The 106,938-nt window shown below is 41.8% G+C and overlaps 7 protein-coding genes, 1 long non-coding RNA gene and 1 pseudogene across 11 annotated transcripts; 5 read left to right on the plus strand and 4 right to left on the minus strand.

Annotated features, from left to right (window-relative positions):
- Positions 1-7,021: 7,021 nt before the first annotated feature.
- On the minus strand, positions 7,022-19,539 carry arg1 (arginase 1). 2 transcript variants are annotated; one of them, XM_051067072.1, is made up of 10 exons: positions 19,351-19,539; positions 18,967-19,039; positions 16,072-16,246; positions 10,991-11,150; positions 10,815-10,909; positions 10,316-10,420; positions 10,085-10,221; positions 8,535-9,644; positions 7,525-7,686; positions 7,022-7,199 (listed from the first exon to the last, which is right to left on the minus strand). In XM_051067072.1, the coding sequence occupies exons 1-8, from the start codon at positions 19,462-19,464 to the stop codon at positions 9,481-9,483; spliced, it is 1,023 nt and encodes a 340-aa protein (XP_050923029.1). In that variant the 5' UTR covers positions 19,465-19,539; the 3' UTR covers positions 7,022-7,199; positions 7,525-7,686; positions 8,535-9,480. The 2 variants fall into 2 exon arrangements, with proteins under 2 accessions (XP_050923029.1, XP_018536311.1); XM_018680795.2 differs by having other exon boundaries at positions 7,022-7,686.
- Positions 19,540-20,522: 983 nt separating this feature from the next.
- heatr1 (HEAT repeat containing 1) lies at positions 20,523-35,866 on the minus strand. Its single transcript, XM_018680796.2, is given in 48 exon segments — positions 20,523-20,833; positions 21,026-21,134; positions 21,550-21,708; positions 21,886-22,040; positions 22,809-22,971; positions 23,061-23,165; positions 23,284-23,418; positions 23,749-23,916; positions 23,991-24,141; positions 24,482-24,789; positions 24,913-25,053; positions 25,133-25,256; positions 25,342-25,394; positions 25,747-25,928; positions 26,018-26,147; positions 26,386-26,610; positions 26,679-26,807; positions 26,890-26,952; positions 26,954-27,012; positions 27,131-27,249; positions 27,333-27,479; positions 27,611-27,714; positions 27,909-28,040; positions 28,367-28,609; positions 28,686-28,850; positions 28,929-29,101; positions 29,221-29,233; positions 29,235-29,414; positions 29,492-29,640; positions 29,713-29,887; positions 30,213-30,410; positions 30,494-30,615; positions 30,692-30,903; positions 31,027-31,115; positions 31,200-31,445; positions 31,527-31,644; positions 32,019-32,080; positions 32,082-32,121; positions 32,216-32,340; positions 32,410-32,442; positions 32,444-32,516; positions 32,601-32,812; positions 33,041-33,181; positions 33,270-33,371; positions 33,452-33,593; positions 34,192-34,408; positions 34,631-34,784; positions 35,776-35,866. Coding segments are annotated over 47 exon segments (6,522 nt in total). The 5' UTR covers positions 34,773-34,784; positions 35,776-35,866; the 3' UTR covers positions 20,523-20,744.
- A 2,495-nt stretch (positions 35,867-38,361) lies between these two features.
- LOC108886128 (SUN domain-containing protein 1) lies at positions 38,362-51,335 on the plus strand. Its single transcript, XM_018680803.2, has 23 exons — positions 38,362-38,523; positions 39,204-39,380; positions 39,568-39,764; positions 39,852-39,878; positions 40,144-40,426; positions 40,828-40,941; positions 41,418-41,570; positions 43,212-43,294; positions 44,252-44,365; positions 45,251-45,349; positions 45,876-45,951; positions 46,075-46,127; positions 46,273-46,521; positions 46,601-46,872; positions 47,176-47,268; positions 47,416-47,486; positions 47,586-47,730; positions 47,823-48,113; positions 48,396-48,480; positions 48,556-48,671; positions 49,291-49,458; positions 49,550-49,642; positions 50,562-51,335. Exons 1-23 carry the CDS (start codon positions 38,477-38,479, stop codon positions 50,676-50,678), a joined length of 3,123 nt encoding a protein of 1,040 aa, XP_018536319.1. The 5' UTR covers positions 38,362-38,476; the 3' UTR covers positions 50,679-51,335.
- Positions 51,336-51,425: 90 nt separating this feature from the next.
- Positions 51,426-59,236, minus strand: LOC108886124 (scavenger receptor cysteine-rich type 1 protein M130). The gene is given in 12 exon segments (XM_018680797.2): positions 51,426-52,351; positions 52,471-52,553; positions 52,916-53,248; positions 53,559-53,834; positions 53,930-54,244; positions 55,714-56,037; positions 56,132-56,446; positions 57,720-57,900; positions 57,902-58,005; positions 58,100-58,414; positions 58,728-58,760; positions 59,123-59,236. Coding segments are annotated over 12 exon segments (2,424 nt in total). The 5' UTR covers positions 59,181-59,236; the 3' UTR covers positions 51,426-52,264.
- Positions 59,237-59,321: 85 nt separating this feature from the next.
- LOC108886125 (phytanoyl-CoA hydroxylase-interacting protein-like) lies at positions 59,322-65,892 on the minus strand (annotated as a pseudogene).
- A 5,661-nt stretch (positions 65,893-71,553) lies between these two features.
- LOC108886130 (scavenger receptor cysteine-rich type 1 protein M130) lies at positions 71,554-74,745 on the plus strand. The gene is made up of 6 exons (XM_051067074.1): positions 71,554-71,690; positions 71,968-72,282; positions 72,362-72,652; positions 73,350-73,664; positions 73,759-74,034; positions 74,345-74,745. The coding sequence occupies exons 1-6, from the start codon at positions 71,606-71,608 to the stop codon at positions 74,743-74,745; spliced, it is 1,683 nt and encodes a 560-aa protein (XP_050923031.1). The 5' UTR covers positions 71,554-71,605.
- A 5,096-nt stretch (positions 74,746-79,841) lies between these two features.
- On the plus strand, positions 79,842-82,698 carry LOC108886126 (microfibril-associated glycoprotein 4). The gene is made up of 6 exons (XM_018680798.2): positions 79,842-79,862; positions 80,469-80,624; positions 80,866-80,904; positions 81,024-81,120; positions 81,355-81,522; positions 82,196-82,698. Exons 1-6 carry the CDS (start codon positions 79,857-79,859, stop codon positions 82,447-82,449), a joined length of 720 nt encoding a protein of 239 aa, XP_018536314.1. The 5' UTR covers positions 79,842-79,856; the 3' UTR covers positions 82,450-82,698.
- Positions 82,699-83,715: 1,017 nt separating this feature from the next.
- Positions 83,716-95,687, plus strand: asah2 (N-acylsphingosine amidohydrolase 2). Of its 3 annotated transcripts, none has more exons than XM_018680799.2 (22): positions 83,716-83,815; positions 83,931-84,050; positions 84,566-84,747; positions 86,231-86,385; positions 87,924-88,067; positions 88,240-88,416; positions 89,472-89,599; positions 89,697-89,774; positions 89,909-90,029; positions 90,177-90,302; positions 90,389-90,475; positions 91,416-91,520; positions 91,744-91,825; positions 91,964-92,079; positions 92,410-92,504; positions 92,943-92,982; positions 93,058-93,156; positions 93,297-93,392; positions 93,993-94,142; positions 94,718-94,774; positions 94,878-94,966; positions 95,210-95,687. In XM_018680799.2, exons 3-22 carry the CDS (start codon positions 84,618-84,620, stop codon positions 95,406-95,408), a joined length of 2,274 nt encoding a protein of 757 aa, XP_018536315.1. In that variant the 5' UTR covers positions 83,716-83,815; positions 83,931-84,050; positions 84,566-84,617; the 3' UTR covers positions 95,409-95,687. The 3 variants fall into 3 exon arrangements, with proteins under 3 accessions (XP_018536315.1, XP_018536317.1, XP_018536318.1); XM_018680801.2 differs by having other exon boundaries at positions 84,569-84,747; XM_018680802.2 differs by having other exon boundaries at positions 84,613-84,747.
- A 622-nt stretch (positions 95,688-96,309) lies between these two features.
- On the plus strand, positions 96,310-98,614 carry LOC127139297 (uncharacterized). Its single transcript, XR_007809467.1, has 4 exons — positions 96,310-96,381; positions 97,381-97,494; positions 97,642-97,915; positions 98,518-98,614. It is a non-coding gene; the product is annotated as an uncharacterized LOC127139297 (long non-coding RNA).
- The last annotated feature ends 8,324 nt before the right edge of the window (positions 98,615-106,938 follow it).

A 106,938-nucleotide genomic window follows, 5' to 3' on the forward strand; every position in this document is an offset into this window, starting at 1 on the left:
GTCATAGTATAGTAAGGGCATCAAAAATCATCAAAAAATGTCTTATGTAGCATCAAATGTCAAAATGTATAGTGCATCAAAAAATCATCAAAAAAAAATTTATAACAGTATGGCATCAAAATCATCAAAAATTCATAGTATAGAAAAAAAAAAAAAGATATAGCACAAAAAAAAAAAAATAATAAAAATCATCAAAAAATGTCATTGTATATAAGGATCAAATCATCAAAAAAATTTATAGTACAGTATGGCATCCAAAATCATCAAAAAAAACTCATAGTATAGTAAGGTGTCAAAAAACCATCAAAAAATGTCATTGTATAGTAAGGTGTCAAAAAACCATCAAAAATGTCATTGTATAGTAAGGCATCAAAAATCATCAAAAAATGTCATAGTATAGTATGGCATCAAAAATGTCAAAAAATGACATAGTATAGTATGGCATCAAAAAACCATCAAAAAATGTCATAGTATAGTAAGGCATCAAAAATCATCCAAAAAATGTCATAGTATAGTAAGGCATCAAAAATCATCAAAAAAATTTATAGTACAGTATGGCATCCAAAATCATCACAAAAAACTCATAGTATAGTAAGTTGTCAAAAACCATCCAAAAAATGTCATTGTATAGTAAGGCATCAAAAACCATCAAAAAATGTCATAGTATAGTAAGGCATCAAAAATCATCAAAAAATGTCATAGTATAGTATGGCATCAAAAATTATCAGAAAATGTCATAGTATATTAAGGCATCAAAAATCATCAAAAAAACTCATAGTATAGTAAGGTGTCAAAAACCATCAAAATATGTCATAGTATAGTAAGGCATCAAAAATCATCAAAAAATGTCATAGTATAGTATGGCATCAAAAATTGTCAGAAAATGTCATAGTATAGCAAGGCATCAAAAATCGTCAAAAAATTTCATAGTATACTAAGGCATCAAAAATCATCAAAAAATGTCATAGTATAGTAAGGCATCAAAAATCATCAAAAAATGTCATAGTATAGTAAGGCATCAAAAATTGTCAGAAAATGTCATAGTATAGCAAGGCATCAAAAACCATCAAAAAATTTCATAGTATAGTATGGCATCAAAAATGTCAAAAAATGTCATAGTATACTAAGGCATCAAAAATCATCAAAAAATGTCATAGTATAGTAAGGCATCAAAAATCATCAAAAAATGTCATTGTATAGTAAGGTGTCAAAAACCATCAAAAAATGTCATAGTATAGTAAGGCATCAAAAATCATCAAAAAATGTCATAGTATAGTATGGCATCAAAAATGTCAAAAAATGACATAGTATAGTATGGCATCAAAAACCATCAAAAAATGTCATAGTATAGTATGGCATCAAAAATCATCAAAAAATGTCATTGTATAGTATGGCATCAAAAATGTCAAAAAAAAATGACATAGTATAGTATGGCATCAAAAATTATCAAAAAATGTCATAGTATAGTATGGCATCAAAAATCATCAAAAAAATTTATAGTATATTATGGCATCAAAAATCATCAAAAAAACTCATAGTATAGTAAGTTGTCAAAAACCATCAAAAAATGTCATTGTATAGTAAAGTGTCAAAAACCATCAAAAAATGTCATTGTATAGTAAGGCATCAAAAATCATCAAAAAATGTCATAGTATAGTATGGCATCAAAAATGTCAAAAAATGACATAGTATAGTATGGCATCAAAAATGTCAAAAAATGTCATAGTACAGTATGGCATCAAAAATCATCAAAAAATGTCATTGTATAGTATGGCATCAAAAATGTCAAAAAAATGACAGTATAGTATGGCATCAAAAATTATCAAAAAATGTCAGTATAGTATGGCATCAAAAATCATCAAAAAAATTTATAGTATATTATGGCATCAAAAATCATCAAAAAAACTCATAGTATAGTAAGGTGTCAAAAACCATCAAAAAATGTCATTGTATAGTAAGGCATCAAAAATCATCAAAAAATGTCATAGTATAGTATGGCATCAAAAATGTCAAAAAATGACATAGTATAGTATGGCATCAAAAATTATAAAAAAATGTCATAGTATAGTATGGCATCAAAAATTGTCAGAAAATGTCATAGTATAGCAAGGCATCAAAAACCATCAAAAAATTTCATAGTATAGTATGGCATCAAAAATCATCAAAAAATGTCATAGTATAGTAAGGCATCAAAAATCATCAAAAAATGACATAGTATAGTATGGCATCAAAAATCATCAAAAAAATTTATAGTACAGTATGGCATCAAAAATCATCAAAAAAACTCATAGTATAGTATGGCATCAAAAATTGTCAGAAAATGTCATAGTATAGTAAGGCATCAAAAATCATCAAAAAATGTCATAGTATAGTATGGCATCAAAAATCATCAAAAAATGTCATTGTATAGTAAGGCATCAAAAATCATCAAAAAAATTTATAGTACAGTATGGCATCCAAAATCATCAAAAAAACTCATAGTATAGTAAGGTGTCAAAAACCATCAAAAAATGTCATTGTATAGTAAGGTGTCAAAAACCATCAAAAAATGTCATTGTATAGTAAGGCATCAAAAATCATCAAAAAATGTCATAGTATAGTATGGCATCAAAAATGTCAAAAAATGACATAGTATAGTATGGCATCAAAAACCATCAAAAAATGTCATAGTATAGTAAGGCATCAAAAATCATCAAAAAATGTCATAGTATAGTAAGGCATCAAAAATCATCAAAAAAATTTATAGTACAGTATGGCATCCAAAATCATCACAAAAACTCATAGTATAGTAAGTTGTCAAAAACCATCAAAAAATGTCATTGTATAGTAAGGCATCAAAAACCATCAAAAAATGTCATAGTATAGTAAGGCATCAAAAATCATCAAAAAATGTCATAGTATAGTATGGCATCAAAAATTATCAGAAAATGTCATAGTATATTAAGGCATCAAAAATCATCAAAAAAACTCATAGTATAGTAAGGTGTCAAAAACCATCAAAATATGTCATAGTATAGTAAGGCATCAAAAATCATCAAAAAATGTCATAGTATAGTATGGCATCAAAAATTGTCAGAAAATGTCATAGTATAGCAAGGCATCAAAAATCGTCAAAAAATTTCATAGTATACTAAGGCATCAAAAATCATCAAAAAATGTCATAGTATAGTAAGGCATCAAAAATCATCAAAAAATGTCATAGTATAGTAAGGCATCAAAAATTGTCAGAAAATGTCATAGTATAGCAAGGCATCAAAAACCATCAAAAAATTTCATAGTATAGTATGGCATCAAAAATGTCAAAAAATGTCATAGTATACTAAGGCATCAAAAATCATCAAAAAATGTCATAGTATAGTAAGGCATCAAAAATCATCAAAAAATGTCATTGTATAGTAAGGTGTCAAAAACCATCAAAAAATGTCATAGTATAGTAAGGCATCAAAAATCATCAAAAAATGTCATAGTATAGTATGGCATCAAAAATGTCAAAAAATGACATAGTATAGTATGGCATCAAAAACCATCAAAAAATGTCATAGTATAGTAAGGCATCAAAAATCATCAAAAAAATTTATAGTACAGTATGGCATCCAAAATCATCAAAAAAACTCATAGTATAGTAAGTTGTCAAAAACCATCAAAAAATGTCATTGTATAGTAAGGCATCAAAAACCATCAAAAAATGTCATAGTATAGTATGGCATCAAAAATGTCAAAAAATGTCATAGTATATTAAGGCATCAAAAATCATCAAAAAATGTCATAGTATAGTAAGGCATCAAAAATCATCAGAAAATGTCATAGTATAGTAAGGCATCAAAAATCATCAAAAAAATTTATAGTACAGTATGGCATCCAAAATCATCAAAAAAACTCATAGTATAGTAAGGTGTCAAAAACCATCAAAAAATGTCATAGTATAGTAAGGCATCAAAAATCATCAAAAAATGTCATAGTATAGTAAGGCATCAAAAATCATCAGAAAATGTCATAGTATAGTAAGGCATCCAAAATCATCAAAAAAACTCATAGTATAGTAAGGTGTCAAAAACCATCAAAAATGTCATAGTATAGTATGGCATCAAAAATCATCAAAAAATGTCATTGTATAGTATGGCATCAAAAATCATCAAAAAAACTCAGTATAGTAAGTTGTCAAAAACCATCAAAAAATGTCATTGTATAGTAAGGCATCAAAAACCATCAAAAAATGTCATAGTATAGTAAGGCATCAAAAACCATCAAAAAATGTCAAAGTATAGTATGGCATCAAAAATTGTCAGAAAATGTCATAGTATATTAAGGCATCAAAAATCATCAATAAATGTCATAGTATAGTAAGGCATCAAAAATCATCAAAAAAATTTATAGTACAGTATGGCATCCAAAATCATCAAAAAAACTCATAGTATAGTAAGGTGTCAAAAACCATCAAAAAATGTCATAGTATAGTAAGGCATCAAAAATCATCAAAAAATGTCATAGTATAGTAAGGCATCAAAAATCATCAGAAAATGTCATAGTATAGTAAGGCATCCAAAATCATCAAAAAAACTCATAGTATAGTAAGGTGTCAAAAACCATCAAAAAATGTCATAGTATAGTATGGCATCAAAAATCATCAAAAAATGTCATTGTATAGTATGGCATCAAAAATCATCAAAAAAACTCAGTATAGTAAGTTGTCAAAAACCATCAAAAAATGTCATTGTATAGTAAGGCATCAAAAACCATCAAAAAATGTCATAGTATAGTAAGGCATCAAAAACCATCAAAAAATGTCAAAGTATAGTATGGCATCAAAAATTGTCAGAAAATGTCATAGTATATTAAGGCATCAAAAATCATCAATAAATGTCATAGTATAGTAAGGCATCAAAAATCATCAAAAAAATTTATAGTACAGTATGGCATCCAAAATCATCAAAAAAACTCATAGTATAGTAAGTTGTCAAAAACCATCAAAAAATGTCACAGTATAGTAAGGCAACAAAAATGGTCAAAAAATAATATAGTATACCGTGTGGTCCATTCGAGAAAATGTCCTACTCAACATATTCTGTCTGTGCAGGAGGAGGAGACTGCATCACCTGAAGAGGACAACAACAGCGGCCAAACCCTCATGATGTTCTGAGATGTATAAGCTTATCCTCATGTGCTCATCATTCCATCTAATGTGGGATGAGAGAATAAAAGTGTCTGGTCAAACATCTGTCATTATCTCTGCTGTGGTTTGTTTAATGTTGCTAAGAACACAATAAAGTTTTGATGCTTAACTTTTGTTGAGTTTCTCTATTTTGTAACTGATATCACAAAAATGATTTTGTAATGCAGAAACACAAACTATTCTTTAGTTAGTGTTAGGGTTAGTTTGCAATTAAAAAGCTGTAACCCTAACCCTAGCCTCCTTTTAGAAGTGGCTAAAAGCAGTAACCCTAACCCTAACCCTAACCACCAGCTAAAGCCCATAACCCTAACCCTAACCCTAACCACCGGTGAAAAGACGTAACCCTAACCACTGGTGAAAAGACGTAACCCTAACCCTAACCGCCGGCTAAAAATGGCTAAAAGACGTAACCCTAACCCTAACTGCCGGCTAAAACCCATAACCCTAACCCCGGAGAAAAGATGTAACCCTAACCCTATCCACCAGCTAAAAGTGGCTTAAACACATAACCCTAACCCTAACCACAGACTAAAAGGTGTAACCCTAACCCTAGCCTCCTTTTAAAAGTGGCTAAAAGCAGTAACCCTAACCCTAACCACCAGCTAAAAGTGGCTAAAAGACATAACCGTAACCACCAGCTAAAAGGTGTAACCCTAACCCTAACTGCCGGCTAAAACCCATAACCCTAACCCTAGCTTCCTTTTAAAAGTGGATAAAAGCAGTAATCCTAACCCTAACCCCCGGTGAAAAGACGTAACCCTAACCCTAACCCTAACCACCAGTGAAAAGACGTAACCCTAACCCTATCCACCAACTAAAAGTGGCTTAAAGACATAACCCTAACCCTAACCACAGACTAAAGGTGTAACCCTAACCCTAGCCTCCTTTTAAAAGTGGCTAAAAGCAGTAACCCTAACCCTAACCACCAGCTAAAAGTGGCTAAAAGACATAACCGTAACCACCAGCTAAAAGGTGTAACCCTAACCCTAACTGCCAGCTAAAACCCATAACCCTAACCCTAACCCCTTGTGAAAAGACGTAACCCTAACCCTAACCCTAACCACCAGCTAAAAGTGGCTAAAAGACATAACCGTAACCACCAGCTAAAAGGTGTAACCCTAACCCTAACTGCCGGCTAAAACCCATAACCCTAACCCTAGCTTCCTTTTAAAAGTGGATAAAAGCAGTAATCCTAACCCTAACCCCCGGTGAAAAGACGTAACCCTAACCCTAACCCTAACCACCAGTGAAAAGACGTAACCCTAACCCTATCCACCAACTAAAAGTGGCTTAAAGACATAACCCTAACCCTAACCACAGACTAAAGGTGTAACCCTAACCCTAGCCTCCTTTTAAAAGTGGCTAAAAGCAGTAACCCTAACCCTAACCACCAGCTAAAAGTGGCTAAAAGACATAACCGTAACCACCAGCTAAAAGGTGTAACCCTAACCCTAACTGCCAGCTAAAACCCATAACCCTAACCCTAACCCCTTGTGAAAAGACGTAACCCTAACCCTAACCCTAACCACCAGCTAAAAGTGGCTAAAAGACATAACCGTAACCACCAGCTAAAAGGTGTAACCCTAACCCTAACTGCCGGCTAAAACCCATAACCCTAAACCTAGCCTCCTTTTAAAAGTGGCTAAAAGCTGTAACCCTAACCCTAACCTTTGACTAAAAGTGGCTAAAAGACGTAATCCTAATCTCTAGCTAACAGTGGCTAAATGCTGAAACCTTGGTTAATAAATAACACCTACAACCAATATTACCCTATTAATAGTTGAAAAATTTGGAGTTCTGTAGCTGTGAGGTTGGCAATATTCATACAATATTAAACAAACAAGCAAAATATTCAGTGTTCAGAAGTCTTTATTTGAACAAATAAGAAAAAAACACAAAATTTGACATAACCTACAAACACTATGTAGAAGTGTGTGTGTCTGAGGAAAGCAAAGGTTTAAAGGGAGAGGTTCTCAAGATGCATATAATACACAGTTGTGTGTGAACATGCCAACAATCAGTCACCTGTCTGTAAACATACACAAAAACAAAGCTCAAATAGTATCCTGAAATCCAAATCAATACATACAGGGTCAGGTAAACTAAGTCCATTTATGTTAGTAAGTCCATGGAAAAAATTGCATATTATGTCTAAATTTACAGGTAATTTTTACTGTTGCAAACTACATCTAGTGACAGATTACATTGACTATTACATCTACATCACTTCTATTAAAACATATTACTCAGCTTCTTTTTATATTACAGATTACTTCTATTATAACATTTTGGATAAACAGTTTGATGTCAGTGCTCTGTGTTGGACAGTTGATGTAAAGCTGTTGGTGAATTACCTGGAGGCCTCTGTCCTGGTCTCAAAAAACTTCTTCATTGTATGAAGACTCTCTGTGATCGTGGAAGATGCTGTGAAGTCGGGGATCCCCGTCACCACCAACTTTTGCACGTCTCTCCGATCAGGGATGATGTCTCAGTGCTCGTGGACAAAGTGGTGACACCTGGAGGAAATCAAAGAGAAAATGATCAATACACTACTACCTATTCCTCATCAGCAACCAAACCTTTAACCATTAACTAACCATTAAAATCTAATGTAGACAACTAAGGTGTTTTTCAGGTGGAACTAAAATGTTTGAGGCTCAAACTTAAAGTTTAGTTTTCAAGCTTGAACTTAACATATAACTGAGCTCAAGTTTTAAGACACCACAAACTAATTTCTCATCACTAATATACACAACTGTGGGTCAATAGATAACTGTGGACAGATCACTGCCACTAATGTAAAATGATCAGGACACAGAAGAGACCAGTGAGAACGACCACAAAGAGACAAAGAAGCAGCTGAATGTAAACAGATGGAAAACAGCTATTTGATAAATGATCACACCAACATGATAATCAGACAAACAGACTAAACAGTTCCCACCGTCCACAGCTCATGTCACACAAACACACTTTAACCCACATAAATAGAAAGCCCCAAAGGCATCAATTAAAGACACAGCTAATTCTAACGCTAACGCTGACATCCAGGTGTATAGCAGCCAGGTACAGACACAATATGATACATGACCACAAACAGACACAAACCAATGACACCGACATGACAGACCGATATAAACCGTTAAAATGTCGGTAAAGTGACTGTAAACAAAGCAGAGATTTAAACAGACTCAGGAGCTCGTTGTTTTCACCTTGTTGTCATGTCAGGGAAACACAAATACAACCCACAACCCACGAGATAAAAACCTCTGAAAATGGAAATAAGACCATTACAAGTTACTACAAGAGAAGGCTAATGCTAACGCTAACACTAGCCAGTAACTACTTCGCTCGTTCACCTTACCTTCGCAGGTGTATTCAGCCTCATTCATGTTCGACAAACAGCAGCTCCACAGTTTGTTTTAACATCCGGGCTTCTTCACTGATTCAGTTTCTCACAGTTCTGACAAACAGGCGATGGTTCAGATGCTGGTTTAAATCTGTTTCCGGCTTCGTTTCTCTGCCTCTCTGAGCTCCTCCCACAAGGTCATGACCGATGACAAAACACGCCAAGGACAGAAAAATGTCAGTCCTGTGTCGTGCAGTTGTGAAGCTACACATATAGAGAAAGAAGTGGAGTTCTATGTTAAAGCAATAGCTGCCTCTTGTAACAGCAAAGCTGTAAACACACTGAATGTGTGCTCCAAATTTAATGTATTTCTGTAATCTTGTTTTTTTTTTTTACACATACATATATTTTTTGCACCACTTTTATGTCTTGTGTTCTGTCCATAATCCCTGGTATTGTATATTTGTTCATTTGTATATTTGTTTAGTTGTTCGCTTTGATTCTTTTTTTCAACTATTACACATGTGTTATGTTAATGTTGTTGAATAAATTTTAAAATAAAAATAAAAAATACACAGAGAGGGAGAGAGCACGGAGGGATTTTTAAGGACTTAGACTTCACTTTGTAGCTTTTTTTTTTTTTTTATTTCAGCCAAGCCATCAAAAACAACTGGAACAATAGATTATTGAATAAATGACATAATTTGTGGTTATTGTCTCTTAAAATTGCTGCAGCAGAAAGTAAGCAGTCCATCCACAGGAAGATGATTTACCAACATCAGATCTTTGGTTGAAAGCGTTGCAGACGGCTTCGTACAGTGAAATGTGCAGTTCACTGATACAGGTTCAAATCTCTGAGGGTGTCAATGTTAAAATCTGATTGTTTGTGTAGCTGTTGATTGTGATTAGAGAGAAGTTCAGGTGTCCATAATAGCAGCGGGAAAGATCAGCGTCATATTCGTCAGGGCTCAGGCAGGCGGTAATCCGACGGGTGGTTTCCCTCACGTAGACGTCCGAAACAGCCGCACAGCAGGTCAACCGCTGTGCTAACTGTGGACTGGACTTCTTCCTCTGTCTGACCCCTCAGAGGATTCACCTCTACCATGTCCACTGCTGACAGGAGACCTGCAGGACAAGCACAGGTGTAAAGGTCCGTTTAGACTGACTCTTGGCAATCGTGTCACATCTCATCATACATGTTTGTGGTTCTTTTGAGCAAAACAGACTCGAAACAACCTCAGAAACACCAAAGATGCAAAACAACTTTCAAGAGGTGTGAAACAGAAAGAGATGCAAAGATACATGAAATGACAACAGAGACTCAAGACAACCTCAAAGAGATGTGTAACCAGTACAAATAGTTGACAGATCCTAAAGAGATGCTAAACAACCTCAACGAGATGTAAAAAATGACCAGAGACTCAGCCTGACCTCAAAGAGATGCAAACAGGCACAAAGACGCACAAAGAAACATGAAACAACCACACACAAGGACCACAAAGATGCACAATGAGATGCTACTCAGCCACAAAGAAAATAATTTATTCATTAATTAATTTAAGTACCTGTCTGACAGACTTGCTCAGTGATGTAGACTCCCTCCCTGTAGGTGAGTCCTCCAACTACAGGTGTCCCAGTTGCCGGGGTAACAGAAGGATCAATGGCATCTATGTCGTAGCTCAGGTGAATCGGTTTCTTCACCCTATTCAGATAAAAAGAAGGCGGTTGTTAGGTATTGTGATGTAAATATAAACAAGTGCTGATGATAGCAACACTGATCAGGAGGTTGAGTTTACTTTGAAAAGAGGTAATCACATGTCTCCTCCATGACTCTGGCTATACCCAGCTGATCCACCTCAGACATAGAAAACACCTTCACACCGAGCAGTTTAAGGATGTAACTGTGAACACACAAGAAAATAAACAGTGAAGTTAAACCCCAGCCTTCTTTTCCCATGTTTTTGGGTTTAAACAACTGAAAAGTTATCAAAAATGAAAGTGAACTGAACAACTGAAACACAACGTGTTTCACCCTGTAAAACCCATAGCATATAGCTTTTACAGCGGGTGCTTCTCTTAGCTAGGTTAGCTGGCTAACGTTAGCACCCGCTGGTCTTTTGGACTCAGATCTGTTCAAACAACACAGACACAGCACTGCAGCATCTTGTCACTGAGTCTGTCAGTGACAAAAACGGATTTTGATGTGGACGATCATCCATTGGATTACAATTCTGCACTGATTCCAAAGGTTCAAAAATCCCAGAGTTAGGGCTTGAGATAAACTGAGAAACCTACTGCTCTTCTGGATCCACATCCCTGAGCCCGATGTAGACAAGATCTTTGGCCGAAACACACGGTCTGATCCAGGAGAAGTTTGGTAAAACAGGAATCTGACAACACAGAGAACAATGTTTAATAACTCAGTGACTGTGTGAATGTTTTGGACTGATTTTATGTGACAGAGCTCTCACCTTGGACTGCAGCTCTCGGAGGACGTACGACATCGACTGTCCGTGGATGTTTCCAGTGGGCGACGTCAGTGGCGTGTTGATGTCAGCGTGAGCGTCAACCCAAATGACGCTCAGCTCCCCGACCGCCGCCGAGTGACCGTGGATGGAGCCAATCGCCAAACTGAAACACAAAGAAACAAAGATTTCAATAGACCTTGGTTTGTCTTTTCATTGTTCTTAAGATTAAAATGGTTTTAAAGAGTGATAATTTATATCATTAATTATACATTTAAATAATTAAGTCTCTTCTTTTTGATTTTTGTCTTTTCTGCAGGTTTACAGATTAAAAATGTGAAAAGATCTATTAAATACATCTCAACTTCTTTAAACGGGAAATAAGAATAAAATAAACCAAAAGACAAATGCATAATTACAAATAATCAATGTAAAATATAAAGCAAAAAATAGGTACATTAAAAAAATAAGAAAAAAAAGGAAACTCTGAAATGAAAATAAAATTAATTAATTCAAATATTTTTTCAAAACCTAGCCAGGAATAAAGTTCTGGTGAATAAACAGTAAAACCTTTTATATGTTTTTATTCTAAAAGCTCAGAAATTTGTGAAATACATTAAAAGAAGAAAACCTCAGAAATAATAAAATACATAAAATAAATTTACTAAAATTTAAGAAAATAACTTGGATATTTTCTGAGATTATTGAGTAATACGTATAATTTCAGTTTTCTTAGCATTACTTTCTCACTTCAATCTCAGAAGTCCTGGGTTTTTTTTCTGGTAGATTTATAATTTTAATCTCAGAAAATCCCAACTTTTTTTTTGTACAATACCAATAATACTAACGACATCAGCCTATGAGATACTCACCATGTATTTCACACAGGTTAGTAAAACCCCCAAATTCAAAGTCAAAGAAATTCTAATAATATACAGTGTCTCTAGAAAGTATTCACCAATCAAGGTGACCTTTGTGAGAGTTTCATTTACATATTTAAATAGATTTAAATAGATATGCCACTGAAACACAGCACAACCCTGGATGATTCACAGAGAAGTCCTGTCAACGATTACTGACAGATGTGAGGGATTCCAGCTTTGGGTGATTTTCTGCTAAAAGTTGAAACGCTGCATTGTAAACCTGTGAGTACATCTACCAACAGTTTTCTATTTCTACTTGACTGCAGGTGAGCAGAAAACATTAAAATCACTTATATCAATATCCTGTCTCTTAAATAGTTTTCCTTTAAGGAATTTCAGAATAACAAAAAGTGATATTCTAGCATTTCTGAATGCTGCTAAACTGTTTACAGTCAAAGTTGGGTGAATCAGGTTACAGGTAGATCAATCTAATTAGAATTAGAATTTATGACCCGGTCTGACCTATGGCTTTGCTTTGTCATGTTATTCTGTATGCACATCATTTGTTTCAGGGTTGATTTTTGCTTTGATGTCTACTGCTGTTGTGGTTATTATTTTTTAAATCATTTGTCTTGTTTTTTCCCCCCTTCACAGTGAAATCAAAGATGGATCATACACTGATTTTGATTTGAGTCAGGACTGTGATTTACATAATGGTGTGGCTCATGGTTTGTAGTTTGCATACCCTCACATCACTTCATAAGCTTCCTTTGATTCATACAGCTGAGAAATAATGTTTGTCAGTCTTTGAGACACTGTAATGTGAGTCTTTCATATAGTGCTTTACAGTATTTGCTGTATTTACAGTATTTCCCGTCCTGTTAGTTGATGTTTCTGGACACACTCAGGTCATTTCTCTTTATCTGTGTGTCACATACAAATTTTTAGTTTCTTCTTCAAAAGCCTCTCTGTTTAAAAACATAAGTCTATGTACATTACATGCTGTCAGATATATTGTGTTATTAATCATCTTCAGTGTTATTTTGTTGATTACTGAGTAGCAAGAGCAGTTTTGTTCAAAAGTTGTGCAGTTTAGTAAACCCACATGTTTTGGCTAAATCAGTTTAGAGATAGGTCTGTATCTTGTCTTGGTAAAGTTATTTTCTAAATATTGTTTTTCTGGTTTTTCCCTCAAAGATGGATCATACACTGACTTTGATTTGCCTCTTAGGTAAGAGTCAGGACTGTGATTTACATAATCGTATGGCTCATGGTTTATAGTTTGCATACCCTCACGACACTTCCTTCCTTAGATTCATATAGCTGAGAAATAATGTGACTCTTTCATATGGTGCTCGACAGTATTTGCTATATTTACAGTATTTCCCATCCTGTTAGTTGGTGTGAAATGCCTGGATGTCTGTCGCATACAAAATTCATATCTAAATTCACCAGCTGGAATGGATGGTAGGCCGAGTTTCAATAGGCAAAATTGAAAACTTGAATATTTGCTTTATCATCAACCTGCAGGATTTGGCTTCACCCCCTTTGCTCACCTCCCCACTCGTATGTACCACTATGTCGACATCCCACTGAACTTCACCGAAGCCCAGAATTACTGCAGAGAGAAATTCACTGATCTAGCGACCATCAGAAGCATGGAGGACATGAACATGTTGAACAGAACAACAGGTATGACAGATGGAATGTGGATCGGACTGAATGATGACCTGAAATCCTGGAAGACAGCTTTGGGTCATGATGCTAACTCCTGGAGATGGTCAGTGACGGGACAAACAAGCAAAAGCAATTACTCCAACTGGTATCCAGGTCAACCACTTTTTAGTGGAGCAAATCAGACATGTGTGGTAATAGACATTGACGGAGAATGGCATGATCGCGACTGTGAATACAAACTAAGGAGTGTTTGTTTTGGTAAGAAAGACTTTTTTTGGGTTTCCATCCATATGGTCACTAATTGTGTCTGTTGTCAACAGTGAATTTTTAGAGTGAACCAAATCAGTAAAGTTGCAGAACAATGAGCTAAAAGTCTGTAATGGAGGAGAGCTGTTCCAACAGTTTTAGAAACTAAATAAGAAAACATTCCGGCAAATTTTTGAATTTCACTCTCAGCAGAAATGTGCTATATTCACAAATGCAAACATATAGGTCTTAATCATAATAGTGTGCTAAAATATTATGGTAATTGTTACTTTGGTTTCACTTCTTTTTGTTGCAGATACAAATGCAAATGGAAAAAGCTATGTGCTTGTCTCAATGATGCAAACATGGAAGGAAGCCCAGGCATACTGCAGACAGTACCACACTGACCTGGCATCTGTCGAGAATGCCGAGGAGAACGAAGCCCTGCGGTCCTTAATTACAACAGGTTTGGTGTGGACTGGTCTGTACCGAGTACCATGGACTTGGTCAGACAAGAGCAGCAGCAACTTCACAAACTGGTATCCTGGAGAGCCAGATAATGTTAACAACAACCAGCACTGTGTGTTTGAGAGTGCACTTCACCAATGGAGTGACACTGAATGCTCAAGAAAATTAGGCTTCCTCTGCCATGAAGGTAACACACAGAAATTTCAATACTATCAAGACAAACTCAGATCATTGAGTCAAATCATCATGTGTCTCTTTGGTTGGTGTGTTTGTGTGTGTGTCGGGCTGTCAAGACGCAAAGTTGAAGACCATCTTCAGGATGAAGATGAAGACTGAAGCTGACATGACAGACATAGCTGTTAACTCCAAGATTGTCCAACAGGTACAACTTCTTCTCTCCTTCATTGGCCCTTTCTTTGATTTGGTAAAATGAGAGGGAATGGAACCATAACTATGAAAGTAGAAACTGCTGCTACAGAGAATTTTACACACACAAAAAGAAAAAGGCTTCTAACGTTTCTTCTCCCTCCTCAGATGAGTTCACAACTAACAAACCAGGGATGGACTAACTTCAAACTGCGATGGAGTTTTCAGCCCAGAAAACTAAAGGAGGAGAAAGATGAAGACTATTGTGAAGTCTAATGTTTTTCAGTAAGATAGAATAACATCCTTCATGGTTTCATAAGTGACAGTAGTGACTTTGTAGTAAAATGAAGTATTGCTTGATGTAATTTTAATACTTTAATAGCATTTTCAGAAGTGAATGAATACACCTTTACTGTAATGTTGTATTCAAATAATGTGAGAAACGATATAGCTTATATTTAATCAAAATGTTTTACTTAATTGAGCTTTTATTGATTTGATGTTTATGAATTGCTTTAGACAGAAAATGTGTGTGGCAATAGGAAATGTGAAAGTAGAAACATCTTTCAAATACAAACTTCTAAACTTCTCTCATTTCAAAATCTATAATTTCTGAAATTTCACAACAAAATCAAACATCAGAGAAAAAACTAAAAACTGAACCCAGATGTGAATCTGAACTTCTTCTTTTCCGTGAATCATGTGACAACCCATCAGATTTATTTAATGACCCTTGGGAGGGGCCCGACCCTCAGGTTGGGAACCAGTGGATAAAACTTGTGTACTTTTACTTAAACAGGGATTTAAGTAGGGATTAGTACTAGTTGAATTCCCTCTGACAGATCAAGATGCTGATCTGTCAGATCTGAACTGAGGTTTGTGTTTGTCCTGGTGGATGATTGACAGATTGTGAAGTTGCCGTTGTTACTGAATAAAAACTTAACAATTCACCAACAATTTAACAATTTACTACATTAAAGTTTAGACTCGGACAAACACACACAGTCTAACACAGTTAATTGTGTTGTACAATTATAATATATAATAATATAAGTATAAGGAACTTTTTTGTAATTTGTGTTTATTTTAGCATCAGTATCTATGCGATATAAGGATCTAGGTGTTTTTAAAGTGATGGTCATTTTATTTTTTGAAGCCTATTAAATGATTTTTGACTGTTTTGGCTTTTATGGGTGTAATTTAAAGATTAAAGATTTTGAAAATTTGGTATCAGTTATTTAGAAAATAGTAAAAAGCTCCATTGAATTCAGGTAAATATTCATTACTATTCAATTGAATTGTCTTCCTGCCTCTAAACAAAATAAATAAATCTATTGTTATATTTATTTGAAGTGTGGTTTTCCTGCTTTAATGTATATATTTATTTTATTTAAATTGTTTTATTAGTTTTTATTTATATATCCAGTTTATACTCTTAAATTAAAAACTGTATTATCGTCACTTTACCTGTGGTCTCCTCCCAGCATCACAGACGTGTGTCCATCCCTCTTCACGGCATGCACCGCCTCTGACAGCCTCTGGTTGGCGCTGCCCACCGCCCTCACGTGTTTCACCCGGCCGATGGGTTCATCATCGACCACCTCCTCGAATACCAGGTTCCCATAATCCTTCACTGCACAGCCTGCAGACACAAACACAGAAAATGTTAAACACTCTAAAGATTAAATTTAAGAATCAGTGACTGCGAGCGACAGTGAGCGAGAAAATGTCAGTAATTGGATATTTACAATGTTTATTACAGCATCAACAGTGAACAGTTTCTCGTTACAAAGTCGTTTTTACGTCATATTTTCAAATTATTAGAAACCAGATGATTCTATTTTTACAAGAAACTTTTCTCGTCGTAACAATGACAAAAGTTAGTTTTTTGTTGACTTTGTGAAACTAAAAGTTTCTGGTAAAAATGAAAAAAAAAAAAAAACTCTGTTATGATAACATGAACATAACGACAAATGACTTTGAAGATACATACATTCACCGGCCACTTCATTAGGTTCAGTGTTAACGCAAATATCAGCCAATCACACGGCAGCAACTCAACACAGTCATGTGGACATGGTGAAGACAACCTGCTAAAGTTAGACCAAGAGTCTGAGAGTCTTTGTGAGTCATCAAGATCACATGGCTCAAGGTGTGAATGGGGGTTAAATCATCTGGGTAAGGATCTCAGGACTGTTACAGGAGGACTGATAGTTGGTGTTGTAGGCTACCACCTCTGTTTTTAGATGGTCATGACAACAGGATGGGTCAAAGACTCCCAGGACCACCTCCAAGAGGTTAAATACCTGGGACCCCCCAACCAGCCTTTAGACCTGATGAAGCTTTTCAGATGAGAAACATCTTTAAGAAACTAAAAGACGTCCATTTGCCTTCAACTCTAGCACTTAACACTGCCATGACCTGGATGAACTGAGAACCTACACAGATGTCATTTAAGTGACTTGAATGTGGCATGGTTGTTGGTCTGAGTATTTCAGGAACTGCTGATCTACTGAGATTTTCCCACATTTTCACAACCATCTCCAGGGTTTCTGGTCTGACGAGTCTCGACTTCTGGGACATCAATAACAACATGAAAGCATGGATCCATACTGCCTTGTATCAACGGTTCAGTCCTTAGTACCAACTGAGCCTCATTTAAACTGGACATGGATGCTGACCATTGAAGAGAGTGAATTCTTACGTTATGGCCAAAAACATGTTTCTGAAACTCTTGGTTTAGAGACTGAGACTGAGAAATCATCCTGCACAAACCTTTAACCACTGCAGGTTTGTTTTCCCAGAATGCTCAGTGTGAACATTAACAGTGCACCACACTGTGTGGAAATCATTTTGTTTTGCAATGTAAACAGGTCTGACAGGATGATGACCTCTGAAACTTTTACTTCAGTTCAAGGAGCCTGTACCTGATTATTTCCGCTGGGTGATATTTAATATATTATATATTATTCTCCACTATTTTTATTTTACTAATCACAGTCTGTCGTTGTCTCAGAGTTTTTAAAGTTTCACTAAAACAGTGACTTCACCTCTAAAACTTCTCACATTTCAAAATCTGTCATTTCCAAACTTTCACAACAAAATCAAGCATCACTGAATCAGAGCTGTGTTTCTTCTTCTTTCCCATGAATCAACATGATGATAGAATTCCTACAGAGACAGAGCTTTTTATTACAGAGTAAGATCCTTTTACTTTAACCATAAACATCTCTATATATCACTACCAGACTCCATTGACAAAAACAGGAATTTTACTGGGCGCTGCTGGAATACCACTGCCTCCATCTGTTAGTGTGTTTGTGTTACTGTGTGACTTTCAGTGGTGGAAGAAGTAATCAGATACTTTACTGAAGTAAAAGTACCACACAGTAACACAAACACACTAACAGATGGAGGCAGTGGTATTCCAGCAGCGCCCAGTAAAATTCCTGTTTTTGTCAATGGAGTCTGGTATGTGAGTGTGTAGCTGACTTTTTTTTGCCCTGGGCCTGTGTGTTACCTGAGAGGTAACACAGCTGCACTTCCTCCATAAACACAAACACACACACACAGACACACACAGATCTATTTCTGTGTTGTGTGGTTATGTGTTGTTGGAAGATCAAGGTCGCACACCTCTCAGATCTCATCTGCTGTGAGCCATTAATAAAACCGAGTGTGCAGCTTGACTCGGATCACACGTGAGCACACAACAACAACACACACAGACACACACACAGGTCTGATCCTACTCAGAGCTGTAATTCTCATGAGATTTAAAGTCGTGTCCCAGATACACACTGACTGTCATCACCCTGTGATAATAAACATCAACATGCAGGTTTAAAGGTGCGTTTCAGAGGTTGGAACTGGGAGTGATGTCACCTACGAGTTGACGACATTCTAGACAACAATTCTAAATTCTAGATAACCTAGCTAACGTTCTACTTTTCCAAGACTTCTTTTAGCTTATCTGAGTTATCTTTGCATAACTCCAACCTGAGCAGCCAGGATCACATCAAACACCTGTACAGGACTTTTAATCTGTGATGACACGTCAACAAGTTAAATTTCTGTCAAACCACTACTGACTTTTATTTACTCAAGTAGTTTCATTTGTAAGTGTTGTATGTAAAAATATTACTTTGTAAAGTAACTACAGCTGTCAGATATTTGTAATCCTGTGTTTTACTCTGAAATGTAGAGTAGAAGTAGAAAGTAGCATGACTCAAGTAAAACACATGTACCTTAAATTTGTAGTTGAGTAAATGTACTTAGTTACTGTCCACCACAGCATGTTAAAATACTGATACCTGAGTAAAAGTGCCTGTAAAGTGTAACTGTACTTAGTTACTCTCCTACCTTGTTCCTGTAGTTTGTGCAGCAGTCCGGCAGCTCTGATCACGTCCGGTCCTCGCTCCACTCCACCTCTGGGCTGAAACAACACACACACACGTTTGAGCAGCTATCCTTGTGAGGACATTACACTGACTTTCAGCCAAAACCAGGACCTAGACCGTGACTCTGGTCCCCATGAGGACTACTGGTCCTGGTCTGTGTTTATGCTGAAAAAAGACATTATCTATCTCTGTGAGGACACTCATCGACACAACCCAAACCCTGAACCTGGTCTACCCTGGACCCTAAGACCAGGTCTGAACCCTAACCCAGCCCAACCACCCAAAATGTCCTCACTTTTCCTACATGCACACACACTCACACACATTGGTGTCCTCGTGCCCTCACCTGTCCCTTGCAGAAAGGTGCTCCTATGATCCCCACTGACCGGCCCTGATGATGATGACGATGATGATGATGAAGGCTCCGCGCGAGCTGCCGCAGCGTCCTCGCGCTCCTCATGCTGACACACACACACACACACACACAAGCGCCGCCACCGACCGACGGACTCGCGGACAGAGGACCCGCGAGCCTCCTTAAAAACTACCCCGTTACGTCACCGGCCGTCCTGTGGGCGGCGGCGACTGCGGCGATGATGACGGGACACCGCGGACACGAGGAGGGTCCGTGACGAGGCGTGACGTCGCTGACGGGTTGATGAGCGGGTCAGTTATTCCCGCTCAGCTGCGCAGACTCAGTACGGTCAGAGTTAATTTATAGTAGTTAATCAGTTTATTCATCAAAGCAGCGAATCATCGCGTCATCACGTGACTTCAAAATAATTTCACATTTAACTCAAGATTTTACCGCGAAGAACTGAGTGTTTAGGTTCCTGTTGATCAGTTTAGAACTTTAGTATTGTATTGATTCATTACTTCAGGGTAGTTGTGTTGAATGAATCAGATAAAACCTTGTACAGAGTAAATTTATTGGAACCTTACTGACACTGTAACATCCTGTAAATCACAGACTGGATTAGCTACGAGAGCTTTATTGAATTCTATGCGTTTTTTTATTTGTCCTGTTTCTGTTAAAGATGTGTTTTTATTAATCATCTGCTAAACATTGTTGTAAATCAAGCACTCCCAGCCTGACCCCCAAACTCCCCAGATCCCAATCAGATCCAGTATCTGTGCCAATCCTCCACCTGGTGTTGCAGTGTTTGTGCTTTAGTTTCTATTTGTTGCTGATTCACAGTCGGGTGATAAATTAACAGAAAAATCAACATTAAGTTTCTCAGTAAGACGTTGATTCATCACGTAAAGTCAGAACAGCTTCAATGATCTTTGTCCTGATGGAAACAACATTTTTCCAAAAGATGAAACCTGCAGATGTTTAACTGGGATGAGATCTGGAGTAAGTAACGCAGTAGAGTTTAGTTTTTAAAAAAGAAAAATGCAGCAGAGATCAGTAACTTAATGCAGACTCTGATAAAAATAAAAAAAAAACAGTTTGGTTTAAAAAAAAAAACAAACAAACAGAAAACACAGTAAAGTTCATTGAAAAAAACACTAGAGTTCAGTAAAGAAAGGATCGGATTTATTTGAGGCTCTATTTTCTCTTCAAAATCAAATCAACCAAAATAAAGAGATGGAGCTGACGCAGTGTTTTATTCATTTCTTTTACTTAAAAAGTAGAAATCTGACTTCAGATCAGAGATAAACTGTGTTGACTTTAAATTCTAGTCTGAACTTCTCACCTGTTGTGTGTCTGTCTCATACTGTGTGTGTGTGTGTGTGTTAGAAGTAGCTCTGCAGTGGTTCTCCCAGGATGTTCTCCATCTCCTGAACGACTCTCTGGACCTGCTGCTCCACCTCCTCACACTCGTCTGAAAAACAAACACACACTCGTCACACACACACACCTTAACCAGTCTGAGCTCACAGGTACAGGTGTGACACACTGACACCTGTATCCTCTCTGTCTGTCTTCATCATAGATTATATGATAAAAAACAAAAAGGAATAATGTGAATACAGTGTGGTGTGTGTGTGGTGTGTGTGTGTGTGTGTGTCCTCACCCTCCATCAGCTCAGCCAGGAAGGGGATGGTCTCTGGCAGCAGCACCATGTAGTTTTCCTTCAGCTTCGACGCCAACTCCATCAACATCAACAGAGAGGAGAAACGCACCTGAGGAGGAGGAGGAGGAGGAGGAGGAGAGGAGGAGGAGAGGAGGAGGAGGAGGAGGAGAGAGGGAGGGGGGGGGAGGAGGAGGGGAGGAGGAGGAGGAGGAGGAGGAGGAGAGGAGAGGATCAGTTACAGTTTTTAAATGAATTTCTTAATAATGTTCGTTAGCTAGTTTAGCTCCTTCTTCATGTGTTTAGTAATCAAAACTCATCAGCTGCAGACATTTCCTCTTGGCAAAGTTGGACCCAGAAACAGCTCAGTGACGTTGACCTTTGACCTTTGACCACCAAATCCTAATCAGTTCATCCTTGACTCCACGTGAACGTCTGTGCCAAGTCTGAAGAAATTCCCTCAAGGTGTTTATTATGCAGTCGAGGGTCACAAAGCCCCGCCCCCTCAGGTGTTCAGGTGTTCTCACCTTGGCGTCGGTGTGCCTGGTCTTCAGGAGGATCTGGTAGTTGAGGGTTTTCGACTGAGAGTCGTCAGCCAGAGCCACAGAGAATTGACCCACGCAGGGAACCAGGTGCTGGGTCACCCTCTGTTGGTACACCTGTTCTCCACCTGCCAGGTTCTCCACCTGTAAACACACACAGGTCACATGTTTACACACCTGTAACTCCGTCATACTGTGAGACCAACCAATCATCTCCACCCTGAGCTGTGACACATTTTTATTTATGAGCTGGAATCCGTGCAGGAAGTGACATCACTGACCTGCGACAGGCTCCACCCTCACCTGAGCTAAACGTCTCACCTGGTCGACGAGCGGGCCCAGCAGGGCGTCGGCTCGCTCTCTGCTCAGGAAGCGCTGAGTGTCGTACAGGAAGATCTTACGGAGACAGTCGAGGATGAACTGAAGCAGCAGAGCGCTCTTCTGTCCGCCGCCGTCCGAGTCGAACAACGACTCGTCTGAGGAGGAAGGAGAGGAGACACTCAGACATCCGCCATCTTTGTTTATTTATTTAGTTTACCTGCCTTCAAAATAAAAGACCAGGACAATAAGAAAAACAGTGACGGCTGGTGAACGACTGCAGACGCTTCCACTGAGTTCCATCAGCAGCAGGAAAACGAGAGAGGAGTTTGTCTGTTTGTTTGTTTGTTTGTTTGTTTGTTTGGGCTAAAGGTTAAAAATTTAACATCCACTGACAAAATCTAATTCTCTGCTGTGAAAGAGCTCCCAGTAAACTATGAGGAAAACAAATAATAAAGGGAAGTAAAATAAAATAGAAGATGATGATAAAACACGTTTAAAAACAACAACCTAATAAAATGAAGTAGAATAAAGTAAACCAAATTCAATTTAAATAAAAATAAAAAAACAGTAGTAGAAAAGAGTATAATAAAATCAAATACAATGAGACAAAATGAAATAAAATACATTTAGTAGCAGAAATATAATAAATCAAAAAATAAAATACAATAAAAATATATTAAAATATAAAGTAAAGTAATCAAAATAAAACACAAAATATTAAAATGAAATAAAATTAAGTTAAATTAAGAAGGAAAAAAGTGAAGACTATAATAACATCAAAGTAGAAAAAACGTTAAGATAAAACATTTTTAAGTTTAAATAAACTAACAGCATATGAAAGTAAACTTTAATTAAATGAAATAAAACTCAGAAACCCATTAAATGAAACTGTGTAAATAAAATATCTGGCGTTAGCATCTCACCGGTCTTGGAGCTGTTGGTCTGTCGCAGCAGGTCTGAAAACGGTTTCACCAGGTTTCCTGCGAACAGGACGAACAGACCTTTGAGCCGCTCGGCGATGCAGTCGCACAGACGGTAAAACGTCAACAGACGGTCTTTACTGCCTGATTTACTCCAGTCAAACAGCTGCAGGACAAACAGAAACAGGAACGTTAACAACACAAGAACAAATGATCAGATTGAGATTGATGACGGAGAGAAACTGGTGTCGTCACCTTGAAGAAGAGCGGTCTGAACGTGACCTCGGACAGCTTCATCACCATGGTGATCAGACAGTCGATCACAGAGCCCTCCACCTCCGACGTCTTCTCCAGATCACCCTGAGGACGACAGGCGATACACTTTAGAATATTTATATATGTTGCCTCAGCATCGCCCCCTGTGGAACGAGTTCAGTATTTGGATTGCAGCCGGATTCAGTTTTGGCGGGAAACAGACCTGGCAGTGTTCGGCGCGGAAGTCAAGAGCGGTGAGGAAGAAAGAGGTGAGCTCTGATTGGTGGAAGCTGAGCTGATCCTTCTCCATGTGAGCAACGTGCTCCTTCAGGATGCTCATCAGCGCCCCCAGCTGACCCTGCAGGAGAACCGTCCGTCACTGAGGATCAGGTTTAACAAACTCTGACTCTAAACCCTGAAGTCTGAGTCAACCAATCCTGAGCTAACTGTCTGTAAGCCGAATGACATTTAGCCAGCTAATTAACTAAATTTAGCTAATGCACTAATGTTAGCTAGCTAGTTAGCTAGGCTTGCTCGCAGTGCTTAATTTGTAAATCAGGAGGTCCTGGATAACAGAGAGGGTGCGGTTCTGTGGGTCAGGAGTAGCTAGCTAGCTGACAGTGCTAAAGTTGTCACAACAAGTTGCTTTCGGTGTCTGGGATTAAAATAACTACTTCATCTCACCCACCTTCTTATCCACAACCAGGTTGCTGTAGCACTTGGTGAGGGTGGGCAGTAGGACCCTGGGGGGCAGCTGAGTGGCCAGGGTGCTCCTGAGGGAGGCGAGACGAGCAGAGAGCTGGGCGGAGGAGGTGGAGGAGAGGGAGGTCTCCACCAGCCGAGTCAGCCGACACACCTGCGGGAACAGGGGAGTGTTAATGTGATGCTGAGGAGAGAAACACCTGCACACTCCAGGTGTGTTACTGTCACCTGTAAGGTGGTGTCCTGCAGGTAGGGGCTGATGAAGTGCGGCAGCGTCTCTGTGACTCTGTGGAGGGCAGTGACAGCGCTCAGCAGGTAAATCTCATTGGTCAGGAGCTCCTTCCTGTTTGTCAGCGTGTGCAGCACCGCCGGCATCAACCTACAGGAAAACAACACAAACCACATCAGTTCAGGCAGCTCCTCACCAGACTCCATTAACAAAAACAGAGATTTAACCAGGAGCTGCTGGAATACCACTGCCTCCATCTGTTAGTGTGTCTGTGTTACTGTGTGACTTTCAGTGGTGGAAGAAGTAATCAGATACTTTACTGAAGTAAAAGTACCACACAGTAACACAAACACACTAACAGATGGAGGCAGTGGTATTCCAGTAAAATCCCTGTTTTTGCCAATGGAGTCTGGTGCTGATATAGAGATGTTTCTGGTTAAACGGGATTGTTCTGTCATTGAAGTCTGTTTAAACGTGTCAGTGTTTGGACCTGGGTAACTGTGGGATGGCGAGGGCCTTGAGCGCTCCGACCACCTCGGCGATGCAGAGCAGAGCGCTGCCCGTCACGTTCTTCTCCTCCTCCGTCGCCATGACGATCTCCACCGCCCGCAGCAGGACGGGGACGAACTCCTCCTGGTGGTCAGAGCCAAAACTGCGACAGAGCAGTTTGAGGCTGTAGAGCGCCGTCTGACGGTTGATGGCTTGCTCCGCCTCCTTCTCCTCCTCCTCCATCACCTTACTGCGACCTTTACCCACGATGCTCAGCAGGTCTCCGGTCAGCTGTAAGAGCACGGTGACCTGGGAAAGAGACGGGGAGCCAGTTAATTCACATGACAGCTGAAAACTGAAAAAAACTGACTACAGTTATCACCTCATGCGTGCATGTTAGCATGTTAGCAAGAGCTGAAATCGTTTTATCACCTGTTGATCGTCCCACTGCGTCCTGTGCTGCAGTTTGTTGTTGAGCAGCTCCATGGCTTTTCTCCTGACCGACGCCAGCTGATTCTTCATCAGACCTCTCATCACTGTGATGAAGGTATCCGTGGGCAACAAGGCGTTCACCTGGGCAACAGGTAAGGCCGAGGTAAGAATGTGTTTGACACCGTGTTTAATCTTCAAACTATATTTAAACTGATCAAACCTTATCCAGAACATCGTAGGTTTTGTTGAGCAGAACTCTCCAGAACTTGGCGGTGGGTTTGTCGGCGTTCTCCTCTACGCAGCGAGCCACGCTGTGGATGTAGTGCAGGATTTCCTCCAACAGCCTGAAACAGACACCGACCGTTCACCTGCTTCTTCACCTGAGACAAACTCACCTTATTTTTTTTATTCTGCAGGAACAGAACTCACCTCTGCTGCAGCTGCTGCAGAGATTCATCCAGGACGTCGCCACCGTCTGCAACCTGGAGCACAGTCAGCCGCTTAGTTAGCAAGTGCAACCAACAACCTGCTGTTTCAAACTTCAATAATTAGCAGGTTAATAATCTCTTCATCTGAACAACATGGACAACGTCCTCGATGTGCTCAGAAAAAAAACAAATCTACAAATTCATAAGAACGGGACAAATTAAATGTCCTGATAAAGATCATGTAATACATAAGTTCGACTGTGGAGTCGTAACTAAAACCGTTTATTTATTTCATCATTTAATCTGAAAACATTAGCTCCAGTCTGTTGTTTTCCTGTCGTTCTCTGTGATCAGATCTTCTCTTTGTCACGTCTTTCTTTGTAAACCAATAAAAACCATCGCCCACCTTCCCGATGAAGCCGGCCGAGCCGAGCAGCTGAGCCATGAAGGAGACGGACAGGAACTTGAAGTGTCTCAGCTCTTTGCTGCTGTGAGCCTCCACACTGAAGATCAGCTCCTCCACCTTCTCCTCCTCCTCCTCCTCCTTCTTCCTGGCTCCTCGCCGGCCGACCAAGCGTTTCACCGGAGCTGCAGAGAACGGAGAAGGAGAGAGAGTTTTATTTTAAAGGTCTGCTGATTAATTAAGTCAACAGAAAGTCGTTTTTCTGACGTCTCACCGTCGTCTTTGTCGTCTGGCAGCTGCAGCAGGAAGTTGAGGATGTTGATGAGCGAGGTGAGCTGGTCGGTCACCTCGAACTGACAGCACAGAGAAATCCAGAAGTCTACGTCTCTCTCCAGAGCTGCATCCTGAACAAACACGAGCACAGGAGGGTTTATTGATATATTGATCAGAGAAACAAACAAACAGCCGCTCTCCACGTCCTGATCCTCACAGAGAAACATCGACTTTTAACATCAAACAGTTTTTACTGGTTTTAATCAGCTGCTCTGTTTGTTTTAGAGGAGGAGAGCTCTGAGGAGGATTCAGCTCCTGAACCATCAGCACTGAAGGAACCTGTTTATATTCTGAGCACAGGTGTCTCACCTTCTCACTCACGGAGCTGCCGGAGTGCGCCGTGTGCAGCTTGAACAGGAGGAGCATTAGGACCCAGAGGAAGCGGGCGGGGCCCAGCGTGGTCATCAGCTGGGTGAGGACAGGAAGCCGCCGGTGGTCGGGAACGTGAGGCAGAGCGTCTGCGAACACGTGCACGATCCTCGTCACCACGGCGTGCACGTGAGCCGAGGACTGACCATCAGGGAGTTGATGGGCCTGAGGAGGAGGAGGAGTTCAGAAAAAACACTGAAGCCAAACTAACCTCTGTGACGATGAGGACTTACCTTGATGAGCGCAGGTACGACCATCTGAACCGTCTGGTCGATGACTCTGAAGCTGTAAACGTCGTCCAGACGCAGGATGTTCGCTCCCATGAAGGTGAAGATGGGCATGATGTTGTGGAGGACTTTCTCCTGGAGGAGGACAAGGAGGAGACTCAGGTCAGTTTAAACTCTAACTCCTCTAACCTGCTCCTCGGGTGGAGGTGGCACTCACAGGGAAGATGGAGGCGACGGAGCCGAGCAGCAGCAGGGCGTGGTGGTGGGTCTGCGGCATGTCAGGACGCTCTGATGCACTGAACCACGAGCTCCACACTGAACTTATCCTCATCCAGGACGTCTGCACGGACACAATGAGAGAGGGAAGTCTGGATTTAAAGAAAGATCTGGAAACAGAAGCTGTGACAGATTCGTTAAATTCCTGAAAACAGGAGGCTGAGTTGCGTGGTCCGACCTACCGGGCGGCACCGGTCCTCCATCAGGAGACAGCTTGTGGCAGACATTGAGCAGACAGCTGAGCAGCAGCTGTTTGGTGTACTCCATGTTGGTTTGATCGCCTGAGCTCGGCTCCAAACTCCTGAGAACAGAAACCACATCAGTCTGAGACCGGACTCAACTCGTCTGAGGGAACAAACGTTTCCCACCGACGCCTGGCTGTACCTGGAGAGCAGGGAGAACAGAACCGGCACCAACATCTGGGCTCTCTTCAGCTTCTTCTTGTGCTGCAGCAGCTCCAGGATCAGAGTGACTCTCTGCCACGGCACAGCGCCCCCCTCTGGACCGGCCTCACCACTGTCCTGAGGTTTCCTAACCAGGGAAAACAAATCTTTATTCCTGAAGCTGAAATTACAGGACGTCATTACAACGTTAGCTTACATTAGCTTGTCACGCTAAGAGCAAGAAAAGCTCCTACAAACATTGTAAGTCTGTGAAGTCACCTCTGTGTGATTTTGCTCCTGCGGGTCTGCTGCACCGTCACACTGACTTTGGGTTTCTCCGGTGGAGCGAGCTCATTAGCCACCAGCTGACCGTCGACTGCGATCTGATGAAGAGAAGAAAGGTGTGAATCAAACCTGCATCCTGAGTCGTTCAGAAGCAAATATTTGACTATTTTGCTTAAAAAACGACTAAATCCACGACTCAGTTATCAAAATTCATTGACTGATTCCCTTTGATTCATGGACGAACTTCCGGATCAAAACTTCACACAGTATGAAGGTATTCCTCTTTCCTCACCCCTTTGAAGACGCTGCTGATGGTGTTGGCCACCTGAGGACTCTTGCTCTCCACCAGCAGGTCGAACATCACCGACAGCAGCTTCTGCTGCACCTTCTCGTCTCCGAGGACCGAGAAGAACGGCTTCGTGATCTGCAGAGGAGGAGCGACGATGAAGAGACGAGTCAGAGACGGAACGTGAGGAGGAGTCTACAGATACACCTCTAATAAGAAATGTCAACACAGAAAAACATCTCTTCATTTCACTTCTTCTCCTAATATTACCTAATATCCCAGGTTTTAATCCAGGTTTTAACACTAGTTGCTTCAGGTTCTTATAACAGTATATCCCAGGCTTTTCCATAAGCATTGAAACATTTTCAGGTTTCATCCTTTTAAACCTGGTTTCATGCCTTTATATCCTGGTATTTACACAGTCTTAACCCTGTCTTTTAACCCTGGGTCCAGGTAATCCTGACCTGTTCCAGAGCGACGATCTGGCAGCTGGGTATGTCCGGGTGCGGCTGGGACGAGGTCCTCAGAGCTCTGACGAACAGATCCAGACAGTTCTGGTCCTGGGCCAGCAGGGGAGCCGACGTCTCGTTGTACTTCCCCAGGACGAGGTGCATCAGCTGGACCTCGGCCCGCAGCAGGGTCGGGGTGTCGGGGCCGCTCTGTTCCAGGAACCGATCGAGAACAGGAAGCAGGGCGGACAGGACGGACTGAGGGCAGGACAGCTGTTAGAGGTTGTTTCCTGTTTGTTTTCTTTTAGCCATACAGGTGCGTTCCTGCTCTTACCTGGTCGTTGACGTTGCTCAGCGCCCTCAGCAGGGTGGCGGCGGTGTAGGACGGACAGCAAGGCGTCTGGATGGTCTGCAGAAGCTGCTGCATCGACATCTGCAGCTTCTTCTGCTGCGTCTTCACTTTAGTGGACGAACACTCGTCATGAAAGACGCCCAGAGCCTGCAAGGTTCACAGCAACAGTCAGAACCTACAGTCCAGTCATCAAATAAACAACACACAACGCTAAAACCCTCTCACCGAGCTCAGGTACGAGGGGTCGGCGACGATCTCCTCTGAGGTTCTCAGAAGCCTCTCTGTGATTGGCTGGAGGGGAGAGGCGTCGGCTCCTGACAGGCTCTGCAGAGCGCCGAGGGCCGCCCTCCTGACCTCACGAACCGGAGAGCTGAGGCAACACAGCAGGGACGGGACCACTGACGCACAAAGACACACAGTGACAGTTTTCTTCCATTTTACCAACACAAAAGCTCAGTTCAGACCAGTTTGACTGTCGCCTGAACGAGAGGCTGCAGACAGGACTTCCTCTCCTTACCTGGCGAGTCCGGCGGCTGCCAGCTCCTTCAGCACGGCGGCGGGCTGGACGCTGAGCAGAGCTCGGCCCACGTACAGGGCCTGAGTCTGCAGCACGGCGCCGATCTTCACGTCCAGCTGGTCGCCGTGGTTACTGCCGTATCCCCACAGCACGCACAGAAACCTGAAGAGCATCGCCGGCTCGCACAGGTGGACCTGACAGAGAGAGTTTGTTAAACTCGAGCTGTCAGATTTCACAACAGGTTAAAGATCTCCAGGTGTCTGTTTCATACCTGGATGAGGAGCTTCATCAGCTCTCTGAAGCTGCCGGCCGCCGGCCCGTCTCCGGCGCCACTGATGACAACACTGAAGAGGCGGCAGATCAATCCCAGGTAACAGCAGGTGTTCGTGTCCATCTTCTCCGGGTTCCACCACACCTCACCTGACAGGACAGACGTCATCAGATACACTGATCCCGGAAAACCACCTCCAGACCCCCAGGAGGATTCCTTACCTTTGAAGGAGGCGTCGTGACACCTGAGAGACGAGATGAAGTCTCTGAGCAGAGAGATCAGAACGAAGCTGTATTCTCTGTCCAGACGTTCACCTGGCCGCTGCCCACACCTGCTCAGGTACAGAGTCAGAGCCTCAGAGAAGGAGAAGGCGACGGTCATGTGACACTCAGCTTCCTGTTGAAAAAAAAATCAAATAACATCCTTTTTGTTCAAGCAAAAAGCCATTTTATCAATACCAGACTCCATTGACAGAAACAGGGATTTAACCAGGAGCTGCTGGAATACCACTGCCTCCATCTGTCAGTGTGTCTGTGTTACTGTGTGGTACTTTTACTTCTAAAGTATCTGATTACTTCTTCCACCACTGAAAGTCACACAGTAACACAAACACACTAACAGATGGAGGCAGTGGTATTCCAGCAGCTCCTGGTTAAATCCCTGTTCTGTCAATAGAGTCTGGTATAGTGATATATAGAGATGTTTCTGGTGGTTTCTGTACCTGGACATCGGCATCCCTGGTGACCTCCAGCAGGGGGGCCTCCAGCACCATGTAGACCCTCTGGGCGGTGAGCAGGTGCTGGGTCTCGGTCAGCTCACCCAGGCCGAGCAGCAGAGTCTGGGTCAGCACCAGGCGGGACGCCCTCTCTCTGAGGCCAGAGCCCTTCTGCTGCTCCACCAACAGAGCCAGCTTCTCCAACTGAAGAACCAAAACACAGGAAGTTATCTACTGCTGATCTCAGGTCAGCTCTGGAGCCTGAAATTATTTTAAAATAAACTCACAGCGTCTCGTTTGGCGAAGTGCTCCATGTTCGCCAGGTTCTTGGTCAGCGTGGAGACGAGACGCTGGTTCACCAAACCGACGAAGCCGGGTTCAGAGCTCCTCTTCATCACGTCGTCCAGCTCTGTGAGGACACAACAAGCAAATTAAAACACGTCAGCAGGCTTTTATTGTGAAAAGCAGCCGCAGGAAATGCCTACCTTGAGCCCAGTTGAAGGTGAGGGGGTGCTGGGCGAGGACGGAGGACCGGGCGATGCAGGAGGCGAGGCCGAGCTGGGCCGAGTCTGGCCCGGTGGCGGTGATCACAAGGAAGAGCAGCAGCCTCCAGCCCGTTCTCTGAGCCCGTTCGACATCCCCCTTTCCCAGCCGCGGGTCGGACAGTAAACGCACCGCCTCCTTCAGCACTGGCAGCCTGAGGCGAAACAACACAGAGCTCAGATTTACTGTAGGTACATGAAGTTATCATCTACACACCAGTTACCATCACCACTGAAGACGAGCAGAATGCTGACTGAGATCTGTTTACTTCACTGACCAGCGCTCAGCGTCCGACAGATCCACTCTGTGCAGCAGCGACAGTAAACACAACACGGTGTCTTCAGGGTCCAAAACATCAAACAACACCTGAAACAAACAGAACAAACGTCACACGCCATCACACACGTCTGATTCAAACCAGTCGACTCCACCGCTCTGACCGACACTGACCTCCAGGACTCTGAGAGCGGCGGCCACGACCTCCGCCACGTCGTCCCTCAGACGGTCCATGACGGCATCTTTCAGGAAGGTCTCGTCCAGACTCTGCTGCTGCTGGGACGACACGTGGGCATGAGGACTTGGACCAGGCTGTCCGGAGGTGAGGACGCCCATCAAGTGCTCCACGGCCGAGACTCGGACCGACGGCTGAGGGTGTTTCAGACTGAGGAGCAGCGACGTGTCCGAGTCGCCCAGAATCTACAGACGGAAACACAGACGGTCAAACGCTGCAGGAACCAAACGAGTCCAAGTTAATGTCTAACAGAGTGCAGAGTGTACCTGGTATTTTCCGCTGCTCATGGACAGAGACAGAAACTGGTGGAACAGATGTTTCTGCTCGGAGCTGCTGAGGTCGGTCACATGACCTGAGAGGACGGCGTCCAGAGCTCCACAGTATCTGACCGAGGAGACACACAGTTCAAAACAGTCTGTCTGAGGGCTGCAAACTGACAGGAACTTTGGAAATGATCCATGGGAACTAACAGGAATTAACAGGAACATATGGGAATAAACTGTTTCACATTCTGTGTGAAAGATCAGAACAAAAATCGCTCAGTGTGAAAAGAGCTTTAGTTTTGTGGTTTGGTCGTTTTAAGACGAATCTGAGTCGAATCAGAGACTCGACCGAAGCATCGAATAGTCGAGTTTTAGGAGGAAACTCTAGATAGAACATAATTTAATATGAGGATAACTTCTATCTTATCCAACCATAAGAAGATGGTGGACACGCGGCAGACTCAGTCAGACTCAGTCAGACTCAGTCAGACTCACCTGGACTCAAACAGTCGAACCAGAGGCAGCAGACGCCGGTCGAGGTCGGACAGGTTTTCCATCAGAGAGCTCGGTCTGGCTCAGATACTTGTCCAACAGCAAACTACAGGAGGAACACAACAGGTGAGGATGTCAGCAGGTAAAGGACCAGTTCACGTCAGACCACATGGTTCAGTATGAGGACCAGGTGAGTTTACCGGGCCACAGTCTGGTCCAGGCCTTTGGTGAGAGGCACCGACTTCAGGATAGACTCCAACACGCTGAGCTCGTCCGTCTGCGCCTCACCTGAGACAGAAAACAACAGGTGAAGCTCTGATCTCACCTGTGAGGCTGCTGTAGCTTCATGTGGTTCCAGTTCTCACCTGAGGCTGCTGGTGAACACGCTGTGGACCAGGTAAGGCAGCAGGTAACGCAGCAGAGGACTGAACGTCGTGGACCGCCGCCATCGCCTGCAGCGTGGTAACGAGCGCCGGCATCGAGCAGAGGCGGCTGAACGCTCTGAAGGTGAAGACACAGGCAGGTGAGTTAAATCCTCTTCACCACACCTGCATACACACGTCAGGGTGGAGTTTTCCCACCTACCTGGGTCCAGCGGCTCCGTCCTTCTGGTTCTGCAGCAGCACGATGAGGCAGCCTAGACCCTCTTTGGCCAGAACCGGTTCTTTGACCAGAGACTTGCTGATGTGCACGGCGAGGCTGTCGACCAGACTCGCCTCCATCACCACCTTCACCGCCAGCTGGCACACGATCATGTAGGTGGCGGCTTTGTAGTCGGTCAGCGACGACTTCAGACCCTGGAGAGAAAACGGGACGACATCAGGACTGAAAGAGCCTTTGAGCTTTATGTCTAAAACCTAAAGATGTTCAGTTTCTGGTTTCATGTCTGGTTGTTTGTTTAATTCTGAAAAAAACCCAGAACCTCGTGTTCCTCCTCCGAGTCTGAGAGAAAAGGATTTAAACTTCAGCTTCAAACCAGGACGTTAAATGTGATCTGGTGAACAGACGGTGAGCGGCCGACTCACCCTCTGGACGTACGGCAGCAGTTTGGAAATGATGGTGTCTGACACTTTGTCCACGGCGTCCAGGGCGGGGACGATGGTGGAGGCGTAGAAGGAGAAGATCACTCTGAGCTGGGAGCAACTTCCTGAGTGTCCTGAATACGCCTGGAAACAAAGAGAAGAAGATGATTCACATCATATTCTCTTCCCCTTCATCTAAAGGTAAGACCCCGCCCCCTCCAGGTGAGTCTACCTGGATGGATTTGGTGACCAAGGTGCAGATGAAGTCCATGAAGCTCAGGTCTGTGTAGCAGTGAGTGATCAGAGCTCCTCTCGACAGCGGGACACCTGGTTTCTATAAAGACACAACGACAGGTAAAATAAAGAGACGGTGGTAAGTGGTGATCGAGCATGGTGAGGCGTTCAGGGACCGACCTGCAGGCCGTGTAGCCAGTTCCAGCGGTTGGTGGCGTCTTTGACCCTGAGGAGCTGCAGGACTCTGACAAACACGTTGGTGTCGTGGTACGGCAGAGCGCAGGCCAGCAGGCTGTCGGCGTTGTACAGCTGGACGTGGAAACTGAAACAAAAACATGACGTCAGACGAAATCTAAAGTTCGGACAATTTTTTTTTTCAGATACGACAAAGATGAACAGCAAATCATCTCAACTGAGAATCTCTGATCTGCAAATGTTGAATAAAACGACTAAAGAATCGAAGTGTGACCTGTTCGTCTGATGTTAGCGTCTGAAACTTTCAGACATTTACTTGTTGTTAATTGAAATTTTTCCAGAAAATATTTTTTCTGATATTTTATCAAGATATTTCAGACATTTTTATACCATTTAATTTATATTTTCCCAATGTTTTGCTAAGCTTTTTCATTTTTACATCATTTAACTAAAATGTTTCCAATACTTTATTAATATCTTTTGGACACGTTTGGATCTGTGATCGCATGTTTTCATGTTTGATACCAGGCCGTGTTTCTAAAATGTTTCTCCATGACAACAAAAGGATAAAATTGTTTGAATATTGATGATTCAAGCTGAAATTATTAATCAGTTAGCTGATTAGTTGATTGACAGAAAAATAAACTGCCAAATATTCTCTAAAGGAATCAGATCTGCTGCTTTTCTTCATCATATAAGATCATAAATTGAACTAAACGTCGTACCGGTGAAGCAGCCACTCGATGCACTTGTGAGCCGGTTTGAGAAGGAAGTACGGGGAGAGGCGGGTGAGGAAGAGCGAGATGCCGGCGTCCAGCTTCTCATTGACCTCTTTGGACTGGACGCTGCGCTCCAGGGTCAGCGAGGCCCGACTGAACAGAGTGTCCTGGAACTCCAGGAACGCCGGTTCGATTCCCAGCAGCTCCTCCAGCCCTGTGCAGCCTGAAAGACGACGCAAGGAGAGTTAAGTAACTTACAGCTGAAATATATTACTGCCGAATTGAAAAGCAGATCTTCCTTATTAAAAAAAACCCTCAACAGCACCTTAGTGTGGAGCATATTCTTTCTAATGAACAGGGAAACATTAAATCTGCAGTTTTTCCAGTGGAGTTTGGCGCGTGGGCTGAGAGCGACAAAAACCAGGATCTGGTGGAGGAGACTCACCGAGGGCGTAGAAGGTGCTTCTGTCCATGGTCGCAGCATCTTTGGGGTCGAACAGCAGCGAGGCGACCTCTCTGCGAGTCAGCAGGGTCGGGTCGCTCTGAGGCAGCGCGAGCCTCTTCAACTGGTGAGCCAACGACGTCATGACGGCGTTAATCTGACAGACACAAACATCACACAACCACGTTACTCTCACTTCCTCTACAGTTGTGTGTCCGTTTCCCATCATCCAGGTGTGATTGCAGCGATTACATTTTTACATGATTTAAAGAGAAGAAATTCATCAGAAGATTAATAATCATTATCAAAGTTAAAATTCTGATGAATAGAAAGGGATGTTGTTTGATTTCATTTGTTTCATTTTTCTCAATGTGTCCAAGAAAATGATTTTATATAAACACAACTTGTTCAACTGATCAACAAAATAAAAAAATACTTAATAAAATCACCTCAGAGTTAAAGACCCAAACTTTTCACCAAAAATCATCAAACCAAATTCAATTAGTTAAAGTACAGTTTTAAGATTCGTCTGAAAACTTGCTCCCACTGGAATAACGGAGTACTACTAATACTAATATGTAATATATAACTAAATGAACTCATTAGTTTCCCGGTAAAGTTGTCAAGTCAACTTTACTGCTGTTCCCACCATAATAACAACTCATAAAACTCAACGAGCATAGATGAGCAACTTCTGAAATAAATTACCGCCGAATTTAAAAGATCTTTTGATTAATTAAAAAAGTCTCAATACAACTTTTGCGTGGAGCGTTTTCTTTCTAATACACGAGGAAACACTAACTCTGCAGTTTTTCAGGGGAGTTTCGCACTCAAATTCGTTCCAGGGTATAAAATTAGCCAGATAACGGCCAAGACTCTTCTCCTGTATTCTGACTGTAATCCAGAGTAGTAACCGGAGTCAGAGAACACGTTACTTTAACTGTACCAACGTGCACAACTAGTTCATTTTAGATTAACTCGTGAAACTGGTTAGCTTAGTGAATGTTAGCTTCTTCAACTAAATTCTAAAACATCCCCGGGAAAAATAAAATAAATGTCAGCTTCACGTGAACCTAGAGATATTAAAACGCGTTGGACACTTGGACAACACTCAGAGTAGAATAAATGTGAAAAATAAAAACTCTGACCTGTTTTCTGTAACTCTACAAACACGTTGTCGGCACATGAAGCGACCCCGTTAACGGTTCTTCTACTTCCGGTTCACGACAGTTTTGAATTTTAGTATGAGATGCCTCCCCACCGCTCACTTCCGTCTTCGTCCGACGTTGACTTTTTACCGATAAACAAACAAAACGAGCAAATTTAACACACTAAAACGTTCACAGATGATCTGACCGTGTTGTTAATATTAACCCTGTATTTACTTTTAGTTTTACGAGACCTTTTCAGCTCGTTAAAGAAGGATTAAGTGTAATTTCTGAGTCATTTTTGGCCCAACTTGGTTCTCTTGGGAAACACGATAACTGGTGTTTGGTGTAACAGTTTCCAAATGAACTGCATTAATGAATCAAAAGGAAATACAAGCCAAACAAAGGGCTGACAAAAACTGACACCTATGACTCATGTATGATGATAAGGTGTGATCTATCACCAAGACATGTCATCTTTGTTTCCGTTCATTCACTCCTCCCGCCACACGGGGGTGATAATCACCGCTGTCTCTATAAAAACCTGCGCCGCTTTAATGGAAACACGAAGCGACCTCTCTGTTCGGTTTGTTGTCAGTTTGTCGGTTGACGTTTGGAGGATTTATTTCTTTTAAAATATCAGTCGTTAGTGACACGAATTAGATGTTATTATAACGGCGCCAACTGGCCGCTTTTTAAGTGTAAAACAGACCGGGAACTGTGGTTAATACGAGCTTCTGTAGCAGCCGGCAGCAGTTTGTGGTTTACCGCCGGCTGGGAGAGAGAGAGAGCGGCTCGTTGGTAGAGCTGCCGCGGGTGAGTGGTTTGTTTTCGTGTCTCTGCTTCTGCGTTTCTGTCTATATTATTGACGGTCTGAGAGCTAATGCTAACGCTAGCAAGCCGACCGTTCGTTGTTCGTTTTTCGCGCGGCCCCGCCCACCGCTGATTTTCATTGGTCCACCTGCGACGTCACCCGCCTGAGTTCCGCGCTGATTGGCTGGAAGCTGAGAGGCCCTTTAACAGTGTAGTTAAAAGGCTGGCGACACGTGTCCACACACAAACAATGGAAATGAAAACGACTACATCTGTTTATTTCAGCTCCAACAACCCCTGTGTCACCTGAGAAGCAAAACCCAGGGAAAAAAGAGAAGAACCACTTGTTCCATATAAAGTTTAATTATTATTCTGTCGGTTATTGAGGTCAGAGGATGATGTTAGTGAGGAAATAAAACTGTAAAGGTGAGGGAGACTACAATGGGATACTGAGGAGTCACCTCACCTGTCTCTGACTTCTCTGCAGGACAGCAGCAGTCTGATGGACAGCGCCCCCAGCAGGTGACTGACAGCTCTGCAGAGGGTCTATAATTGGCTCAAGGCTCGGGGCTGCTGGGTAATCTCCACAGAGAGGCTTACAGAGGCCGGTCAGACGGAGAGGGAGAGTCTGTCCAGGTGTTCTGCTGCACCTGTGGAGGAGGTGAAACACCAGCGTTCTCCTGCAGATAGTGGTAAGTTCACTTCCTGCTTGTGTTCGTCTGGTTTTGTGTGTTAAACTGTTTCACCTGCCTCCTCACCTGGATCCTCGGGTGTGTTAGACCCTCGCATGGCTCTTAAGGCAATTACTGATATTTTTAGACAGCTGATAATCAATATTGATCACAATTTGTCTCACACTGCAGCTGCTGTGGATCAGGATCTGACCTGGGTTTGAGTATTGATCCAGGTAGATCTCATCGTTCAAGTCTGGATCAGAAAAGTTTTAGACTGAGGAGAAGCTTGTTTCTCGTTCCTCAAAGTTCGAGCTGAAACAGTTCATTTATTCATCAGCAGCTCCAATAATAATAATAATAATAATAATAATAATAATAATAATGATGATAAATCACTTGGACAAAACGAGATGTGTGAAGATTAGAAGAAATAAAATGATGGAAATAATTATTAGTTGCAGCCCAGAGTTACATATTCTGTTTCTGTTTGACAAATTTAATTTACAAACTTTATCACACATAAAATGAAAGAAACAGAAAGTGACACAAAAAAGACCAAATGTACAAAAAACAATCATGTCAACCACACACCAAACAATCCTAAATGAGTACATATAAAAATACAAATGAACTGTGTATGTCTCATGTCCAAATGTTATATTTGTTGTTTCTTCCTTTGAAAATTAAGTTTATTATGTTTATGTATCTGTGTGAATCAGGCCTTCTTCACACAGGGTGTGTTTAATGTCTAATTTTTTTTCCCTGGAGAAAATTAAAATTAAAGCTGCAGGTGGCGCTATTAAACCTTATTTGCCACAGTTGTTGCTCAGTGACGGTTTAAAAAAAATCTTTTGAGCCTTTGTTGTATTTTCTTAGCAACGAAATACATGAGAGAGACGTTAAACATTAAAACATTTCACATCGATTCAAGTGCATGTCGGCCGTTTGTAAATGAAGAAAACATGAAGCTGGTAAATCTAAAGGTGTCAAACGTGTGTGTGTGTGTGTGTGTGTGTGTGTGTGTGTGGTGTGTGTGTGTGTGTGTGTGGGCGGGGTCTAAGCAGCTCACTGACCCACAGCTCAAACAGGAAGTGCAGTCTGAGCAGGTGTAAGGTGAACTTCAACCGTGCTGCTGCTGTGATACTGTGTGTGTTTATACTCCGTGTGTGTGTGTGTGTGTGTGTGGTAGCGATGTGTGTCGTCTGTTTCCTGTGATGAGTGACGAGGACGAGGATCTGCAGAGCTGGGGCTGGACTGACCTGTGTGTATATTCACCTCAGACTGCTGCTTCTTCTGTGGTGTTAGTCCTGTGTGTGTGTGTGTGTGTGTGTGTATATGTAGGTCATGCTGGCTGTGTGTGTCTGATCAGGTCAGAGGGATTTGTTTTGCAGAGCGGTGTGTTGAAGAGTCTCTGCTGCTAAGAACTGTGGGTAAAACAGGTCCTGTATTTTCCAGACAATTCTCATAAGGTTCAAACATTATCTGACACAGTCGGGTGTGAAGTGTCTGCTCCTGTACAGAGCTGCAGGACTAAAACCAGGAAGTAAGTTAGCATGTTAGCTCTTCCTGTTCCCTCGTCCCAGAGTAAACAGGTTTTTGGTTAAATGTCTGAAATGAGGTCTGTGCTGGAGTCAATTTCTGGCTCCAGAGATTAAACAGTTTGATTTTATATGAACTGTTGATTGTGGATCTTCATCGTCTTCTTCTCCTTCTTCTGTGTTATATTGGTGTAGCTTAACAGCTGCGAAGAACTCATAATAAACTGATAATGTCTATGAATATTTAATGACATGACATTCAGCCCTTTTTGTCCCTTCAATCAGTTTTACTGTGAAAAAGATATTGAATTATATTTCTCAGTTGTTTTATTTTGTATAAAGTGCATCAATAAGGGGTGCAATATTAAAAAATCTTCACACATGGCCTCCTCCTCCTCCTCAGCTCCAGCTACTCCTCATCAGCATCGGACTCAGAGAAGGAGCAGCAGGTCGTCTCCTTCCTCCGGACCAGGATCATGTCCAGACGCAGCCTGAGGCTCGATGACGGCCTGTTGGACCGCAGTCTGCCGCGCAGCAGCGCCTCCTTCAGTGTGGGAGGAGGCAGCTGGAGTAGCACCAGGTCAATGCTACGCTCCTGCTTCTGCACTGAAGACACCTTCACTTCATTGGCTTCTCCTGCTCATCCTCCCTGAATAATGTTCCTCTTTTCCTCCTGCTTCCTTTTCTCCTCCTCTTCCTGCTCATCCTGTCTTTATTCACACCTCCTCCTCCTCCTCCTCCCTTCCTTCTGTTATGTCTTCCTGCAGATCTCTGAAGTCTCGTCGTTCTCAGCAGCACTCCACCTCCTGCTCAGAGTCTCTCCTCGTCCAAACTCCTCGTAAACCGGCCGGCCCGTTGCTCCTCAGCAGCAGCCTCCACAGCGTGGCCTCCGACGCCTCCCTGCTCTCCTCCCTGCTGGACGAGTCCTCCATCCAGGAGTCGACGCTGGTCGACACTTTCTGGGGTAAAAACGCATCTTTAAGTTCTCGAAATCTTCATACAGAGGAGTCGTCTGTTTGTCTGATTAACGCTGCTCGTCCTGTTGTTTCAGGTTTGGACCATGACATTGACCCTAAAGGTCAGTAACTGTAGTTTTCAGATGAGATCTGCTCATTCATCTGGATGTTACTCTGACATGTACCACTAACCTAGACGTTGTTGTAGACCACGCTCACCCCCCCAGGGGGCAAAGCAGCGTGTTTATTAACAGTGAACAAGGTATCAAGCTGGAACCAGAGAATGGTCCAGATTTGCCTCATTTGACAGAAAATTATTCTTCATCATCAATTAATGATTGAAATTATCAGCCGTTTGATCGCATGGTGTTCTTGCCTCTGTTACAGAAAGTACCATCATAGCGGAGCAGAGCACCGTTCTGGAGGACAACACTCTGATTGGTTCAGACAGCCGCTGCGACAAACACCCAGTCCAAACACTCAGCAGGGTTTACTGTAAAGACTGTGAGCTGCACTCAGACAGGAAGGAGTCCGTCACCACGTACTGCTCCTCCTCCAAATACTCCACCTCCTCCTCCTCCCCCGTTGACGGTGCCAGGACTCTTGGACCACAGGGAACTGGAGACGTCTACCATCTACTGCCGAGACCGGAGTCGCAAGAGCAGGACAGGTGAGACAGCAGAGAGTCAGGGCTGGAGTGCGCGGTTTATTTTCCATTTTCATGGAGGTTTTTAGTTTCTGATCAGAGCGAGAGCTGATGTGATGAGCCAAAACATTATGGACCACCAGCCAAACATACGTCCTGCCAAAACAGCTCCAGCCTGCTGAGACCCAGACTCTTCAGACCTCTGAAGGTGTCCTGTGGCATCAGGCAACAAGATGTTAGCATCAGCTCTTTCAAGTCCTGTAAGGTGTGAGGTGGAGCTGATGTGGATCAGAGTCCAGAGCAACACCCTGAACTCCTCGTCATGATCCTCAGGCCCCCCAGCCAGTCCCTTCACTCGAAGCTAAAGTTACAGGATCTGGGCTCAGATCAGCCGATCAGTCGCTGGTTAACGTACCTTTTTTCAGCAGGTGTGCTGGTGTCCGTGTGGGATGCAGGTGTGAGGGCAGCAGCCTGTGTAATCTCCCTGTTAACTCTGCTTTACCATCACCTGCTGCTGCAGAAACACCACGATGTGACAGGTAGAGGACCGGACTGACTGATCACACCGCTCTCTGCACTGACACATAATGAATACAGGCGGACACTGGAGTGCATTTGTTTAGACACAGGTGGAGGGTTTGTCTGTGCTGTGAGTCACCTGGGCAGGTACTTAAAGGTGTCGTTCCAACAAATATTTCATTTGAAACGTCATAGTATGACAGTTTTCAGTGGGTATTTTTTATAATGGTATGTTGTGTCACATTTTACCTTTTTTATAAAAAAAAGTTGCAGTAGTATTGACTGTGACTTCTTGACGTTAACTTCTTGTCCTGTTGTTTCTTCTCACTTTCATTAAGGACTTGTGTGTTTTGTTCTCCATATATAAATCACCACTTCCTGTCTGTCACAGCTGTGAATCAAACTGCAGGTGAAATCACAGACCTGAAGTGTCTCCCTGGGCTGTAGCTGATGCACAGATGTACATATTTTTCCTGATGTGGTTTGATTCTTTCAGATGTGCTGCAGCTGTGGCTGGATTCGTCAGTGCTGTGTGTCAGGAGAGCTGCAGCCTGCTGTGTCTCTGCACTGACACACACCTGGCAGGTGTGTCGGGGGCGGGCCTCAAATGCAGCAGAGTGCAGCTTAAACACAGACAGCAGACATGGAGGTAGAGTCTGTGTTTCTAGCAGGTGTGGGGATTTACCTGTCCATGTTTTTCTCCAGTTGCTGGTGTCAGAAACTGATTTTGTTTTTGCAGCAGCTTCTGTTTTCTCTACAGAGTTTATGTTCAGGACGCTGTGACTACACTTTAACAAGGACTCTTTATTTCCATATGGACTTTACCTGGTGTTCACCTGCATGTGCTGTTGAAACCACGCGGTGTTGCGCTCACCTTTTCTTCATCATAACGTAGCTTTATCTTCCTTTTTCACTCTTCCATAGTGGATCAGTGTGGAAGTTTGACAAACTCTGTTTATTTTTCTTCCATCAGTCTCCTCCTACCTACCTAAAAAAAGAGCCTCCCTGTACTTTCCTACACTCAGTCATATATTAGGAGAGCCTCTCCTAAAAGGCCCCCACTAGAACCTCCTTAAGACCTTAAAACCTTGATAACCACTACACCCTCCTCAGTCACCACTAGGGCCACCAGCAGGACCCCTAGAGCTTCTTTGCTGACCACCAGAACCTCATAAAAAAAACCTCCAGGACCCTTTCAGTACCCACAAGAACCTCTGTGATCTCTATCATTATAAATGACCCCCAAAACCTTCTTTAGTAGCCCACTAGAACCTTCAAAAACTCCAGAACTTCCACATAACCACTGAAACTAACTAGAGGAAGACTACATAAAGGACACCTAGAATTTCACTTCCTATAAGGCATTATAACCAATGAAACCACCCCTGGAAACTCCCAAAAAACCCTCCAGAACTCAGTGACCTCTAAGGACCGCTAGACCCACACAAAGGACTCCTAGAATGTCTTAAAACATGAGCACTACACACAGAAACCCCAGAACCTCCCGAGAGACCTGTGACCATTAAAACCTACTAGATTACCGACTGGGACACAAATATCCTAGTGACCATTGGTGTTCTTCTTGAAGAAACTGCATGAAATTGTACTAAAGAACAGCTAGAAACACTTGGAGGGCCAACAAACCACCCACAAACCTCTCCTGTGACACCTAGACATTCATAAAGGATCCCTAGAACCCCCCCCCCAAATGACCCCTAGAACTCCCTCTGTGATCATTAAAACTCCCTAGATTATCCAGAGGAAGACTAGGAATATCCTACTGACCATTAGTACACCATTAGAACACCTAGAGCCATCTAGAGGGCCCTAATCCCAACTACCCATTGGACCCCTAAAACCACCTTGCCGCTTCAGCCCCTGTAACAACCAATGGTATCTCTTAACAGACTGAGGAAAAAAGAAAACAGAATATTTAAAGAAGAACTGACTGAAGCTCAAACAAATGAACAAGCCATGGCAGAGTGTGGCTTTTATTTACATCCTGGTTTACTGTTTGCTGTTCTCAGTTTTCCATGATACTGTGAACCAGGGAAAATCTTTTTTACTTGTTTAAACGCAGATTCGAGTCTTGTATTGTTCAAGTGTTGTGTTTGTTTTCATGACCTCGTACTCGTCACCTGCTGTGTTTCCCTCCCAAACAAATGGGCTGCACCCCCCGCTTTGCCTGTTACCTTGGCAAAATGCAAATCTCTGTCTCTGAGCCGAGGACCAGCACAGAGGACAGATGTGGACCCTGGTGAGTCCTGATTCCATTTCCTCTGTTTTGCAGCTCGATCTGGTCACTGTGGAGTCATGAGCCTGAAGGAGTCGGCCACGAACCAGAAGGAGCTTCATCCCAACGGATCTCTGTGTGAGTTATTACAGAAAAACACACACACAGGTTTTTCTCTTTCTTTATTTTGACTTTCTACTTTTACTTTTACTTTTTTTTCTACTTTGACCAGTGAGACAGGTGAAATGCAGCCTGGAAAATCCAGTTTGAGTAACAGATTCATGCTTTTAAACACGTTTGTGTCCCTGAAATCAAACACAAAGACAAACAAAACACATCAACATTGACATTGGTTAATGTGTCTTATCTTGTGGTGTTTTGCACCTCAGGGCTACCGTACATACAGATAATAAATTACTTTGAGGCTAAATGCTTAGGAAATGAATTTCACTGATTCCTTTCTTATGTCCTTTAGCAAAGGATACACTGCACCTTCCTTTACCGCCAGAACACAAAAGGGAATAATGCCGTCCTATCGTCTTTTCCTAAATCTTTATGAATTCCCCTTCACTTCATGACGTTTTCCATTAAAGGTCGAGGAAAAGCTGAAATTTGTTTTGTCATCATCAGGGTGGGGACAGTTTTATGTTTTGCCACGAAGATCAAAAGGTAGAAATATTGTGGACCCACATTAAATAATCCACCAGGAATGTGTCATGTATGCGATTGCTCAGGATGCCTTCCCTCATGACAGACTAACACTTGGTTGGTTTGGCTCTGCACATTGGATTTGTTGATAATAAGAACGGTATAAAATACCACTAGATTTATGCTTTAAAGGTGATTGATTTGAAAACTCTGCAGTGCTCTACCTCGCAACTACAGGAATCCTCTGTCTCTGTATGATCATTTTCCCAGTCAAATTAACCCTCTCTGGTATTTTCTTTCACTACTCCTTTTTTAAAAGTAGATAATGTTACTTACAGCTTCAGCTGGAGTTGCCCTCTGACTGTTTATCCACCTTTCAGTCAACCTTTTCCTGCTTTCTGTTGTGTGTCTGTTGGTTAAACACACTCCTGCACTGCTGACACCAACAGGTGACGACTGTAAGGAGAAACAACGCCCAGAGATGAACACTGTCACTTCATCTTCATGGTCCTCACTGGCTTCCTGTGCGTTGGGGCTGATGTGGAGCGCTACTGTTTTTACAGGTTCAAGTTTGGGCAGAAAACTGCCCCCAGTTTTTAAAGCTTACTTTAACTATGAAAGAAAATGTCATAGATTTAATCAGCAGCTCGGAAATGCTCATGCTGTCTGTTTTTGTTTCTACAAAGACAGCTTAAAAGAACTCGTAGAGCAAAGTCAAAGAGGCAACATACATGAAAGGTGTTTAACGCTCTCTGAACATCAAGCTTTTCTTTATATTTGAGCTGCAGATGTTGTTCTGTGTGCAGATACTCAAGCAATGTGTATAGTTATTCCCATTTCTAGATTCTTTTCAGACAAAATCTTATTTAACATGAGGTATGTTTGGGCATCAAGAGATGAAGCATGTAAACGAGTGTGCATGATTGTATAATATTTACAGTTATATTCCAATAATAAAGATTATTAATTAAGCTCCGACTACACTGATCAGCCCCAACATTAAGCCTCTGACAGGCGGGTACAATGTTCTGCTGGAAAACCTTGGATCCTTCATTCATGTGGATGTTACTTTGACTCGTACTACCCACTTAAACATTGAGGAACATGACCTGAGCTTCCAAACTCCTCCAGATCCAAATCTGATCCAGCGTTTGTGGGATGATCCAAAACCAGCCATATCCATGGAGGCCACCACCCGCCAAGCCCGGACCCAAAGGATCCACAGGACTCCCTCAGAGGTCCTTGTCCATGACTTACACAATATTAGGGAGGTGGTTTTAATGTTGTGGTTGATCAGTGTTTATCAACAACACTTCTGAGGTTTTGAGAAGGTGTCTTTGTCAGGATGAGGTCTTAAAATCCATCCAGATTCCCAGGTCTCAACCAACCAATTTTGCTGTAGTACCTTGGATATCTTTTTCTAGTCTGACTCCTTTTTGCTTCCCCAGCTTCGTGTCTCTTTCAGCTGTCTCAGGCTGCAGTCTCGGCTCTCTGGCCTTTGACCAAGAAAGCATATTTTGCTTCGTGGAGTGCCGGGCGCTCTGCAGGTTAACGCCACGTCACCACGTCACGTCACTTTATTGAATTTGTGTGATTGGTTCTTCTGCTTTTCCTTCTCTGACAGGCAGCATGTTCGTGCGTGTCAGAGCTTCATGGGGGTTTAACTTTTCCTTTTCTTTCTTTGCTGCATCATTAAAGGTTTGTGGATTGTATCAGATGAGTGTAGACGTCTTTAGAGTCTGAAATCCCTCTACTCTCCCTCTTCTTTGTTCCTCTTTTCTGCTCTTGTGCTCAGCTTTGCAGTGGATTTGCATTTGACATTGAATAATTTGAATAAGCACAAAATGCGAGGCAGTGATTTAGTATTATTAAGTGGTATCCTTTTATCTCAAAGGGCTGTAATTCTATCATTTTCTGAAATTGTCCTTTGTGTCTTGACTGCTTGAGTCTAACTTCAGTAATGCTTTATTTATCTGACGTCTTATTTCCTCTCTCCTGCTCAGCTGGTGAAAGGCTTCAGTTCATCATCTGATTCTCTAATATGCTGCTGAACCTGAACTTGTGTGTGTTTAGGTAAAACAGCAGGTGAGGTGTTGAGACGGTTAAGCAGACGATGGCATCACATGACCACCAGCTTTCCCCTGACTTGGCAAGTTTTGCTCGTTCATGTCCTGTTACCACGTTACATGGTGTTACAACCATGAAACACAATCATCGACACTAACAAGTGATTGATGCAGTTGTGTTTTAATCAGTTGTGTTCCTCCTACAGGTTCCCTCTCAGACTCCTTGTGGTTCTCCTCCCTCTGCTGCTCCTCCTGTTCAGTGAGTTCCTGCACATTTTTATATCGAGCTAAAACGATTAATCGATCAACAGAAAAATCAATCGAATCAGATAATTCTTTGAGGCTTTGATTAGACTGCAGGCAAAACAGAGGTCAATCGTTGGTTTTCGTCCGCTCCCCTTCAGGCCTGTGTTGGTTTGGTCCAACCAGTCTACAGTCTATCCTCCCAGCTGTAAACATCACAGAGTGGACGACGATGGCGGTCTCTGACATCCACGATTCGTCGTCCAGCCACAGCTACGTGTCCTTCCTGAGCGAGTCAGCAGAGGGCACTGTCGAGGAGTCGAGCGAGGTGCAGCCCTACGTGGAGCCGCTCTACAGTCAACCTCCTCCAGCTCAAGCACCGACAGCAGAGGAGGAGGAGGAGGAGGAGGTACTGACACAGATTAGTTATTTAAATTACTCACTCACAGCCATACATATTTAAGTTGTTCTAAGTTCTCATTGTTTCACAGGAGGAGTCTGCGGGGAAAGAGTCGTCCCGGCTCGTAGGTCTGGAGCAGAGTCTGACGGCGCTGTGGGAGCGTGTGGAGGCCGGAGGACAGCGGGCAGAGCAGAGACACAGGGAGGTTCTCGGACTGTACGCTGACCTTCGGCGGCAACAGCAGGAGGCCTCTGCTCAGAGCAGGGAGGAGGGCGTGGAGCCCTGGCTGAGCGGCCTGCTGGACCAGCAGCTGACCCAGCTCAGGAGGAGACTAGATGAGGAGAGACAGCAGAGGGAACAGGTACTGACTCATCAGGATGTGGAGATAAGGGATATTAGAAATATTACAAAATGGATCTGAGGGGTCACAAGATGATTAACTGGAGGGTAAAGCAGTTATGTTTCTGGGTTATCCATCTGTCCCATCTTCGTGAATGAGAAGAAAGAGTTGGTGCTAATTGTGAGGAAAATGCAAAATACAAATATGTAAATCTAGTTGTGTTGAGTGTAAAAAGAGTTGTTGATTATTAGAGGATTTTTAACAAAAACCAGAGTTATGTGGTTAAATGCCTCTACCAACAAACAAACGTCATGTTGTCTGTAGATTCGACAGCAGGATTTGTTGCTGCAGCAGAGTCAAACGTCTCGTCTGGATCAGCTGGAGCTGCAGCTGCAGGCACTGGCTGCCAAAACAGAGGTAAAACACATCCACCAGATTAGAAATAATTTCTGTAACAGTTCAAATTTTTATGGCTTTACAGTTAAAGAATCAATAACAGTTACTAAATGTACGCAGTGAGATTGTGTTTGTCCAAAAAAGTAATTTTTGTTTCTGAAACTTCAGGAGGTGCAGTGGAGACAAGAAGCAGCTACAACATCCTCACCTTCACCTGCAACACTTCCAGCTGCTGTCAGGTAAACTACACAGGAACATAAAACCTCTACACATGAATTAGGGCAATGTGCTGGTATCTAGAGCTTTTTTTTTTTTTTTTTTCCACTGACCTCCTCCAGTGTTGGTGTGGACCGTCAGTCCCACAATGCTTTGCTGGCAGAGGTGGCAAGGTTAGAGGCGGCTCTGGAGGACGTGAGGCGCGACATTAAGGGTCTGTCTGGGTTTCAGGATGGCTGCCGAAGACTCGAAGGAATCCAGCAGACGGTGAGAGACAAGACCTAAGATCTAACGAGCCAAAGCTAACTTTGTTAGCTTTCCCTTTCTAAACTTTGACTGTCTCTCTTTTTTTCTGTCAGATTTCAGCGCAGGTCTCCACCCAGGTCCATGAGGAGGTTCAGGCTCTCATCTATGGGAACCAGCTGACGGTGGGAGGCGGTGGAGACTCAGACACCCTCTCAGAGTCACTCCTCCAGTGGTTGTCCCAGCGGTACGTCAGCAGGAGTGACCTGCAGGCAGCGCTGGCCTCTCTGGAACTCAGCATCCTGCAGAACATCAGCCTGCAGCTGGAGCAACACCACAGCGAGGAGGTGGTCCGAGAGGCCGTCCTGCAAACCGCTAAGGCTGCTGGTGCCACCGTAACGGAGGAGGTGAGGGGAGGTCGTCTGGTATTCTGATGTTTATTTTGCCATTGGGAGTCTGTAGGAGGTGAATAAGTGGTGGCAGGACTCACCTGTCAGTTAGCCAGCAGCTGGTTAGCTTAGCATAAGGACAGGAAACCAAGCACGGCTAGAGCTTTTGCCACAGCTAGGCTAAACAAACCTTTAGCCTCAGACTTGCCCCTGAGCCAGCAAGCAACAAACCTTGGTGTGGTCAGATCTTTAAGGCTCAGTAACCATTTCATCTTCTCTCGAATCACTCATCTCCTCCAGGACGTCCACGTGATCGTGAAGAACGCCCTGCAGCTGTTTTCTCAGGACCGAACCGGCCTGGCCGACTACGCCCTGGAGTCTGGAGGTCAGGAATTAACTCTCCCATCAAACCCCATGTTTAGATTCAAATGACTGGTGTTTGTCTGTGCTCGTCCTGCAGGGGGCAGCATCCTGAGCACTCGCTGCTCGCAGACGTACGAGACGAAGGCGGCTCTCCTCAGTCTGTTTGGAGTTCCTCTCTGGTATTTCTCTCAGTCTCCTCGAGCTGTAATCCAGGTAACACACCTGTCACATCAACACAAGACTTCTGTCAGAGAAGGTGGGGGGGTTCAAATAGTTGCTGCATTTTCCTACTGGTGCCATTCATGTGAAGGTATTTGATTTGACAGAGTGGTGTTTTCTTTGACTCTCATTATGTTACACTCATTTTCTTGTTATGTTTAGTGCCTTAAAAGTCCATGTGAGCTCAGCATCTTCTGCTGTATGAGTAATAAAGTTACTGTAAAACTTATTCAGCAAAAAACTGCTCATACACAAGTGTACATACACTCATATTAGGGATGGGCGATATTGTATCGTTGCTGATATACTGGAAGAAAAATTCCCCACAATAAAAAAATTTTTATCCTCTGATAATAACAATAAACTCTAATTGATGACTTATCTGGACCAGCCGAGACGAATCTCGTTCCTAAACACAGGACTACCTCTGTAGCATGGACAATATAGAGATTTTTGTCTTATCGCACAGCCCTTCATTGACTCTATTACCTATGTTTGAGACACAAGTCGTGATGTGAACAAAATCAAGACAGGGCAGAAATAATGTACATACAGGAATTAGGGTAGGTGGCAGCAGCAGCAACCCATCCTCTCTGACCTGCTCTTCCTGCAGCCGGACATCCATCCAGGAAACTGCTGGGCCTTCAGAGGCTCAACAGGCTTCCTGGTGATCCGACTCTCTATGAGGATCCTCCCCACTGCCTTCTCCCTGGAGCACATCCCCAAAGCCCTGGCACCCAGCGGGACTCTGCTCAGTGCCCCCCGAGACTTCAGTGTCTACGTAAGAGAGAGTCCCCACCACCGACCTGTCAGAAAGATGCTTTTTGGATGTTTAGTCTCTGTTTAATACCGAGCTGTGATTTGGTTTTCAGGGTCTGGATGATGAGAGCCAGGAGAGGGGGAAGCTGCTAGGCGCCTACACCTATGATGAGGATGGAGAGTCTCTGCAGACCTACCCTGTCACTGTGAGTAATCGCCACAGTCTCCATCCAGAATCCATATCTTTCTTCTCCACAATGCAATATATATGGTAAAAAATATGATCACAGTATATAATCTGCAAGTTTGAAGAGTTTCCTGATAATGACCGAAGCCTTAAGAAACCAGTGGGTTCAATGGTTAAACTTTGAGAATTTAAGTTAACAAAAATAGAAAAATGGTTTACTGTGCAAACATGTTTTATCTTTTAACTTGTGTGGGGACTGATCAACTGTCCGGTTCTGCTCGAGGTTTCTGCCTCTTAAAGGAAGTTTTTCCTTGCCACTGTCGCCTAGTGTTGCTCATGGTGGATTTGTTGGGTCTCTCTCTGTAAATACCTAATTTAAAGAGTACGGTCTAGACCTGCTCTATATGAAAAGTGCCTTGAGATGACTGTTGTTGTGATATGGCGCTATATAAATAAAATTGAATAAAATTGAATTGAATCAACTAATGTAAATAAAACAAGTACCTGTGACAACTACGATTATAGATTTCTCTGACAGGACCTTCTATATAGAGTCAACAGCTTCCTGTTTGGAAGATAATGTGAGTTCTTTACTCACCGGTTCCACTCATGTTTTTTACTCGTCCACAGCTTTCTTTACTGCTGATGGGTGTGTACTTTGACATGCAGCCAAAAACTGCTGCCGCACAAATCTAAAAATAATACCCCAAGCTTATCGTCTTAATCGATATAAATTTTATTGTGATCCCAGATCGAGATTGTTTTATCTCTAAGTCCTAGCTATCTATCAGCCTGTCTGATGTCATTTGAAGATAACGTAAGCTTTTCTGCCACAGAAAACATTTACTTTCTTTGCGGGTGTTAAAAATTGCGTTAAATTAACACTCTACATGAGCCGATACACTGATGACACCACGCTTTTCCTCTGTCCTGCACAGGTGGAGAACGATCAAGCCTTCCAGATCATCGAGGTACAGGTGTTGTCCAACTGGGGACACCAGGAGTACACCTGCATGTACCGCTTCAGAGTACACGGGATGCCAAGTGACGACTGAGGATACCACACAGCCTTAATGTCCAATTATTTAATACACAAACAGTGTGGAGATGATGGAGACACCATCAGCCACTTGCTGCTAATTGTGCCTGAGTAACTGTGGAGACTTAAATGACTCTGATCAACAAAATTATCAGTGTTGTTTTGTATTTGTTGTGTTTGGAGGTCCTTTCTGCTGTTGGTTTTCTCACATTTTAGCGCATTTTTGTTTTTATTGGTCACATTATCACAGTGCGGTCATGCAGCTGTGAGCAGTTTTAAAACCTGTCTGTTGCGTTCAAATACACTGTAAAAACTTCTTCAAATGAAGTGATCAGTCAAATATTCTGGTCCACAGCAACACATTTCATTTCCCCTGAATTTGATTCTCCAAAACCATCAGTGTAATGCCAGCTGTGTGTCTTGAGCTCACAGCTGCAGCGCTGAGCGATGATAATGTGCCTCTATAACTCATATCGAATGAAATGAGAAAGTTTTGCACGTATTTCTGTCCTGAGATTGATTGAAGACAAAGTTTTATTTTTTATTTAGGATTCTTTGACTCCTTGTCAAGCGTGCAGGGGAACCGCTTTTTTTTTTACCTAATATATATATTTTTGTGGGTTTTTTATGTGTATTCAAGCTGAACATATCAGAATAAAGATGTGAAATGTGATTTTTTTTTTTTTTTTTTTTTCTAAAAGTCTGTCAAAAGGCAGTGAAGTGTTACTTTGGTCAAACTGTGAAACAAAGATGAAACACCTGATTTGACTCCAAAAACTTTTTCATTTATTGAGTTTCCTTTACCCAAAAAACAAATGACAACAAAAAAGAAATGGAAATATTTCGGGTGAATGACACTTCTTTCCCTCAAACACTGATAGATATAAAAGGCAGATAAAAGATTAAAAAAAAAAGATTTAAACTGTATAAAAACTGGAAGGACTTATTTCTCCACATCAGACCATAAAATTGTTGAAAGTTACAGCTAGTCACACTATAGCTGTTAATAATGACTAAATACAGCTATTTACAGATAATCAAGGTTTTGTTAGACTCATGGAGATGTATGAGCCAGACTCTTTTAAGAATCATTTCAAGGATTTGTTTTTCCTTCTTGAAGTCAAGAGACCGAACCTTTAGAGAGTTCATCAGGGATGAAGTGGTGAAGAGCCAGTCCACTGCTGTGCTGCTGCTAAATCTGAGGATCAGCGATCACTTTTCTCAGGTAGGAGGAAAAATATGATACTTGTATGGTGCTCTCAGTCCACAGGTGTTATTCCCATATCCCTTTGAAAGCATTCTCACTTGACTTTGATGGTGTAAACTTGTAAAACAGTACTGTGATGCCTCTTAATACTGAGCGGCAACAACCACAACCGAGAGGAGACATAAAACAAAGTTCATTTTCTTCCTGAGTAGTTTTTCCTGCAGGAGTTTCAGTGACACCTGAGTAAAAATGACAGATCATTGACTGAGTTAATGGACTACGAGTGAACACCAAGAACGTTTTGTGAGATCTAAAGAAAGTTTCTTGGGATCTTGGATTAGTACATCTTTTGTTTTTAAATCTTCAGTTTTTTTGAGATGATTTCCTTAGAGGTCCTACTCTGCTGCCTGGACTCCTTCAGCTCTGGACAGAACATCCAGCTCCATGTTCTCCTGTGGGCCTGGCTTCTGCCCCCTGGTGGCCTGGAGAGACATGGCAGCACACAGATCTGAGTTACAGCTTCATCATGTCTTCAGTTCAACATACACAAGCTGAGTGCTTCATGTCAGACAGTCCTCTGGTCAACAAAGATGGTCGGTACCTTCCAGATGAAATAGATGACAGCGTTCACCGACAGCAGACTCAGCGGCAGGACGACCAGTCTGATGATAAGAGCTGTTAGATCTGATGAAACACATTCAGTCGTCACATTAGATCACATGACATCATGAGTACAACAGCTCCCATTAAACAGAAACTTCAGTGACGCTGAATCCTCCAAAGTCTCTGAAGTGATTTTAACATGTAGCTGTTTGATTCAGTTCTTAGAGGAATGAGGTTGTCTGATCTGTTTACTGATGATGTTGGACAGACACATTTATATAAAGCTGGTTTGAAGGAATGAATTAAAGCCTGAATTAAATGTTATTTATTTCTTAATAACATCAATAAACATCTTTAAATTGGACTCATCTAATTTTACTTCAGGTCCCATGATTCCATGTGTTGGACCTGGTGTCTGAGCTGGACTCTGTGCTTCAGCTCACCTGAGACAGTGAGGGACAGCCGACGGCTCTCAGAGGAGAAGTTATGAGAAAACACGTAGACGTGATAAACACAGGTGTAGTCTCCTTGGTGGGCGGGCTCTGCAGCAGGAAACAGGAAGTGGGCGGAGTGATTGACAGCTGACAGGGTGTAGTTGTGCGTTGTGTTGGAGGAGGTGAAGGTGAGCTGGAAGAAGCCTCCTGGGTACTGTGGCTGGATGGAGCAGCTGATGGTGAAGTTGAAGCCCCTGAACACACCTGAATACCCCTGCTGCTGGGCCTTGGAGACCCCGTCCATGGAGGAGGACACTGAGATGACTGGCTGAACCAGCAGGTCTGTAAACAGAGAGATGATTGGCTGAACCTCCTGCTGTGGAAAGCTGTCTGTCACACTGGGGTAGATCAGCTACAGCTGGGGCAACTAAACTCTGACACCTCCTTCCTGTGGGGAGCTGTGGGTGGTGCTGAACTGATTTAGTTATTGTTTGTAAAGTGGGTGTGAGTGAACCACAGCAGGTCACTTAAAGCAGCAGATTCTCACATTTTTCAAGCAGTGACCCTCCAGAAACAAGCTAGCATCTCTAACATTTAGGACACTGTTGTCCTACACTGGCAGTTCAGAAATATTAATCACTGATGGACTTACCTGAGCAGATGACTTCCAGGATGAAGAAAGATGAACGTGAAGATAAACACTCCCTCAGGGTAGATCCAGACTGAACACAGTCAGAGCTGATCCACCACACAGACCCATCAATGGATTCCTTTCCTGTTGAAACAGCAGAGCCACAGTTCAGCTCTCTACAGATTACAGCTGCTGCCTTCAGGGTCCAGTCAGAGTCAGCCACTGGTCTCCACTCTCCTTGTTTCACCTGCAGTGTACCTGCACAGCGACTGGCTCCTCCCACCAACCTGACAGGCTCTGAACACAAAGAAGAGAGTCATCAGTAAAACAAGTAAAGTGAGTTTGATTCAGAACAGAAATGAAGCAAATCAAAGCTGCAGCTCCACTTCTACCTGAGCAGGTGAGTCCAACAGCTTTACCAGGTGAGCAGGTGGTTCTAGCTGAGCCTGAGCTTCTACAGTCCAGGAGAGCAGACTCTTGGCCTCCACACTGGAACTCTTTGGTCCACACTGGAGCCTCCACTTCTCCATAGAGCGCCCCCTGGAGGACTGAAGGAGCCCCACAGCCAAGCTCCCTACAGACCACCTCTGCATCCTGCAGGTCAAAGTCAGCTTCACACACTGAGGACCACCACTGGTTAGACTGGTGAGTCTTCACCTCCAGTCTGCCTGAACACAGACTGGTCCCATTCACCAGCCTGACAGAGTCTGCAGACAGACAGACAGACAGACAGACAGAGAGAGAGAGAGAGAGAGAGACAATTTAACATCAATGTTTGAAAACATTAACTTTCCTCTTACTGCTAACCTACACAGTCATCCTTGTCCTAGTAATATTTGAGTTTCTGCTTTTGTACTGCTTTGGTGAGTTGGATCAGGTGGTGGAGAGTGCTGGACAGACCAGATAAATCCAGATTTGTAGTGAGGATGATCTGAGAATATTTGGTGGAGGTCCCTGCCTGTGGGGTCTTCAAATCCCACCTCCCTCCTGCATGCCTGTGGAGGTTGAGGACATGAAATCTGAATGGACCATGTTCAAAACCTCCACTGTGGAGGCAGCTGCTTAGAGTTTGTTGGTGCAAGTCCTGTCTTGTTTGTGGACCTCTGGATTATTTCTCTAGTTTTTGTAGATGATGTTCTGTTCTGAAGAGGATAGGATGAGAGTCGTCATCTCCAAGTCTGAGGCCACAGTCCTCTGCCAGAAAACAGTGGACTCTTCAGTCTTGGTTTTGGAGTGAGCTGCTGCACCAGGTGAAGGAGCTCAAGTACCTCAAGGTCTTGTTGACAAGAGAGAGTAAGACGGAGCATGAGGTTTACAGGTGGATCAGCATCAGCAGGAATGTGGATGTTGTACCAGACTGTTGTGGTGAAGAAGAAGCTGAGCCTGAAAGCAACACTTTAAATTTATCAGCTGATCTATGGTCGAGCTTTGGGTAGAGACTGAAAGAATGAGATCACAGATACAAGAGACCAAAATGAGTTTCCTCCATAGGGTGTCTGAGCTCAGTGTTAGAGACAGGATAAGGAGCTCAGATATCTGGAGGGAGGTTGGACTAGAGCTGCTGCTCCTTTGTGTCAGAAGGATCCAGCTGAGGTGATTCAGGAACCTGATTAGGTTCCCTCCTCGACACCTCCCTCTGGGGCCCATGTCCAACTGGTAGGAAACCCCCGGGTAAGCCCAGGACATGTTGGAGGGATTATACATCTCATCTGGCCTAGGAGCGCATCTGGATCTCCCAGGAGGAGCTGAAGGACATTGCTGAGGAGAAAGATGTCTGGGTTACCTTGATCAAAGTGCTAACACAAATGACATGAAAGAATAACAATAGAGATTAATGTGCAGGGAGAAGACGATGAGTTACTGAACTTTAAAACTACTTGATGCAGTTTACCATTGTGCTTTGTGTTTCATTACAGGAGGTAGAGTGTACTCATCACTGTGTATGATGTGAAACAGTAGGCTGTTCCTCACTGACATTTGTATTGAGGAAGTCACGTACACAGGAGGTTTGACATTAGTACAGTCTGTAAGGTCTGATGGTGGAAAACAGTGAGTTTGAAACATAAATATCCACATATGTTGCTGAGCAGATCGCTGTGTCTCAACATCTTCTACTAAATAAGGAGATCAAGTTATGAACTGAGAACATGTCACTGTGACAGAGAAAGAAACAAACTGTAAACATTTCTGTCACAGGTGATGTCACTGATAGGCTTACCTGAACAGGTGACTTCCAGGATGGACATAGCGACACCCATTGAAAGACACTCCCTCAGGTCATATCCAGACTGAACACAACCACGTCTGATCCACCATACAAACCTCTCTGATGATTTTTCTTTCCTTCCAGTTGAAACAGCAGAGCCACAGTCCAGCTGTCTACAGACTACAGCTGCTGCCTTCAGGGTCCAGTCAGAGTCAGCCACTGGTCTCCACTCTCCTAGTTTCACCTGCAGTGTACCTGCACAGCGACTGGCTCCTCCCACCAACCTGACAGGCTCTGAACACAAAGAAGAGAGTCATCAGTAAAACAAGTAAAGTGAGTTTGATTAGAACAGAAATGAAGCAAATCAAAGCTGCAGCTCCACTTCTACCTGAGCAGGTGAGTCCAACAGCTTTACCAGGTGAGCAGGTGGTTCTAGCTGAGCCTGAGCTTCTACAGTCCAGGAGAGCAGACTCTTGGCCTCCACACTGGAACTCTTTGGTCCACACTGGAGCCTCCACTTCTCCATAGAGCGCCCCCTGGAGGACTGAAGGAGCCCCACAGCCAAGCTCCCTACAGACCACCTCTGCATCCTGCAGGTCAAAGTCAGCTTCACACACTGAGGACCACCACTGGTTAGACTGGTGAGTCTTCACCTCCAGTCTGCCTGAACACAGACTGGTCCCATTCACCAGCCTGACAGAGTCTGCAGACAGACAGACAGACAGAGAAAGGGAGAGAGAGAGAATTTAAAAAGAACCATCATTTTCCATTATGTAAACCTTTAAATCATTGACCCTTAAAGCAACGTACAGTTCAGGTCTTGACTCCAGACTGAAGTCAACCAACAATCTGGACCAGAGGCATTGCTAGGCATAAAGCTCTATGGGGGGCAAAGTGCCCCCAGCAGCCCCCCACCCCCACCCCCTCCCACCCCCCACCGCTTTGTGTTTCATTAAAGGAGGTAGAGTGTTGTGCTAATCACTGTGTATAAGATAAGATAATCCTTTATTAGTCCCACATCTGGGAAATTGCGGTGGCAGCAGGCTAAGAAAAATATTCCAGACATCCCTCTCCCCAGCTGTTTTCCAGTTCCTTCTGCAGGATCCCAAGGCGTTCCCAGACCATATGAGATATCTAATCCCTCCAGCCAGTTCTGGGTCTACCTCTACCCTGAGGTCTCCTCCTGTTGGATGTACCTGGAAACCCTCCAACAGAAGGTTCCCAGGAGGCATCACCTTGTCTCTAAGGCTGACCCTCACTACCCATAGTTCATGACCATAGGTGAAAGTTGCAACATGGATTGACTGGTAAATCAAGAGCTTTGCCTTCTGGCTCAGCTCCCTCTTCACCACAATGGTCCGCTACAACATCTGCATTACTGCTGACACTGCACCAATCTGCCTGTTGAACTCCCACCCGTCTGAACTTTTGCTCATCAACAAGACCCCGAGGTACTCAAACTCCTTCACTTGGGGCAGCAACCCTCCCCCACCTGGAGGGAACAATCCACTGTTTTCCAGCAGAGAATCATGGTCTCAGACTTGGAGGTGCTGACTCTCATGATGACTGCTTCACAATCGGCTTCAAACCATACCAGTGCACGCTGAAGATCATGGTCTGATGAAGCCCACAGAACCATATCATCTGCAAAGAGCAGCGATGCACTCCTGATGTTCCTGAACCAGACAGACTCATCACCTTGGCTGCACCTTGAAATCCTGTCCGTGAATATCACAAACAGGATCAGAGACAAGGGGCAACCTCAGTGGAGCCCAACACCGACTGAAAACGTTGGTCAACAACAGTGAGTTTGAAACATAAATATCCACATATGTTGCTGAGCAGATCGCTGTGTCTCAACATCTTCTACTAAATAAGGAGATCAAGTTATGAACTGAGAACATGTCACTGTGACAGAGAAAGAAACAAACTGTAAACATCTCTATCACAGGTTATGTTGCTGATTAACTGCTTACCTGAACAGGTGATTTCCAGGGTGTAGTAATAGTAAACTGATTGTGAACACTCAGTCAGGGCATATCCAGACTCAAAACAGTCATGTGTGATATTTGTTGGGAATTTGTCATCTTTAATGGACTTCTTTCTTCCTGTTGAAACAGCAGAGCCACAGTCCAGCTGTCTACAGACTACAGCTGCTGCCTTTCAGGGTCCAGCGAAAGTCATCCACTGGTCTCCACTCTCCTCGTTTCACCTGCAGTGTACCTGCACAGCGACTGGCTCCTCCCACCAACCTGACAGGCTCTGAACACAAAGAAGAGAGTCATCAGTAAAACAAGTAAAGTGAGTTTGATTAGAACAGAAATGAAGCAAATCAAAGCTGCAGCTCCACTTCTACCTGAGCAGGTGAGTCCAACAGCTTTACCAGGTGAGCAGGTGGTTCTAGCTGAGCCTGAGCTTCTACAGTCCAGGAGAGCAGACTCTTGGCCTCCACACTGGAACTCTTTGGTCCACATTGGAGCCTCCACTTCTCCATAGAGCGCCCCCTGGAGGACTGAAGGAGCCCCGCAGCCAAGCTCCCTACAGACCACCTCTGCATCCTGCAGGTCAAAGTCAGCTTCACACACTGAGGACCACCACTGGTTAGACTGGTGAGTCTTCACCTCCAGTCTGCCTGAACACAGACTGGTCCCATTCACCAGCCTGACAGAGTCTGCAGACAGACAGACAGACAGACATTACATCATGGCTTCAAATGGCCTGTGGGATACCTAGGTACTTGTAGCTGTCCTGTATGTCTGCTATCCTGTCCTCTAGTAACTCCACCCCTACCAGGTTTGTGCACACTGAACTAGAAATCACCTGAACATTTTTCAAAAACAGAGCATAATTTTTCAATATCTGGAAAATACTTAATTACAAAAAAGTCCTTAAAAGTCATGAACACCAAGTCAAAGTCAGGTCTTTTATTCTTTTCAGTCAATCAAGTCTGAATTCCTAAAATTTCTGTCTTAAGTCTGACTTACCTGTTGATTGGTGGTTTCCTTCAGCCCAGAGCCCTGAGGAGAAAATCGGAAAAGAAACATCCATATGAAGCAGCAGCAGTTCAGAGCTCAGTGAAAACACACATCCATTATTCTCAGATATCATAATGATTATTTTCATCATCAGTTAAGCTGTCGCTTATTTTCTTGATTAACCGATTAGCCCATGAAATGTTAAATGAATTGTCATTAAAAAGGGGGATTTACAGTGTCTCTGAGGTCCTGTCTTCAGTTAAATACCAGACGATCAGGAGTTGAACTGAAGACTCTTCACTGTATTTTACTGCTCGAGTTTCCTCTGACTGAAGTTTAGTGACTTTGATTCAGTGTTTTTTCTCTGTGGTTCTGAACCATCCATCATTAAAGCAGAGTCCTACCTGAGCTCCACAGCAGCAGCAGCAGCAGCAGGTGATCCATGTCCAGGTGAACGTCCATCTCTGTTTGTCTGTCCTTGGACCGCTGGACTGGTTGTCTGCTCCTGAGTTAACCAGTTATTTCTATCCTTTATCTCCTCATCAGTCAACTCATTAGAAATTTATCAGAACGGAAGCCAATAATAAACCACGGATTAAAGGGTGAGTTCACAGCTTTTAATGGAGACATTTTACATTTGACTATGTGGAAACAAGTAAAAAAGAACAAGAGTCAAGCTGTATCCCACAGCTAATGACAAAAACAATACGTTTACATCCCCCTGTAGTTCCAAAACTTTGAGCGTGATGTTAACCCCCAAAATAGAAATAGGAGGACTGACAAAATCCACAAATCTTCCATTTTTTATTACTTTTTTCATGTTGCATGTCCCATCGTCCCGTTATCAATCATTTTTGACTAATGACAAAATGGGAGAATGGGAGGTGTTCAGGAGCACAGCTAATTTCTTCACAACCCATCTGACCCATCTGAATCTACAAATGTCAGTGACACAAGAGGAAATGTCAGACGACCTCCAGAGTCAGTCGGATATATAATTCCATCCATTCAATAGATGTTGGGATATTTCAGTCTGGACTCAGGTGGTGGACTAACAGACCCACATGGATCTGTAGAGCTGTTGGTCAAAAATTGGGAGAACTGGATTTTAAAGGGTTAAGTTTAAGAGGCTGTTTGACAGAGTTACAGGAAGTGTCTCATATCGCCTTTATTTAAAAGTGTTTCGCAACTATCAGTCCTCTATATGTGGCTGTGTGCAGTCTGAGGTTGCCATGGTGACAGAAGTATAATGAATAATCTCCCATCAGCTGCTCCAGTGTTTCCTCAGGCTCAGTCCTGTCTCAGAAAACATCACTTGACACAACCTGATGAAGAGATAAAAGATGGAGAGGAAACATGACCACTGATGACGAGAGAGATGACGATACACAGAGTTTCTGTTAAAAAGGTTTAGTCACAACTTTAACTGACATTTTACAAAGTTTATTATAGTTATTACAGACAGTGAACTCACCACAGGCGCTCAGCTGTCCTGCTGTTATTACAGACAGTGAACTAACTAAAGTTGTGGTAGAGATGTAAAACACAGTGGAGTAAGATTGTGTTGCTGAGCTGTATTTTTAAACATTTGTGAGATGACAAATGTTACAGTTATTTTGACTTAACCCAAAAGTTCTGGTTTCACTTCAGCTGTCAATGTCCTTTCAGTTACATGTGTAACTATGGTTCTATGAATTCTGGATAAATGCTGGAGAACTGTGATAAATGGTAATGGTATGACACCAGAAACAATTGGTGCTATAATATTGAAAATATATGTTTTTTAAAAAAGGATTTAGTGTTAAATTACTCTTTAAAAAAATAAATGGATTGCCTGTTAGGTAGCCAGTCATTCAACAAAGAATGGGTGTAGTTATTAGGAGGTTAGCTGATTGTCCAGTCTAAAGATCCCGTTAACGTCCCACACTGATGTTGCAGATCTTGCAGCTGGGGTCTTTCTTAGCGTTGAGGGTGGACAGACTCATGAGCTGGTGGCCGCTGATCTGTGATACAGTTCCTAAAATCAGATCCACCGGCTCCGTGTAGATCACCTCCAGGATGACGTCCTGAGCGTGACAGAAAGACAGAGAGCCGTCGTCCTCCTCGGTGCAGGTCAGGAAGCAGTTGTTGGATCTGTCCAGGGCCGGCAGCCTCCCTTTACAGAAGACGTCTCCTTTGGAGCCATCAGGGGCCAGGACCAGGATCACGTAGTGGTAGGACGTGTACATACAGTAGAAATCCCCAAAGTAGATGTTGGTGTTATGGTTGAAGAGGAGGTCTGCTTGGATCTGTGGAAGAAACACGTGATACAGTATTAGCGCTTCTACTTCTACTCATAGTAGTCTAACGCCTTGTTTCCTTAGAGGTTTATTTTGTGTTTGTAAAAGCTGCTCCACAGCTCTTCATCTGGTCAGTTTCACTTTCGACAGTTTAACATTTAATTGGCTTTTTGTGGTTTTACATTTTTGGACATAGACCAGACAATCAGGAGAATAATTGGTAGATAATTTGTTAATGAAAATAATTATTATTTGCAGCCCTGAAGAAATATGTGACAGAGACTTAAAAATCCATTAAAATGTCACCATCATCTCATCACCTGTCCACGGCTGTACCTGGAAGCGGTAGGGTCCATATGGGGAGTCCTGGGGGGTTTTCCTGTGTTGAACTCTGTGTTGCAGCTGAAGAAGATCCCCTCCAGTTTGCTGCTGATGGGCGACCCGTGGCTCCCGCTGTTGTCTTTAACTGCCGGCAGCATTCGGCGGCACTGAGCGTCTCTGGAACGATAAGAGGGGCTGTTCACAGCACACACAGGGTTAAAACACACCTGCAAGGGGCAGAGGGTGGACGTCAGCCGTCACTGAAGCAGGAAACACACACCTGGCTTGTTGGAAGTACTCCCTCTGCTGGTTCCTGTAGAAGACGGTGAACGGCAGCATCCTGCCGGCGATGGCCTCGGCTTTCTGCAGCAGCTGGTTCAGGTGGGCGGTGGAGTAATCTGCAGACATGTGATCAGTAATGTTTAATGTGTTAGTTAGATGTGAAATTTGAATCCATTCAGTTTTTTGTGTTAATATTGATAATCAGTTTTTGGTCCAGATGTCCTGCAGCAGATGATCAGTGATCTCCCTAATGAATTAGAGATTATTAACTTTTAATGTTTCCATTACATTATTTCCATGACCAGGGCGTCTGCGAGATGAAGTATTGTGACACCACAAAGAAAATTTAAAGTCAGATTCTTTCATGAATTATCATTTAGAACATGAAACATGAAACACATGCAGTCAGAGAAAAGAGTTGATGGTAAATCTGTAGATGAGACGTTAACAGCAAACCAAACTCCTCTCCTTCATTCAGAGAAAACTGAGGCAGTGGGTGGTGGGTGGGTGGTGACGGGCTCATGGACTGAGAGCTGAGTCCTCTGTCCAACCTGCAGTGCAGAACTCGATGATCTCGCTCCACTGAGAAACGCTGTAGTCTCCGTCTGGCTGTTTGGCGGCCGTCTGGACGGCCACCGTGTACTCTGTACGAGGACTCAGGAACCAATGGCCTCTCACCGTCATCGGCAGGGGAACCGCCTTCGCCACCAGCTTCGTTGGTACATCCTGAAAGACAAAGACGTAGAATGTGGAGGACAGGCAGAGGAAGAGTATTCACTTTAGATGCTTAAAACCAGAGATTGGACAAAGTTCAGAAGGTGATCACAGTGTATGATCAGACCACCGGCACCAACCTTGTGTTTGAACTTGTTCTCCTTCTTGTTTTCCTTTTTGTTGAGGTCGATGAAGTAGTGTGTGATCCTCTCTCGGCCTCTGCTGTCCATGTCCCAGCTGATCTTGAATGAATCACAAGTGATGTTACTGATCTGGATCTGCTGAGGAACTGGCAGGTCATCCACATCCCCGATGCCGCTGTCCGCAGACTCTGTGCCTGGAAATCACACTCAGTTTAGATTCCCTTCACGTGAAGGGTAGCCCGATCCCCTGCTACATCAAAAATTGACAGATGAGTCAAGCAGACCGCAACAAATTTTTTGAATGTGAAATCACTGCAGTCAAAGATCCAGCAACAGCTCAGTGTCAGAAACTTGTTTATCCTGAGGCTCACTGATGATGTAAGGAGATCATGTCGAACAGCAGTGTGGTGCTACTGATTCTGCTGTTAAAGCAGAGAGGGATTAACCCATTAAAGTTCAGAGTACACTGACCCCAACTCAAATTCCACATCGGATCCATGTCACATACCATCAAGGCAAAGAGCCTGAATGAAGACCATGAGATACAGTTGCATGTTTGACCTTTTCACCCATTTCATTCGTTATTTATTTTTTCAGTCAGATCATTCTCAGTATTTACAGCCTGACGTTTACAAGTTGCCTTTTGGACCTCTGTTCATCACCTTGATTCTCTCCATACTTGCCTCTAGTTTTTTAGGAAACTATGAGGAAAGGAATTCTACCACAGTAACATGATGTAGAGGTTTCAGGCTGATTTAATGTGAATCCACCAGAGACAGATTTCTCTGTATCTGAGTCTCTGTTTGTTCCTCTGAATTCACCTCCTCTCTCTCTCTCTCTCTCTCTCTCTCTTTGTCTCTTCATCCCTCCTTCCTTGGATTCTGCATCTTTTTAGAGTCAGAGGACAAAAGGCCTCAGTCAGAGCTTCAGGCCGAACAAGGAGCCTGTTGAAGAGGGGAGGTGATCGAGGACAGAGAGGCTCAGCCTGGTTCCTGCAACAGCCTTTTTACCACTGGAGGTAAATTTTGTCCGTTGACCTGGTCAAAGGTCAAAGTCAAAGGTCACTGGTAATTCTAGTTTATTTTGACAATTTTTTTCAAATATTCCAAATTTCTTTGCAGCAGACACCTGCTTACCTCTGTTAAAGTAGTAACTCGTTATTTTATTTATGTGCTGAACACAAAAAAGACTGAAACAGCAGAAACAGAGAGTTCCTTCTGACCCTCCTTCCTCCTCCTCCTCCTCTCTCCATCTTGTCAGTGAATGGAGGAGGTGAAGCATCTATTCATTTACCATGGGAAGCTAATTAGCCACAGTCATCTGCTGCGACTCTGGAGATTCACCAGAGTGGATCTGCTGCCAGAGTTCAGTCCACAAAGGAGAGCAGGAAAACAGTTCACTGTTCTGCTCCTGTGACTCATCAGCATCATTCATTTAATTAAATTTAAATAACTCCAGGACAGAAAAAGAAAACTTTATATTTAATATCCAACAGAAATTTAACATCTAGATTATTAAAATGTTTGTCCAGGCTGTATCAGTAACCATAGAGAAAACTGAACGATGCTTCATTTCCAGATTAATGAACTTTAACATGATGTGCATGAACATGATGAACACATTATTATAATTGATATTATCAAACAGCCCCTGATGATTTGGATACTCAAAGTTGTGTCTACAGAATATATTCAAGGTTTAAACTTTTCTACATTAAAATGTCTAAAAACAAATAGACCTATGTGATATATGTTGTTGAATTGTGTTCTTACATTGTTCCAAATGTTTCCCAGCAATTTCCAAAACTCAAGGTAACAGTCTGTTTCATTTCTTTTCAACTGTTAATTACAAGCATAACTGCAATAACGGCAGTGGTGGTGATGACATTAACTGGTTTGGTCCAGTATTCTTTACTGGATGAAATAAGGACATAATATTCTTCCTAATGACCACAGTATATCTACAGGAATGAATCTATTTGTTAAAAACAAAAGTGCTGCTCATGCAGACTCTTCAAATTAAAAGCCCTTCTCAAGAGTACAAGTAACTTAAAACTCCCTGCAGTGCTGCTGGGCCAGCTCAGGGTTGATGACTTCCTGTTTACCTGAGAGACGGGAACTTTCTTCCTTTGGTGCAGCTTCGTTCTGCTCCATTAGAGTCATTTACATCCATATTCAAACCAGAGCAGCCAAACATCAATCTGTCCGCTGCATTTACATGAAGTCACCAAACTGCATGTGGTTAGATCCTGTTTACTCTCACATGTTGTGGTTAACATGTTAGTGTAAAGGTGACACACTGAGAGTATTTTTAACTCACACACTGATGGAGTTAGATCACTGCAGTTCTCTGTTTCCTGCTTTAGGATATGTGCTGGTCATGACTGACAATGTGACACTGTCACCGACCATTTCATGGTCATGTTTCCATCTCTGAACTTACAGATGAGTTTAAACCAGAATCCACTGAGCTTGGAAAGCAGAGGAAACTTTTGGAAACCAGCAAAGGCCGACATGAACTGAAATGAAGTGATGGATAGATGATATTCTTCAGGTAGCAGGAGAGGAGGGTCTAAACTGTGAGACCTCTGTCTGTACGAGACTGATGTCAAAGTTTCCTCTTCAGACTAGTTGAGTTCTTGGAGGTCTGACACTGACAGGATTCATCAGAACAACAGAACCAGCAGAGCGACTCGCTTCCTCTTCGCTCTGGTTCCCCTGAACACCTCAGTCTCCAAATCACTGCTCCAGCTGTTCAACAACAGTGACATGTGACATTTTGGCCCAAACATTTCCTGCAGGTCTATATTCTCTTTGTTGACTGTTTAAACCTTGGAGCAGGTTGAAGAAATCGTATTTCTGAGCTCATTACTTCTGTTGAGCTTAAAATCTGTAGTAAGCTTAAACCCAACTTTAAAGCTAACCTTAACTTAAAGCTGACTAAACCTAAAGCTAAACTTAACCTTCACCCATAGCCTAACCCGACTCTTAAACATGAAGATAACCTCACTCCAACTGTAACATTAACCAGAACCTAATCTAAACCTAAACCTTAAACCAAGATTTCACTCTGAAATTCAATGTTTTGTGTTATGAGGATTTGTTTTTTGTCCCCACACAGTGTCTGTTTAAACAGACTGATGTCCCCACAACATAAGTAATACAAGTACACACACACACTGACCTTCCCGGTCACATAGCTGCAGACTCTTCAGCTCCACAGTTGGATGGTTCATGCTGCTGTGAAGAGGCTCCATCATGTTCATATCCACAAAGACCAAAACACAGATGAAGTCAGAGTGAGACGTTGACGAAAGAAAAACTCAGAAACAAGATGAAAATCATGGGTTTGAGTGTTCTGCTGGTTTTCATTCAGAGTGCTGCCTCCTGTCTGACTGCAGCTCGCTTTACCTCTCTCTCTCTCTCTCTCTCTCTCTCTCTCTCTCTGTTTCAGTGACGTGATTGGATGATCAAGGAGAGAGAGACAGAGGGAGATGAAGAGGTGAACAGACATTTTCCATTTTCTAAGGATTTAAGGATGTTCATGAAAAAATGTTGAGATCTCAAGTACATCTTGTGAGATCTTGGGAAACTTACTTAGAAAAGTGCATCTTTTTTTCCCCAACCTTCAGATATATGCCCTCTCTCTCTAAGTTTCACACACACAAATGTATAAATGTACAAGAATAAAAAGAATGATCTTTAAATTATCTTTATTTGTGTCTATTGAGAGCCAATGGGAGAACATAAAACATAATATTTGTAACCATAAAGATCTTTGTTTGTTGTTTTTCCAGAGCTTCGGAGGAAATCATCATATCCACAAGAGAAACAGTTTCAGGTTCAAATCCAAAACATATTTTCATTGTTCTCAGAAGAAACAAGCAGTGAACACAATGACATTTGTAAAATCATCATAAAATTATCCATTTTAGCTGCTTTAGAGAAGCAACAGACAACCCAACAGAAATCTGCCCCCACCCCCACCCCCCCATGCCAGAGCCAAACACTTCATTTAATGACATCCATCAGAGGCTTGTGCAGTCTCTGTGCTCTCCAGCTGCTTTGTAGTTTCAAATTTAGTGTTTTTGTGGCTTTTCTGCCATAAAACAACAAAATGAGTTTCACATCAGAGACTGAGCAGAGTGACGGCATCATCTGTGGATTAAAACACAGTGAGGAGGAGGAGGAGGAGGAGGAGGATTACAGGCCCGACTGAGAAGTGAATTAAATGAGCGCTTACATAAGGAGATTAACTCCAGTCCAACCAGATCATTAAGCACATTCACTTGTACTTCTATACTAGTGAGGACCCTCACTGACATAACGGCTTCTAAACTTTAAGGTCGAGGACACTGTTCATTGTGGCTCCTGGTTTTGATTTGATCTCTGTCTTCTGACGAAAACATATTTTACTTCTGTCTTTTGATTTTCCTTAGTTCTAGTCAACAAAAGCTGAAGGTGTCTAAGTTTAAATCAGTGAAATTTCTGGTCTCATTTTCATTGCGCATTTTTAATTTCTGTCCTCTGAGCGTTTTGACATTAAGATGCTTTTAATGGCAACAGGTCAAACAGATAAATCAGCTCCTGAACCAGAGATATTATTGGCTGAATAATCAGGAGCAGCCGGTCCTCTGTGAAACATCATCGTTCTGATATAAACTGATCAGCCCCAACATTAAACCACTGACAGGTGAATAACACAGCATCTGTAGGATGATCCATGGAGACCTGACTCTGCAACCCACAGGACTGGAAGGATCCACTGCCAATGTCCCACTGTCAGACACCACAGGACACCCTCAGAGGTCCTGTGTCCATGTGTCCATGCTCCAATGAGTCAGAGCTGTTTTGGTGGTGCAAGGGGGACTTACTCGATATTAGAAAGGTCCCACAGATGCTGCATCAGATTGGTATCTGGAGGAGTTTGGAGTTCAGGTCAGCACCTTGAGCTCTTTGTCGTGTTCCTTGAGACATGTCTGAGCAGGTTTGGCGGCGTAGTGGGTTTGTCTTCCTGCTGGAGGAAGGTTTAGGGGAAGGAATGTTTAGGTAGGTGGTGAATGTCACAGTAACATCCAGATGAATGAAGGAGCCGAGGTTTCCCAGCAGAACACTGGACTGTAACCAGATGATCAATGTTATTCACTTCACCTGTCAGTGGTTTAATGTTGGAGCTGATTAAAGTTTATGGACAAATATAAATGAAACTAAAAGTATAGACTATATGTGACCTGTGACCTTTTGATTCAATGTGGAGTTCAGAACAAAGCATTGATGAAATCTGGTCTTAATCTTGTCCATCAGCTTCTGACAGCATCGCTCTTAAAACCACATGAGTACAAACTGGTGTTCGAAGGAACTCTCCAGCAGCTGATGTTATCACATCTGTCACACCGACAGAAACCACAGTGATCTGACATCGATCACCCACAGAGACCAACACCCAGCAGCTGAAAGAGGGCGGATAAAAACAAACTCTGGTTGATTTACATTAAGATTTCTTTCATATTCTCATTCAGAACTGTGATTAAACAAAGGCTGTGAAGAATAGAACGTTTAGTAAATATGCAACAGATGAAATAAACTGTTTTAAATTGAGACAGTGCACTGATAAAACAGCAGTTAATGTTTGTATATTCACACCTTTACAGAAAACAGGAGTCACATGATGAAGCTGCTTCCTGTCAGAGAGGATGTACTGATGATTATGACTACGGTTAACAGAGGAGGACATAGCAGCAGTCAGAGGACAGACGGAAACAGAGACCTAGACTGAGACGGACGTTCACCTGGACATGGATCACCTGCTGCTGCTGCTGCTGCTGTGGAGCTCAGGTAGGACTCTGCTTTAATGATGGATGGTTCAGAACCACAGAGAAAAAACACTGAATCAAAGTCACTAAACTTCACAGGTTAAACCAACTTCACACTTACTTTTATAAACATTATACACTATATTATATACACTGACAATAATGATCAGTAATAATCAATAGTCAAGAACATAAATCTACTTCTGCTACTGCTGTTTATTAATATTTTTAGAATGAGCAGAGGTAAAGACTTTGACTGGGATTAATCACAGGCTCATGAAAAAAGAAAAAAAGAAAATGGAGTGGAAGGTGCTGCAGTTGATCCAGGTTGCGTTGGATGTTGATCTATTGTTATTTAAAGTGTGTGACTCGGCGTGTTGGTGTGTGTGTGGGACACAGGGCCATTTTTTTTTATTGATGGTGGCCATGTTTTTTGACCAATCTAACCCATTTATAATAGACTCATGTATGTCAGCACTCTAAAGTCATATCAATAATTTCTATTGTATAATAATGATTAATTTAAACCAATGACCTAAACATAAACCCAAGCCTTCCAGTGTTTTTTCTTTTTTGGCTTTTAATTACAGTGCCACCATCAGGCCGACTGGACCCATGTTTCTTAGGAAGCATTTCTTTCCAGCTCATGTTAATTTGAGCCACGGCCCAAAAAATAAAAAAATAAATAAACCAGCAAAACTCAATAGGGTCTCTATCCCTTCAGGGTTTGAACATCACAATGAAAAATAACAACAGCTGCAGATCAAGACAAAAACTCCACTGCAAACTCCACTCCAACTACCACCACGAACTTAAAAGGTCAAAGATAAGTTTAAGACCATATACTGAGCTAAATATGTATATTTCTCAGTGCGTTTGTCTAACCTGTCTGATCGTCTGACTGCTCCTGTTTCTGTTTTTAGTGACAGTGGTGTGTTCACAGATCTCAGATGTTAACCTCATGTTTCTTTTCTGGTTTTCTTCTCAGGACTCAGCGCCAAAGGAAACCATGACTCAACAGGTAAACAGAGAACAAGATAAATCAGTTTATTGAATGCTGCACCGAGGTCAAGAGGAACCAGAGTCCAAATCTGTTCTGACATAATTCACCACTACAGCAGAGGTTCAAAGCTGAATGTAAACCAGCTGACACCTGTATGAAATCTGTTTCTGTTAACAAACGTCACATGTGAGTACACTCTCAGTCCTCTGTGTTTGGTTGTTTATTGTATTCCACCGTCCTCTGTTTTTCTTGCAGGTCCTCAGTGTAAACCCACAGTTAAGGCTGACATCATGCTGTTGGTGGACGACTCCTGGACTATCAACGATACAGACTTTAAAACAATCCGTTCTTTTATCACTGACACAGTCAGTGTCTTCAACATTGGCCCAGACAGAGTCCAGATTGGTAATACTTTAACTCATACTACTCATATCTCAGTAGTATTACTGCTACTGCATCTTTATAAAGTACTAGTAGTGGGCCTAGTCAAGTCTTTACAGCACAATGTGAAAGTATTCAAATACAAGTACAGGTCCTGCATTCTTACTACAAACTGTAAGACTCGAAGTTGTGTGTTATATTTGACTCCTCTCTGGAGTTCTCTCTTCATATTGAGTAACTTCTGCAGTCTTGTTATTTCCAGTTAAAAACATCTGGGGAGCATATTACTCCTGTACTGTCCTCCCTTCATTAGCTCTACACAGTAAAACCTCTGAGTACATTTCAGAATTGTAACTTAAAGTCGATGTGGTCAGTAAATCAGGTCAGTGTTTACTTTGCCCCAAAACTTAATTTTCCTCTTTATGTTTGAAGATTTGAACAGGGACAGGACAGCCTGAAACTGTGAGACAGTGATGATGACAGCAAGACATGATGATGATAATAATAATAATAATAATAATAATAACAGTGGATCAATGTGTTATCTGTGTTTTCTGCTGGTCTGAGTCAGTACAATGGAGACTCAGAGGCTGATTGGGACCTCAACACCCATCAAACCAGAGAATCCCTGCTGAGGGCCATCGCCAACCTGCCACACAAAGGAGGAGAGTGCATGCCAGGTGATTTACCTGCATGTTGTTCAGTCCAGATGGATCTGGCCCAGAAATAGGAGCAAAAAATATTTACTCTCTGTCTTTAGGTCCATCAGTGGAGTGAACTGAAGCTGTTGGTCTGAATGAAGGAAGGTTTCCCAGCACAACACTGGACTAGAACCAGATGTTCAATGCTTTTTAGAAAATTTTCATAACTTTACAAAATCTGATACTATAAGTATTTAATTTTGTTTCCAGCACTTCTATCACATTCTGCCCAGTTTCCTTGATAAGAAGTTGTTCTCTCTTGCACTAACATAAGTACTTTATTGATTCCCTGTATATGAACTAAACAGTTACACAGTGATGTCTGCGCTGGAATATAAAGTGTTGCCCACTGATAATGATCATAATGATGCAAAGCAGCTCACAACAGAATATGAAGCTCTCTGACTGGATGTTTTTTCAGTTTTTATGTTCACAGGCTTCTTGTATGTTAAACTTTTATCAAAGAACAAGATATTTTCTAACACAGTTGTTAGAAACTGCATCAACTCCTCAAATTCACACTTCATTTGATGTCTCTTTATTACTGTCACACAGAATGGGTTCTGGACCACAACCTCCAATACAACTTTAAACCCCATGTGGGAATGCGTGCAGACTCCCAAAAAATTGCCATCCTGATCACCGGTGAAGAGTTCTTGGGCAACATGCACCTCCCCTTGCAGAACCTGAAAGATGCTGGCATTGAGGTCTACGCTATAGGTGACTGACTTTGTCAGTTTGAATAGTGAGAAAACAGAACAGGCTCAGAAAGACTGAGCTCTGAAATCCTCTGAAAAAACAAAAGAATTAAGTGACATTCATTGTTGAACTTCATGTTTGTCACAATGAAAGCTTTAGCTAATTTAACCCTGTGAGGAATTCAAAGTACTACATTTGTGGTTTACATCAGTTACTGCGATGTTATGAAATGTTTCAGGTCTTTGAAAGTTGATTTTAACGATGGACTTACTGAACTAAAACCAGGATACTGCTCTCAGAGTCAAGCTAAAAACATGGGATATGCTTTAGCAGATAGTCAGCAGGAATGTAAAGGACATGATTTCTAATTCATGGGATAAAAAATGTCAGTCAAGGTTTAGTTTAGGCTTCAGGAAAATGCCATTTTGTACCTTTGCTAATCAAATAGTTCATTTTCAGAGACAGTATTAACACCACATTTTTCTTTCAGGTGTGAAGGATGCAGATGAGACTGAGCTGAGGTTTGTTGCCTCAGATCCCAAAGACGTTCACATGTTCTATGTCAAGGAATTCTCATTACTCAAGGACATCGTCAACAACGTCACCACCAACCTCTGTAACAGTGCTGATAGTTTAGGTAGGTAAAGGGTCTATCATCATCATACAGCTGTACATCAAACTGACCCTCTGGTATCAGAGTCAATCACAAAATATCAAGGTTTTAAAACCTGCGATTACACTTTCAATTCTAACAGTCAGATATAGAGTTGATGTCTTATCGCTGGGAAGTACTAAACATGTCTTCATTTAGCAAAGACTTAATCTTGATGATGGAGATGTCTTGGAATATTTTGTTGTAAGAAATTTCAACATCACTTAAAAAGAAATATATTATTTAACTCCAGACTCTGCAGACTCTGTCAGGCTGGTGAATGGGACCAGTCTGTGTTCAGGCAGACTGGAGGTGAAGACTCACCAGTCTAACCAGTGGTGGTCCTCAGTGTGTGAAGCTGACTTTGACCTGCAGGATGCAGAGGTGGTCTGTAGAGAGCTTGGCTGTGGGGCTCCTTCAGTCCTCCAGGGGGCGCTCTATGGAGAAGTGGAGGCTCCAATGTGGACCAAAGAGTTCCAGTGTGGAGGCCAAGAGTCTGCTCTCCTGGACTGTAGAAGCTCAGGCTCAGCTAGAACCACCTGCTCACCTGGTAAAGCTATTGGACTCACCTGCTCAGGTAGAAGTGGAGCTGCAGCTTTGATTTGCTTCATTTCTGTTCTGATCAAACTCACTTTACTTGTTTTACTGATGACTCTCTTCTTTGTGTTCAGAGCCTGTCAGGTTGGTGGGAGGAGCCAGTCGCTGTGCAGGTACACTGCAGGTGAAACGAGGAGAGTGGAGACCAGTGGCTGACTCTGACTGGACCCTGAAGGCAGCAGCTGTAGTCTGTAGAGAGCTGAACTGTGGCTCTGCTGTTTCAACAGGAAAGGAATCCATTGATGGGTCTGTGTGGTGGATCAGCTCTGACTGTGTTTTATCTGGATATACCCTGAGGGAGTGTTCATCATCACGTTCCTCCTCCTCCATCCTGGAAATCACCTGTTCAGGTAAGTCCATCAGTGACATCACCTGTGACATGTTCTCAGTTCATAACTTGATCTCCTTATTTGGTAGAAGATGCTGAGTCACAGCGATCTGCTCAGCAACATACATGTGAAAAAGGAAGTACATCCTCTGTGAATTCTATGGTTTTACGTATCACAATATAATAAAAAAAAATCATCTGGTCTTTAGCAGGTCTTACAATTAGGTAAATACAACCTCAGATGAACAACAACACATGACATATTACACCATGTTGTCATTTATTTAATAAAAACTAGGCCAAAATGCAGAAACAGTGTGTGAAAAACTACACCCTTACTGCTTCCATAGGAATTCAGAGGGTAAGTAGCAGCCAGGTGCTGCAGACAGTGTGACCACCTCTATAATCAACAACGTCTCTGTAACAGTGCTGATAGTTTAGGTAGGTAAAGGGTCATCATCATCCTCAGTCATGTTCAAACTGACCCTCTGGTATCAGAGTCAATCACAAAATATCAAGGTTTTAAAACCTGCGATTACACTTTCAATTCTAACAGTCAGATATAGAGTTGATGTCTTATCGCTGGGAAGTACTAAAACATGTCTTCATTTAGCAAAGACTTAATCTTGATGATGGAGATGTCTTGGAATATTTTGTTGTAAGAGAAATTTCAACATCACTTAAAAAGAAATATATTATTTAACTCCCAGACTCTGCAGACTCTGTCAGGCTGGTGAATGGGACCAGTCTGTGTTCAGGCAGACTGGAGGTGAAGACTCACCAGTCTAACCAGTGGTGGTCCTCAGTGTGTGAAGCTGACTTTGACCTGCAGGATGCAGAGGTGGTCTGTAGAGAGCTTGGCTGTGGGGCTCCTTCAGTCCTCCAGGGGGCGCTCTATGGAGAAGTGGAGGCTCCAATGTGGACCAAAGAGTTCCAGTGTGGAGGCCAAGAGTCTGCTCTCCTGGACTGTAGAAGCTCAGGCTCAGCTAGAACCACCTGCTCACCTGGTAAAGCTGTTGGACTCACCTGCTCAGGTAGAAGTGGAGCTGCAGCTTTGATTTGCTTCATTTCTGTTCTGATCAAACTCACTTTACTTGTTTTACTGATGACTCTCTTCTTTGTGTTCAGAGCCTGTCAGGTTGGTGGGAGGAGCCAGTCGCTGTGCAGGTACACTGCAGGTGAAACGAGGAGAGTGGAGACCAGTGGCTGACTCTGACTGGACCCTGAAGGCAGCAGCTGTAGTCTGTAGACAGCTGGACTGTGGCTCTGCTGTTTCAACAGGAAAGGAATCCATTGATGGGTCTGTGTGGTGGATCAGCTTTGACTGTGTTCAGTCTGGATCTACCCTGAGGGAGTGTTCATCATCAAGTTATTCATCCTCCATCCTGGAAGTCATCTGCTCAGGTAAGTCCATCAGTGATTAATATTTCTGAACTGCCAGTGTAGGACAACAGTGTCCTAAATGTTAGAGATGTTAGCTTGTTTCTGGAGGGTCACTGCTTGAAAAATGTGAGAATCTGCTGCTTTAAGTGACCTGCTGTGGTTCACTCACACCCACTTTACAAACAATAACTAAATCAGTTCAGCACCACCCACAGCTCCCCACAGGAAGGAGGTGTCAGAGTTTAGTTGCCCCAGCTGTAGCTGATCTACCCCAGTGTGACAGACAGCTTTCCACAGCAGGAGGTTCAGCCAATCATCTCTCTGTTTACAGACCTGCTGGTTCAGCCAGTCATCTCACTGTCCTCCTCCATGGACGGGGTCTCCAAGGCCCAGCAGCAGGGGTATTCAGGTGTGTTCAGGGGCTTCAACTTCACCATCAGCTGCTCCATCCAGCCACAGTACCCAGGAGGCTTCTTCCAGCTCACCTTCACCTCCTCCAACACAACGCACAACTACACCCTGTCAGCTGTCAATCACTCCGCCCACTTCCTGTTTCCTGCTGCAGAGCCCGCCCACCAAGGAGACTACACCTGTGTTTATCACGTCTACGTGTTTTCTCATAACTTCTCCTCTGAGAGCCGCCGGCTGTCCCTCACTGTCTCAGGTGAGCTGAAGCACAGAGTCCAGCTCAGACACCAGGTCCGACACATGGAATTATGGGACCTGAAGTAAAATTAGATGAGTCCAATTTAAAGATGTTTATTGATGTTATTAAGAAATAAATAACATTTAATTCAGGCTTTAATTCATTCCTTCAAACCAGCTTTATATAAATGTGTCTGTCCAACATCATCAGTAAACAGATCAGACGACCTCATTCTCTAAGAACTGAATCAAACAGCTACATGTTAAAATCACTTCAGAGACTTTGGAGGATTCAGCGTCACTGAAGTTTCTGTTTAATGGGAGCTGTTGTACTCATGATGTCATGTGATCTAATGTGACGACTGAATGTGTTTCATCAGATCTAACAGCTCTTATCATCAGACTGGTTGTCCTGCCGCTGAGTCTGCTGTCGGTGAACGCTGTCATCTATTTCATCTGGAAGGTACCGATCATCTTTGTTGACCAGAGGACTGTCTGACATGAAGCACTCAGCTTGTGTATGTTGAACTGAAGACATGATGAAGCTGTAACTCAGATCTGTGTGCTGCCATGTCTCTCCAGGCCACCAGGGGGCAGAAGCCAGGCCCACAGGAGAACATGGAGCTGGATGTTATCTGTCCAGAGCTGAAGGAGTCCAGGCAGCAGAGTAGGATCAGTGCAGAGTAAAAACCTAACTCAGATCAGTATTTGCTGTGACGTCCTTTTTCTTTGATCCAGTTCCAGGTCTCCTCGGTTCACCTGCTCACAGGTATCCAGGTACTTGGCAGGTAGATCGCTCCAACATCTGAGAGAACAGTTCTTCTGTGGATTTAAACGTGAAAATATCTGTTCTCTTACCTTCAGTGCTGATGTGGATCTGTCTGAAAATACAAGAATATTAAGATTTAAAAATTGTTTAGTTTGGAAATTCTAATGGGAGAGATAGTTATTACTTCTTCTTACTTCATAATAGACATTTTTATCTCAATATTCCTCTTTTCATAAGTCCGTTTTTATTTCATAATATCAATCAAATAACATTTAAACATAATGACTTTTAACAATTTCTGTTTTATTTTTTGTTTGGTCATTTATATTTTAATCGAATTATTGATATGATTTTTAAAAATTCCATTACAGCTTTTTTTCTCATGTAATTTTGATCATTTTGGGTTCCATATTTACCTCCACTTTAAGTCAATAAAGAAATTAAAGAAATAATTTTAACTATGTGAGTTTTTCCTGAGAGAATATAATGAAATCTATAAATATCAAGCTTTAAACCTGTTCATGTCACAGCAGAACATTTCTGTAAGGAGGTTTTATATAATGTTATTTTCTTTAATGTTCTTTATGTGGTTTAACCAACATGCTGAGGCTCAGTCTCAGTGAACCCGCCGTATGTTTACACAGGTGCAGTGCGACACCTGGCGGCCACATTTGGCGGCTTTTCCTCCTCCACAGTCAACATGGAGCCGCTGCTGCTGCAGAGTGAATCTGTTATTAAAATATCTCATGTAAGTTCCACACATGTCGAATTAATGTCCTGTCATAAAGTGAAATAATGTGCAGACTGGTCCTGATACGATACTGGAGAACTATGGGAGCTAACTGTCTGATTTAACACCGTACACCAGCTCTGCTGACCTGTGTTCTGACTGCAGTTAGCTAACTAGTACCAATCAACTAGTTGACTCACTTTTCACGTAGACTTCACACAGACCCGCCGAAATCAAAAGCAGTATATGTAGGTATGTTTTTAACAGAAGATGTTTGTGGATGTTCAGTCATTTATTTTATTTTTCACGTTCTTCCAACAATTGAAGGTTTTTACGATGAAGTTCTGCAGCCGCAGGTTTTTTCTCTCTTTGCCTTTAATGAACATCCTGCCATTTATTAGAAGCAGATGACAGGGTGGGTGGTATCATTAGGATTGATCAATATTACCACTCTTATCATTACTAGTTCCATCCAATACTCTCTGTCTGGAGTCCAGGCTGTGGTCTGTCTGCTGCCACCTGCTGGAATAAAGCAGCACTGCAGGTGTGTGGACGTCACTCTACATTAAAACTGATGAAATAATTGAGAGTGGGAGCTGAGAGGAACAGGAGACTGATCACATTTCTGCTTCTCCCAACAGACTGAAGACTCAGGTCGAGGCCAGAACAGTCAGAGGAAAAGTCTTCAAGCAACAAACTCAAAGTTCTTCAGCAACATATTCATGTGGTCAGTTTGATGTATGGACATGATAATACTATTTTTTTAGAGCTTTTGTCAGTGTTGGACTTTAGTTTGTTGTGTTGTGATAACGCCTGGGGTCCTCTTGGGGTCTGATCTGGTACTAACCTGTATCTCTGTTTCCTCTTCAGACAGCTGATTAGCATGATCTGTAAACACCTGTGGCTCTCAGTGTGTTCAGCATCACCTGAGTCCTGGCTGCTGCTCTCTCTTTCCACCTCTCTGCACAGACTCCTCACATCCTGGTCTGGTTTGCTTGTTTTAGTTTATCTTACTGTTTTGCCTTGCACCAGTTAACCCCCACACCCATGTCTTTCACACATCACACACCATCCGACTCTACTGATCTCCACACCCCATGCTGTAAATATTGAATTTGGCTCTTTGATTAGGTTTATTTTGTTGGATCTGTATCTCTGATGGGACACACGGTGTACAAACCACTGAGTCAACTGTTGTCTGGTGATAAAGTCAACAGGTGTAAGAATCACCTGACAGTGGGTCGACAGCGGAGTCAGAACGAGGACAACTGATACCAGCAGAAAGAGAACTGACGGTTTATTTCATTAGGATTTTCACCTCATGGTTTGTTACAGTTAGTTGAGTATTTTACATCTACACTGATCAGCCCCAACATTAAGCCAATGACAGGTGAAGTGAATAACACTGATCATCTCTGACATTTGAACTTTGTGAAGCCCATAGGTAACCAGACTTTCAGGCTGCTCCACATTCAGAAACTGGATCTCATTATTAATTAACCAGTGGTTCTGCAGGCCTGCTGAAACTAATAATAATGAGTTCAGCTGACAGTCATACACTCACTCACACTCACTCATTCACATTTCGTGCTGGTGGATCTTAGCCAGGTTGAAAGTAGAGCTTCAAAATACAAAAAAGCCCCACTGTTCCTGTTGATCACCTCAAAAATTCCTTTAGGTATGCTTGATGGGAGTGTTTCCAGGAGGCTGGTGGGAATGTTGTTTCATGTGGTGAAGATGGCTTCATGAAGGGCATCCACGGTCTGGAACTGACGTCCATTTTTGTAAACTTCCCTTGTCATCCATCCCCAAAAGTTCTCAGTGGGATTTAGATCAGGGGATCAGGGTCCAAAAGAGCCTGGAAGAAGTCCTTCGTCAGGTGGGCGTTGTGAATTGCAGCATTGTCCTGTTGAAAGATCCAGTCATCACCGCACAGACGATGGCCGTCAGTCAAGAGGGATGCCCACTGCAACATCTCTGCATAGCCAGCCGCGGTTTGGTGCCCCTGCACAACCTGAAGCTCCATAGTTCCATTGAAGGAAAAAGCACCTCAGATCTCCTTGTGGTGCCAGTAATGGTGGAAGCCATCAGGACTTTTTCAGGATTTTTTTTGCCATCAGAGAATAAAACTTTCGTTCACATTTTGAAGCTCTACTTACAACCTGGTTATGATCCACCAGCACGAAATGTGAATACTTGTAATTTTTTCCCCAGTCTTAAGATTTGTTCAGGAGTGTATGTCAGTGTAGGATCAAAAATTAGATTCTTATTGTGCATGTACTCTATTTTACTGCTGTAACTTAGAGTCCAGTGATACTTATTAAGTTGTTTGTATGAGTATGTTCAAACATTGAATTATTTCTAGTGTGATTGATACATTGAGAAAAGAATTATTAACAAATGGTACAAATTAAGTTTGAGATTCTTAAATTTACAATCATCCCTCACTACAGGGCTGAAGAAGGAAACAGAATCTTCAGTCTCATGTTACAGTGAAGTTAAACACCTTTGAACCACGGACAGGATCTACTTCAGGTTTTGGAGTGACAGATGAACTGGGTGTGTCAGTCAATAGTTAGGATGACATATCATTGATAATATTCATCTGTTGGTATTGGACTGTTTGTTTTGAACTAATAACACTCTCAAACTGTTCCATTGAAATGTGTATTTACTTGATGTGTATTTGTAGATGGTCAGAGAGGTGTGACATCACTGAGCCTTCTGTAGATATAAGTAGTGAAGCTGAGAGAGTTTGTCAGACTGAAGGAGAAGCAGCAGTTTGTCTCTGTTTCCTCTGAAGGTGAAGACACAACGTCTCTTCAGTTTGACCTGCAGGTGAGTTCAGACAGGTGAGCATCCCACCAACAGACATCACACATGACTTAGATGTAGTGTGAGCATTAATATCATCAGCTCCTCCAGGGTCTCACACAGGTCCTCTGTGATTTTTACAAATTAAAATGTCTTAGTCAAAAGCTATATTTCCAAACTAAGTTGAGATAAAGTTTGTGACTGTTTTTGATATTGCAATAAATGTAAATAATAATTGAAAATTGCAAATCAGCTGTGAAAAATAAGTTGTTTTTTTTTTTTTTTTTTTACACTGAATTGATTAGATTAGATTAGTATAGTCATTATATGAGAGATGGTTTTTCCAAATGAAAAATGTGGATATTAGTCACAGTTTGTTGCAGGAGTTCAGCCTGGGGGCAGCTTAGGAAGACAAGTTGTGGCCAAACAAAGACTCTGTAGCTGTGGTTACTCAAAACTGAGATTAAATGTAATTTGATTTACGCTCATAAAAAATCCTAAACTGTTTGATTCTCATGCAGAAAAGGAGTGATTGGGAGAATGAGTGAACATTGTTCAACTTTGACCAGTTTTTTAGGAAATATTGTGGAGATCAGAAAAACTGTCCTATCACCTTAAACACTGCTGTGTCAGGATTGTAGTCTTGTGTGGGTGAAGACCTTACAGTCACTCCCCAGTCTTACAGTTTAGTCTTTTGTGGGGAGTGACGAGGTCAGAATCTGGACTTCAGATATCAACTCAGCATGTTTTACCTTTATATAATCATCAGTTTCATATGAGTTTACTGACTGAACTCTGGTCTCTTCTTATTTGATTGTGTTTTCATGGCTTCCAGACAGATCCACATCAGGAGTTTGATCACCTCATTTCAGCAGAAACCTGACAATGAAGGTAAGTCGTACTGAAACATCACTCCATAAAGGTGCTTTTACCATATGCAGAGGGAAACAGTCCTGTCTCTGTATCACACAGAGAGAGGCTGGGACACACAGTAGACCAGTTTGCAGTGGGGACAGTTGATTATTTGCCTGGTGTGGCTACAGGCACTGAGGGCTGCTGGTGACTCTAACAATGCTGCTGTCTGACTTGGTGCACTGAGATTTGACTGCAGCTATAGAGGACTGTTATATTTACTCAACGCTTGAGTCAGAAAAGCAAACACACTTTATGGTTTACACACAGTTTAATTCAGATGATAATCTAACTGGTCTACTGATGTTTCTTTTATACTGTTCAACTTGTTTGTATGAGCTGTAGCTATATTTGCTCTGTGGAGAAAGCCCAGGTTTACCACAATGACTCTAGATGAGTCCTGCTGCTTTCATGTTTGCTAATCTTCTCAGAAAGATTCCTGAACCTTTCTCAGTCTGTTTCTGTATGGTCCCTCAGTCCTCAGTTTTCCCACATCATGCCACGAAACTAGAAGTCAACATGATAAAAATGCAAAGGATTCAAACCTTACTCCAAGTCTAGATGACGACATCTCCTCTGTTCCAGATGATTCCACTCATCATCATCCTCTTTGCTCCGCTGTTGATCAGCGGTGGTGAGCTCATCCACCCGATGGACTGCAGCGACATCCATAAAGAAGACAAGAGCAAACCCAGTGGAGTGTACACCATCTATCCTGTTGGAGACAGGTCTGCTGTCCAGGTACACTTCACCTGTCTGGGACACATCTGGTTTCATGTTTAGATGATAAAGATGTTGGTTCTGAGATGAGTCGTCACCATGTGAAGACACTGATCGTCTCTGACAGCAACACAGTCAACAAGCACAGATACAAGTGGAGATAGTTTTTAGCATCAGCAGCAGTAGTAGTACAGGTTGTAGTACATTTGGATGTAGATTCAGCTGAAGGATCACATTAACTAATGAATGTGTTTGTGTGTAGGTGTACTGTGACATGGAGTCAGTCGGAGGAGGGTGGACGGTGAGTACTTCATCAAGTCACAGCTGAGTGGTTTTCAGTACAAACACTTCCTGTTGGACTGTCACAATAAATCACATACCTGTAAAAACACTGTTTTGGAAACATGACCTGTCCCCCAGGTGTTCCAGAGGAGGATGGACGGCTCAGTGAACTTCTACAGGCCCTGGGACCAGTACAAGTTCGGCTTTGGTAGCGCTACTGGAGAGTACTGGCTCGGTGAGAAACTGATCCAAACAGTCATGAGACTACATGAAACTCAGTGTGATAAAATACAAATATAAAACTCTACTGTGTAAGTCCAGAAACAGGACTGTGACAAAGTTTGTAACTCAAGTCTTCACATCAGTTTCTTTCATCAATCTCAGTGACAAAGAAGGTTTCAATTGAATTATGGACAGATCTCAACAAAATGTTAATCTGTATTCAGTTTGTAAATGTGTGTGTGTGCAGGTCTTAAAAACATCCACTCCCTGACAAATGAGAGAAAGAGCGAGCTGCTGGTCGACATGGAGGACTTTGATGGAAAGAAAGTGTTTGCTCGGTACTCCTCGTTCTCTGTTGGTACAGAATGTGACGGATACAAACTGCAAGTGTCTGGATTCATCAATGGAGGGGCGGGTGAGTTAAAAGGAGAAGTTAGAGCAGATTGTACCTGTAGTGGTTCAGTGAGGGCAGATCAGCTGGAAATGTCTCTGACTCTGTGGTTACATTAACATAAACAACATAAAGACTGCAGCAGACCACAGTGAAACATTCAGAGAGAGAAATGTCAGTCCCACTGTTTTCTAATATCACTGGACTTGAAAGTCTCATCATCATCTCTAATGCACAAGGAAAATAAAACCTGTTTATAAAACTAAAATGCAAAAGTTTGAAGTTGTTGAGAAGATCAGATCAGTCTGTAAAAACTATGGAAAAAAAAAACCTCTTGTACAATGAACACTAATAGTTAACATCCATGCTAACTGTGTGCAACAAAGTTCTGTACTGAACATGATCATTTCAGGAACACTGAAAGCAGCTGGGAGTAGAATTATTTCTGTGATAGAGCCACTTAGAGTGAAAATGTTTCAGTCCTACACATGAGGATCTTTCAGCTGGGCTTTAGTATCTGATCTGAGCTCAGACTCTGACGTCTAGAAGCTGAGTTGTTGAAGCAGCTCTGAGAGCTGCAGTAGTAACAGCAAGAACAGGACCTAATAATAAAGTGGTAGCATAGCAGCCAGTAGTCCTAGTACTATTGGTATCATCATTAGTAATGTAGTGTGATTATACACCTGTGTTTCTGTAGGAGACTCCCTGAGTTATCATAGTGGACAGAAGTTCTCCACCTTTGACAAAGACCAGGACACTTGGTCAGGGAACTGTGCCAAAATCTACCTGGGGGCGTTCTGGTACAACATCTGTCACCATACAAACCCCAACGGTGTTTATCGTTGGGGGGCTGATGGCACTATCCACGCTGTTGGAGTGGAGTGGAAGCTTTGGAAGGGTCATGACTACTCCCTGAAGACCATCAGCATGAAGATCCGTCCTGTGCAGTAAATCTCCAGGACCAGCAGAATATCAGATGTTGATCTCTTTCTCTCTTTTCTCTCATCTCTGGTGTAATCTCACATAATCAGTAGAATCAAACAGACACATAGACTCTGATCAGATGCTAATAGCTGCATTAACTTCCAACAGTTTGTTGGAAGTTAATGCAGTTTCAACACAACCTTTGGTGGAGGTTTGAACCTTAATGTGAATCATTATCTGCTGGACAATGACAATAAATCAGAAGCAAAGCAAAAAGATGATGAGACCTGATGTCCTCACTTTGTCCTCTGTGTCTCTCTGTCTGGTTCTCTGTTCCTTTACCTCCTGATGACACATTGCTGCCCTCTACTGGTCACACTGACAAACTACAACTCTGCTTTCTTTATATAATACAGATATTAATATTGTGAGAGGTATGAATTCTAGTATTAATAGTTATTGTAATGTCAGTACTCTCTAAACATACACTCGGTTACAAAGCCAAATTCAGAAATAGGATTTGTGTTTATCTGTGTTTCCTCACACTCACAGAATGTAATGTACAGATGTATTAGTGAACTGTTATAAAGTTTATAATGAAGCTAAGTCTTTGTACTCTGTCCAGTCTTGAGACAGACTTTTCTCTTTGTCACAGTTTCTTACTGGTTTCCAGCATCATTTATTAACTATTATCACTGAAAAAAAGAGAGTTTAGAAACAGTTTCTACAGAAGTCCTCTGTAGAAAATTCACTGTATTTGTCACATGGTCACCAAAGGTGATGAATTTAGTGTAACTTAAAACTGAAAACAGTCCAAGAAATTTGAACCAAACAAAGGATTTCAGTTGTGTTGTTATTTTTCACAGTCATTCTGAGACTTTCTCAGATCAGAGCAACACAGTGGTGAGATGGTGGCTTGCTTTAGGACGTGTGTGTTGTCTCTGTTTATGTTTAATTGATGCTCAGTGTGGAAGAGTGAGTAAACTTACATCCACAATGTCAATGAAACTAATACCAATGGAGTCTATGAGGCTCCTTCTCCTCAAGTGTAGTTAATGTGTTTAATGTTATTAATATTATTAATGTCATTGAATTCTAATAATATCCAGTTATATCCTGGGATTAAAGTCAGAATTCTGAGATGAATCTGAGATTAATCAGATGCGTCTAAACACCACAGGAGCTAAAGTTAGATCACATTAAAACGAGGAAGTGCAACCTTTGTAAATAAACATGGTCTTTGAGAGCTGCAGTGCAGGTGCCCGGGTCAGGTAACTGCTGCTGCCTGTGCCTGTCCAAAGTCACCAATGATCATCAGAGAGAGACTGGACTGTCTCATGTACGGACGATGATGAAGATCCTGTGATCGGGTCAAAAGCTCAGATACAAACAAGTAAGTGGACCTTTCCAAAGACAAGATTTATTGTGACTTTATCACTTGTACAATCTGTTTGATCTGTAATCACCGATCAGAATCTATAATCTATAATCTATAATGTGACGCTCAGGTGGTGACCTTTGGAGCAAGGGGACGTCTCTTCACTCTGGACTGTTTATCAGTTAGATTACAGCTGAACTGCTCTGCTCAGCTGTAAAACACACCTGGGATCAGTCAACACAAGCTGAAGGTGAGTAGCGTCATGTTGTCTTCATGCAGATTCTGACCCGTCTGAACTCTGTTGATTGGTGTCCGGACTCAGGGTTGTTTCCTCTGTGATTACCCAGAGTCCAGATATTCTGTTGGAAGCTGCTTCTCTGTGTTTCACTGGAGTTTATTGGACATTAGCAGCACAGATGTTAGAACTGATGTGTCAGAATCATCCAGAGTTCTGAGTCCAGTTTGATTTCACGTGTTCAGTGTTGGTGATGGACGTCTGCTTCTGTAATGATCCATGTGTTCAGGTGTTGATTCAGTCTCTCTCAGGAAACTGATCAGTTACCAATCAATCACTGATCAATAAACAGATTCAATCAGTCAGTTCTGATTCTGACTTGGCTTTGGATGAACTCAGTAACCATGCCGACGGGTTTATCTGTTCTGAATTTGCTACAGCTGGTTCTCATAGCATCAGCAGCTGGGGATCATGGGTATTGTAGTATTTCAGTTGAAATGAGTAATATCAACACATCACCTGTGTTTCAGGAGACTCACCTCTGTGTCTGTGATCAGTAAAGTGTCTGTGTTGACAGACAGCATGGCGGGCAGGAAGTCGGTGTGCTGCGGTGTTTCTGCTCTGGAGGCCACGCTGGCCGTCCTGTTCGTCCTGATGACGGCTGTGTGTGTGACGCTGATCACACTGATGGCTACCTGGAAAACACACACAGGTAACAACACACACACACACACACACACACACACACACACAGACTGCATATTTACATCAGAGAGTAGAAACTTCAGTATCAGTCTGCTGACGTGTCGTACAGTCTGATAAATCTACTGTTTGACTGGGTCCTTCATCATGAACTCACTCTGTAGTTTATTCTGATTCAGTCCCACACACAGTTTAGTGGTGGATTAATCTGCTGTGGAAAATAGTCCCCATCAAATGCTTTACATATGGATGGGATGAGCGGCTGTTGGAAAAATCTGGCTTTTCATGAAGTTGAATAATTGTGATATTTCATGAGATGAATTTGTAACTATTATGATTTAAAACCACATTACCATCTTCACCACAAAACAACAAATATGAAGTGCTGTGTTGAACAGTTCAGCTTTCTCTACTTTATTCTACAGACAGTGTGTAGGAACATTATATTGCTTGTGCTACAGTTGGTCTCACTACAGATACAGATATGATTCATATATGGAAGTATCTGTTTATCATGTGTCCCATCATTTGGTTTTAGGGCTAAGCATCCTGTGAATACTGCATATCAGATGTTTTGACACATTACAGTCTGTGATGATATGATGCTCAATAACTGCCCTGCATGTATGTTTTTAAAAGGAAAGGTTTCGAACAGCTTATCTGAACAGAGAAGCCTATCTACTGGTTGACTGCGTCACTTTGTTTTAGCCTCACGCTGCTTTATCACTGCACGATACAGCTGCCTGGTGAAGTGTTTGAGCTGAGAGAGCATTGTCAACTGTGAGACCTTATATAAACAGATGTGTGCCTCTCCAAATCATGTCCAGTCAGTGGAATTTACCACAGATAAAAAAATTCTGTTTTCACTTTGTCATCACCGGGAATTGATTGTAGGTTTGTGAGGGACAAAATTTATTTAAATGATTGTAGATTAAATGTCGCCATTTTCCTTTTTGTGACAACTGCCATTCATGGTGTTCATCTGTGTTCTTTTTTTCTTCTTTCTCTCTAACTGCTCATCCAAATAACTTCATAGTCTACATTTAACTTCATCAGGTCCTCAGTAAAAGACCTGCCAAGTTTGAAGCTGGTGGGATGAACAGTTGTGGAGAAAATTGAAAGACATACAGAGATTCCTCCATTTAATGGTAGATTTGGTTGATGTTTTATTCAAAAATAATCTACAGTAAGTAGAGAGTGAGCAGCTGTTTCAGGACATTACTGAGCCTTTTCAAAATGAAATGATGTATTTGTGAGGTGTTTTTAAAGGTTGACATTGGAGGTCTGAAGTAGGAGTGACGTCAACTCTGAGGTGATCACGTTCCAGTTGAGAAGTCAGGGAAACATGGCCGCTCACAGAACCTTTACAGCTGCTCTTTCAGAGAACGTCTAACACATCTGCTCCACCTGAACAACACCTCAGCTGTTAATGTTAGATTTTAGTGGTGCAGTCCTTTAAAATCAGCAGTTACCGATCTCTGTTCTCCTGTCAGGTCCAGATCCAACCCTTCATCCCAGTCCAGAGTCAACCAGTCCAGATCCAACCCTTCGTCCCAGTCCAGAGTCAACCAGTCCTCCTCAGAATAAACCTTACCTGATCGGAGTGGGCAGAGCCGACTGCACTGGGCCCCCTGCCGAAATCCCTCTGGTCAGTACCAAAACACTCACCACGCTCACTGATGCTGCGTTCAAGGCCTCCTGTCGCGCTGCCTCTTCCATTTTCAGAAGTCATGAGTCCAACTCATGGTGTGTTCAAAGGGTTAAGTGTTTAACCACTGCTCTGTATAAGTCTTTAAGGTATATCCAACCGTCCATGTAGAGACGATAGTAGAGACAGCACATACATTGGAGACACAAAACAACTTTTGCATAATATGAGTTTGGATTTAAAAATTAAATTCTTCATTTGTCATCTCTCATTGATCTACCCTGTGCCCTGTAATGTATAATACCCATACATCTGAAGAGAGGTGCAGTGGAGCAGTGTAGTTTTACTTTTACATATTTTGTCAACCTGGACCTAAACAGCAGCTCACTGAGGAGTTAAGTAAGTAACTTTTGATCTGCAGGGAATCAAACTCCAAAGTTCCTGTCTGAATGGGAGTGTTCGGACTGATAATCTTTATGGTTCCTCTGCTGAAATCTGAGATATCAAACTCAGTCAGAGGACCTTAAACCCTCAGGTTTACATTACTGAATGAACTGCGGGAGGAAACACACAATCTGCTCAGGGACGTTTTTAGCAGCAGCTAGCTCACAGATGCTAACAAGCACAGAACCCTGGTAGATATCTGATCCCTGCTTTTATCTTCAACTTAAAACAGGAAGTTAGTTATTGTAGGTTGCCCTTTTTATCAACACCATCAACAGCTCATACCTGATTGGTTTATCACAATCAGAGTTGTATCTGAACACAAAGACATGAAACACAGATTTTTACATTCAGTATGACTTCTACTCTCTGGGGAAACTGTCCATTGACAGCCAGCGTCCATAAATCATGGACAGCAGTTAAAGACTGTTGGTACAAACACTGGATCAAATGAACAAACCCAGGTTGAGTCCAGCTGTTTCTGGTACCAGATTACCAACTCTCTCAGATCATCCTCCTGTACAGCTAAACACTGGATTAGGTTTTGAGGCTCAGAGTTCTGGATCTGGTGCAGTTAGGCCCACGTTTGTGTTGAGTGTTGGCAGCAAGGACTGGACCAGTGTATGTCGGCCTGTTCTGGGGTGTCAAACCAGACCTGAGTCTGAACCAGACTCTGTGTTCTTCTTAGATTTGATCCGTTTAGTTTTGATGTGAGCACATTAAAGAACTTTACCTGACAGATCTACATCAAACCAAAACCTGCAGAATCTGATCCAGAACCACGACTTATGAGGTGTGACAGGGATGGGCAGTATGACTGTCATAGAACAGGTGAATAATGGAACTGGAACTGAGGGTATGTGATGAAGATTTAACTCATGTCCTCTGAAATTCCTCCTCATGTGCTGCTGCCACTCATTTTTACTTCTCAGGACTTTATTCTTCTTCTTCTACTGATGAGTGATGAGGCTTTACTTCCTGTAATTGATCCCAAAGTCCGGACCATCTAAAAACAGAAGAACTGAATCATGGTTGAGTTTGATCCAGTCCATTTGTGTGTGTGTGTGTGTGTGTGTGTGTGTGTGTGTGTTTAGATGGGTTATGCCAACCCTCAGCAGACGGCTGCAGGTATACACACTCGCCTGTACAGCCGAGCCTTCATCATCGATGACGGGAAGCGGAGAGTCGTGTTCGTCACCGCCGATGTAGGAATGATATCACAGAGGCTACGACTGGAGGTGGACACACACACACACACACACACACACACACACAGTTCATGTAATCCAGTGGTAGAAAATGTATTTAGATCCTTTATATATTAAAAGTACAAATACCACAGTGTTAAAGTACTCTATTACATGTAACAGAGTATTGAAGTGCTGGTGTACTGTAACTCTGTGTGCTCAGGTTCTGAAGGCGCTGCAGGTGAAGTACGGGGATCTGTACCGGCAGGATAACGTGGTTCTGAGTGGGACTCACACTCACTGTGGACCGGCCGGATATTTCCAGTACACTCTGTTCATGATCAGCAGTAAAGGTTACATCAAGGCGTCGATGGAGCCGCTGGTCAACGGCATCGTCAAGGTGTGTGTGTGGACTGGTTTATATTCAGTGACCTGACAACCTCATGAAACAACAAATATTCCATCAAATCATCATCAGTTAGAATCACACTCAGTCATCTCTACATCTATATGTTTGTGTGAGCTACAGCAACTTCCTGTTTGATGGTGAATCATTGAAAGCTTTCGTGCTCATATCAAAAGCTTTGAAATTTATCATTGCGGTGTTCTTTACTCTCACCACACTGGAATTCATCTGCTAAAGTTTCTGGGAGGTTTTGTTGAAGTTTTTGCTTGGAAACGACAAAAACTGCAGTAAATTTTAAATGGCCGACTTCCTGTTGGTTCCAATGGGCTTCTTTGTTACGTCAGGGGATGTCGTGCACGTAGGTGAAACAATTTGAAGCCATTTTGCCACATCCAGACACAAAACCAGTAAAAAAAAAAATGTAAATGTTTCATGAGTTTTCGAGCATCTTTAACAAATAAAGAGCAGGAGACGACTCGCTGGAAAAAACAAACATGTCCAGGCTGCGTTAATGTTTGTTCAGATGTAGATTTCTCAGACGCACAACCAGAGCAACAAAAACATTAGAACCAAGAAACAAGGTTATAAACGAGGAAGTGATCACAGTGAAGCAGATTCAACACACACCAGGTCACAGGCTGTTTAAGTTGCTGCAGTGGAGAAGCAGTGAAATGTGGCTGTGTGGCGACCGAGTGGCAGCTGCAGGAAACTACAACAGCAGAGGCTCCGCTCTGCATTTCACCAGCCGGTGGGTAGCTCAGGGGCCTCGGAGAATACACCACTCCTAGAAAATACAATGAGCCGGTGGGTAGTTCAGGGGCATGTGTGCTGCCACTTCTTCATGCGTCCTGCCTAACTTCATGCAGCAGTTTCAGCTGTCGAAGATAAGTCAGTTAAAATTTCCCAGAGCATAGACATAACCTGCAGTGTAATGAAGATGGGATGATTTTGTTTCCAGAGTATAGCCATAGCCCATCCCTGTGTGACTCCTGTGTTGACGCCCTCTCTCCTCCTCCATGACGATTATTATTGTAAACCTTGTTTTCCAGAGTATAGACATAGCCCATCGAAGCATGAAGCCAGGCCGGATTTACAGGAACAGAGGAGAGCTAGACGACAGCAGCCTGAACAGAAGCCCTCACTCCTACCTGAACAACCCTGAGGACGAGAGACAGAGGTACACAGTGACACACACACAGAGAGAGAGAGAGAGAGAGAGAGAGAGAGAGAGGTGTAAGGACAGTATTGATCAGTATTGTTATTGATTCCCTCAGGTATAAGTGGAACACAGATAAACAGGTGCTGGTACTGAAGTTCACTGATCTGGACGGAGACGGGATCGGTATGCTCAGGTAAAAACACACATAACCATCCTTCACTCATATCAATCAATCGATCAATAATTGATCGATTGATTTTTTTTATATTAATGGCTGTATGATAAAGAAATAAACTGAACAAGGTCTGACTCTGTCCCTCCTCACAGCTGGTTTGCCGTCCACGCCGTCAGCATGAATTACACCAACCGCATGGTGAGCAGCGACAACATGGGCTACGCCTCCTACCTGCTGGAGCAGGACAAGAACCCCGGAGAGCTACCTGGACAGGTGAGGGGGCCAGCTGACACATACATGCTGCAAACTGGCATTCAGCGTTATGTGGTGAGTCCTGAGAGGTGGTGTGTGTGTGTGTGTGTGTGTGTGTGTGTGTGTGTGTGTGTGTGTGTGTGTGTGTGTGTGTGTGTTGTATCTCAGGGAGGTTTTGTGGCAGGTTTCTCGTCCAGTAACCTCGGCGACGTCAGTCCAAACACCAGAGGACCTCACTGTGTGAACACCGGGCTGCCCTGCGACTACCTGAACAGCTCCTGTCCTGTAGGAGGGGTAGGTACACACACACACACACACACACACACACACACACACACAGTATAATCAGACAGTAAACAGGAGGTGTGTGTGTCCGTCAGACCAAGATGTGTCAGGCGTTTGGACCAGGAGACGACATGTTCGACAGCACAAGGATCATCGGACACAACGTCTACAGGAAGGCCAAGGTAGTGTCTCTTCTGTTTGTCCTGATTGAGGTTTTTAAATGTAGATAAAGTTTCTCTCAAGTGAGAGCTGTCGACAGTGAGTAAAGAAACAGTAGAACACAGTAAACAAAGAGTTATGACTGTGCTGAATGAGAAGTCCCCACAGTAATAGTTGTGTTTACTACATTATGGGAACACCAGTTTGTTCGGTTCACACAGTGCATTGTGGGGACAAAAACTACGTCCCCCATAAAGTACACTTTTTATTACAAGGCTATGACTCTGGTTTTAGTTCAAAGTCTATAGAGCTCCAGGCGTCACGTGACTTGGTTTGTTTACACCGCCATGTTGGCAAGAAGAGCCTGAGCCTGACTTCAATCCGTCAGAGTTCACTTCAGACTTTAAATCCACAGAAACTGAACAGACCTGCAGACGTCTACAACCTGATCGACTTTACCTCGTCCAACAAGTTAGAATCCACACCACAATACACAGGTCTGAAACGGCTTTTATGAAAACAGAAATCTTAATAAAAGCAGTAAAATAAACAAGATCTTAAAGTGAAGAAGTGTGAAGAAGAAGTGATTCTTTACGTGATATGAAATGATCACTACAGAATCTGTTTCCTGCTGGTTCCCATTGCTCTGTTTTCTTCTAGCTCGTTTTATGACAGTTATCCATTTCTGTCGTCTTTCAGAATCTTTGGGGGTCTGATAAAATGCTCTCCCCTTTTTCTGTCCCTGACTGTCCACCACTTTTATAAAAACAACAGGCAAAGAGATGAGTTAGCTGCTAGCAGTGATGTGCCTGGCAGTAATCTGAACGGTGCACTTTCCTGCCAATATGGTGGTGTTTTGATTTCAACTGTTGCATGCTGGGATTGTGTGACATCAACTCCAGGAGCTCTACAGTTACACTGTGAGTCGACACAGATGTGCATTTGTGTTGCTGCCCCCTGCAGGAGCTGTACGCAAACGCAGCAGAGGAGGTGACCGGTTTCCTTCACTCTGCTCATCAATGGGTCAACATGACGGACGTTACTGTTCAGATCAACAGCACGCACACGGTCAGACACACACACACACAAACACAGGGCTCATGGGAAATGGTTCATTAACAGCTGCAAAAAAAACAGAAATGAAACAAAGTGAAATAATCTCTTTCTTTCACAGCATCCATGCTTGTTTTCCCCTGAAACTTTAGTCCAACAGAGTTTGATTTTACTTTGTTGTTTGTTTGTGTGTGTGTGTGTGTGTGTGTGTGTGTGTGTGTGTGTGTGTGTGTGTCAGGTCAGAACATGTAAACCAGCCCTGGGTCACAGTTTTGCAGCAGGAACAACAGATGGAGGAGGAGACCTCAACTTTACTCAGGGTGACTCTACTGTGACTTTACTCACACGCTGCTGTTACTCCACTGTTACTCTACTGCTCCTGGTCTGAACTCAGAGAAATCTCTCTGTCTCTGTCTCTGTCTCTGTCTCTCTCTCTCTCTCTGTCTCTCTCTGTGAAGGTGCTGTGGACGGCGACCCGTTCTGGGACGGGATCAGAGACGCTCTCCTGGGCGAGCCATCCAATCAGACACAGGAATGCCATCATCCCAAACCAATCCTGTTCAGCACAGGGGAGGTGAGGTTTAACAACAGATACACAAACTTCAAATTAAAACATCTGATCTACAGATGATCTTCTTCTTCCCTGTAAACGAGACCGAGGCAGTCACATCAAGATATTCAGTTCAGTCAGAATACAGCCTGATGGTCTGGAATAATTAAATGATCCCTCTTAAAGGGATGAGGTCCTTGTTAATCCAGTTGTTAGCCGATGCTAAGACAGACACCAAACAGAGGGAGCAACAGTAAACAACAAAATGAGCAGGTCTGTGACTTCAGGACGACCTGAAGTTAGTCATGTGTTACTGTTTGTTAACACACTGCGGTTGTGTGTGTGTGTGTGCAGATGAACTGGCCTCTGCCCTGGCATCCTCAGATCATCGATGTTCAGATCATCACCATCGGATCTGTAGCTGTCGTAGCTGTTCCTGGAGAGATGACGTAACAACACTGCACTAACACAGGGCTGCTCATAATCTTACTGCTGATGACACCGTTAACACTGATAACACTGGCACTGATACTGATACAGAGCTACAGGGATGAAGTCACTTGGCTTCTATCAACAAACACGTAAAAGCTTCAAACATCAGGAGTGGGGGATTTACTGACCCATTTTATGTCCCAGAATCAAACCTGAAAATGTCTTGAGCTTGTGTTAAAACCACAGACCTTATTTCAGACATTTAACCAGAAACACACTGACTCTGGGACGAGAGAACAGGAAGTGCTAACATGCTAACATGCTAACTGACTTCCTGGTTTTAGGCTCCGTCCTGCAGCTCTGTATTCTGCTGACAATTAACATTCAACCCCTGATGATGGTGTTTGTGTGGTGTGAACATACTGACCCAGTTGCTTTGCTCTTCACGTTAACAGCACCATGTCAGGGAGGAGATTAAGAGAAGCTGTTAAACAGGTGAGAAACAGCACAAACATCAGCGTCACCAAACACCTGAAACATGTCAGTGATATCAGTGTGTGTTTATTTCAGGAGCTGGAGTCGGAGGGGACGTTCAGGGACACGGAGGTGGTGATCGCCGGCCTCAGTAATGTGTACACTCACTACATCACCACCTATGAAGAGTACCAGGTACACAACAGCTAAGGCTCATGGGTGTTGTAGTACTTAGAGCCATGAACGGAAACAACCTAAACCTACTGCACAGTCAACAAGTAGCAGAAAGAGCGAGAGCAGAGGGAAACTTCGGATTTATTTCTTGTGTTTTTCAGGTGCAGCGGTACGAAGGAGCCTCCACCATCTACGGTCCGCACACGCTCAGTGCCTACCTGCACAAGTACCGAGGTCTGGCCAGAGCCATCGCACAGGTGTTTTAAACGTTTCCCCACAATATGAGCATAATCTCACAGCTTGGATGTAAATTATCATATGTTAGCTTCTACAACAACGTGATATATTTACCTGTAAATTAAAACATGAAAGACTGAGCCAAACTCAGCCTAAACAAACTATATATAAAAATAATTAGGTGATTAAAATGCTGTAAAACACAGATTTCCACAAATCACACTTCTTGTGCTAACACACACAAATCTGAACACACAGACATGAAACATGAATTATTAGATTTAATGCAACTGACACTTCCTGATGATGATGATTATCTCTGATGTCTGTCATCAAATAAATGTCTATAAATTCTCTTAGAAATCACAGAAAAAAAGATGCTCCTTCAAACTGCAGAACATTCAGAATCTTCCTGTTTTTAACTTTTCGTCTGAGGAAACATGGTTCCTGTTTACATCCCCTGAAGCATTATGGGAGCTGTTGTTCCAAGACATAAACCAAATTAAAACTAAAACAGACAATAATAACCAGACTGATAAAATCTAGAAAGTCTCATTATGCTTCTTGTGTTACTGGAACACTAGCAGTGACAGCATGTACGACTGTTTTTGTGTTTTCAGGACAAAGTGTCAGAGTTGCCAGCTGGTCCTGAGCCTCCCTTCTTTACCAAGAATCTCTTCAGTCTGCTGCCTGCAGCAGCTGTTGACAGAAAACCAGAGAACACCAGCTTTGGAGACGTCCTGCAGCAGGTTTACCCCGTCTATAGACAGGTAGGACACATGTTCACTCATCTCAAATCTGAAGTTTATCTACAATCATGTCTCTGTAACTAAATGAATGAATGACACCATATTAAGTAGCAACAGCATATGAACTGTACGGCTGCTGACAACATCGTTTTAACCTGAGGAAGCAACTAAAGAAGATGTTATCTGACTGACTGACTTTCTACCTAATAAACAATGAGGAGAGATAAAAGACTCTTTTGCTGGGTTTCACAGTCACTCCGGTTATTCTGCTGAAAACTACCAAAACCTACGGGGAAAACAAAACCACTGTCCACTGTGTGTTTTGGTTGATCAGTGGCAGATGTACTTCTTTTATGCAGTAAATGGAGCCTTTTATTTTTCTGGGAAAAATCACACCAGGTTCATAGGCTCAAAGGGAACTAATTTTAACTTAACGATGGTGTCATGACTCTACAGCCATTACACTGTGCAGTCAACATTTACTTCATAATTATACGTTCAAACTAAAAAGTTGTCTTTTGCTACTTGATTCCCTGCTAAGTGAGTCTGGAAGATCCGACACTATGCTGATGACACTGTTTTCTTGTGTTTTTCAGGGTGATGTTGTCTCTGTCACATTCGTAGCAGGAAACCCCAGGCACTCCGGAGACATTGTAAGACCCAAAAAACGGCTTCTTTGTTGATTTGTTGTCTGTTGCTTCACTTCCTGTTTGCGTCTTGGCTCCCTAACATCATCCATCTTGATGTCTGTTGCAGAGAGATAAAACTTTTGTTACTGTGGAGATTCATGATAACAGAACAGAAACCTGGGAGGTTGTGCACACTGATGCGTCATGGGAGACCAGGTAGGTTAGTGTGTAGCGTGTAGTGTGCTCTATGTAGTGTAGGAAGTATTCAGATCTTTTACTTAAGTACTAATACCACACTGCAAAAATACTCTGTTACAAGTCAATGTAAAAGTGTGAGTGTGATCAGGAACTAGTGCTCTCAACTAGCTAAAACTAAATCAAAAACCAGGTGCCAGGTGTAATCTCAATCTTTTTACTTCAGTTGTCTTTGAGGATATTGTTTGACGTTTCTTGCTGCAGGTTTCACTGGCTGCAGGGATCAAACCGACAGAGTAACGCTACCGTCGAGTGGCACATTCCCCTGTCGGCCCCCAGCGGCTCCTACAGGATCAAACACTTTGGACACTACAAACAGATGAAAGGCCTGCGACCAGTCATCACACCATATGAAGGCACAACTGACGTCTTCAGAGTCACTGCCAGCTTTTATTATCAGTGACATCACCGGTCCCTGATCATTAAGGAACAGAAATCCCAAGACCATCGACTCAAACTAACTCTCTGGGACTTTATGCAAGAACCCATTCCAGCAGGAGCGGGTTTAGACTCTTTGAAATGGGGCTCTCAGACTGGGGCACAGATTTAAAGATGGAGGGCAGTCCCAGTTCTATTCAGTGATGAAATCTACATTACTACATTACATTAGCTACGTTGTTTAATCAAAGAAATAAATGGCTGCCTAAAAACAACCTCTAATATAAAATGATTTTGCTTCTCATTGTAGTTGTTTTCTGTTTCTTTATGGACATTTTGTGTCTTTTTGTGGTTGTGTTTTGTCTCTGGTTGTTACATGAGACTCTGGTTGTCGTTTCTTTGTAATCGGATTAAATGCTATAAACCTAAATGTTAGCTGCAAGTAGAGAAATTCAGTTATTCTAATAACTTGGTATTGAGTTTATTGTTAAACAATATTTTAAAGTCCTGCAAACATTTTCATGTTAGGTCCATTAACAGTGTTAATAAGTATAAACGTTTGTTCATAAACATGTGAGTACAGATCTTACATACTGACGCTGTAACGCAGGGGCAAACAAATGGCTTGGCCCCTCAATTCAAAATTTTAGAAGTAAACACATTTTAATATATTATCAACAAAATGAATGTGTTACAATTTAACGCGATTAATCTCAGTAGTTTAAAATTCCGCTGAAAGAAACAAGTTGAACATCTCATCTCTGTATCCCGTTTTTCTGCCGCTGTTGGCGTGTGTCGTCATTGGTCGCGTCATGTGTCGTCACCGGTCATGACACCGGAGACACGAAGCCGGAAGCAGATTTAAACCAGCGTCTGAACCGTCGCCTCTGTTTGTCAGAAACTGTGAGAAACTGAATCAGTGAAGAAGCCCGGATGTTAAAACAAACTGTGGAGCTGCTGTTTGTCGAGCATGAATGAGGCTGAATACACCTGCGAAGGTAAGGTGAACGAGCGAAGAAGCTGCCGGCCAGTGTTAGCGTTAGCAGCGAGCATTAGCATTAGCCTTCTTTTGTAAAAACTTGTTTTGATCTTATTTCCATTTTCAGAGGTTTTTATCTCGTGGGTCAGAGTGTGTGTGTGTTTCCCTGACATGACAACGTGGTGAAAACAACGAGCTCCTGAGTCTGTTTAAATCTCTGCTGTGTTTGTTTACAGTCACGTTACGGACATTTTATCGGTTTATATCGGCCTGTCGTGTCGGTGTCACCGGTTTGTGTCTGTGGTCATGTTGTATTCTCCTGCTTTACACCTGGATGTCAGCGTTAGTATGAGCCTTGTCTTTCAAAAAATAAAATAATAATAATAAATATCTTCACTTCAGTTTGATTGTACATGATCAGAAACTCTTAATTAAGTGTTTGTGCTAGATACACTAGATGACACTGTAAAAAAAAACAATATCTAATTCTACAAGTGTGTTAATTTGAACTATTGGTCAGAGAGTGATATTAAAAAGATCTTTACAGCTTTGTAAATGTGGTTGTTATTCATTAAATGAAAACAGCACAAAACAAAGACATTTTAAATGTGTGTTAATAAGAAGAAGGTTGAAATGTGAAATAATGATTCTGTATGTGAGCGTCTGTGGTGGAAGAAATACTCTGACTTTTTACTGTATAAGTATAAACAACACAAGTTAAAATCCTGCATTCAAATAGTAACTGATAGTGTTTATTGTTGTGCAGTTCAATTAGTTGATAGACAAACAATCAATAATCATTTGACTTTTCCCCAAATATTTGTTGTCATTGGTTCTTCAGGAGGTGATGACAGTCAACTGTTGATTTTCTGAAACAGCCTCTAATGTTTGTTAAATGTTGTAGTTCAGCTGTAATGTTGAATATTTCTCTGTGTTTTCATGGTTAAACTGTTGATGAGAAATAGGTAGTAGTGTATTGATCATTTCTCTTTGTATGTTTCTCTTTGATTTCCTCCAGGTTTCACCACTTCGTTCACAACATGAGACGCAGAGACTTTGTCCATAATCTCTGAGGCATTGTCCGCGATCACAGAGACGTAGTCCACGATGAGTCCAGGACAGAGGCCTCCAGGTAATTCACAAACAGCTTTACATCAACTGTCCAACACAGAGCACTGACATTAAACTGTTCATGTTCAGTATTGAATATATTGGAAAAGTATAATCATAAAAATAATTGATCATTTTCCTTTGTATGTTTCTCTTTGATTTCCTCCAGGTGTCACCAAATCGTCAACGACATCGTCCACGATCGCAGAGACATGGTCCATCATCGGAGAGACATTGTTGAGGATGAGGGAGACATCGTCCACGATCGGAGACATTGTCCATGACTCATGGTGACTTGGTCCCCGATTAGTCGGCATTGCCGGCGTTCAGAGACATTGTAGATGATCGCAGAGACTTTGTCCATAATCTCAGAGACATTGTCCGCGATCGCAGAGTCTTTGTGCAATGAAGACGTTCTGTGAGACCAGGACAGAGGCCTCCAGGTAATTCCCAAACAGCTTTACATCAACTGTCCAACACACAGCACTGACATTAGACTGTTTATATTCAGTAGTCAGTATATCAGAAAAATTTAATAAAAGAAGTAATCTGCAATATAAAAAATAATGTATAAGTAACCTGTATTAATAGAAGTAATGTAAAAGTAATTAGCAACATCAGAAGTAGTATGAAATAATTCACAGTATTAAGACATCAAAAACTGTCAAAAAAGTCATAATGTAGTAAGACATTTAAAAAAGTCATAGTATGATGTCTAGACCGTACTCGGCATCTGGCGACAGTGGCAAGAAAAAACATTCTTTAAGAGGCAGAAACCTTGAACAGAATCAGACTCAGGGTGGGCGGCCATCTCCCTCAACCACAACCACTCAACCAGAGTGGTATAGTGAAGTATCAAAAATGTTGTGGAAATATCATAGTATAGTAAGGCAAGACAACGTCTTAGTATGATAAGGCATAAACATGTTTTGTTAAATGCTCTAGTTCAGCTGTAATGTTGAATATTTCTCTGTGTTTTCATGGTTAAACTGTTGATGAGTAGGTAGTAGAGTACTGATCATTTTCTTTTGTATGCGTCTCTTAGATTTCCTCCAAGTGTCAGCACTTCATCCATGACATCGTCTATGATCGCCGAGACGACGTCTTCGATCGGAGAGACATTGTTGAGGATGAGGGAGACATCGTCCGTGATCGGAGACATTGTCCATGACTCGTGGTGACCTGGTCCCCGATAAGTCGGCATTGCCGGCGTTCAGAGAGACATTGTCGATGATCGCAGAGACTTTGTCCATAATCTCAGAGACATTGTCCGCGATCGCAGAGACGTCGTCCATGATCGGAGAGAGTCTACGTGCAATGAAGAAGTTCTTTGAGAACAGGACAGAGGCCTCAAGGTAATTAACAGCTTTACATCAAGTGAGGCCTCAAAAACTGTCACAGTAAGGTGTCAAAATGATTTGTGAAATGTTGTGGTTGAGCTGTAATGTTAGATATTTCTCTGTGTTTTCATGGTTAAACTGTTGATGAGAAATAGGTAGTAGTATATTGATCATTTTCCTTTGTATGTTTCTCTTTGATTTCCTCCAGCTGTCAGCACTTCGTCCATGACATCGTCTCGAGACGTCGTCCTCGATCGGAGAGACATTGTTGAGGATGAGGGAGACATCGTCCGTGATCGGAGACATTGTCCATGACTCGTGGTGACTTGGTCCCCGATAAGTCGGCATTGCCGGCGTTCATGGAGACATTGTCGATGATCGCAGAGACTTTGTCCATAATCTCAGAGACCTTGTCCGCGATTGCAGAGACGTCGTTCACGATCGCAGAGACATGGTCCATGATCGGAGAGACATTGTTGAGGATGAGGGAGACATCGTCCATGATCAGAGACATTGTCCACGATCGCAGAAACCTTGTTAAAGACGAGAGAGACATTGTCCCATGCTTCGCGGAGCTCTGCGCAAGAATCGGTAGAGACACTGTGGTTCCTCGATTCGACGGCATGACCGCGTTCATGGAGACATTGTCGTTGATCTCAGAGACATTGTCTGCGATCACAGAGACATTGTTCATGATCACAGAGACTTTGTCCATAATCTCAGAGACATTGTCCGCGATCGCAGAGACGTAGTCCACGATCACAGAGAGTCTTCGTACAATGAAGAAGTTCTTTGAGACCAGGACAGAGGCCTCCAGGTAATTCACAAACAGCTTTACATCAACTGTCCAACACAGAGCACTGACATTAAACTGTTTATGTTCAGTATTTGATCTTCAGTCCAAATTGTTCATTATTTGTCAAAAATAGACTTAATTCACGAATGAATTTATTTACATAGTTCATGTAAGAACAGTTCAAAGAAAAGGAGGAATTTAAGGATAAAATGAAAATATCAAAACACGTTGTTGTATAGTACGGCATAAAAAAGTTTTGTTAAGTGTTCTGGTTCAACTGTAATGTTGAATAATTATCTGTTTTCGTGGTTAAGCTGTTGATGAGGAATAGGTAGTAAGAGTACTGATCATTTTCTTTTGTATGCGTCTCTTAGATTTCCTCCAAGTGTCAGCACTTCATCCATGACATCGTCTCGAGATGTCGTCCTCGATCGGAGAGACATTGTTGAGGATGAGGGAGACATCGTCCGTGATCGGAGACATTGTCCATGACTCGTGGTGACTTGGTCCCCGATAAGTCGGCATTGCCGGCGTTCAGAGAGACATTGTCGATGATCGCAGAGACTTTGTCCATAATCTCAGAGACATTGTCCGCGATCGCAGAGACGTCGTCCATGATCGGAGAGCGTCTACGTGCAATGAAGAAGTTCTTTGAGAGCAGGACAGAGGCCTCAAGGTAATTAACAGCTTTACATCAAGTGAGGCCTCAAAAACTGTCACAGTAAGGTGTCAAAATGATTTGTGAAATGTTGTGGTTGAGCTGTAATGTTAGATATTTCTCTGTGTTTTCATGGTTAAACCGTTGATGAGAAATAGGTAGTAGTATATTGATCATTTTCCTTTGTATGTTTCTCTTTGATTTCCTCCAGCTGTCAGCACTTCGTCCATGACATCGTCTCGAGACGTCGTCCTCGATCGGAGAGACATTGTTGAGGATGAGGGAGACATCGTCCGTGATCGGAGACATTGTCCATGACTCGTGGTGACTTGGTCCCCGATAAGTCGGCATTGCCGGCGTTCAGAGAGACATTGTCGATGATCGCAGAGACTTTGTCCATAATCTCAGAGACATTGTCCGCGATTGCAGAGACATCGTTCACGATCGCAGAGACATGGTCCATGATCGGAGAGACATTGTTGAGGATGAGGGAGACATCGTCCATGATCAGAGACATTGTCCACGATCGCAGAAACCTTGTTAAAGACGAGAGAGACATTGTCCCATGCTTCGCGGAGCTCTGGTGTCAAAAATCATCAAAAAATGACAGTATAGTCAGGCATCAAAAATCATCAAAAAATGACATAGTATAGTTAGGTATCAAAAATGGTTAAAAAATGTCATAGTATATTAAGGTGTCAAAAACCATCAAAAAATGTCATAGTATAGTAAGGCATCAAAAATGGTCAAAAAATGACATAGTATAGTGAGGCATCAAAAGTTATTTAAAAAATGTCATGGTATAGTAAGGTGTCAAAAATGGTCAAAAAAATGTCATAGTATAGTAAGGCATCAAAATCATCAAAAAATGACAGTATAGTAAGGCAATCAAAAATCATCAAAAAAATTACATAGTATAGTAAGGCATCAAAAATGGTCAGAAAATGTCATAGTATAGTAAGGTGTCAAAAATGGTCAAAAAATGTCATAGTATAGTAAGGCGTCAAAATGGTCAAAAAATGTCATAGTATAGTAAGGTGTCAAAAATCATCAAAAAATGACATAGTATAGTAAGGCATCAAAATCATCAAAAAATGTCATAGTATAGTAAGGTGTCAAAAACCATCAAAAAATGTCATATAAGACATCAAAATGTCATAGTATGTATGGCATCAAAAATGGTCAAAAATGTCATAGTATAGTAAGGTGTCAAAAACCATCAGAAAATGTCATAGTATATCTAAGGCGTCAAAAATGTCATAGTATAGTAAGGCGTCAAAAATGGTCCAAAAATGTCATAGTATAGTAAGGTGTCAAAAATGGTCCAAAAATGTCATAGTATAGTAAGGCGATCAAAAATCGATCCAAAAATGTCATAGTATAGTAAGGCGTCAAAAATGGTCAAAAATGTCATAGTATAGTAAGGCATCAAAAATGGTTAAAAATGTCATAGTATAGTAAGGCGTCAAAAATGGTTAAAAAATGTCATAGTATAGTAAGGTGTCAAAAATGGCATCAAAAAATGTCATAGTATAGTAAGGCTGTCAAAATGTTAAAAAATGTCATAGTATATTAAGGTGTCAAAATGGTCAAAAATGTCATAGTATTAGGTCAAAATGGTTCAGTCATAGAAGTACGTCAAAATAGAATTGAAAGTATAGTGAGGTGTCAAAAAGGTCAAAAAATGTCATAGTATTCTAAGGTGTCAAAAAATCATCCAAAAAAATGACATAGTATAGTAAGGCTATCAAAAACCATCAAAAAATGTCATAGTATAGTAAAGTGTCAAAAACATCAAAAAAATGTCATAGTATAGTAAGTGTCAAAAAATCATGTATAGTAAGGGTCAAAATGGTAAAAAATGTCATAGTATAGTAAGTGTCAAAAATGGTTAAAAAATGTCATAGTATAGTAAGGTGTCAAAAATGGTTAAAAAATGTCATAGTATAGTAAGGTGTCAAAACATCAAAAAATTAAAAGTATAGTAAGGGTGTCAAAAAAATAAAAAATGTCATAGTATAGTAAGGATCAAAAAATCATCAAAAAATGTCATAGTATAGTAAGGTGCATCAAAAATGCGTCAAAAAATGTCATAGTATAGTAAGGTGTCAAATATCACTCAAAAAATGTCATAGTATAGTAAGGCGTCAAAAATGGTTAAAAAATGTCATAGTATAGTAAGGCGTCAAAAATGGTTAAAAATGTCATAGTATAGTAAGGTGTCAAAAATGCTCAAAAATGTCATAGTATAGTAAGGTGTCAAATATCATCAGAAAATGACATAGTATAGTAAGGCATCAAAAATGGTCAAAAAATGTCATCGTATAGTAAGGCATCAAAATCATCAAAAAATGTCATAGTATAGTAAGGCGTCAAAATGGTTAAAAAATGTCATAGTCAAAATGGTTAAAAATGTCATAGTATAGTAATGTCAAAAAATCATCAAAAAATGTCATAGTATAGTAAGGCGTCAAAAATGGTTAAAAAATGTCATAGTATAGTAAGGGTGTCAAAAATGGTCCAAAAATGTCATAGTATAGTAAGGTTCAAAAATGGTCAAAAATGTCATAGTATAGTAAGGCGTCAAAAACATCAAAAAAATTGAAAGTATAGTAAGGTGTCAAAAACCATCAAAAATGTCATAGTATTCTAAGGTGTCAAAAATCATCAAAAACATAGTATAGTAAGGGCATCAAAAGACCATCAAAAAATGTCATAGTATAGTAAGAGTGTCAAAAAACATCAAAAAAAAGTCGTAGTATAGTAAGGTGTCAAAACCATCAAAAAATGTCATAGTATAGTAAGGCATCAAAAATGGTCAAAAAATGACATAGCATAGTGAGGCATCAAAAATTATTTAAAAAATGTCATAGTATACTAAGGTCGTCAAAAATGGTCATAGTATAGTAAGGCGTCAAAAATGGTTAAAAAATGTCATAGTATAGTAAGATGTCAAAAATGATTAAAAAATGTCATAGTATAGTAAGGCGTCAAAAATGGTCCAAAAAATGTCATAGTATAGTAAGGTGTCAAAAATGGTCCAAAAAATGTCATAGTATAGTAAGGGCGTCAAAAACCATCAAAAAAATTGAAAGTATAGTAAGGTGTCAAAAATGGTTAAAAAATGTCATAGTATAGTAAGGCATCAAAAAAAAAATGTCATAGTATAGTAAGATGTCAAAAATGGTTAAAAAATGTCATAGTATAGCTAAGGGTCAAAATGGTTAAAAAATGTCATAGTATAGTAAGATGTCAAAAATGGTTAAAAAATGTCATAGTATAGTAAGGCATCAAAAATGGTTAAAAAATGACATAGCATAGTGAGGCATCAAAAATTATTTAAAAATGTCATAGTATACTAAGGCGTCAAAAATGTCATAGTATAGTAAGGCGTCAAAATGGTTAAAAATGTCATAGTATAGTAAGATGTCAAAAATGATTAAAAAATGTCATAGTATAGTAAGGCATCAAAAATGGTCCAAAAATGTCATAGTATTGTATGGCATCAAAAATGGTCAAAAAAGTCATAGTAGTAAGGTGTCAAAAACCATCAGAAAATGTCATAGTATACGTCAAAATGTCATAGTATAGTAAGGCGTCAAAAATGGTCAAAAATGTCATAGTATAGTAAGGTGTCAAAAATGGTCCAAAAATGTCATAGTATAGTAAGGCGTCAAAACCATCAAAAAAATTGAAAGTATAGTAAGGTGTCAAAATGGTTAAAAAATGTCATAGTATAGTAAGGCATCAAAAATGGTCAAAAATGTCATAGTATACTAAGGCGTCAAAATGTCATAGTATAGTAAGGCGTCAAAAATGGTTAAAAAATGTCATAGTATAGTAAGATGTCAAAATGATTAAAAAATGTCATAGTATAGTAAGGCATCAAAAATGGTCAAAAATGTCATAGTATTGTATGGCATCAAAAAATGGTCAAAAAGTCATAGTATAGTAAGGTGTCAAAAACCATCAGAAAATGTCATAGTATACTAAGGCGTCAAAATGTCATAGTATAGTAAGGCGTCAAAAATGGTCCAAAATGTCATAGTATACTAAGGTGTCAAAAATGGTCCAAAAATGTCATAGTATAGTAAGGCGTCAAAAACCATCAAAAAAATTGAAAGTATAGTAAGGGTCAAAATGGTTAAAAAATGTCATAGTATAGTAAGGCATCAAAAATGGTCAAAAAATGTCATAGTATAGTAAGATGTCAAAAATGGTTAAAAAATGTCATAGTAATAAGGCGTCAAAAATGGTTAAAAAATGTCATAGTATAGTAAGATGTCAAAAATGGTTAAAAAATGTCATAGTATATAAGGTGTCAAAAATGGTCCAAAAATGTCATAGTATAGTAAGGTGTCAAAAATGGTCCAAAAATGTCATAGTATAGTAAGGCATCAAAAACCATCAAAAAAAGTGAAAGTATAGTAAGGTGTCAAAAATGGTTAAAAAATGTCATAGTATAGTAAGGCATCAAAAATGGTCAAAAAATGTCATAGTATAGTAAGGTGTCAAAATCATCAAAAAATGACATAGTATAGTAAGGCGTCAAAAATGTTCAAAAAATGTCATAGTACAGTTAGGTGTCAAAACCATCAAAAAATGTCATAGTATATAGTAAGGCATCAAAAACCATCAAAAAATGTCATAGTATAGTAAGGCATCAAAAATCATCAAAAAATGTCCTAGTATAGTAAGGCGTCAAAAATGGTTTAAAAATGTCATAGTATAGTAAGGTGTCAAAAATGGTTAAAAAATGTCATAGTATAGTCAGGTGTCAAAAATGCTCAAAAATGTCATAGTATAGTAAGGTGTCAAATATCATCATAAAATGACATAGTATAGTAAGGCATCAAAAATGGTCAAAAAATGTCATCGTATAGTAAGGCATCAAAATCATCAAAAAATGTCATAAGTATAGTAAGGGCGTCAAAAATGGTTAAAAAATGTCATAGTATAGTAAGGTGTCAAAAATGGTTAAAAAATGTCATAGTATAGTAAGGTGTCAAAAATGCTCAAAAAATGTCATAGTATAGTAAGGTGTCAAATATCAAAAAATGTCCTAGTATAGTAAGGGCGTCAAAAATGGTTAAAAATGTCATAGTATAGTAAGATGTCAAAAATGGTTAAAAAATGTCATAGTATAGTAAGGTGTCAAAAATCATCAAAAAATGTCATAGTATAGTAAGGCGTCAAAATGGTTAAAAAATGTCATAGTATAGTAAGGTGTCAAAAATGGTCCAAAAATGTCATAGTATAGTAAGGCGTCAAAAAACATCAAAAAAATTGAAAGTATAGTAAGGTGTCAAAAACCATCAAAAAATGTCATAGTATTCTAAGGTGTCAAAAATCATCAAAAAATGTCATAGTATAGTAAGGCATCAAAAATCATCAAAAAATGACATAGTATAGTAAGGCATCAAAAATCATCAAAAAATGTCATAGTATAGTAAGGTGTCAAAAACCATCAAAAAATGTCATAGTATAGTAAGGCATCAAAAATGGTCCAAAAATGTCATAGTATTGTATGGCATCAAAAATGGTCAAAAAAGTCATAGTATAGTAAGGTGTCAAAAACCATCAGAAAATGTCATAGTATACTAAGGCGTCAAAAATGTCATAGTATAGTAAGGCGTCAAAAATGGTCCAAAAATGTCATAGTATAGTAAGGTGTCAAAAATGGTCAAAAAAATGTCATAGTATACTAAGATGTCAAAAATGGTTAAAAAATGTCATAGTACACTAAGGCGTCAAAAATGGTTAAAAAATATCATAGTATAGTAAGATGTCAAAAATGGTTAAAAAATGTCATAGTATAGTAAGGCGTCAAAAATGGTTAAAAAATGTCATAGTATAGTAAGGTGTCAAAAATGGTCCAAAAATGTCATAGTATAGTAAGGTGTCAAAAATGGTCCAAAAATGTCATAGTATAGTAAGGGCATCAAAACCATCAAAAAAATTGAAAGTATAGTAACGGTGTCAAAAATGGTTAAAAATGTCATCAGTATAGTAAGGCATCAAAAATGGTCAAAAAATGTCATAGTATAGTAAGGTGTCAAAAATCATCAAAAAATGACATAGTATAGTAAGGCGTCAAACATGTCAAAAAATGTCATAGTACAGTAAGGTGTCAAAAACCATCAAAAAATGTCATAGTATAGTAAGGCATCAAAAATCATCAAAAATGTCATGGTATATAAGGCATCAAAAACAAAAATGTCATAGTATATGCATCATGGTCAAATGTCAAAATGGCATCAAAAGGTCAAAAAGTCATAGTATAGTAAGGTGTCAAAATGGTTAAAAATGTCATAGTAAGTATGCGTCAAAATGGTTAAAAAATGTCATAGTATAGTAAGGTGTCAAAAATGGTTAAAAAAATGTCATAGTATAGTAAGATGTAAAAAATACTCAAAAAATGTCATAGTATAGTAAGGTGTCAAATATCATCAGAAAATGACATAGTATAGTAAGGCATCAAAAATGGTCAAAAAAATGTCATCGTATAGTAAGGCATCAAAAATCATCAAAAATGTCATAGTATAGTAAGCGTCAAAAATGGTCCAAAAATGTCATAGTATAGTAAGGCGTCAAAAATGGTTAAAAAATGTCATAGTATAGTAAGATGTCAAAATGGTTAAAAAATGTCATAGTATAGTAAGGTGTCAAAAA

Source organism: Lates calcarifer, unplaced genomic scaffold (genome assembly GCF_001640805.2).
Source record: "Lates calcarifer isolate ASB-BC8 unplaced genomic scaffold, TLL_Latcal_v3 _unitig_1092_quiver_764, whole genome shotgun sequence".
NCBI classification, from domain to species: Eukaryota; Metazoa; Chordata; class Actinopteri; family Centropomidae; genus Lates; species Lates calcarifer.

What these genes read in the sequence shown, in the direction of transcription:
- LOC108886126 (XM_018680798.2), top strand. An exon ending in GAGACAGGTCTGCTGTCCAG is followed by an intron (nt 80,625 to 80,865) that starts GTACACTTCACC and finishes GTTTGTGTGTAG; the next exon opens with GTGTACTGTGACATGGAGTC. An exon ending in ATTCATCAATGGAGGGGCGG is followed by an intron (nt 81,523 to 82,195) that starts GTGAGTTAAAAG and finishes GTGTTTCTGTAG; the next exon opens with GAGACTCCCTGAGTTATCAT.
- LOC108886130 (XM_051067074.1), top strand. Translation starts at nt 71,606, where the DNA reads ATGTTCTATGTCAAGGAATTCTCATTACTCAAGGACATCGTCAACAAC. An exon ending in TAACAGTGCTGATAGTTTAG is followed by an intron (nt 71,691 to 71,967) that starts GTAGGTAAAGGG and finishes CAGACTCTGCAG; the next exon opens with ACTCTGTCAGGCTGGTGAAT. An exon ending in TATTGGACTCACCTGCTCAG is followed by an intron (nt 72,283 to 72,361) that starts GTAGAAGTGGAG and finishes ACTGATGACTCT; the next exon opens with CTTCTTTGTGTTCAGAGCCT.
- asah2 (XM_018680799.2), top strand. Translation starts at nt 84,618, where the DNA reads ATGGCGGGCAGGAAGTCGGTGTGCTGCGGTGTTTCTGCTCTGGAGGCC. An exon ending in GCTCCTGTCCTGTAGGAGGG is followed by an intron (nt 90,303 to 90,388) that starts GTAGGTACACAC and finishes TGTGTCCGTCAG; the next exon opens with ACCAAGATGTGTCAGGCGTT. An exon ending in GATGCGTCATGGGAGACCAG is followed by an intron (nt 94,967 to 95,209) that starts GTAGGTTAGTGT and finishes TTCTTGCTGCAG; the next exon opens with GTTTCACTGGCTGCAGGGAT.
- arg1 (XM_051067072.1), bottom strand. Translation starts at nt 19,464, where the DNA reads ATGAGGAGCGCGAGGACGCTGCGGCAGCTCGCGCGGAGCCTTCATCAT. An exon ending in TCCGAGAGCTGCAGTCCAAG is followed by an intron (nt 10,910 to 10,990) that starts GTGAGAGCTCTG and finishes CTGTGTTGTCAG; the next exon opens with ATTCCTGTTTTACCAAACTT. An exon ending in TGAGCAAGTCTGTCAGACAG is followed by an intron (nt 9,645 to 10,084) that starts GTACTTAAATTA and finishes CTTGTCCTGCAG; the next exon opens with GTCTCCTGTCAGCAGTGGAC.
- LOC108886128 (XM_018680803.2), top strand. Translation starts at nt 38,477, where the DNA reads ATGAGTGACGAGGACGAGGATCTGCAGAGCTGGGGCTGGACTGACCT. An exon ending in GAGTGCCGGGCGCTCTGCAG is followed by an intron (nt 45,350 to 45,875) that starts GTTAACGCCACG and finishes GTGTGTGTTTAG; the next exon opens with GTAAAACAGCAGGTGAGGTG. An exon ending in TCTGCTGCTCCTCCTGTTCA is followed by an intron (nt 46,128 to 46,272) that starts GTGAGTTCCTGC and finishes GCTCCCCTTCAG; the next exon opens with GCCTGTGTTGGTTTGGTCCA.